A 144179-nucleotide genomic window follows, 5' to 3' on the forward strand; every position below is an offset into this window, starting at 1 on the left:
CTGAACAAAAGCTACTTGTTTCATATTCAGAGTGGGCCCAGGTTCCATCTAAATTGTTAGCGAGAATTATTAAAGTTAACTTCAGAAATCCAAATATTACATCTTTATCTTATAATAACAGATTATATAATACTGATGAAGAGATTATTCAACTTTTCACCTCTCTTTACACTGAGTTATATTCAGGTTCTTCTAATTCTGTTAAAGATAATCACTCAAAATTCTTTTTAGACTCTTTGCAGTTCCCTAAACTTAATGATAATCAGCAAAAACTACTTTCTACCCCTATATCGGTACAAGAAATCTCGGATTCAATAGATAATCTTAAATTGGGTAAATCTCCGGGACCTGATGGTTTTACTCCAGAATTTTTCAAAACTTTCAAATTGGTAGTTCTTCCCTTTCTATTTAAAGTTTACAATCACATAAGAGTTAATGATATCTCAGATATTCATTGGAACACATCCAAAACCATTCTAATTTTAAAAAATAATAAAGATAAATCTAACCCAGTAAATTATAGACCCATTTCTTTAATTAACGTGGATATTAAGATTCTGTCATCTATTTTGGCTAACAGATTGAAACGGATTTTACCCTCAATTATCTCGTCAGATCAATCAGGTTTTATGTCTCAGAAACATGCTTGGGATAATACTCTATCTTTAGAGACTATACTTCATCTCATTAAGAAAAATCCAAACCCTATATATGCTTTGATTATAGATGCATCAAATGCCTTTGACAGAGTATGTTGGAACTTTCTATTTCAATCTATGTTATGTTTTAATATTCCCTTATTCTTTATAATGTTTTTAAAAGTTTTATACAAGAATATGTTTACTAGACTATACATTAATGGTCAATTTTCTGCTCCGATAAAGATCACTAAAGGAACAAGACAGGGTTGTCCATTGTCCCCTTTTCTTTTCAACATTTATTTAGAACCTTTGCTATTGTTTATTACTCAAAATACTTTTCATAACATCCCTAGAATTCTTAATACTAATATTCATTTCTCTGCTTTTGCGGATGATTTAGTAATCTACTTTCAAACTCCATTATCTGATTACAGAAAAATTAATGAATTCTATTGATTATTTTTCTTTGGTTTCCAACTATCTTTTAAATTCTACAAAAACTCATATTTTTCCCTTAAATCATTTAGCACACAAATCTTTTTTGTTTCCAGACGATCATTTTCAGTTTACTTATAATATAAAATATTTAGGAATCAATTTAGAACACAATAATAGATCTTCCTTTCAAAATAATATTAATAAATTATGGAACTCTATATTGTCTGATATGGACAGATGGAAGCATCTAAACCTTTCATTTCTTTCAAGGGTGGCCATTATTAAAATGAATATTCTGCCTAAATTTCTTTACCAATTCTCATCATCTGATCAGATAATTTCAAAAAAAATTTTTGAGTCTGTAAATAAAGCTTTGGCAAAATTCATATGGTTCCCTAAATCTGTTAGAATTTCCTATTCTAGATTGGCATTTTCGAAGGACAAGGGAGGTTTGGGTTTACCTAATCTTTATCTCCATTATTTGATTGTCTCATCCAATAAACTTCTTACTATCTCTAAATTCAATAACACTTCTTATCCAAATCACTCTTTATGGATAAAATTATGGTATAATTATGTCATTTCTGATAATTTAAATCCTGAAGCTGTTCCCTTTATCTCTCTGGATAGTTTATTTATTAAAAATATTTCTACAGTATTTGAACAAAAGATTAGAAATTTCCAAACCTTACTCAAAATGTGTAAACTAGAAAAGATCTCGCACCATGTTCAGCCAATTCATCTAAACCCAAATATATTATTGGACAATAAACTTTTGAACTTAACAAACTATCCTTTAATTAAAAATCTAAAAGTAGGAGATGTTTTGAAATATCTTGACTTGCCTTTATCTGACTGGCGTAAGTTATTGAAAGTAAACTGGAATTGCTCACCAATTCTTACACAACTAAGAGCAATAATTAAAAACAAATTTGTATGTCTGGTCCCCATAGACTCACAATTGAAAAACCTTAACACGATTATCAAAATACTTTCATCATCTGATAAAATGCTCTCAAACTCATATAAATTAATTAATTCTTTAATGATGGACCACAACTGTCTTTTATCTAATGTTTGGTTGAATTATAATTCCCAATTGTCAGAATCTCAGAAAGTCCTGGCTATTAGACACACTAAGGAATTTATCCCTTTTAAAAAATTAGCATACACACAAGTAATGATTAATAATGATGCCTACTTTACCCCAATCAAGTTAAACAAATTTAACCCAAATAAGTCCCCTTCGTGTTCATGCTGTTCTCATCCCCAAGCAGACCTCCTTCATATTCTATGGTATTGTCATTTTTCTCACAGATTGTGGACATCTTTGAAAGTCAGACTGCAGAAAATGGGATATCAAAAATCCACATTGACGTGGGAATTTGCTATTCTACATATTCCATTGATTCATCTTTCAAAAGTTGATATTCATGTTATCATTTTTATTTGCTCATTACTAAAACTTTATATAATACAAAATTGGACTGATCGTTCTAAATTAAAATGGGTTACTTTCCAGAAAATGGCTTTTAAATTTATTGATGCTCAAAGATACTTAGGTGGGAGTCCAAAAAAAAAAGCTATTAGAAAGGTTGTGTTAGAAAAGGTTCTAAACATATTAAATAGTTAATGTTAAATATTTTTTTTTTCTCTCAGGTTGCCTAACTTGTATATAGTGTACATATGGTGTATGTTTTATTTCTAAATAATTTATCAAAATCTCAGGAAGGTTGTTATTACTAGATGAATTGTTATATGTTCATTTATGCCTTCTTGTTATGTATAATCTTTTAATTGTCTTGCTATTCATATAATTAATAAAAAATTTTTTTGAGAAAAAAAAAACACTAGCTGTTTCAGTGGAATGTTTGTTAACTCAAATTGCTAACCTCAAGTTTCAAATGCGTGCTGCAAGAGCTAAAACGAAAACCTTCAACTGCCCATAGTCCTTTGAGTGTACCAGTGGTGGAATAAGAAAAAAGTTACAGGTAGAGTCATTTTCTTTTAAATGTTTCAGTCAAGTGACGCAACAGGTAAGCAGACTTGACTTTGGTGCTGGATGATCAGAAAGCTGCTGGATTCTATTCCTTCCCCAGACGCTTGTATTAATGTCCAGTGCTGACACTGCAGTGTAGCATGAGGGGGTGCTATACTCCTGGGAGTGCCAGCCTTCAGATGAGACAGTAAACTGATGCCTCATTTGCCTGATTTGGTCATAGCTCAGTGTGATGAAAATGACTTTATGGCATATACGGAAAAATGAGTAGGGATACTTTAGTAACATTTACATTCATTGTATACCATAAGAACAAACTTTAAATCAATAAATTATACTCTTACCTTTTTTGCATTCATATTTATAATTATTTACAAGTTTTGAGTGCAAAAACACAACTAAATAATTCTATGTCTTACATTCATTCTTTTTTCTTTCATATTTACCCTTTATCCCCCCACTCTTTCATTCACTACCGAATTCTTATTTCATCTAATACAGCATCCTCTCTCACCTTCTTGCTGTATAACAAAGTTTCACATCCTTTTTTCCACAGCACATACTGTCACAAACAGTACACCATACATACATCCATCTATCTAAAACAGCTTTTCTCATTTTTACACATGGGGTCAGGGTGTCACTTCAACAGTAACAATTATCTAGAACCAAAGTTGACGCTGCCAGAAGTCTATCCCTGCAGTGGCTGTTCTTCCATACTACAGATTCACACAAACACTCACACCTATGACCAGTTTAGTGTGTCCAATCCAACTACTTCATGTTTTTGGAATGTGGGAGAAAACCAAAGCATACAGAGGAAAGCCATAGAAATACAGGGTGGACCTGCAGACTCCACACAGAAGGGACCCTAATCAAGAATCAAACTAGAGAAACTCCTGCTGCAAAGTGATAATGTTACCTGCTGTGCCACTGTTAAAATCACATTTATTTACATTATACTACTTTCCATTAATTATCTTCTTCATTTCTTATTTATGCATTTAAATCCTTCCCATTAATATTCATTTTTTAAACTTCCCAGAATTGGTTATACTTTTTGTAATATGAAAACAAGGTTTTGTTGCTTGTTCCTCATAGTGATCACTGCTGCAAAGCCTTGGCTATATGGGTTATATCCTGCCAAGGATATCACAGCCAGTCAGTTTCCAAAGCTTCAAGGCACCTTCCATGTGCCAAAACTGTCAAGCAGCAAACTACAGGACAAGTTTGGGAACAAAGCCCTTCAGAGCTTCCCTGCCAGCAGTGAGAGGGATGCTGAACCCTCAAAGCACAGGGGTAGGAACAACAAAAAATAAATGTCAACACCCTGGCATAAAAAACATTCCACAAAGCAAGGGGGTGAAGGGATGTTGCGGCTATTGTAGCAGTAATCATTCAAACATCTGCTATGTTAAGTTCAGCTTACACACCTGTACTATGTTCGTCATACTGATTACTGCTGCAGTACCTTAAATCTGTAGATTGCCATTGCTAACTATATTTGGAAAGTGGGAAGAGAAAGGTTCAAGAACCTTGGAGAATGGTGCTAGCAAAGCATGATTTAAACCTAGAGAATGAATCCAGCTTATAGTGCTTTGTAAAATTATATACAGAGGACCAAGTAGCAGATTCTAGAATAATTCTAAAATCCAATCCTTTCCAAAAAGCCATAGTCACAAAGTCAAGGCACTTGTAATGTGGGCCTTGACTCTGACTGGAATAAATTTGTCATGGTGAGTATAACAAAAGGTAATAGCCTCAGAAGACCATTTGGAAATATCCTGTATTGACACCGGTTGTCCCTTCTTCTTACCTTTACAAGAAATGAACAACTGATCCAATGATCTAAAAGATTTAGTACTGTTAAGATAACACCTATGTTGTCTGTGGACATCCATGATATGGAGCATTAAGTTTCCCTCATTTTTGAAGAATCAGTTGTTAATATTTTGACTCACTATAAGAGTTTTCAACTCAGACACCCTTCTTGCAGAGGTCACAGCAATTAGTAGAACTGTTTTCCATATTAAGAATCTCAAGTCATACAGATCAGCTGGTTCAAATGGAACAAGAGTTAGTTTCCCTAACACAAAATTAAGATCCCAAAGAGGAGCCACCAGTTTACTTGGAGGACTCTTACGCAAAGAGCATTTTGACACTCTACTGCCTTAAAAGAGGAGGTTCCATGGGTAGACATGCTGAAATGGCTGATAAATGAACCCTGATAGAGGAATATGAAATGCATAGGATAGTAACTCACACAAATATTGTAAAAAACAGAGAACAACTAGCCATGAATGGGTGCTGGTTATGCTGTTGGCACCAACTAGAGAACATATTCCATTAGCTAATATATGATTTTCTAGTAGCAGGTTTTCCTGCCTCCATTAGTACCTGAAGCAAGTTCAAGGTTTATTATATGATCTGTTAATGAGCCATATTATAGATGAACAATTATATCATTTTTTTCTACTAGAACAACTAATGATACCTGGAATTAAGGGGTTGCCTAAGGTAGACAAAGACCCCCTGCATCCACCTCTGAGATGTATAGTGGCGGGGGTAGGATGGGTCATGGAGCCACTCTCCATATTTGTAGAAGGCAAGTTGAAAATGGTTTTAAGTACTTTGAATATGTCTTAAAAGACACCAATCACTTCCTTATGGATTTAAAACATCACTTGATTAATAACAATAATGAAATTGCTTATAACTTATTTGTAACATTTGCTGTTAAGAATTTATTCACCAGTATACCCAATGATTATGACATACAGGTAGTGAGAGAATTGTTAAGCATCAAAGATGTTTATAAAAGTGATATGGTTATGCTCATTTGCATAGTCCTAGAAATTATATTGGAAAATAATTCCATTATGCTTGAACAGGAGGCCTACTTACAGCAATGAGGTGTCACCATGGGCACCCCATGTGTTAATTCATATGCCAATTTGGTGATATATTACTGAGAAGAGAAGTTCATTTTGAAAAATGCCACATATTCAGGTTACATGAAGCTGTATAGGCATTTTTTAGATGATGTATTTATTCTACAGGCTGAGAGTGATTTAGAACAATTCTTGAGTTTTATTAATAATACTATCAGTTTTCTGACTTTTACACACACTGCTTCTTCCTCCAGCATTCATTTTTTAGATGTGAGGCTGTATAAAACTCAGATGGGGAATATTGATACCACTAATTTTAGGAATGCCTGTTGGAAGAATAGCTTACTGATGTATGAAAGCATGCACCAGAGATATGTTTTCACTAATGTTATCAAGGGACAGCTTACAAAGATGTCTAGACTTTGTACGATGGAAGATGACTATATTATAAATATGGAGCAACTAGGAGCCCAGTCTGAGGGCAGGGGGTACAACAAGGAATCTATAAACTTGATGACTCAACAAGTCTTAAGTAATAGGAATACCACAGCCAGACCTTATTTTTCAGCTGATCATGTCCCTTTATATGAGGGAAGGAACGTGAGAAGGATGAATAGGCAGAATGGCTTAAGATTCTTCACTAAATATACCAATGATAGTATCTCAGTCTGTGACAACATAACAAAATTGGAGACTACTAATCACAGATGCCAGATCATCTGAAATTGTGGGCAGTAAACCAGGTTTTCATTTTAGAAACTCCAAGAACCTAAAGCAGTTATATTACTTGAGATCACAGTCCCAGCGGAACTTCTCAGAGAGACTAGACAGTTTCCCTTGTCATAGATGTAAAGCTTGCTCTGTTATTACCCAGAAACAACAGTTCCAATATCCAGGATTTGATTTTACATTTAAGCCCAGGTTCCATGCATATTGTCAGAGACAAAATGTGCTATATTTGGCCAAGTGCAGAGCCTGCTCCTGCTTATTTGTAGGGAAAACTGTACAGAAATTTTGAGACATCTTTATGATATCAGGACACATAATGTTAAGAAAGCCCTAGCAAAACATATACAAGAGAATCCACAACATATGTTCTCTTTCAGGGTGTTGCAATATGTAAAGGTGAACCTTAGGGGGGGTGACTTGAACATATATTTGAAAAGCCTGGAGCTGAAATGGATACTTAGACTACAGGCTCAAAAATTCCCAGGCATTAATGCAAATGTACGTCTAAAACCGGCCTTGAGAAGGAGGAAGTTACATACATAATGTTTCTATGATTTCATTGGTTCTTTAATTCATGAGCAACATGATTGGTTGGTTTCTGTTTTAAATGTGAGAATGTTTGCTTTAAGAAATATGTGGATCTGATGAAGCATTTGTGAACACAAAATCACTTATCTTTGTTCTTAATAAACTTATCTATTTTAATTTTATGGTCGTTGTAGCCATGCTCGGTATTTGTCTTTTTGGTCCATTAGTACCTGCTACACATCCTCGAAAAACAGATACCTAAAAGGAATAAAAACCCGATTCTTAAGGTGGTAAAATTAAGATGACTGATGTCCAGGTGTAGCAAACATCTATGTTCTTGTATGTGTAGGTCCAGTCTGTGAGGAAGCTTGTAGTATCTGCCCCGGCCATTTCCAAAAGAAGGGAGAACCATGGATGCCTGGGCCAGAAGGGAGTCATCACAGTGATGTTGGGGGTTTCATTCTGATCTGCGGTAGTACCATGGATATTAATGGACAGGGTGGAAAGACATACAGGAACATTTCTGTCCAAAGAAAAGAAAAGGCATCTTCCAGGCCTTCTTGCATGGAGTCGTGGAACAGAGTTTTGCCAGTTGATTGTTCAGAGAAGATGCAAATGGGGTCTAATTAAGGAACTCCATGGAAATGGATGAAATCAAGGAAGACCCTGGATCTAGTTTCCATCCATGAGGGTCTGCCTGGTCAAGCTCAGTTTGTCTGTCACACAGTTTTGCTCTCACGGAATGTAGGATGCCTGCAGCATGAGACTGTGCTGTGAAGCTACATCCCAGACTAACTTTGCTAGTCTGCAATAGGGATGTGACCTGGTACTCCTTGCTTGTTGACCTACCACATCACTGTGGTTTTATCTGTAACCCCTTGAGAAAGTCCGTGGAACCAATGATGTTTCAGAGAACCGAGTTCTCCTTTCATCAGGGCAAGCATCTCCTTGACATTTATGTGCTTGCATCTGTCTTTGGTGTCCCACATCCCTGCACTTTTATCTTTCCTCAGACTGCTTCCCAAATGAAGTCTGAAGCATCTGTCATGACTGACTGAGTTGGAGCAGGGAGGGAGAAGGAAAAGGGAAGACCTTGATTTAAGGATATCTGCTGTCTCCACCAAGTTATTTCTCATCTTACAAATCCCAGCACTGGGATATGAAAAGATAAAGAGTGCTGATGCTGGATCCAAAGAGATTTTAGTTACCACTGTATCTTTTTCCTGTGGAGACTTGCCAGGGGTATCATGAGACCCAAAATACTGAGGTATTCCCTCGTAGTGACTGAAGTCTGAGTGGAAAACCTTAAAACAGATCTAAATGAAGATCTATTTTTCCAGTGGAAGGAAATCTCTTTGAACTGAGGTGTCTAGTTGACATCCCAGGAATACAATCCTGCATGAAGGAATCAAGAAGACTTTAGAATGTTCTCTTGGAATCCCAGCTTGTGCAAGAGATCTCTCTCGACATTTTGGGAAGACTCTCCAAAGATAAGCAAGTCATCTCAATATGGAAAAATGCAGATACCCTGGAGCTTGCAATCAACTACAACTAGAGCTAAACACATTGTGAGCACTTTTTGTGCAGTGGATAGTTCAAATGATAAGGCAAATTACAGATAATGTGATCCAGTCACACAAAAAGTCTGGATGAATAGGAATGTGATGATAAGCATATTTTAAGTCTAGTGTTATCAGGAAACCTGAAAGAGGAAGAAGAGGCAACAAGGTATGATATGGCATCATTCTAAATTTGGGAACTATCACAAACAGTTTAGGAAACAAGGTCCCAGAAATATGTCTTCAGGAATAAGAACATCACTGAATAAAACCCCTTCCACACTTGCAAGGTTGAGCTGGTTCTATCACTCCTTTGGCTGAAATTTTTTTTAACAGATTTTCAGTCCTTATTACATCCTCTCTTATCACATTCTTTGTTTTTTATTCTTAAATGTAAATCATCGGCATATGGCATACATAATGGTAATACAACATCTCTTCTTTCAGTATCATCTCTAGTACTTCTTTCATATAATTAACATTCTTTTCATCTTTCTTCCTTTGATTTATACCATAGATCCCCTGTACAATTACCTCATCCAATACCTTCTCAATCCTTCTTTCTTTAGTATTTTCATACATATTTTACACTCAATGTTTCTTAATGTTTAAGTTCCCATGTTTTTTATGTCTTTCTTTCATCCTCTTTCCATGTAAATTTTATCACTCCATCAAATAAGTCTTCCTCCATCACACCTCATCAATTCACTTAATAGTTAAAATTCTCATCAGTCTTTATTAATTTCCTTATAATATTCAAAGTCAATGCCATCTTACCCTGCTGCGGATTCATTCTTACTCATGGCTGGCTTTAGGCACCAGCGAACCCTGCAGTTGCTGGGAGACCCCCTGTACCTGAGGGGCCCCCAACTACAGCAAGTTATATTATCCTGATATTTTGTAACATATCTGTCAAACCAACAAGATCTAGCATTTTAATCTTGTATACTTAATAAACCAGGTGGGTAATAACTCTTATTTGTATCTCTTTTAAAATTCAAAGGTAACTATGGCTATAGTAAGAAAGTTTTATGAAGAAGCATTTTCACATTTCCATGACATATTTTACCAGTGACATATTAGTGATCAGCAGTATGGTTTCATGCCAGGAAAGAGCACTACAGATGCAATATTTGCTCTGAGAGTGTTGTTGGAGAAATACAGAGAAGGTCAGTAGGAGTTGCATTGTGTCTTTGTGAACTTAGGGAAAGCATATGACACGATGCCTAGAGAGGAGTTGTGGTATTGTATGAGGAAGTCGGGAGTGGCAGAGAAGTATGTAAGAGTGGTACAGGATATGTACGATGGTAGTGTGACATTGGTGAGGACTGCAGTGGGAGTAACAGATACATTTAAGGTGGAGGTGGGATTACATCAAGGATCAGCTCTGAGCCCTTTCTTAATTGCAGTAATGATGGACAGGTTGACAGATGAGATCAGACAGGAGGCCCCGTGGACTATGATGTTTGCAGATGACATTGTGATATGTAGTGAGAGTAGGCACCAGATTGAGGAGACCCTGGAGAGGTGGAGATATGCTTTAGAGAGGAGAGGAATGAAGGTCATCAGGGCTAAAACAGAATATATGTGTGTAAATGTGAGGGAGGGTAGAGGAATGGTGAGGATGCAGGGAGTAAAGTTGGTAAAGGTGGATGAGTTTAAGTACTTGGGACCAACAGTTCAGAGTAATGGTGAGTGTGGAAGAGAGGTGAAGAAGAGAGTACAGGCAGGGTGGAATGGGTGGAGAAGAGTGTCAGGAGTGATTTGTGACAGACGGGTACCAGTAAGAGTGAAAGGGAAGGTCTACAAGAGGGTAGTGAGACCAGCTGTGTTATATGGGTTGGAGATGGTGGCATTGATGAAAAGGCAGGAGTCAGGGCTGGATGTGGCAGAGTTAAAGATATTAAGATTTGCACTGGGTGTGACTAGGATGGACAGGATTAGGAATTGGTATATTAGAGGGTCAGTTCAGGTTGGACAGTTTGGAGACAAGGCAAGATTGCGTTGGTTTGGACATGTGCTGAGGAGGGATGCTGGGTATATTGGGAAAAGGATGCTAAGGTTGGAGCTGCCAGGTAAGAGGAAAAGAGGAAGGCCTAAGATAAGGTTTATGGATGTGGTGAGAGAGGATATGCAGGCGGTTGGTGCATGATACAGAGGACAGGAAGAAATGGAAACAGAAGATCCGCTGTGGTGACCCCTAACAGGAACAGCCGAAAGAAGATGATGATTTTACCACTGACATAGTACCCCAAATCCTGCTGGTGGACATTATCTCCACTAAAACTAACCACAGGGCCAGCATTAGGTACCTGCAATACCCATGGCTGGAGGGGGCCCTTTAATCATCTTTGACTATAGCTGCTGTTGGTTGGGGAAAAATGAGGATTAAAAAAGTGCATTAATTTCTCAATTGCACTCGTTAACCTGAACAATAACCTTGTTAGGATAAAGCTGGTAATGAACATAAGCAAGATAAGCACTAGAGATAGCAGCAGCCCAGAGTGACTGATCTCGATGTATAACTTGGATTTTAAGAAGAGCTGATGCTTCCAATCTTCAGGGATGGTTTTCTCTTAATGGGAGTTTTATAAATACTGGCAGAACACCCAGTACTATAACTCTGAAACTCTTTGCTGAAGAATTCAGCACAATTGTAAAAACAATAGAAGAATAATGGCTCAAAATCAGGAACACACTTTAAATATTATTCTAATTCACTTAAAAAAGTTAATAGAATGCACCCTTAGCATCAACATGCATTTTTTTGAACAATAAAAAGTATAAAACTCTGATGTCTAGACTTACCATCTGTCTGTAATCACAAATTATTTACCAGCAAGTCAAACTTTTAAACAAAGGACAGAGCAAAATTATGAGTAAAATCAGGGAAGGTATGTGAAATCAGGTGCAGTGACAGCTATGCATTGCTCCTCAATTAGGTAAATAAAAGTGACTTACCTCTGCTGCTGTTTGATGACTGCTAAACAGCAGTCACCTTTCAGGTGTGACAGTATCAGTATTGCACATTGAAGGAGTGTGGGTGGGGGTTAGGGAAGCAGGCAGCATTCTGGGATAGACCTGTTTATCCTCACAATTGGCTTGTTAGTTTATTATGAGCTACTATTTTGTCAGCAGTGAACGTTTAGCCTTAAGCACAACTTAATATCTTCCTTGAAAGGCAAAAAAAAAATAAGACTGAAATTCTTTTCCAACTCATGATTTTTGTTTAGGCCACCATTTGATTAAAAGGTTGGGAAAGTGATTTAATATGCATCCCAGAGCATCTATGACCCTGTGGCTTCTTGGACCTGGCTTACTTGCATTATTTCCTAAATGTTTATTACTGTACTATCTTGGTCAGGAAAGGTGCGAGGAACACTAAAGCTGAACTGAATTTCTTTCTTTAATCATAATTTATGTTTAAGTTATCGTTGAATGATAAGGGTGTGTAAAAAGGAACAAAACATTAAAAATATACTTCAGAGGATACAGAAAGTTATGGTGTCTTGAAAAAGCTGGAGAATAAGGGAAATGTGAGAAAAGGAAGAAAAATGTAAGGTACATGGTATGGAGACCCCAAGATGGCGGGAAACAGAGAGTAGGGCTGGAGCATGTGTATGTGCATGCAGGTGGGGGGCTGAAGCAGTAGGCCTAAGGTGCCATTTCAACCAAGTCCAGACCTTTCCACAGAGGTGTTATGATATAGCATTGCTGCAACTTAATGCAACTGTAATGTCCCTTTGTGAGATGGGCCAACATAGTGCGGTACATTGACCTGTTGTAATGTAAGATCATTATCGCTACAGGTCAGTGTGTGAATAAAAGTTTGCATCATGAACTAAAAGATTGTCTAAGGGGGGTGGCAGTGACAGCATGATACTTACACTGGAAGTACCTAAGGAACCCCCAACTTGATTTTTGCTGGGGGGGCCTCAAAATGCTAACACTGGCCCTGTTCTTACCATCTACATCATGTCCCAATGATCTCTCTAGAATTTATTTGCCATGGGGAGAAGAGTTGTACTTGACTCTGCTTCCACTTACTGAGTGTTACCTCTTCCTGTTTAAAATCATTCTCTTATATACTTTAAAATCATTCTCTTATATATTATAAGTATTCTTATTGTTTTGTCCTTCTTACCATAGATTAACAATTATCTCTTATTTTATCTAATCACATGTTTAACTGTCTTTCTTTCAGTGTTTTACTGGGCTATTATCACCTGCCTATTAACACAAAAGCAAATTAAACACCGAGCAATACAACCATCTTGCACTTTAACACTAATCACAACAGAACATAAGGTGATGACAAGCAGAACAAAACTGTATATCACAGCTAAAAAATGTATGTTATAATCTTGTTCTGCTGCTAAATAGAAAAACTGTGCTAAAGCTGTGTGCGCCACACAGTGCCTTCACCGTCTCTTTCATTATACTTTATATTGCCATTTCAATTTGGGCTTTAATTACTTAAAACTCTAACTTACAGTATAATGTACCATCTTCAGCTATCCCCTAACAGCATACCTTATACCACAGTGTGTTTTAGTGCAGTAACCATTAAGTGAGAGCTGGTCCTACTTTATTTACCTTCACTCTGCTCATGCACACTCTGTTGCCCTACATAAAACCAAATTCACACCCACCTCTCCTCCTTTAAAATTAATCCCTCCAAACTCCCCCCAATTACTGCATCTGCCTAATTTTACTACCTCCTCCAATAGGATTATTCTATTGTTTTCTCTGCTCCTAACAAGAAACACAAGTATCCAGACATACTCTAAAACAAAACAAATATACTTTAACCTACAAGTAAGTCACCTCACATACATAAGACAATTATTTGTGACCAATGCTGTTTTAGTCTCTGTCTTCCTTACAATCTATGGAATTTCATCAATATATATTTATAACTTGCCTACTAACACACATACACATCCTAACAAGCAACACAAGTATACAGACATACTCTAAAACAAAACAAATATACTTTAACCTACAAGTAAGTCACCTCACATACATAAGAAAATGATTTGTGACCAATGATGTTTTAGTCTCTTTCTTCTATATCTTTATCTTCCTTACAATCTATGGAATTTCATCAATATATATTTATAACTTGCCTACTAACACACACATACACACAAAAACAAGCTCCACCTCATCTCTCTAGCTTAACACATCACCTTGCCTCTACCAGGCAATGTCCATATACCTATACAACTACATATATATAAAACTAAACCATCCATCTATAAGATCAACAATAAATCGGAAACAAAAATGGTAGCTGGCTTCATACTTTCTTAAATAAAAATAAGTGGAGACATTTACCCAAACACATGCACTGTTCAACAGTTCCACATTACCAGTTCTACACCAAATACCTCCACTGTTTCTACGAAACAAAATTCCAAATATAACCTCCTCCTACGCATAAATCTAAGAAGCATATACAACAAAATCCATCAACACTCGCCTTGCCTTACTATCTTCTCTCCTGATATAGAATTTTCCACAGAAATCAGATACCTGATAATAACCCCACCCAGGTTTTAACTTAATCAGACTTGACAGAAAAGAAAAAAAACAAGCTGGTGGAATTGCAGTCTTCTATAAAAAAGTACAGTTTTGTACCTACCATAAATGTAGATGTTCGAGGATTCCCTTGCTGCAGTCCTGACAATTGGGTATAGTCCGCGTCCCAGTCGGCCCGAATACCAGAGTATAAGGCTGACGTCGGTCATGGCGCCTTAGACTGACGTCAGCACGTCAGGGTACTAATGCGCATGACCGACGTCATTTCCTCAGTCTTTTCTTGCCCCAGATGTCAGAAGACCCAAAAAGACAAGTCCCAAAAACAACCTGCACCAAAAAACATGTACAATATATACAGTAATATATACAAAAATATAAGCATGTAAACTCACCTACACAACCACCCTGAAACACAGAGGGAAGGAGGGAGGGTAAATTGGACTGCAGCAAGGGAATCCTCGAACATCTACATTTATGGTAGGTACAAAACTGTACTATGTTCTTCGCCTTCCCTTGCTGCAGTCCTGACAATTGGGTAGAATCCCAAAGCAGAGGTAAGGGAGGCTGGCAAATTATAAAGTAGCAGGAGCTGACAACATGCCTTGTAAAACAGCTGTGGCAAAACCAGCTCTAGTCTTAGAGTATATAGGCAGGTGATAATGCCTAGAGAAAGTATGCACTGAACTCCAAGTAGCTGCTTCCAGAATATCCTTAGTTGCCACCCCCTTAGAAATGCTGTCAAGTGGCAGTAGCCCTAGTGGAATGAGGCCTAATCCCAGCTGGAACCTCTTTGCCATGATGGGAATAACAAAATGCAATGCAAAAGCCAATCCACCTAGAAATAGTTTGTTTTGACACAGGCTTGCCCTGTGAACTTAAAGCAAAAGAAACAAGTAACTGCTGAGACTGCCTAAAATCTTTAGTCCTGCTCAAATAATAACGCAATTGCCTGTGTACATCTAAAGTGTGCAAAATCTTTTCCCCTTTATTTTGAGGATCTGCAAAAACGTAGGCAAATGAATAGTTTGGTTTAAAGCCACACTAGAAACCACCTTAGGCATAAAGGAAGGATTAGTACGTAATGATACCCTGTCCTTATGGAAAATCAAAAGGGCTCTACTGCCATAAGGGCCTGCAACTCAGACACCCTTCTTGCAGAAGTAATAGCCAACAGAAAAGCAGTCTTCCATGACAAATATTTCAATTCAGCAGTAGCTGCAGGCTCAAAAGGTTGTAGAGTAAGTTTTTCCAACACAAAATTGAGATCCCAAGCAGGAGTAGGAGCTCTACGTGGGGTCTTATATTCTTTGCCCCTCTAAGAAACTGCTTGAACAAAGGATGAAAACAAAGGTGGGTCACAATCATAGTGAGCTGAAATTGCTGCAGCATGAATCTTTATGGAAGAGAAAGACAAACCTTTGTCCAATAACTCAGTAAGATATTGAAGAGCCACACTCAAATTAGGCTCTGAAATCTCCAAATTCTTTGCTGTACTCCAAAATAAAAATCTCTTCCATTTTTCTGCGTACACTCTCCTAGTACTAGGCCTTCTAGCTTCCATAATCACATTTAAAACTTGTTGAGGAAGCTGAGACCTACCATGCTTCAACACAGAATATGCCAAGCTGTGAGATGAAGAGATTGAAGCTTGACATTGAGCAGATGACCGTCCTTCTGAGATAACAGATGAGGAATCAGAGGTAAAGGCCATGGAGGCTTCTTTACAAGACTCCTTAGAAGTGGGTACCAGTGTTGCCGAGGCCAATCTGGAGCTATCAAAATCATCCTTGGCCTGTCCTGTCTGACCTTTAGTAATACCTTTGAAAGAAGAGGTAGAGGTGGAAAGGCATAGACATGAAGGTTTTTCCAACTGAAAGACAGAGCATCCACTTTCCAAGCTGTGTGATGAAACCCCTTTGTGCAATACTTTGGCAGCTGGTGGTTTAGTGGAGAAGCGAACAGATCTATGTCTGGAGTTCCCCATGACACTGTCAATTTCTGAAATACATGAAGATCCAGTTTCCACTCGTGGGGATCCATGATTTGTCTGCTTAATACATCTGCTAGGGAGTTCTGTGCTCCTGGCAGAAACCTTGCCTGAAGAGTCAGTTGCAGGCTTAACGCAGTCTCCCATAAAATCATTGCTTGCCTGCATAGAGGATAAGAATGTGTTCCCCCTTGCTTGTTGATGTACCACATGACAGTTGTGTTGTCTGTCAGAATCAACACCTGCCCTGGAAGAAGTAACTCCTTGAACGCCATCAATGCAAACTGGACTGCTAACATCTCCTTCATGCTGATATGTAGATGCTGTAGTCTGGCAGGCCACTTGTCTTGTATCCACTTTCCATTTAGATGAGCTCCCCAAGCAGTGTCCGAGGCATCTGTCGTTAAAATCTGACTCGCCTCTGGCCGGGTCACAGAGAGTCCCTTGTTTAGGTGACATTCCTGAGCCCACCACAAGAATTCCTTTTGAAGGCAAGGTATTATTTGAATGACAGTGTCCAAATCTTGGCAGTGCTGTGTCCATACATTTTTGAGATACCATTGCAGCTTCCTCAGATGCAGTTTGGCATTGGGAAGCACCAGAATACAAGATGCCATGAACCCTAATGCTTGAAGGACTGTCCTTGCAGTCAGCACGGACTGATGAGATAGTTGATGGAAGTAAAGTGACAGACTCTTTTGTTTGTCCGGGGTTAAAAAGGCCATCTGGGCTGCTGTATTCAGTCTCACACCCAGAAAGCACATGTCTTGAGAGGGTACTAGACTGGACTTTATTTCGTTCACAGAATACCCTAGGCATCTTAGCACTGCTATGACATATTCCAGATGCTGTAGAAGGTGTTCCTTTTCTTGAGCCAGAATCAGGCAGTCGTCCAAGTAAGGATAAATTTGAATGCCTTGAAGCCTGAAGTAAGCTATCACTGGAGCCAGAACCTTTGTGAATACTCTGGGCAGTAGATAAGCCAAAGGGCAATGCAGAGAACTGATAATGAAAATCTCCAGTTCGAAACCGCAGATACTTTCTGCAACTTAGCCTTATGGGCACATGAAGGTAAGCTTCCTTGAGATCCAAAGTTACCATCCAGTGATCCTTGCCCAGCAGAGGTAACAGTTGCTGTAACGTCAACATCTTGAACTTGGGAATGTCCAGATAAATGTTGAGGATAGATAAATCCAAAATTGGTCTCCACGTGTTCCCCTTCTTTGGCACTAGGAACAGGCGAGAATAAAATCCAAGCCCCTTTCTGACACAGGGACTGGCTGAATAGCCCCTATCTGGAGTAACTGAGAAACTTGCTTGTGAGCCTCTTTTCTTTGTGGAGGAGGAACATCTGGCATGCCTTTGAAAGGCGGCATTGTGTGGAAATAAAATCTGTACCCGTGATGAATGATATCCAGCACCCATCTGTCTTGAGTGATTAAATCCCAATTTTCTTTGAAAAGAGACAATCTTCCTCCCAAAGGAGCTGCCAGATGAGAGTCCACTGGCAGCTGAAAAGGCAGGTCATTGGTTCTGCTTACGAAAGGACTGACCCCTGCCCTCACCAGAAGTCTGAGCAGGTGAACTGTCTGATCTAGGCCTAAACGAACCTTGAGCCCTGCCCTACCACGTCTAGACCTACCCCTAGACTGGGAACCATAAGCAGGATATGTCCACCCCTTAGCAGGCCAATTTCTACTAAACTTCGGAGGCTGCACCTGCAAAATCTTTAACAGTCTGCATAGACTTAGCTTTGTCCTCCATTTTCTTTAAAACTGCTTCCACAGGCGGTCCAAACAACACATCAGACTGTAAAGGAGCATCCAAAATCCTGGTCTTAACATGCTCAGCTAAATTCTGATCCTTCAACCATGCATGTCTGCGAAGAACAGAACTAGTAGCAGCCACCCTCGAGGAGGCCTGAACAGCATCAAAACCACACTGCAAAGAATGCTTACCCACTTGTTCAGACACATGAACCAAATCCAGCAATTCTTTACACTCAATACCTTCCGCCAAAGCATCCACTTTAGATTTCAATTGTGAAAGGAGATAATTCTGATATTTCAGCATATGAAATTGACAATTCAAAGCCCTCATGGCTAGAGTGGAAGAAGTATATACTTTCTTACCCCACCTATCCAAAGCCCTTGCCTCTTTATCAGAGGGTACAGGATTTTTAACCACAGAAGCTTTAACACCTTTAGGCCCCTGAGAAACAGTTTCTGGGTCCGCCCTGGGACTCTTAAACAAATACTTATGAGCTTCGGGCACCCTATAATACCTATCAGGCTTAACAGGAGCAGGAGGCAAGGAATCAGGGTTCAGAGAAGCCTCTGCAAAAACATCCTCCACCACATTCAACACAGGAGGAATAGCTAAGGGCCTATGCTGGGCAAAAACAAGAATTCCCTAAGCCTTTTTCTGGAGTCAGAGTAATCTTGGCCTTCCCATTTAAAGTGCTCCCTCATGGAGTGAAGAGTCTCTGAAAATGAAAAATCCTCAGGAGGAGAAGCTGAAGGAGTGGAATCATCCACATCAGAATCAGAATAAGTAGGAAACTCTTGCAAGTCTTCCACAGAAGACTCTGAAGCCTGTGAACACTGTTCAAAACTATCAAACTCCTGTTCCACCCTAGGCCTCTTATCAGGAGGGGGCATAGAACCTCTAATCAGAGTAATCAAATCTTCTGCCATTTTAAGCATATGTTTCTTAGGCACAGAGCCCGAAATGCTAGGAGAAGCCCCTACAGAAGCTGAACTTGGCCTTCCTCTAAAAGAAGCTTTGGCAACAGAAGGAGAGGCCCTAACTACCTTGGGAAGAGAGGGAAGAACAGTTACCTGAGAAGCCCCCTCAGCCTGGCCTACCTCCTGAGAGGGCACATCCTGTAACAGTAAAGTATCTGCCTGAGACTCCATAGAGACTCCTGGCAAAACCTCTGGCTCCCCTGAGCCTTCTAAAGGACCGACGTCCGGGACTGCCGGTTCCTCACCCCTAGACTTCACTGTTTTGTCCTTACGCTTCTTAGAGGAAGCAGGCGTCGGAGCATCCGACGGCATAGTATAATTGCAACGCTTCCCAAACACTAACCTAGCACAATCAAGCCTCCTCTTAATAGTGCGCTTGTTAAATCTAGCACAAGAGCGGCAACCAACAACGTCGTGCTCAGGCCCTAAACAAGGTATACACAATGTATGATAATCCCTATGCGGTATCTGCTTCCCACAAGAAATACAGTTATTCACTTTTTCTGACATCCGGTTAAATACTGAGGCAAGAAAAACCAAAATGTTCCCAACGGGTTACTTAGCCAACTCTGTATTCGGTCTGAAACTCCGGTTTCGGAAAATCTCAGAACGCCAACCTGCACTCGCAAAATTGCTTCTGCATCGGACCATGCGGCAAAAAAGACTGAGGAAATGACGTCGGTCATGCGCATTAGTACCCTGACGTGCTGACGTCAGTCTAAGGCGCCATGACCGACGTCAGCCTTATACTCTGGTATTCGGGCCGACTGGGACGCGGACTATACCCAATTGTCAGGACTGCAGCAAGGGAAGACGAAGAACATCTTCTTAAACATAATTGTACTCAGACAAGAGATACCAACATTTAGTAATAATCCTACTACTACTGCTAAAAGTCACCAAAAAATCTGTATCTCAGGAATCTATATCCAACTAGGTTATAATGTTACAACTAGAGAAAATCTCCTCCACTGTATATTTCACCATGCTCATTATAAAACATTATTTTAGTAGACCTGTCAACTCATAAATAGTAAAACCCGTACAGAAATAATGAATTCATATGGATTTACTCAATGAATTACTTCTACTATGAGATTTGATAAAAGCATTAGCAGGGAATCAACCTTAGACTGGATACTAAATAAACTAGCTAACAATGTAATGACAGCTGGAGGTCTACCAGAAACAATAAGTGATTATCTGCCAGCTTACTTCAATTAGCAGCTATATTACTTGTGACAAACAAATCATATACAACCAAATATGTAATTTAATTAAATGCAACAAAAAAACCTTCATCAATACACTATACAAGTTCAACTGGAATTTGAGATTAACACTTGATAAACCTCTGTTTTAGTTGGGTTTTCACACATTTTTGTCTGTTACAATTTATTAATAACACTATTTATTTTGTTGATTTTTATGTATTTATCAGGTTGTTTGCAAAATCTGTATTTGATAATTGAAGGATTGCTGCACCCATCCATACATTTATTAAATGAGTAGAGGTAGTTTTTTAGACTGTCTGAGTAGTTCTTTATACTGTCTGTATATATTCATTCAACCTGTTGTTCTTTTTACTCCTACTTTTATTCTTGTTGTTTATTTCTATGGTTGTTAATTTTTATATTAATTCAACTGTTTAACAGTATGTTTGTAAGTATACATAGTGACAAGTGCATTGTTTGACAAGTTTAGCTGGTGTTTTATGATTTGTTGGCTTGTTTTACTAACAAAATAATGAATTAATTAATTTGCTGGAGGTACATTATAGTGTTTTAGTAACTTTAGGTCTGATGAAGTCCTTGGATATTGGGATGAATGTACTAAACTGAAGTGAAAAATAAAAGTTTTATAAACTAGCTTTTGGTGACCACGATTCTTTCCACAATACTGGCTTTGCTATGCTAACTTTTGTTGTTGCCTTGCCTTTTTAAACAGGTTTTAGCTTAAGCTATCCTGTTTTGTGGGAGGTTTAAAAAGATTACTCCATTTGTTATCATTCAATGTAGTGGTAACACAAAGTTCAAACCTTAGACCACTTCTCCTCAACATCTTTATAAGCAGACTCCATACTGTCACACTACAAGTTAGTCTAGTTCAAAATGCTGATGACTAAACTTTAACTTTCACATCTCCAACAATATCCAGACCAAGAAATGACCCAAACCTATTTTTTTCCTTTGAATAAACTTTGTTTAAAAAAAATCTTCTGTGCATTTTAATACCAGTAAAATAAAGTTGATGTTTTCACCCCAGCACTATAATAGTCAAAATCAATCCTTCTTAATAACATTAACAAATAACATTAACATTTAATTAGTTATACATAGCAAACTGAGAGTTGTCAAGGATGAGAAACTCAAATTTGATTACCATATTCTATAAACCATTAAAACCATTAGAAATTAGGCTCTCTTTCTGCAGGGTCAAATGTTGCCTTACAGACACTGCATGGAAGATATTAGCCTGAAGCGTGTACTCCCAGCCCTTTTAAATACATCAGTCATACTGGCAAATCTAAAGGCCATACTTGAATATACATTTGAATCATGCTTCAGCAAAGTTGTTTAATTTGCTATTAGCACACCAAACAAAATCCATGACTGTCAATTAGAGATTCCCTGCTTGCCTGATCTACATAACCAAATAACTGCATATAAACAGATATATTATCCATTTAAATGCCCCTCTCTTACTGCCTTAATCCCCTACTGGGGTAGTCTGTTCTATAGAAAAGTTCCTACTAGTAACATCTAATTCTAACAACAGATTATTCACTATACTCACGTTAGGTCTGCAAATTATAGAAAGCTATCACTGAAAAAATAAAACTTACTGACAAACTAACTGGCTTTAAAAATAGGCTCAAACAACAACTCAAGCAGTCATGGCCCTGCTGTCCACTCTGTTCACTGCATACTAGCTGCATATTTTGTTTTTTTGTTTTTTTCTGCTAGGCTATACATACTTTTTTTCTGACAAAACTGTTTAGCAGGCTGTAAATGTCCAGTTTGCAAGCAGTGAAAACAAAATATGCAATAGACAAATTGGGTTAGAAACAAACATGACACATTTCATTAAGGGCCTTAAATGCTGTACCATGGTCACCAAATGATGTTAAGTGTAGGGGTTACACAGCCTAAATTCTTACAACTAACATCCATTCGTGACAAATATTAGCTTTATGCATTTCAGCAATGTCACTAAATATGTAATTAAATCATGAATAACCTTAACAGCTTATAGCAAATGTATAGTACTGCACAGTGTTGTAATCGTTGACTTATCACAATTTTACCTACCTCAGTTTGATTACAGTGCCTTTGATGTAACCATGTCAACAATACCGGAGGCTTAGCCAAATTCTTACATATTCTGCTGTTTCACATAATGGGCTACTGATGCCTCATCAGTGGCAGTATCATTTTCCTGTATTCAAGATGTATGCTACTGCCATTGAAATTGTTCGTTGTATACTAACATCTCAGCTACTGAACTGTTAATCAGTGAGCCAACCACCATAATTCATTTATGATATTGCAGTTGCACAGAGGTAAAGAAAATACAGTGCTTCATACTTATAAATTGATGACACAAAACATATGTATACTCTAATTGCATGCTGTTTCCAATTGCTTACTTTAGGGTATTTTAGGGACCAGAGTCCGACATGTCTGAGATCTAGATGCTCTTGTTTTAGCTTTTTCTGAAAGTTAAATTTTTCAAGTTCACATAACAGGGACACATACAGAAAGAAAATGATAGCAGTAACAGCAGCTGTGATTCAATGCACTCCTCAGAGGTCAGAGAGGATTCTAAGGGCAAACAACTGTTTCAGGCAAAAAGTAACTAAAGGACAAAAGCCAATGCGATTCCAAACAAAACACAGAGATTAGAGATAATTCTAATTTGAAATAAGTCTCTGACAAAAGTAAAAAAGGGACAACAGCAGGTTTTGGTCAGTATAGTCCTCAAAGGATAGATTTCAAACACAAAAAAATCTCTCGTTCTTTAGAAAACAGTTGTTATAGTGCACAGCTAGTTCTTTTCTTTTTTTTCCCCTCAATTATTTTTTTATTTTCAATTAAAATAACATTTACATATTTTTAAATATCATTTTAAACTATATACAATATTTACAATAGCCTGACTTTCAATTATATACACTGTATGTTATTAAATATAGAATTAACAGATCAGTTATCAGAGATACAATATTGATTATTGCAGAGTGTCTAACAAAGATACAACTTTCTTCCAAGGATTATTTACCAATGACCTGAGATAGATTCGTAGTTCTTTGATTTTTATTTCCATTGCTGCAGTTGTCTTCAATAAAGTGTAGAATTCTTCCAAGGTCGGGGGTGTATTCGAATTCCACCTTCTAGTTATGCATTTCCTAGATATAGCAAGTATTGTCCATAACAAATGCATATTTGTCTTATTCAGGTAGGGACCTTTATTTACATTTAGTATAATCAATACTTTAGTTAAGGTAAAGGATTCATTAAATAAAGCTTGTAAAAAATGATTGATTCCATTCCAGTATGATTTAATTTTATTACATTTATAAAAAATATGAATCCAGTCTGCTTTATCTGACTTTTCACACCTCCACCAAAACATTTGTAGTAGTACTGATCTCTTTAATTCTATCTGGTGTTAAAAATGCTCTTCTATTCTATTATATTATATTCTATTCTTTTCTATTCCCAGTTAAATATTTTCCATTACTGTGTGTTAGAGGTGTAATTACTAACTGCAATGACTGACCTTTTGTTAAGAACTGCCAATATGATGGTTTGGAAATTGTTTTATATGTTATTAACCCTTTATATAGAGAGAGATCTTTCCCTCCCAACCTTTGGTTTGGCTGCTGTACGTCCCGACCCAGGTGGTGGATGGTAATCTAGAATTTCTACTAGTTGCCTTTCTGGTACCTGAAACCTCCTATACAAGTGACTCTGCCCTGCTGGAAAACCTGATATTGTGTCCACCAAGCTCCAACATTGCAAACATCGGGGGTAACATCTAAAACAGACTATAAAAATTTCCACTAGTGCCTTTCTGGTACCTGAAACCTCCTATACAAGTGACTCTGCCCTGCTGGAAAACCTGATATTGTGTCCACCAAGCTCCAACATTGCAAACATCGGGGGTAACATCTAAAACAGACTATAAAAATTTCTACTAGTTGCCTTTCTGGTACCTGAAACCTCCTATACAAGTGACTCTGCTCTGCTGGAAAACCTGACATTGTGTCCACCAAGCCCCAACATTGCAAACATCGGGGGTAACATCTAAAACAGACTATAAAAATATGTTACCTGTATATGTTTAATCTAAACGTTCTGACCCTAGCATTCTGGTCTAGCTACCTGCCTAGGACTACCAGCAGCCAATACCCTAATTTCCTATCTGAAGTCCTTTCCAAACCCTTACTTACTAAGCTCCCATAGCCACCATTGTTAGTTCTACATCCTTTATCCCTAACACTGTTTCTGTTTCCTACTATTTTCCTCCATTCACCCCTTCCTTACCTGCATAACTGTGAATTAACCTACTGGCCACTATGTGGCATCCTCCAACTTTCGGTTGGCTCCCTTTTCACTTGCTCTTTAATTCTCCAGTACCTTTCTTCTTGTACCTGGATCTCCTAGCTTACAACCACTCTTCTTTTTCTCCCTGGCCCCTGACAAATCTCTCTTCTTACTTTTCTTTGCTGCTAAACATCTGTGTACTCACCTCTCACTATATTTCCACTGTATTGCTTCTTCCATACCTGTACAACCTTACCTACTGGCTCTCCACCTTTACTGATTGTTTTTCCTGTGCACTACAACTCTTTTGTGTCTTTCAGTTACTCTTCTCTTCTTTTTCTCTTCTTTTCTTACGTTTTCCATTAAGGCTTTTATCCTAGCTATCTCCTCTCCCTCTCCCCACACTCATACATCTCTATGCTCCACCCACTTCATTAGGCCACCCCCCTCTAGTTCATTTACTACTCTCCCTCATCCATATTTACCGCCCAATACCTCTGCTCTAATCCCACACCCTCCCCCACACTGTCTAACGACCTTATAAATATATCCCCACATCCCTGGACGCCATCTTTCCCTCCCAACCTTTGGTTTGGCTGCTGTACGTCCCGACCCTGGTGCTGGATGGTAATCTAGAGTTAGCATTTATAACTCTGTGTTTTAATGGGTTACGTCTGTATTCTGATTTAAAGTACATCTGTGATTCTTCTTATCACAAGTATCTATTGTAGAATTTATATTACTACCCTATGACCGGTGAAGTGCTATTTATACGCTGTGCCTGCTACCCTATTTAGGGATGTTTATTGCTTAGACTGTTCTAGATATTTCTGCATACGCACGTGGCTTTTTGATGTTGTGCCTGCTACCCAAGATAGGAATGTATTAATGCTTAGATTGCACTAGATATTTGTGGCCACGTATGTTACGTTCTGTATTAGATTGTTGCTTTACTACTTGTAGTTAAATACTGCTGGCCTGGGAATCGCCCATCTGTGAACTGTATTTTTGTTACTTTTCCTGAGAGACTCAGAGGAGTCGTGGTGCACAGAAAAAACAATCAGTTATTCTTTACTTTTCAAAAACCGTTACTGCAGAGTGAGTTATAGCTTGTACTGTATGAACTTTTGTTGCGCAATTTAATTGGTCAGATTCGCTTAGGCGGCTTCCTTATCTCTGCCTCTGCTGCATGTCCTTTGGAATATTTGTAGTATATTTCAACTGCTTAGATATCTGCCAATGCTAATACTATATGAAATAGTGGCACACCATAAATACTGTCTCCTTTTAGCGCATTAAAACCAGACCTCAACGTGGTTTATGTATAAGCAGTACGCTCCCATACCATATACACTTGATTGCCTTCCCGCTTTTGACGCCTTTTTTTACATAGCTAATCTAAAAGCCTATCGTTACACCAGCGCACACCAGTACACCTTTGTGCCTGATCTGTGTTAGCTTCGATTGCGCTAAACATTGTGGGGACCGGCACACGCTGACCCTACTATTTTTATTGATTGTGATAACAGTTGGAGAACATAGTTCCTGCCTTACCCGCTAATAGGAACAGCGTCGCTACTTCTTGCTGTATAGTGGAACCTATTTTAAGCGACTGCTTCTACCCCACGTTATTACTTCCGGCCATGTAACGTATCTACTTAACCAGCCTCTCTCCATACATTCACCCACTAGAACTACATTTTAGTCTTCATTTTCTACTAGTAGCATCATGTTTGTATTTGAATATCTTACCTTAGAATGTTATTTTCACTGCATTTAACCTAACATATTGTTATTTTGACTGCAATTAACCTAACAAATTGTGTGCTTTTAATATACAATGCCTATTTAGTGTCAGATTTTAGTTAGATTATAAGTATAAATACAAATGTGTGTAGTGTTCACCTGTTAGACACTAATTTGCTAGGTCTCTATAACTGCTCTCCAATATTTGTCTCTGTTTTGCCTTACTATCTTCCTCTCTCTCCCTAAGATTTCTACTAGTTGCCTTTCTGGTACCTGAAACCTCCTATACAAGTGACTCTGCCCTGCTGGAAAACCTGATATTGTGTCCATCAAGCCCCAACATTGCAAACATCGAGGGAAACATCTAAAACAGACTATAAAAGTATTTTACCTGTATATGTTTAATCTAAACGTTCTGACCCTAGCATTCTGGTCTAGCTACCTGCCTAGGACTACCAGCAGCCAATACCCTAATTTCCTATCTGAAGGCCTTTCCAAACCCTTACTTACTAAGCTCCCATAGCCACCATTATTAGTTCTACATCCTTTATCCCTAACACTGTTTCTGTTTCCTACTATTTTCCTCTATTCACCCCTTCCTTACCTGCATAACTGTGATTTAACCTACTGGCCACTATGTGGCATCCTCCAACTTTCGGTTGGCTCCCTTTTCACTTGCTCTTTAATTCTCCAGTACCTTTCTTCTTGTACCTGGATCTCCTAGCTTACAACCGCTCTTCTTTTTCTCCCTGGCCCCTGACAAATCTCTCTTCTTACTTTTCTTTGCTGCTAAACATCTGTGTACTCACCTCTCACTATATTTCCACTGTATTGCTTCTTCCATACCTGTACAACCTTACCTACTGGCTCTCCACCTTTACTGATTGTTTTTCCTGTGCACTACAACTCTTTTGTGTCTTCCCGCTCTGTTCGCCCTTCGGGCTCACTCCGCTCCCCTCCCTGCCCCCAAATCTCACCCGCCCCTAGGACCTCTACATTTATCTCTACATAGACACTCCCCCCTCTCTCACAACCACTCACAACAACTTCCTGTCCCCACCCCCTCCATAATTAGTCCCCTCCCTTCTCTTCCTAACTACTCTTCTGACCACATCCTGTTAAGTCACTCACTTAGATCCAACTTAATATGCCTATCCAATACCACCCCACCCTACTACTAATTCTCCTAACTACACTCACCACTACCTATCTCTCAACCTCCTATGAACACAGCTTATCCACAACTCTTACTATCCCACGCAAATATACCCTAACTACTCCCCCACCTACACTCATTAACAATCTTAATGTCATCTATAAAACCTCTTATCTTCTACATAAATACCACCGTCTTTCTCACATCAAATACTGTATTCATAACCCCAAAAAACATGATATTTACCAGTGCAAACCATCACAATTCTATAACCTTTTATTAATTAGCTCACTGATACATGGAGACATACACCCCAACCCAGGCCCTGACCTATCCCCATTATTAACCAACGGCCAACTAGTTAAACCAAAGCTAACACCACCCACCAAACCTCCTAAATCACTCTCAATTGTCCAACTTAATATACGTAGCATCTGCAATAAAATATCACAAATTCATGCTCTACTTGAAGTCCAACAGTTCGACATTCTCTGTCTAAATGAAACATGGCTCAAACCTACAATAAAAGACAACGAAATTATCCCCCCTGGCTACAACATCCTGAGACAAGACCGCTTAAACAAAAAAGGTGGCAGAGTAGCTATACTCTATAAAACAGGCCTGCAATTAAGCATAACCAATCATACCCTTTTAACTGACACACATGCTGAATTAATTATCTCAAAACTTCAAATCAATCCACACAAAACTATAAATATTATCTGCACCTATATTTCCCCAGGCAAAAATCCTACAATATTAGAAGACCTACTAAACTGGCTTTCTCTAAATCTCCTCCAAGAAACAATACTTTTAGGAGACTTGAATATTGACTGGAACTTATGTGAACATACCAATCCATCTACACTTATTAACCTGCATGGCTTCACTCAAAACATAAACTCCCCTACGAGAGCAAACAAACATAGTAACAAAGAAGCTATACTTGATTGGATCTTAACAAATAGTCCCCAGCAAAAATATACAACAGGAACTCTCCCAGATGACCTCAGTGATCACTCCCTAACCTATATCATCAGGCATAAAACTAGTTTATCTATCCCAACCCAAGTTCGATTATCCCGTTGCAAAAAGCATTTTGACCCCAATCTATTTCACACTGAACTCATGCAAGTTAACTGGTCACCCCTCAAATCTCTCCCAATAGATGAAGCTGTTAACCACTTCAATAATACCTTTCTCACCATCCTTGAACACCATGCCCCTTATGCTCCATACGTATGAAAGCTAAAACAGCACAATGGCTCTCTAACAAAACTAGGCAACTAATTCTTAATAGAAATAAAGCTTGGAACAAATGGCGAACCACTAAAAATATAACTGATCATCTCTCTTTTAAACAAAAAAGAAATATGACAAAACAAGCCATACTTCATGATAAAAAAAACTTTTACATTCAATTACAACAATCTTTCCTCCACCAAACACATAAAATTTTGACTGCTATTAATACTCTGCTATCCCCTGGCAAAGCTGCCACACCTAATCCATTAGGCTCCAACACCAACTCCCCCTCCGAAATAGCTAATGCCTTTAACACCTTCTTTACTTCAGCCATTCTAAAGCTAGCTGACCAACAAAGCCCTGATACCTCCAAACTATCTATCCCTAGCTCTACCCCCCCCCATTTCACCTCCAATCCATACCTACCTCCTATATTTTGTCCTTACTTTAAAAACTTAAGCCAACAACCCCTTCAGCTGACAAATTACCTGCAGAATATCTCCAACTAGGTGCCAAAGCAATAGCTTACCCCATCTCACTATTAATTAATAGGACTTTAAAAGAATGCACTATCCCTACAGTCTGGAAAATCTCACACATTATCCCTCTCTTCAAAGGAGGCGACTCTTTGGAGTATTCTAACTTCCGCCCTATAGCGTTACTATCTCCTCTTGCAAAAATAATGGAGAAATGTATCCACAAACAGTTACTTAATCACCTGTTAAGCAACAATCTCCTAGCTAGCTGCCAACATGGGTTTCGCCCATCCCATAGTACTACCACTGCCCTACTATCCTTCATCGACTCTATCAACACAAATCGCAACAATAACACTCCTTCCTCTGCATTCTTTGTAGACCTGTCAAAAGCCTTTGACATGGTTAATCATCAACTTCTCCTACACCGCTTAAGTTCCCTCTCTCTTGACAACTAAGCCTTAAGCTGGTTCTCATCCTATCTTGAAAATCGCAAACAGGCAGTTCTCTGGGATAACCATCTCTCTGATCTTCTCCCCACCTCTATAGGAGTCCCTCAAGGGTCCATCTTAGGTCCTCTTCTGTTTTCCATTTTTATAAATGATCTGCATCTAGCCACTCCTCTGTCTACTTGTATTCAATATGCTTATGACACAACCATCATTTGCTCTGCCACAACCCAGACTGAACTTCACTCACTAACACAAAACACCTTCACCACCATTGAGCAATGGTTCTCTAACCACTGTCTCCTCCTGAACCCCAAGAAAACCAAACTTTTGCTCTTTCCACCCACTCACCTATCTCCCTCTATTGATTTCACACTTACATCTAACAATGGCACACTTATTGCCCCAGGCCAAACGACTAAACTACTGGGTATTACTATTGACAACCAACTAAAATTTGACTTTCATATCAACTCCACTATAAAAACAACTAACAGGAAACTTGGTTCTCTCTACAGAATCAAATCTTTCTTAACTCCTGAAGCTAAAACTATTATAGCTAGAACCCACTTAATCTCTACCCTATTATATGCTTCCTCTATATACACTAATCTTTCTAAGTACAACCTCAATAAACTAGCCACATCATACAACAACATCGCCAGATTTGCCACTGCCTCTCCATACAGAACTCACCATTGTTTGAATCTTACAAAACTAGGGTGGCTGGAACTACCCCACCTCATACAATACTATCAACTCACTATTGCCCATAAAGTCCTTTATCACCCTGAAAACACACCAATGCTCTCCACCCTCATAAAGCCCTATCACAATATGAGGAATCTTCGTTCCTTTAACAAAACACTGATAAAAACTTCTCGATCAAATAATGTAGCAGATGACTCCACATTTTCAAACTCAATTGGCAAAATATGGAATCAACTCCCACCAGACCTCACATCACTGACTTCTATTCCACTATTTAAAACCAATCTAAAACTCTACCTAAACAACCACTGGCTATGCTCTTGCAATAACCCTGGGTAACCTTTCTCTCTCACTTTTTTCCCTCCTTTACTTTCACCTGACCTACCTTTCCTCTTCTGCATTACTCTAGCATACTTCACTTTCCCCTTTAAAAAATGCTTCTGTCTATCCCTCTTTATTTATACATATTTCTAGATTTTGCTACTTATGTCTATGGTAAAAATATCATAACCTAGTAAATCATCTAACCTAGATTCCTGCTAAGCCTCACATTGTACTCAAATACTTAGATAGCCTGAAAGAAGTTTAAGCTAATGTTTTTTTATTGTATAACTTGGTATATTCTTAACTTGTTAAGTAGTTAGTGGAGCTTTTCTCCTCGGGCCTCCACTGAAAATGGACATGTATCCAGTTGGACTAGCCCGGTTAACAAATGTAAAATAAATAAATAAATAAAATATAGATTTGAAATGGAATTTTTTTTTTCACAACTATTGTATATAAATTCATACAGAAAACGTGTTAGATTTGGAATATCTTTAAATGAGGAATTATTAATTAATCTGCATAAATATTGAGTGTATATTAGAATGCTTTGTCAGGTTAACCAGTCCTGTGTTGGAATATTGTAAGCAGTTTTTTTATCATATGTATATCTAAAACATTTAATTTAGTCACACATTGAAACCAGCATAAGAATCCATTTGGTTCCCAGGAGGGTATTGTTTCCCTATATATTTTGTAAGGAAAGTTGTTAGTGATGGTAAATGGGGTTAAAAGGTCAAACCAAAGTTTTAGATCTATGTTTGCATTGATAAGTTTCCTAAAGGAAATGATGTAATGATTAATCAGTGTTGTTTTAGAAGGGTTTGTTATATTATATTGTATACTTATGCATACTATGTACCATGTTTGTTTGACTTGTCTAGTATTGAAACATGTTTTAACAGATTAAATTCATTTGTTAATACAGTCATTGTTAATTCTTTCTAGTTGGCAAAATAATTTGAGTTTATCCAGTCTATTGTAGTTTTAAGCACAGATGCTTTTATATATGTTTGTATTTCTGGGAATTTCAATCCTCCTTGTTTCCAGCGTCTAATGTGATGGATTAGAGCTACTCTATTCTTTTTGTGATACCATAAAAATGTTATTAAACATGAGTTTATTTCTTTAAGTATGCTTCTTTCAGGAATTAACTGTATTGCTAATGCTACATATAGTATTTTTGGCAATAAGACAATTTTCATTAATTGCAATCTGTTTTCAAAAGTTAATATAATTTTGTTCCACTTTTCTATATATATTTTTATTGTTTCAATAATGTTTTTATAACTTATTAATATTGTTTTGTTTATATTTTTGCATAATACTATTCCTAAATAATTTAGCGTAAGTTCTTGGTTTTCTATGATGGCTTTATCTGTAACTTGTAGTTCTTTTTTCTTATTTAAAAATAGAAATTTTGATTTTGATCTATTAAAGTGCAGACCTGAAAGCTTATAAAATTTCTCCATTACTTCTTTTAGCTCTCCTAATGACTCTCTGGAATTTGATAGGGTTAATAAAATATCATCAGCAAAAAGCATTATTTTAGATATGTACTGGTCGTAGACTTCTATTCCTTTTATTCTTGGATTACTGCGTATTATTTCTGCAAGTATTTCTATAGCCAAAGCAAATAAATTAGGAGAAAGGGGGCATCCTTGTTTAGTACCTTTCATTATATGGATAGATTCTGAGATGAACGGACCTAATTTAATGTAGGCTAAGTTATTTATATATGTTTTTAGTAATAAGATGAAGGGAGAAGGAAATTCAAATAATGCTAAAGTTTTAAATAGATATTCCCAGTTGAGGGAATAAAAGGCTTTTTCTATGTCTAATCTGATTACAAGTGTTTCTCTGTCTTCTTTATTCATATAATCTATAAGAGTAAGTATCCTTTTATTATCATGTGTGTGCCTGTTATATAAAAATCCAGTTTGATCATTAATTATCAATGAAAGCAGGATTTTCATTCTGTTAGCTAGGATTGACATGAACATTTTGTAATCATTATTCAGTAATGATATAGGTCTGTATGAGGTGCAAAGGTCTGATGGTTTATTATCTTTTAGAATTGGTGTTATGAGAGAATATTTCCACAAGGGTGGTATTTTTGCTTCTGACTGGACTTCTAGCAATGTTTTATGAAAAAGGGAGATTACTGTTGAAGGGAAGAGTTTGTAAAATTCCGTAATTATACCATCTATCCCTGGAGCTTTGTTAGATTTACTTTCTTTTATCTTGTCAACAATTTCTTTGTAGGATATAGGTTTTTGTAGGTATAGTTTTAAGTTTTCGAGATTTTTTTTTATATTGATAAGGTCTGCATCTAAGTTTATTTGGTTGGTATCTAAATCTTCTTTTTTGAAGTGTTCCATATAATGGAACCGAAATGCTTCAAGGATGTCTCCTATATCTGATACTTTTTTTTACTTTCCTTTCATGATATATAATACTAATGTTATTTGCTTTAGATTGTATTTTAATTCTTGTAGATAAGTTATGTAGATATCTGGAAGAGGTGGTTGAGTTTATTTTAAATTTTTCCAAGGCTAGACAAGTATTGTGTGTTAGAATTTCAATATATTTTTTATTTAATTCCTCTATTTCTTTGTTGATTTCTGGACAATTCTGATTTGTTTTAGATTTTGCTGTCAAGAGTCTGGTTTGCAAGTCTAATGCTTCAGATTCCCACTCTCTGACTTTGCTTTTGTACCAGCTAAGGGTCTTACCAAATAAATACGCTTTTAATGAGTCCCAAACCATGACTCTACTGATTTCTGTTGTATTATTAATTTCAAGAAATAATTGTAGTTCTGACAACATCCAGGGTTTGAATTATTTAATTTCCATGATATATGATGAAATTCTAGTAGAGATGATTAAAGGTTTAAACTCTATTTGGAGCTTTATTTTCAGACAGTCATGATCTGAGAAGGGGCATGGAACTATTGAGAAGTTGAGGATTTTTGATTGTAAATCTTGAACTACGAATAATTTATTTATTCTGGTTTGTGTTCCAAATCTATGGTATTTATGGGAAAATAATAAGGATTTATCATCTTTTACTTTAAAAGTGTCTATTAAATGAAATTAATCAATCCATCTTGTTAAGGATTTTGAAATAGTTGCTATGTGAAGAGACCTCTTGCTGGTTTCAGAAGCTTCTAAGATACAATTAAAGTCTCCTCCCAGTATAAGATTTCCTTTATAATTGTTGGAAATAAAATCAAGGTGTTTTTTAACCATTCCTGCTCCAATTCCTGGGAACCAATATAGATTAGCCAACGTCCATATTCTGTTATTTACCTTCTTTGTCTTCATATTTATAAATAACTTTTGTTGGAGTGATTATGTTTTTCTTCTAGAGAATTGATACTCCTTTTGTCTTTGTTCTATAGGAGGAATGAGCTAAGACTGTATAGTCCTTAGGGTTCCAAATAAAGCTATCATTAGTCTTAAAATGTATTTCCTGAAGAAATACTACTTATGCCTTATTTAGATTTAAATATTTTAGTAAGTTTGATCTTTTATTTGCATTATTTAAGCCATTAGTATTTAATGATAAATAATTATTATTGTCATCATCATATAGTTATTGTTGGAAGAAAATTTTGCTTCTTTTTTTTATTTTGATTATAGTAGTTATACTATATTCTCTGATAACATTGAATGTTATTTTTATGTGTGTAAACTTGGGAGTGTAATTTAATGTTCTTTCTTCTTTAAATGCAAGTAGGGTAAATTTTGGTCAGGCTTTAAAAAAGTATGTCTATAAAACATTAATTCTAAAGTATCAAATACAAATAAATATGATTTTCTCATTAAACATGGAATGAAAGTCATTCCTAATCCAATAGATAAAGATAGATCTACTGGATTATCACACATACCTTTAACCAACAATATCAACTGAGCTCCATATGTTAAATTATTATATGCAGAATTTTCTTAAAACAGATATGAAATTCTATATCATTCTATTATTGTTCTATAGTATTTTAAATATCAGGATGGAATGTTAGTAGTGTAAACAATTATTATGCTGACTTAGAAAATATCCAGTATTTAGTTACCCTTAAGAGATCCCAAATATGTCAGATATGTCATTTTGGAAAATTAAATGCAACAGAGGAGCATACACTAAATAAGCCAACAATAAATAGATTATTACTAAAATAATTTGACTAAGATGACTCTACAGGAGACAATGAGTGATTCCCAATGAAATATGAATTTACTGTAGGTGTACTGTCTTCCTTTACTTTCCCAATTTTCAGCTTACCAACTTCAACTTACACTTATGAAAAGACATGCCTTATCAGTGGTATCCTGACTCTTGAGTAGAAGTGCCCTACATTCTAGTATGCAGTGCTTTTACATATTTATAGATTTACAAAACAGAGTCTAAGAATGAACTATGATCACCCTGACAATTCCCATCCTGCATAGGGCACCTCCTGCTTTCAGAATGGTTAATCACATCAGGTCTAGAATGAATGTGAAGGTACCTATATGGTAATCAAGACTTACCTTAGGTAAGTATTAATCAAATAGTATTTAGAGCATCTTAGAAAGTTCTCAGGGCAGTTAGAATACTCTTAAGCCTCTCCTGCCTTGACCAAAAAAAAAAAAAAAAAGATTTCCCTTCCCTTTCTTTCCCTTGTTTTAAATCCATTAAACAAGTCAGTGACTAACATCACTTTAGTAAACATTATAAAGACAAATTAGAAATAATTTCCTAGCTCTTTATATTTTCTGATAAAGCAAAAAGTTAACAATAAGCTATTTTAACTAAAAGTATAAAGCATTTAAATTTTTCTTGCATGTATACATTTCTACTTATATTGTAGTGTCAATAGCTGTCTTTGAAATCTGTACAATACTTCACTTCTTCAAATCATTCCTTTTTCAATTCAGGTTTTGATTTGTCAAAACGGCAACAACATTTCAAGGGCACAAGTAATATTTAGACTGATGTTTCAAATAAATTGAGTTAGTTTAGAATGTATGGTTAGTGCAAATATAGCATGTTGCAAAAATAATATGCATTTTTTTCGTGTGCTCTAGAGCCTGTCATATGCAAGTGACATATATAATGTAGCATATATAGAGCAGATAGCTTATGGATTCAGGTTGTTAAAGTAAATTATGCTTATTAATCAGGCAGTTTCATTTAAATTCACAAGTAATTTGGGGACATTTCAGTTGAGTTTCCAGGAATATGTAGTCCAATGTGAGTAACTGAGTCTACTTTTCCTCATAAACATATGTCACAATTCATTAAACTAAGGAGAGTCTAACATCTAATAATTGTTATAAAGACAAAGAATAGTAATTTCCTAGCTCTTCAAACTTTCTGATATCGCAGAATGTTGACAGCAAGCTATTTTAACTGGAAGACTAAAACATTTCAATACTTCCTTGTGAATATATATTTTTACTTTTACTGTAGTGTCAAGAACTACAACAGGAGGTTCTCCCGTTCGATTCTTGGCTGGAGTGCCTTCTGTGTGGAGTCTGCATGTCCTCCCTGCTGTTGAGTGGCATTCAAAAGATATGCGTGAATGGGTGCTCATTTTTGTTGAAGGTTAGGCATCGAGCTGGCACCTCGACACCTTAAAAAATCTACTACCAATCATTAGCGGACCGGAGTTCCGCTGTGGCGACCCCTAACCAGGAAAAGCCATAAGAAGAGCAACAACTGTAGTGTCAAGAACTGTCTTTGAAATCTATGCATTACTTCACTTCTTTCAAGTAATTCATTTTACAGTTCAGATTATATTTTGTCAAAAATATCAATAGCATTTCAAGGGCACATCTAATATTTAAACTGTTATTTTAAATGAATAGCTATCAGTTACCAAGTGAGTTTTTACAGAGTGTGAGGTAACTGCAAATATAACATGTTGCAAAAAATAATATATATCTTTTCATATGCTCTAGAGACTGACAATTTCAAGTAACATACAAAATGAAACTTTTACAGTGCAGACAGCTCGAGATATCAGCATATTAAACTGAGTAATGCTGTTTAATCAAGCATCTACATTTAAGTGCACATGTAGTTTGGGAACATTTTAGTTGTGTTTTCAGGAATATGTAATCTTATGAGGATAAATCATAAAATATTTACAAATAGTCCTATTATGTATTTATTTTACCTTGCTTAGGTTGTTTTTCATTTTAATAACTAAACAACATTACTTTTTCCTATTATTTGTTATCTGTGAGGCTAAATGCACTTTGCAGGTTCACAGTGTCCTTAGAAACTAACAATTGTTTACTGTTGCTATGGCAACGCAAACAGAATGTGAAGAAAGCTTCACTTTTCTTAACCAACAGTACATTTTCCCTCCTTTTTTTATGTATTTGTTAATACTAAAAGGAAAAAATTCAAAGGACATATGTACATGAATGGAACATTTCAGAGTTAATCACGAACATGTCCCCAATCCCAATAAGCATAACAGTGACTATCATTAATTTAATAAATATTGTAATAACAATTAATTAAGTTCACTATTCCAATTAGTTTACCTTAAAACTAGATTTTAGACTATTATTTATCTATGTATAGACAGTGAGTTATTAAATATATACAGACTATATTAGTATAGTAAATAGGTGAGAATTTAGAAAGGGAGATGATGCAGTTAAAATAAATAATGAGAAAAAGAAGAGAGAGAAAGAAAAGAGAAAATACATATATACTATGTATGTCGATTTACAGTATAAATATTTTATGTGCTATATAACCTTCCTTCTGTGAAAGAAAAGTACCCTGTTTTATATACCTGAGGTAATGTGAAAACGCTCATGTGTCATCTATTTTCAAAAAATATAGATAAAGACTCCAGTAGTTAGTTACCTTTGTTTTAAAATTCCAAGCAGTAAAATTGATCCTTTAAGTAATGTTAAAACAATTCATATCATAGTAGATGCTTTGAGAGATTTGGCTATAACAGTATCAGTCTTTTGCTTCTTCTTTTTGACATCTGTCCAGACATTTGTTTCTTTTGTTCTCTTGAGAGAAGGTGACATCCAATCCATATCTTCTGGTAAAGTAATCACATTATTAGCTTTAATAAATGAAGAGGCTTCCTCTAAGTCAATAAAAGTCCTCATCTCGTTGGCATACAGTATACTTATGTTAGCTGGATATGCAAGTTGTGCCTTGATGTTATTTTGTTTCAGAAACTATCATTGGTCACACTTTTTTCCTTTGTTCCATTATTCTAGATGAATAGTCGTTATCAAATCTTATCAGGCTCTGTTTATATTTTAGAGGTGCCTTCCTCCAAGCAGATCTTAAAATCAGTTCTTTGTCCAAGTATGAAAGAAATTTGATAATTATTGACCTACTAAGAGAGTTTGAGTTAGTGGCAGGTTTCCCAAGAGCTCTGTGTGCCCTTTCAATGCCAAAAGGAAAGACCTTCTTTTAAATTTAAAAAGTCAGGGATCCAGCTTGATAAAAAGGAAATAATATCCTCACCTTCTGTGTTTTCAGGTAATTTGAAAATCCTGATGTTATTTCTCCTCTCTCTATTTTCCAAGTCATCTACTTTATTAACCAAACAAGTGTTTTGTTTAAGAAGCAGTTCTTTCTGTGTTTCCACTTCCTTAAGTCTGCTTTCTAAGTCATTTAGAGAAACCTCTATGCCTATTATCCTTGTCTGGTGTTGTTATAGCATTTCCTTGAGGGTGTCAGCCTGTTTTTGACTGCTTGTTTTAAGATTTTCTACATTCTCTTTAAAATCATCCATCTTTAAAGACAACTCCTGCAGGGTAGATGCCATCTGTTGTAGTTCCTTCTTTAAGGCAGCATCCTGATGAGAATTCCTTGAGTTGCTCATTTTAACAAGTGAATATATCTCCAAGCTTTTTGACAGGAAATTATTTGTAAAACTTCACCAAATTTCTAATTATGTAAATTAGTCATTTATCTAAAAGAATATTTTTCCTGTCTTATTTAACTAGTGATATGGAGCTCTAAAATACTTCTGCTTTCAGCTAGCCATTCAGGCTCCGCCCCCCCCAGTTAGTTCTTTTCTATAATAAAGTAATTCAGCTTGTCAAGGAAATAGCACGAACGGCAGCTGATATTAAAATAAAATGATTATAAATTCTACACTTCTAATGAAATGCATAACTGCTTACATTTTTTTTTAGTTCAAGAAAAAATGTAGTAATGGGTATGTGTTAGAAAAATGTGTATTTGAATATAAGAGAAATGCTAGTTTAAAAACAAAGTAGTATATAATGCATTTTATTCTATTAATCATATAACAGAAAGGATTAATTCATGTGTAAATGTAAGTAGTTTTGAAACTGCTGTGTGGCTTGAAGCAAACTGACCTCCGACCCTGGCAGATGCTAACTTAGCAAGTTTTAATGTTTATGCTTTTCACAAGTGATTATCTGCTGGGTCAGGAAATTAAATATGTGAAATAATGAAATCTTCTGCTCTTTCCTGCTGGGATGATTTGGCCTTGTATACGTGTTACTAAGATTGCATGCAGCTGGTGGGAAAGTGTTACAGTGAACAAAGATGTGTATTAGAAGATTGAATCCACTATTGTATTCGAACTGATGTGAAACCTTGAAGAAGTAACTTTACAGAAAGACATTATGTCTGACCAGGTGGATAGCAAGGCCGTATTGTTACCAGAGGAAAACTTTTTTAAAATATACAGCATCAGCAGTTTTTATGAATAGAGGACTGTAAGCTAAAGTGATGTGGATGCCCTGTGACATACCACGTCAGTAAGGTGGGCACAGCTTGAATGTAAAGACTATATAAAATTGTGTGCTTCCTGTTTCATGTTAGACAAAATTCTGTACTTGTACGTTTTTTGCCTCCTGGTGTACACTAGTAAACTTTTTAACCTGAACCTCCTGTGTATTGAATTCTTAATTTTATTTAACAGTTTGGTCCTTCTTAGCCAGAAATTCCTCGGACAGCTGCAGATCAGAGTCTACCGGTGGTCGAATACTGCGCAGGAGAAGTTACCGAAATGGTTCTTCTTGGGTGAAAAGACCTCCGACTGAATTGTCATTTAAAGAGGCTGGCCACTTTCTGATCTGTGGCCGAAGAGCGGATCCTGGACGACTCAATATCGGAGGCTCAGGTAGGAAGATTTTGCCTTTTTTCTGTTTTAGATCAGGGACTAGGTTACAGTATATTGTTGTCAAGATTTGTTATGCAGATCAGGGACAAGAGGAAGTACTGTATATTTGGTCATAGATCAGGGTAACAGAATAAGGTAGGAAGTTATTCTAGATAAACTGTGAAAAGGAACTGAACTTCTGATATCACGTGATAAGAAGGGTTATGTAATATTTTCTTTTACCATGGGAAATCAATGCACTAAAACATCACGAGATCCGCCCCTAACCGAAGATGCAAAATACATGCAATTACAACGTTCCGATAACGTTAGGTATTATATGAAATGGGTTAACAAATATGAATTTGATGGTAAACTAGATAAAACTTCAATAGTTAAACTCCTTAAGCAACTTAAATCTGATGCGGGAGGTCAGGCAAAAAAGCAATGCCAATTAGGCATTCCTCAGGCACACAGGTGGATTGAGGAAGCAAATCGTAGAGAACAGAAGCTTAAAAATTCAAAAACATTGTTTTTAGACAAAGAAGATAATAACTTAGTAATAGCAACAGCTCCTCCTCCTCACTTGCCCCCTTCTTTACCCTTTTTAGGATATGAAGTGAGTGGACAGGCTGGTCCGCCTCCATGTTATCCTGAAGTCTCAGCAAGACTACAACCGTTTGTTAGAGATCCTATTGAAACTAGGTCCCAGACACGTAAAATACATAGGGACGCAGAATCATATCAAATAGAGAGAAACCTACAGGATGAGAGTGAGGAAGAAATATGCCCACTTATAGAGGTTCCAAATCCTCAGGCAGGACAGGAAGGGCAGGATCCAACACTCTTAGTATATAGACCATGGACACCGGAGGATATCCGGAAAGCTACTGAGGGAATTCCCCATCTGAAAGTTAATTTTACAAAATTTTTAGAAGATTTACAAGGCATGAGGTTGAGTTACCACTTGAATGGGGAAGAAGTAGAAAAAGTAGTAAGACAAATTATAGGTCCAAACTGGCACATGATTTGTGGCACCTGGAATCCTCGTAATGCAGAGCTCAAACCACTCCCACATAGTGACGCAGAATTAGACAACAGAGTGAAAGGTCTTACAGACCAAATCTCTGAGAAATGGAAACCTAGAGCAGACTGGACTTGCATTAATCAATGCATGCAACAGGAAAATGAGACAATAGATGGATACTATGCTAGATTATTGGAATGTTTCAATAATCATAGCGGTATGTCGGTTCCTGAAAACCAAACGAATGACTCCCCGTATGAACAACAATTGAAAAATGCATTTTTGAAAGGTTGCATTGCACCTATTAGTAGCTTCATTACAAAGCATGTGATAGACCATCAAACAGGTAGGCTACAAGCCTTACTTGAATACACTAGACATGCTGAAAGACATTTCAATAGCAAAAAGAAAAAGAAGGTGCAAGTCTTCACTGCTGAAGACGGAGCTGAAGTATTTGTGTTACAATCAGGTAAAAAGGGCAAGAAGAATGCCCAGGGAAACAAACAGTCTGACAAACAATCAGAAGATTTTGAAGAGAGGAAAAAGAGAGGTGAATGCTTCAAGTGCGGGAAAAAGGGACATCTAGCAAGGGATTGTAAGCAGAACAAAAAGGTAATTACAGAAGATAAGGGAGATGAGGACTGACTATATGATAGTGAAGATACATCATGCGAAAGTCAGAAATCATCAGGAAAAGTTAATAAACAGAAAAAAATGTAAATGTGATAGAAGGAATAGAGGAAGTGCAAGTAGATATGGAGGATGAAGAAAGTGAAATTTTGGACTTAGCATTATTGAGCTTAGAGCTCTACTTAGCAGATACAAAACCGGAAGTTACACTTCTGGTGGAGGGAAGGGAAGTCAAATTCCTGTGTGACTCAGGAGTGTCACGGACCCTGATATACCCCCCTCCAAGTTACCAGAACATTCCGAATCACCTGATTATATAATGGTAAAAGCTGCAAATGGACAACTATACAGGGAACCATTTTCCCATGATATAGCAATAACTGACCCTGTTTCAGGTATGACCCAGAGAAGTAAAATTGTTGTTTCTGCAAAGTGTCCAGTGAACTTATTGGGCAGGGACCTTATGCAGATATTTGGCATAGCAGTAGTTCCAACCGTACAAGGTATGGAGGTGCAGAGACAAATGGATACCTTTGTAGTGCGATCAGAGGGTGAAACTTTTTACTGGTACAGCCAGGACCTAGTCACGACTGGTCCAGGTGCAGTAACCGAGGAACTGATGAACGTAGCCATCAGTAAAGCCCTCTCCCTTGACACTGATCGACACCATTTGTTACACTGTACTCTATACTACTGTACTACACCAGGACCTGATAGAGAGTATGAGCAAGAATTGTTCAGAAATCGTGCAACTAGATTAGTATTGCGTACTTTGTACTGGGATACTGAGAGGAACAGTGTAGTTAGCTGTTCATTACCTCAAGAATTCCTTGCACTGTACAGATCAAATTGATTGCCACATGTCAGCTTGACAAAGAATAAAAATGTAAAATGGGCAGACTTAGGAGAAAAGGTGACAAGATGGGAGAAACAGACTGATTTAGAACTGTCAGAACAGGGGATACAGAAAAAAAAACTGAATTGGTTAACACAGACACATCCAGCTGTTCACTTGCAATCTAGCGAGGACAGCTGATTAGCATTTCTATTAGAAGAAGAAGAAAAGGCCTTATGTGAAATTCCAACGACTCTTTGGTCAACAGGCAAGTCAGATTTAGGACTTGTTCGAACAGCAGGACCAGTTACAATTACCCCGAAGTCAGCATTTAGACCACAGAAAAGACAATACCCTTTGAGAAAGGATGCAGAAATAGGAATCAAGCCTATAATAGCAGCATTACTCAAAGAAGGAGTACTGGTAGAATCTCCTAATTCACCATGTAATACACCCCCTATTTCCTGTTAAGAAAGCAAACGGGGAATGGCGGATGGTTCAAGCTTTATAAGCTGTGAATAATGCAGTAATACCTAGAGCACGTACGGTGCCAGACCCACATACTTTGTTAAACGATTTAAAACTGCAACAGAAGTATTTCTCTGTGGTAGATATCAGCAATGCTTTCTTCTCGATACCTATACATCCTGATAGTCAATATTGGTTTGCATTTACATTTCAAGGGAAAAGGTATACATATACTCGACTACCACAGGGATATTGTGAGAGCCCAACAATATTTGCACAAGAAATGGCTAGCAACCTGGCAGGGTTTACCCCACCGGGAGGTAGTCAGATTCTACTTTATGTGGATGACATCTTGCTAGCAGCCCCCACCCAGCAACAATGCAGGGAGGATACTGTAGAGTTATTGAAATTTTTAGCAACACAAGGACACAAAGTAAACAAAAGTAAGTTACAACTTTGGAAAAAACAAGTTAGATACCTAGGATATGTAATATCCAATGAGGGTAGAATATTAGACGAGGAAAGAAAAACAGCAATTTTGCAAGCACCCAAACCAGCAACCAAGAAGGAAATTATGTCCTTCTTGGGTACAACTAATTTCTGTCGGAGCTGGATACCAAATTATGCTTTGGTATCTGCTCCACTGACTGACTTGATATACAAGACACCAATGGCAGCACAAGATATTTTACAATGGACACCTGAAGCAGAAACGGCTTTCTTCAGGTTGAAGCAGTTGATAGCTTCTTCATTAGTTTTAGGACTCCCAAATTATTACAAACAGTTCTTTCAGACCGTAGATTGCAAGCAAGGATATATGACGTCAGTGCTGATGCAACAACATGGGGACAAGCAACGCCCCATAGCCTATTATTCATCGCAGTTAGACCCAGTGGCATGATCTTTGCCTCACTGTGTACAAGCAGTAGTTGCAGCTGCAATGGCAGTACAGGCTTCAGCCTCAGTGGTGTTATTCCACCCTCTCACGTTGAGAGTGCCTCATGCAGTCGCAATAATTTTACTGCAAGAAAAAGTAGCATACCTCTCTCCTGCTAGACATCTTTCATGTATGACTATACTACTGAGCCAACCTCATATGACAATTGAACGATGTACGACATTAAATCCATCAACGTTACTTACAACTCCTATGGATGGCACACCACACAGCTGCCTGCAGGAAATTGAACAGTTAGCCTTGCCTAGACAAGATGTGACATATTACGTGGACGGCTCATGCAGAAGGGGCCCTACAGGAAAAAATCTAGTAGGGTATGCAGTAGTTACAGACACTGAAATTCTAGAAGCCCAATCCTTACCACATAACTTATCTGCATAAGCAGCAGAATTGATAGCTTTGACGCGGGCATGTACTTTAGCAAAAGACAAGTGTGTAAACATATATACTGATAGTCAGTATGCTTTTTCTACAGTACATGTATTTGTGCAGCAATGGAAAAATAGAGGAATGATAACACATCTAGTGGAAAACCTATTAATCATGCGCAATTTATTTTGGAATTATTAGAATCTATTCAGTTACCTACCAAAGTAGCTATTTGTAAATGTGTAGCTCATACAAAACAACAGTATAAGATTTCAAAAGGCAATGCACGAGCTGATGCAGCTGCAAAGCAAGCAGCCTCAGACTCAGAAACTTTACTTTTGAATGAGGAATTACAACCCTCTGAGATTTTAGATTTAGACGTGTTAAAAACAATGCAGATGCTTACTACAAAAGCAGAAAAGCAAAACTGAAAAATGAGGTGCAATTCTTGAAAATGGACTGTACATTTCCAAAGAGAGAAAACCAATATTGCCGTCTAATTTATTTAGACATGCAGCTTTGTTGAGCCATGGGCAGTGCCATATCTCAACAAGGGGGATGGTACAGTTAGTAAACCGAATATTCCAAATATATGGATTCACAAACTATACAAAAAAATTTTGTGCAGCTTGTCATACTTGTAACAAGCACCATGCACAAGGGGCATTTAAAACCAAGCAACAAAGTTTTCCTATACCACCATATCCGTTCCATACTATTTGAATGGATTTGATAGAATTGAGTAAGTGTGAAGGGAAGAAATACTGTTTAGTTATTGTAGATATGTTTTCCAAATGGGTAGAAGCTTTTCCAACCAAAAATCCAGATGCAGTAACAGTGGTGAAAGCCCTGATGAAAGAAGTAATCCCTAGATTTGGCATTCCGGAAAGGATTTATTGTGACAACGGCACACATTTTGTGAACCAGACAATCCAGCAACTTGGGAGATTTTTTGGTATCTCCTTAAAGAACCATTGCGCCTACCACCCACAGTCAGCAGGACTGGTGGAAAGGTACAATGGTACCCTTAAGAATAAACTTAGGAAGTTAGTTGAGGAAACCCAAAATAATTGGATACACTGTCTGCCTTTAGCACTGCTGAGTATGAGAACGGTTCCAAATGTGAAGGGTTTGACTCATTTTGAAATGATTTTTGGGAGAGCATATTATGTGCCTCAGTGGAAAGCCCTCATGCCCACAGAACAAGAGGCTGACAGTTCATTAGCTAGTTATATGAGGAAACTGTTAACAAATAAATCTGTTTTGCAGTTTAACTCTTTTTCAGATAAGGAACAGACCAGACTGGTAGAAGCAGTTTTGGCCCCCGGGACGTGGGTTTGGCTGAAAGTGACGAAAAGGAAGAACTGGGCGAGTCCAAAGTGAGAAGGACCGTACCAGGTACTGTTGGGCAACACCTACTGCAGTCAGAGTGGCTGAGAGGACATCCTGGGTTCATTTGACACACTGCAAACCGGTAAAGAACTTTCAACTTGATAAAAACTTTGTGAATGATACACAACAGGACCAAGATGGCCAAAAACAAAGCGAATAGAAATTTAGATCAACCCCAGAGATGTTGCATAATCATTTTGTTGAGTATACATTTATTGACTGTAATTGTGACAATTTTCCTCTTGTTGTGGTTTATCCTGCACACAACCACACAAGTGGGAAGGCGTGACGAAATGTCTATAGACTGGCATCCAAATTTTAACACATACCTAGCCATGAAGCGTGTATATGCAGAGACTATGAACATTTCAAATTGCTGGGTTTGTACAGCTATGCCAGCAGCATATGGAGGACTGATAATGTCCGCTGTCCCTTTGGGGATAAATGAGACTTGGGAGAATTTACTCTTTGATACAGGAACTGTGAGATCACAGGACAAAATAGCTTTATTTTTACCTGTCACACAAAAAGGAATTGTATGTTTTTACAAAAAAGATACTCTCCAGGTGGGCTGGAGCAACTGTAATATAACCATATCTTACCGGTATTATATTAAGAATAGTAATGGCAATATTCTTTGCAATACTAATTATGACTCATATTTGAACTCACTGAAAACAACCATGAATGACATTCACAAGAATCCTGTTTTGTTTAAACAATTGTCAGTTATAGATCAAAAAATGTTTCATGCAGGGTTAATGCGTATTAGTACTAAAGTAGAAAACTGTATTTTATTTGTGGGAAAAAGGCATATAAATGGTAACCTGAGAATTGGTCCGGCAGTTGTTTTTTGGGTTATCTGGTTCCGGCAATAAGACATACTGCAGAATTGCCTTTGGGTAAGATACGAAGCAGACCGAAAACCTGAAGGTCCAGTTGAAAAACCTGTAAATCCAGTTGGAAGGATCGAAGCTGGCTGGAAAGACCATAATACCATGAAAGACAAAAGTAAATTGACTCATATGGACTTGAGTGACAGTGTTATATCTTGGGCAGGAATATTCCCAGCATATGGAGCAGTCAAATCGATCTGGGAGCTGTGGAAGTTGTTGAAACTTCTCAAAGTAATAAGTAATGCAACTTTTTCTGCCCTAGAACTGGTGACTGATGAACTGAATGCAATGAGAACTGTTGTGCTACAAAATCGAATGGCTCTTGACTTCACCCTAGTGGCGAGAGGTGATACGTGCGCGCTTATCAAAGAAGAATGCTGTGCGTACATACCAGACAATAGGCATGAAATTAACAACCACCTAGAGGTAATTCAGCAAGTATCAGCCATGACTGAACCAGGCCCAAACCCACTGACGGACTTTTTCCAGAATCTATTTGGGGGGTGGGGTTCCATCCTAATGAATATTCTGATTGCCATTTGTGTGGGTATACTCCTAATAGGAGCATGTGTTTGCTGTGGAATTCCCTGCATGCAAAGACTAATCAAAGATTTTATTGATGTATCTATTACTGAGACCTTGTATCAAGATATTGAGATTGAAAAATTGATCTCAGATGACATTTTTTCCTGAAGTATAGATTGAATGACTCACCAAGCTGAAAATCCTTAGTGGAAGATTTTGGGAGATGAAATGACACTATGCATATTTCAAAATAGAATAAAAAGTATTAATAGGAGGGAAAATGTTAGAAAAATGTGTATTTGAATATATGAGAAATGCTAGTTTAAAAACAAAGTAGTATATAATGCATTTTATTCTATTAATCATATAACAGAAAGGATTAATTAATGTGTAAATGTAAGTAGTTTTGAAACTGCAGTGTGGCTTGAAGCAAACTGACCTCCGACCATGGCAGATGCTAGCTTAGCAAGTTTTAATGTTTATGCTTTTCACAAGTGATTATCTGCTGGGTCAAGAAATTAAATATGTGAAATAATGAAATATTCTGCTCTTTCCTGCTGGGATGATTTGGCCTTGTATATGTGTTACTAAGATAGCATGCAGCTGGTGGGAAAGTGTTACAGTGAACAAAGATGTGTATTAGAAGATGGAATCCACTATTGTATTCGAACTGATGTGAAACCTTGAAGAAATAACTTTACAGAAAGACATTATGTCTGACCAGGTGGATAGCAAGGCCGTATTGTTACCAGAGGAAAACTTTTTTAAAATATACAGGATCAGCAGTTTTTATGAATAGAGGACTGTAAGCTAAAGTGATGTGGATGCCCTGTGACATACCATGTCAGTAAAGTGGGCACAGCTTGAATGTAAAGACTATATAAAATTGTGTGCTTCCTGTTTCATGTTAGACAAAATTCTTTACTTGTACGTTTTTTGCCTCCTGGTGTACACTAGTAAACTTTTTAACCTGAACCTCCTGTGTATTGAATTCTTAATTTTATTTAACAGTATGGGTTGTAGGGAGAGATGCTAAAGTGAAAATGGGAGTAATATATTAAGTATTGAAATGTAACTATGCAAGGAGGCAATATATAATGTTGATGGAAAAATGGTGAGAAAACCTAAAATTAACTCCAAGGTTAGCACCCTTCTCCCCCATGGATAGGGGAAACAAGTAAATGTCCCAAAATATCCTTATCCTGCCATCTCTGGTATATTTGTACATGGAATATAAGGGCTAAAACCTACCATGGGAATAAAAGGCATTCTCAGAGATCAAAAGCATAGTAAGTATGACCCTAGGGTGAAGTCAAATGAGGAGGGGTGTTAAGATTTAAACAAGTTTGATGTGTGGGGTTAGATTATATATAAATGTGCCCAAGATGTATATAAACAGCCTTCAGAGATTATTATGCTGAGACTGAGACAAATATCAGAAAATAAATATATTTGCAAAGGGAGGGAAGGGAACTACTGCATATATTAATGTAAGTGTTTTCCCCCATATGTAAAGTAAATCACAAAAAGAAAAATCTAGCAAAGCTACACTTTCCACTGTGTGATACCTTAAACCGCTTGCATTAGAGACAATATGGGATATATGCAAATTACTCATTAAATATATCAGGTGTTGCAGATATCAGGTGTTGCAGCTAAATGGCAATTCTGAATGTCCATGACTTTTTCTTTTACTTTCACTTTTAAGTCTATTTATGGACAATTTTAGACCAATAGAGCCAAACCCCTCTAGCTGTGAAACTGCATGTTTCTGCCTTCGTATGTCATCATCAGCACAGCATAAGAGAAATGTTTGGCTGACATTTGGAAACTCATACCCAACTGAGATCCATAACCATTAGGGTGTCTACAAAATAACCCAACTAACAAAGTAAAACAATGAGTAAAAAGGTCACACAGAAAAAAACAATTGGTAAAAAACACAAAAAGAAAAATAAAGCAAAGCTGGACTTTCCAAATGTGTGATAAAAAGTCATGGACATTCAGAATTGCCATTTAGCTGAGACACCTGACATCTTTAACGGGGAATTTGCATATATCCCATATTGCCTGTAATACAAGAGGTTTAAGGTATCACCATTTGGCTCATATTTTGGCCTGTTCCTCTTTTTACTGGCAAATCACTGGGATGATCTCAGGATTATAGTCACTAAATAATGACATACATTTGAGTGTCAGACTTCAAATCATTCAGAAAATGAATTTTAAAACAACTGTTACTCTAACAACTTTCTATGTTTATAAGAGCAATATTTAAAATATGTCCTTATTTGTACCCCCATTTTGTCAAGCTTTGTCCAGATTTTTTGCATAAAGAGGTTGAGAGGTACGGGTATCACACAGTGAAACGTCTAGCTTTGTTACTTTTTCCTGTATGTAAAGTAGACGCTGGGTGTACCTTGATTTTAATGATTTATTTACAAAATATCAATAAAGCTATTAAAAAAAATTAGAAATCTAGATTGCATTCATGTACATACTTTCAGGCTGCAAACTATAGGCCTGATTTTAAAAGAGTTTCTCTCAGTGCAAGTGACATACTCCATTGTAATACTGGCTAGCCTTCTAATAATTTGCAGAACGATATCAGTTAGTTACTTGTAGTGAGCACAAATCTTTTGGAATCAGAGCATGTTTATACTTGAGTAAGTCACTTACCCTGCCAGCAACTCTTCTGGAATCAAGCCCTATGATTTCATTTTCATGGGCTAAAATGAGGTCTCAAGCTAGAATGTTGGTGGTTATTTTTCAGAAGGCGAATGGGCCTTTTTATCCCAAAGAACATTTTGGTAGCCTGCTGCAACCCAAAGAAACTAAGAACAAGTGGAGCTTCCCTCTCTGTTTTATAAAAGTGTATTTGCAGACAACCCTTGTAAGGTCTGTAGCTGTAAGGTTGCATGCTCTACCCAATAATATCAGGAAATCCTCTGTCCTAACCATAAAGTAAACATCCAACATTATGAAGTTATCTTCTATAGTGCCTTACTATCTTTTGAGGAGCCTGGACAAAGAATAACATTTAGGGAAAATGATATGACTATATTATATGGATGAGTTCCTGTAGCACCTGCCACCCCGGCAGCTTAACTTGCTTTCCTGCAGTGCCTGCCACCTTGAGAGCTTAACTTGCTCTGGCACCACTATTACTGGCCACTTTGACAGCTTAACTTGCTCTGGCACCACTTAGATGACTACCTTACTGGATTGCAATTCTTTCAAATGATGCTGATGAGTATAAACTTGCTTCTAGATATCCCCCCCTATCTTGTGTACTACTATTCAAATCTCCTAAGCCTTTGTGAGTAGTACCTACATTTAAAAGCAATGTATCACAAAGTAATGTCCAATTGGTGGGTTACTGAGACTGTCTGAACATTGTTTTATTCTGATTTCTCCTTTGTCCCACTGCATGCACTGCTTCTTCGTTATGGGTATGCATGATCAAGTTGACATTGTACAGTCCATTCTTCTTGCAGCATGGCTACATAATTAGCATTATTTCGTTTTTACAAAGAGTTAAAATCCCTGTCCTTTGCAGCTTGCTCTCTCAAAATTTAGTGAGAGTTATATTTTATCTACTGTATAGTATTAGACTCTACAACTGAAGTCATACCAGATTTGTTGTTTTTTGTTGTTGTTATAAACCACACTTCACAAAAGTCTGCCCATAGGTATAGGTGTATTCAGCTTAGAAGTCATAATTTCCCATGATGGAACCTCATCATTATATGACAAATATTCTATTAAGAAAAGATGAGATGATACAAACAACTGGTCCATTTTCATTTAAAGTCATATGCAGATACCCTCAGCATAGTCTGAGATGTGGGAACCAAACTGCCACCCCCCATACACTACTACTATACTACTTTTTGGGTGTTTGCAGAGTAGCCTTTAGTTGCTTTATCCTGCGGGCTTTCCAAAGAAGGTAAGCAGCTCTAACTTACATTAGTATTTTATTTGAAATAAATAAAACATTACTCCAATGATGACATCATAATACTCTTCTTAATAAACGGTCCACGTATGTGATTCTATGAAGAGCAACTTAAAATCATGGCACGTGGAATCAACTCACAACTGACATGCAATATTTTAAATTTAGAAGAAAAGTTGTAAAACATACATGTAGAACAATGTTCAGAAAGCATATGATAAAAAACACACACATGCACATACACACACACACAGAAAAAACATGTTTGGCTCACAGACCTTACTATTTCAAATATAATAAGCATTAACAAGGCAAAGTAAAATCTGATTCACTCAAAACTCATGGATTGTAATTCTAACTAATATCATATACATTTAAAGGGTTTGGATGTAATATATAAACCTGAACATAAAGTGCTTACCTAACAAGGGAATTAAATACTCTCTCTACTAAGTAAAAGTGGACATTAGTTTGGAGCATAAAGAAATCTACTTAGATACAAACTTCAATAACAAGTTTGTACCCAGCGGACTTTGGCTATACAAAAGAAATAATTTGAAATAATGTTGATCCTGATCTTAATAAATTGACTAATGCCTTGGAAGAAGCTGGGCTTAAATTCAGTGAAATCCTGCTTGAAAACAAGAGACAATAAGCCATCACAGAAACAGCTTTATTACAACTGGAAGAAAAAATCAGACACTCACATCAGGAGGGTTTTACTTTGGATGAACTTAAACAAATTAAAGGGAGAGTCTTCAAATTTGAAACTTACATTAAGGCATAAAAACGTAATAAACCTACAAGAGATGAAAACGGTTATGGTTGGTATGGCAAGGAAGAAAAAATATAGAAACAGACCTTTACGATCAACCTGCTAGACATGGAAATCCTCCCTTTGGAATATCTAAATATTGTAATGACTGAGCAATAAACAGCACCAATGTTATTGGGACTGATAACCAAGTTTCTGGTACTTCTCTTAACAGAAATGCTAGCACTCAGAACAGAAGTGGTCTAGCAACGTGTCACACTGAGTAGGATTTTTCATTGGATTCCAGAACCGCCCCTCCAGGCAAAGCTCCACAAAAGTGAGAAGAAAGATCACCAAAGGTACATTACACACAGCAGACAGACAACAAGAGGTGATGGTAAAATCCAACAGGAAAACACCATGCTCCAAGGAGACAAAGAAAACTGGACAAGACAACAAAGGAACATGAGTATTACTACCCTGGAGTACAGCACCATCTCCTTAACAGATACCTCAGGACACTCGATCCAACTTGGTGGGTGGGTGTGGCATAATGGCTAAGGTTGTTACCTCATAGAAGCAAACTACAGGGTTTGATTCTGACTTACAGTTATTGGCTAGGCTTAAAATAGCCCTTCAAGGAGGTTAGCTTAGTATTCACCTATGAAACTATGAATGCCTCAGTAACCCACAGAAATCAAAATATGGAAGCACTGTAAGATTCCACTGACTGAAAATGAAACAAAAAATGCAAGAAAAGGTGCTAGCATTTATACCCCATAGCAGGAGAAACTTGGTTATCTCCATTATCAACCTTAAGATGTTTTGCAGGAAGCTGAACATGATTTTTTTTTCATGAAATGGGAATTAAAATTGGATGTTTCATACAGTATGAAGACCAAGAAATAGGGAATGAAATCATCCACTTTGAGTATAAATGGAAGAAACAAAGTACCTTTTATCCACCTCTCCACTCCACTTTATGAGCGTGTGAGAAGTACATTCACAGAATTCTTACCAAACACTGCAAGAGAAAGTTTTACAACTTGTCCCAGAATGAAATAGTAGCACTAAAATGCGTTAGCATCAGTTGGTGAAGGCAGACAAAGTGGGGGTATTTACATCACTGATACTGATTCCTAAAAACAGAAAAGTGGAATAATGTTGGGAAATCAGGACTTCTACCAAAAGGTGAACACTGAACATATCATCCAAGCCTGCAGACTGGTGAACACAAGAATAGTTGCTCTGAACTCAGGTAATCTACCTGATGATGATTTCATTAATTTTATCAGTGTCACTCACCCGAAAATACCCGATTTTTTCCCACCCCATCATCCAGTGGTATCATCCAGTGGTATCAGGAGGAGGATCTGCCACTGAGACCAATCAATTTATTTGGAATGTAAAATAAAATAAATTGTCAGAAATGCACCACTATACATCTTAGACATGCTTGACTTTGAGAAAAAGGCTTGAGAAAGTAAGGTAAAGCCAGACATTGTACTTGTCGACACTGATGTGGAAACACTTTACACAGTACCTCCACATGAGTACTTCACTGTGGCAGCTTAAGAATTCATGAGCACGAGGCCTTTCCACCAGCCCCATGGAAATATATGCAACAAGTGGACCATAACAGCCTTTACCAACAGTTAGATACTGTATTTTTTTTAAATATTCATTCATTGCATTTGTAATTAGCATTATATTCACATTGGTTGACTACTACAGGACCACGTGGGAAAACATTAGGTAAGTTAACATCATGGGCTTTGAAGCACTTTTAAATGTATATGTAACACCACCTTCTAAAACAGAGTTCTCTCATTTCAAACTCCAATACTTCTGTCAGGAATACTATTTCTAGTAAGCATAAGTGTTAACACTTTCCTCTGTTAAGTCATACAAGATTTTAATACTGGGTTGCGTACACCCATTGTTTAATGTTGCTAAATCTACTGATTTCTTTTTTCTGGTCTCATAATAAAGTATGCCATGTACACATATTTATTATTTAGTAGAGTTAACCATATGAATGCATCTAATGCCATTGTACTGTTCTACACTGATCTGAAGAAGCCACACCTACTTATTGGTAGTTTAGGTGAATGCACTTTAGACTCCTGAGTTTATTATTTTGTCCTTTTTCCTTATTTGCATCAGTTTAAATAACAGTGGTAAGGTAATGATGTTTCTCAGTGCTTATGTACTAAACCTCCTTAGCCTCAGTTTATGCAGCCTGAGGCAATGCTGCCTTCCAGCCTGCCCTAGTAATTAGCCCTAGTGTCACATATTTGGTTTGTCTCTTTTCAACTAAGATTCACACCTTTGTGATATCACTCTATCACAGACTCAGCTTGTGTTAGCTTACAACTTGTAACATCTGCACTGTTTTAGTATGTATGACTATTGGCAGTAGACCTGTCTTTATATATACCTAACGTGTTTGTACTGTATTAACAATCTATGAATTATTTTCTATGTGTTTCAATTATAGATGGATTAATATTTTGCTTATACTTAATGAATGATCAAGTAAATTCAGTGCACAGCAAAGGACTAGACAGTCTGTACAGCTGCATATTTTTCCACACTCAGTAGACATCTCCTCAAAGGTTTTCTGCAACAGGCACTGATACAAGACGCACTTACAGAAGGCACACTGATTCCCCAAGGTGAAGAACTACACTTTGTTGTTTTATAGGGATTATCACTGTGGCAACTAGGATTTATGACACATTACTGACAGCCTCTTATAATGTACCTGTTTTGACACTATTGAGATGCAACAAACTGAAACAGAAGTCAGTTATCTCTTTCCTCATTTAACTCTGTTTGGTTCACTGTTGTAGAATGCTCCAGCTTTTCCTAGACCTAGCACATGCAGAGAGCCCTTTCTTGTCTCTCCGAACATGCTTATATTTGACATATCACTGGAAAGTTGAATTCAATCTGTCATGGAAAGGGCTGTATGCTCCTGACTTAACGGATACATGGTAGGTGCTTCAGTCACAGGATAGTCTGGCTGAACCTGACTAGCTGCAATTATAATTACTACAGTGTAATACTTCAGAATTTTAATTTGACTGTTTGTCACATATTTTTTAGCACCCGTTGCCATATCAAAAAATGGGAAATAGCATCTGCTTATCATATCAACAATACAATGATGTACAATAGTTATACATAGACAGGGACAAGATTTATATAACATGCTTTTATCAATTAGGCACTAGTCACATAAAACAGGAGTACAACACATAAGCAATAAACTATTAGCTATTAATAGGAGCAGATATACAGAACAGGTATGAAAGATGAGACTTATCCTACTGCAGCTTGGATGAGCAACTTATGACGTATGTTTATGATTCCAGCTCAAGTGAATTGACAATGACCTCCTTATTAAAGTAGGTAAATAATGCATCATGAAAACTGGATTTAGATCTGATGATGGTATTTCAAGGGTGAAAACACTCATCTATTTGTTTTTCAATAACAAAGTTTTGATTTCTAAAGTTATAATTACTTGATTACTCTGAAGTCTCAACTGAGCTTGTCTACTACGCATGGTTCTTTTTTCCTGATTTTTTAGGATTCTCAGCCAGCACGTTTTTTGCTCACAAGTGCCATTTTTCCATGTGGTCTATTGTTTTTCCTTATGGAAGGAATATATCATACCCCCTAATGACTATTTCAATGCAAGAATCTATGCTTTATACATATACATATGTGTATATATATATATATATATATATATATATATATATATATATATATGGTTCTACCTGACATAGCCGAAACCACACAACACCGACAACCACATCACCGACACCACATATTGACAGTCCATAAACGAAACCACACATAAAACCCCATACACTGCACACACCACAATAACAATTATTAAAACAAAACACATCCCCATTCCACAAACCACACACACAACACAAGCACACCAAAATCCTTACAAGCCCACACTAAACCTTACCTAACCCTAAGGTCCCTAACTCACTTAACCCACCCCTATAACCCTAACTCACTTAACCCACCCCTATTCGCCCCTAACCCCTAACTCACTTAACCCACCCCTATCCCCACAGACCGTCAATCTCCACACTTACCTGACTCACACAGCCTTTCCCCATGTCGGCATCCTCGGCGTTGGTGTTGTCATCCGTCGTGTCGGTCTTCTGCATTGTCGATGTTCTGCCACGGTCTTCTTCACTTTCGATCTTCTATGTCGGTCTTCTTCAGGTAGAACCATATATATATATATATATATATATGTGTGTGTGTGTGTGTGTATCTATATACAGATGTATCTATCTATATATAGAGAGAGAGCTATAAAACCTATATATAAAAATCTCTAGCTCCAGAAGCATAGCTGGCATTTTTAGTGACTGCAAATTATACTCCACATGGAGTACTACACCACTCAGATTTTAATATGAAAAAAAGAGAAAAAAAAAAAAACTTTTTTTTTTCACTGTAGCAAGCATCTGCTGCAGTTTACATCATACAGGAAATGCTATGGTGTTCAAGTTTAACTGTAAATGCAGTAAAGCGAGACTGGGATTGGCCAATTGCTTCCCCAAACATTCTGCCTCCTGGGCAGGTGCCACCTATGCCCTGCTCTATGTCAATGTCTATCCCTGCCGCTGTAGTTCTTCATACCACACACACCATGCACAATCACACTTATACCCAATTCAGTGTCTCCAATCCACCTACTGCAAGTCTTTGGAATGCAAGAAGAAACTGGAGCACCTGGGGAAAACTCCATACAGACTAATATACTACATATACATATATATATATATATATATATATATATATATATATATATATATATATATATATATATTTGTGTGTGTGTGTGTGTGTGTGTGAGAGAGAGAGAGTTCAGCCATATTTGTTATAATTGTTTCACCTAAATTGCAGTTGTTTTGCGATCTCACACTGTTGAGAACACACTCCAGAGAAATGGACTGAAATGTAAGGAGGAAAGGAGAATGGTTGCAATAAAATAGTGTTTTTCCTTGTGAATGAGTGTGCGTGTATGTGTGTGCATGTGTGTGAATGTGTGTACGCTACTTCTTATTTGTTACTGATTTTTTTATTAAAATTTTGCTCCATCCCTCCAAAAACCTTTGATTTTGTATCCCAACAGCCAGAAGTTTACACTAAGAAATCGATGCTAGTATTACAATCAAAGACCTATACTCTTCAGAGATGCTTTTAAACACAACTCCTGATGATCTAACACTTTCCTAACTGAATAGTGGACATGTTTAAAAGTGTCACATACTAAAGATTGGGTTCCATTATTGCGGTAACACCAGGGAGTGCTGTCTTCCCAAAAGGTACCTGTATTGTACAGACTGGCATTTAAGATACTTGTATGACTGATACAACAGGTATTGGTCTAGTCTAGGCCTTGCTGAAATATCAGGCCCTTGATATCTACTTTTACTTCTAAAAGGTGATGTCCAAATGGAGACTGATGCTACTAAGCCCTCCAGGAATCCCACTGATGACACTTCTTTGACAAGAAGTTTTAACTATTACCTTAAGAGGGTGGCTGTGTTGATCAGCCACTTGGCTATCCAATGAAAGATGTATATGCATATGATAAACTGGGTGAGTTTACCTATGATACTAGCAATTAGGGTTAAGTTAAAAGCCTTAGTGAGGTCAGTGCAAGCATTATGCATGGTCAGACTCTCACTGACCAGGGTCTGGGGGAAAATGACTAGATTTTATAGGCACAGCATACCTTTTACAAATCCATATTGGTTTTGCTTCAGTTTATAGGTCACCTGTATCATTGTTAAGCATCACAGTGATTAAAATAAGGTAGCACGTGGACAAGTTCCCCATATGGAAGATTTTGTAACCCTGTAATGAAAGAATTTTTAAATTGCTTCCTTTCTTCTAACAGAGTTTCTGCAATCTTGGCTCACAAAAAAGATGCTTAAATGAACTATGTTTTTAAAACCAGCACACTTTAATAAAATAAAATGTTCTGAGATTTGAAATAAAAGAACGAACTTGTGCATTCTGTATTAGTCCAACATATTAATGCTGCACTTGATGTGTTCTAAATTTACTGCATGGAGAGCCAGCATGATAAATGAAAACAGGTGGCTTTATGATATATACAAAATAAAATCATCCTGATTCAGTTTGTGTGGAGATGTAACTTCTGGGCTGAGATTGCTATGCTCCCCTAACAATGATGTTTATATGAGGGTATTAAAGTGTAGACTCTCTACATTTACATTTAATATATTGTGGTGGAAGTGAAGAGCTTGGACACCATCCATTATTAGTTTCTCTGCCTTTCACACACAGAGTGCCAGGATAGAGTGTGGATCACTAGTGGTCCCGAACTGGATAAATGAACAGAGAAATAAATAATTTTTGGTGAATGAATGAATGCTTGGATGCTGTGCTGTATGCTGTCAAGCCAATATTTATCTGTACTGACTTTTGTTTACTCATCATATAGTCTCGAGCCCTTTTCAAATAACACAGCTATAATTAAGTTGTATAAAGTGTATCGGGTCTATAATAGAACATCGAATATTTAACAGTTCGAATCACTAAAGGTCGACCTTTAGTGATCAAACTGTTAAAACATCAAATGTTCAGAAAAAAAAATAAAAGTAACAAAAAAAAAAATAAATAAATGGTTTTCAATCAATCAAGTAAAACACAGACAAATTTGCAAGTGGTTCTAGCCAAGACGGAGAATGTTTAAACTTAAGTTACACACACAAAAGTAAACAGCAAGATTCATAAGTAGAAGAGAAACATATCTACTGACAGATGTTAATAACAATAATGTGCTATCTCAAGACAGTCTGGAGTTAGTACTGACTTGCACGTTAAGAATGAAAGGAAACAAATCGTAATGTGAAGATCTGAAGAGGATGTTACAAATAAAGAGGAAACTGGATACGACAAAAGCACAATGTGGTAGAAAGGAGACTGTGTGAGTTAATCCCATTGGTAACTATCTAACTTGTGTTGATCTACTTATCATATGAAACGTGTTTGCAAATGTTAAAATAGCTGAATCATTTCCAGTCATAAAAAAGGAAATAATATAGCAATAACCCACGCCTGGGTGTGGGTAATGCGGGATTTACCCACGGTTGGCGTGGTTTGGTCCCAAGGGACCAAACAAAGCCAACCGTGGGTAAATCCCGCATTACCCACACCCAGAAGTGGGTTATTGCTATTATACAATGGCATTATTTAAGAAAAGAAATAATTACTCAATATATATAGCCCTAGGGTCCACAGCATTGTACTGACCGAGCTTTCATGACGACTTGCCCTCGGGACTACAACTAATCCCTCCTTTAGCTTACATAAGTACTATACAGTCTATTCCAGACTAAGACATAGAGATATCCATCGTACTCTGTCCCCTAAGCTCTCTGTGCTGTATTAGCTTCGCTTAGAAAGCGACTTACACTAGGGACTTTCTCAAACGGCGCTATTGAACGCTGAACTTATAAAGTGATATTTCCCTTGCAGGTATAGAGAGGAATGTTTTTTGTTTAGTCAACATATCTCAGCGCAGTTTACTGATATTTGAAACATTTATACTTAATCACACAGTGTAATTTAATTGATTGTCTGCTTATGGATTTTTCCTATTTAAATTAGCAATTGCTACTCTGTGTTTACTCCAATTAGCTGAATGAGACTGTAACCTAGAGTGCATTAAAACTTTGATACACCAACAAGAATACTATTAGAATGTAATACTGAATTAGAGTGCATATGAGCTTTGTTACACCAACAAGAATACTCTTTGAATGTTACACTGTATGCTGTATACATAAGAATAGCCTTTACCTAATTTTCCTGTTGTATGTGTTGCATGCCTCACCCCCTTTTTTTTCCTCTCTTTCTCTTTTATTACCAGCTGTGTGCTTCGGTTTGCCCCCACACCAAACAACTGAATTTAATCTGCTGGACGCCACAGAAATAAAATCTAACTAAAGAAGTAGCTACTGGCTCCCAGAGAGATTTTACCCTTCCTATAAGCCAGTGAAAGTATGTATTGTTATAACTACGTGTTATATATAACTTGATTAATGTTCTAGCTACTGCTAGGTTAGTCAAAGCTTCTGCGTCAAGGTAGCCAGCAGCCAACCCCCCCCATCTAATTAATCTCCTTGATGTATTCCTTCTTCTAACTCCTTACCTATCTTTTCTATCTGGTCCATTCCCATCTTTCACTTAGCCTGCCATCACCTATAGAAGCCCTTGCTCTTGCAATTAACTTACTGGCCACTAGGTGGCGTCACTCTATAAGCTAGTGTATTCCAATTTGCTATGCACTTACTAATCCTACCTCTAGGTCATTGTCCCCAGCTTTTTCTCTGACCTTTTACCATCTCTCCTCATTCCACGTATCCTTTTTCCTGCTATTTTTCTACCAGCCTTAATCTCTTCCTACCAGCCTCGATTTTTCCTCTCACTCTCTCTTGCAGACTCCCATTCTTCCAAACTTACCTGCTGAATTTCTCAGACTTCACTGATTGTCTTCCTTGACAGAACTCTCTCTTGTCTCATCCCGCTCCATTCGCCCTCCGAGCTCACTCCGCTCCCCTACCCTGCCCCCTATTACCACCTGTCCCCAGTGCTCCTACTTTTATCCACCCACAGAACACACCCCTCCAAACTTTGCACCTATCATACAAACCACATAATTTATTATGCCCAACCCCTTTCTCTCACAACCCGCCCAAACAATCCATCGCTAATCATTCCTTCTCCTCTCTCCTACTCCATTATTATTTCTCTACAGTACTTCTATCTCTTACCTCCCTTTTCTCTATTCAACTCACCATCCTTAGAATGTCTATCCCCATAATCCCGCACAAAATTCAAATTTTAATGTGGATTTTCTTACTACCCCCTCTAGCCACCACTTATCTCATTACCTTCTATGAATATTCTCTTAACAATACCCTACCATTACCTTCGAAACACACCTCATCTACTACAGAATTTTCTCCTTACTACTTCCTAAATATCATTTTCAAACCAAGCTACCAATTAGCCAAATATCATAGACTTACACATATTAAATACTCTAACCCAAAAGCTAGAAAAGTATTTTATTTCTACTGCAAGCCACAACAACCTAAACCTTTAACACCCCTTCAGTCTCTATTAGATGGTGACATCCACCCGAACCCTGTCCCTAACAATCCCCCCACCACTACAAATAACTACCAAGACAATTCTATAACCCCTTCACCTACCAAACCTACCAACTCACTCTTAATTGCACATCTAAACATACGCAGTATCTGTAACAAGATTGCTCAACTTCATGCCCTCTTACAGGCCCATCCATTTGATATTCTATGTTTATCAGAAGCATGGCTAAAACAAACCATTAAAGACAACGAAATCACCCCTCCGGGCTATAATATCATCAGACTCGACTGTACCTCCAAAAAGGGAGGAGGAGTAGCAATCCTCTATAAAAATGAGCTACAACTCAGTAAACTTAATCTTACCTTACCCATAAACACTAGTGCAGAAATAATTCTCTCCAAACTACAGCTAAATACAAGTAAAGCCATAAACATCATCTGTGTTTATCTTCTCCCAGGGAACAACAGTAATACTGTAGAGTATATTTTCAGCTGGCTTTCTAGCAATATCCCACAAGAAACTGTAATTCTGGGGGACTTCAATATTGATTGGAATTCCTGTACAAATACCAACCCCACCACCCATATTAACCTTTATGGCTTTTCACAACTTATAGAATCCCCCACCAGAACCAATAAATTCAATAACAAAGCAACCACCTTAGATTGGATACTTACCAACACTCCTCAGCAAACCTACTCAACAGGTATCCTTCCAGATGACCTCAGTGACCACTCTCTAACATATATTATCAGACATAAAACCAGCATGATATTCCCTAACACCTTCCGAACAATACGCTCAAAAAAGCATTTTAACCCAGAACTTTTCCAAGCAGAACTCAATCAATGTAATTGGACACCATTAAAAACTCTCCCTCTAAATGAAGCAGTGGAATACTTTAATTCTACATTCTTAGCCATCCTGGATCATCATGCTCCGACTCGTTCTATTAGAATCAAAGCTAAACCAGCCCCTTGGCTTACTAACAATACTAAACAAAAAATCCTAGTTAGAAATAAATACTGGACAAAATGGTGTACTACTAAGAATCTAATAGACCATCAAACCTTTAAAGAACATAGAAACAGCACAAAAAGAGCCATCCTGCTAGATAAAAAGAATTATTATCTCCAACTACAGCAAACCTCTCTCAGACAACCAAAAAAATTTTGGACTAGTATTAATAATCTTCTCCACCCAGGTCAATTGATTACACCTAATCCTCAAGGTTCTAACCCCAAAAATCCTATACAAACTGCATATTCCTTCAATTCTTTCTTCACAGATACCATCCAAACTCTAGCTGGCCACCTATCACCTGATATATCTAACCTACCCACTTCTTCTGCTAATCCACCCCCTCAATTCCACCCCCAACCTGTCTCTACCTCATACATTTCCTCCCTTCTCCAAAAGTTAAAACCTACCTCCCCATCAGCAGACAAACTCCCAGCAGAATTCTTGCAAAAAGGTGCAAAGGCCATTGCCTACCCTATTTCCATTCTGATAAATAGATCTATAAACGTAGGAGATGTCCCATTAATCTGGAAAATCTCTCATATCATCCCACTACATAAAGGGGGAAACTCCAGTGACCTCTCCAACTATCGTCCCATAGCATTATTATCCCCTATAGCCAAAATTATGGAAAAATGCATCCACAAACAAATTCTCAACTACCTTCTCCAAAATAACCTACTTGCTAACTGCCAACATGGCTTCAAACCTTTCCACAGTACCACCACTGCCCTGCTATCATTCTCAAACTACATCAATAACAACCGTAACAACAACGATCTTTCATCAGCTGTCTTCATTGACCTATCCAAAGCTCTTGACATGGTTAACCACCAACTTCTCCTGCATACACTTAAGTCTCTTTCACTTGATTCTCTATCTTTGAACTGGTTTACATCCTACCTTAATAACCATCAGCAGGCTGTACTCTGGCAAAATGATCTATCTAATCACCTCCCAATCTCCCTCGGTGTCCCACAAGGCTCTATTTTAGGCCCACTCTTATTTTCTATCTTCATTAATGACCTGCAATCTGCTATTCCATACTCCAACTGCATTCAGTATGCAGATGACTCTACCTTAATTTGCTCAGCTGCCTCACCAACTGAACTTCAGTCCCTTACCCAAAAAGCCTTCAGCACTGTAGAACAATGGTTCTCCCACCGCTGCCTCCTTCTAAATCCCCAAAAAACTAAATTGCTACTTTTCACCCCAACCAAAAAGTCCATCTCTTTACATTTCAATCTCACTTCTAATAATGGTACCCTTATCTCACCTGAACCTACCACTAAACTGCTTGGAATAACAATTGACAACAATCTAAACTTTGATATACACATAAACACTACAATAAAATTAATTAATAAGAAACTGGGATCCCTGTACAGAATCAAACCCTTTCTTACTCCAGAAGCTAGGTCTGCTATAGCTAGAACTCACCTTTTATCCACTCTGCTCTACGCCGCTCCCATTTATACTAATATCTCAAAAAACAACCTCAAGAAACTAACAACTTCCTATAATAATATATTGCTAGATTTGCTACAGGCTCACCTTTCAGAACCCATCACTGCCTTAATCTTAAACAATTAAACTGGCTAGAATTCCTTAACCAGCTTCAATTTCACCAGCTTACAATAGCTCATAAGACCCTGTATCAACCTAGCGACACTCCTATACTCTCTAGCCTCATCACACCTTATAACAATCTCAAAAATCTACGTTCCTCAAACAAACTGCTGATTAATACTACTAAATCCAACAACTCAGCAGGTGACTCCTTATTCTCCAACTCTGTAGGAAAATTATGGAATCATCTTCCTTCCGATATCACAGCTCAGACTTCTCTTTTTCTTTTTAAAAAACAACTAAAACCATATCTCAATAATCATTGGCTATGCACCTGTACTAACCCTGACTAATTCTCCCCCCCACTCACTCTTCTCACCCTTCCTTCATTTACTACCTATTACAAATTAACATATCCTATAGTACACAGATTTTATGTATATAAGTAAAAGTTATCTCTGTACCTTAAAGAACTTGATTTCTATTCTACAGTATTTGTTAAAACTCTTGTATTATCTTATAATTTTTTGATTTTTTTTACAACACTGTATAACTTCTATTCTTTTACCATCTATTTACTCTGTACAAATACGTGGAGTTTTTTCTCCCCGGGCCTCTACTGGAAATGGAAATGCATCCAGTTAGACTAGCTCAGTCAACAAATGTAAATGTAGCATACTTTAACCTGCTTAGTATAGTACCCTTCTAAGAAGTGTTTCTAGTAAGAGTAGGTTATAATTGAAAAAAAAAAAAAAAAAAAAAAAACTTTTAATTTCTTCTCTTTTTTATATTCTTTAAGAATTTCTCTAGCTTAACATGTTATGCTAAATTTATTGCTGTATAAAACTGCTTTTATTGTATTATTATTGCTGTATAAAACTGTCTTGATGTTACTCTCTATTAAATTGTATGTTTTTTCCTTGGAGCTTTTCTCCCCGGGCCTCTACTGAAAATGGACATATATCCAGTTAGACTAGCCCGGTCAACAAATGTAAAATAAAAAAATAAAAAAATAAATAAATAATGGCATTGTATAATGCCTCCTATACTGCCCTTCCGCAGCTATCTGGTATCCGCGGCAGTTCTGATGTACTGCGCATGCCTACACAGTACACCAGAGCTGTGGGCAAAAGCAACAGAGAAAGCAAGATCTCCATTGCTTTTTACTGTTTCGCTATGTTAAATGGGTTTAACATAGCGAGATAGCTTTAAAATAAGCATCAGAGATCTCCGTTGCTTATTTTAAAGCTGCCTCACTATGTTAAACCCATTTAATATAGCGAGACAGGTTTAAAAAAAAAAGCAATGGAGACAGCAATATCTCCGTTGCTTTTTACACACTGTGTCGATATGTTAATGGAGTTTAACACAGCGAAACAGCTTTAAAAAAGCAACGGAGATCTCCGTTGCTTTTTTTAAACCTGTGCCGCTATGTTAAACTCTTTTAACATAGCGAGACAGTGTTTAAAAAAAAAAAAGACTTATACTAATGGAAAAAGTCCGGGCGACCGGACCTTTTTACATTAGTAGAAGTCGATTTACAACATGCACGCTGGCCAATCAGCGTGCATGTTTTGGAATATTAATGGGGGGTCATGGTATAATAGATAATGCCTAACAAACCACAAAACATCTACACAATTCTGTGAAGATGGATGATAATTTAAGCATAATTAAACAGGTAATACAAAATATAAATTTGTGACAGATGGTACATGCTGAAATCCTTGGAATGAATTTACACAGGATGTTATGTTTAGCACTGGAATAATTTCCATAGATGCACAGGGTGAGAAGATTGATTGCTTTAATTACATAGAAATAGAGGCCATCTTCACATTATTCCTTGGCAAAACCATTTGAACTATCAGATTCAGAAAATCAGAAAATCATTGCTAATTCATGAATAGCAATATAATAAGTTCCAATCATTATTACTGTAAAAAAAACCCAGACTTTCCTTTTTCTTCACTGATCAATCAGAACTGACACCACTTTTTTCATTATATACAACATTCTTAATGGAATACAGTTTGCTGCCAAAGCTTCCTCATTATTGTCACTTTTTACTAACTGGCAGACTTGCATTATGTTTGATAGTAATAACAACAGTGAATGGGATATGAATACTTCAAGGTGAGGATCCTCTTTTAATACTGGAGTAGAATATGCTAGACAATAAGTGGAGAAAAAAAGCATCATGACAGATCCACTGAGCTGACACTGAAAATATAAACATGTATCTGTTTGCTGCCAGAAAATAAAATGATTTGCAGCAAACACGCATTCTATGGCAAGAAATGATCACAGACATAGCCGGCCTTAAGCATAGGCCAACTAGACGGCCGCCTAGCAGGGGCGCTTTTCCAGTATTTATTTAATGTAGGTAGAGCAGGATGGGGGCACCGTGGAGCCCTTTTGCCTAGTGCACCAGTTGACCTAAGGCCGCTCCTGGTCACACATGTTTTGAAAAAATAAATAAATAAATAGACAGCAGACTTACAGCAACCCCTAAATGTAATGTTCTGAATTCATGCTCTCTGAATTAAGCAATGAAATGAGTTAGCCAAGTAAGAGTGGGACATAGTTTATATTTAAGCTGCATTACAGGAGGTTAGATACAGAAATCATACAAAGAAAATGGTTTGCATGACAGTATGTTAGTTCAAATTCTGGAACAAACACTACATGTTCAAAGAACTCTAAATAAAAATCAATGCACATGCAAAGGTTTTATTAACTGAAACATGCACTGCAGTTATTTTGCTGAAGTTTTGCAGAAGAATAATTCACATTCAAAGCCAGAGCCATGGCATACAAAGGTAAAGCCCTAACTGGGGCCCAGGTAGCCAGTTATTGATTAGTGGCAGGTGAAGCACTGGCAGGGAGGCATAAGCATGTCTGTCCTAAGGGGAGACATGGTCCAGGTAGAGAGGAATAGTCCTCAGATGATTCCAGGATACGTATAGAGAAAAGGGGAGGGGAAAAGGGTAGGTCTTAACATAAAAAAAAACTCTACATTTCTGAAGCAGTTACCAGTGGAAGGCCGTATGTTTCATGCCAGTGTCTCCCTGCCAAAAAAAAAAAATCAGTGCTAGTCTAGGGATGAAAGGAGGTGCCGATACCCTGGCAAAGGATGAGGACACCACTGTAGAAGTCTGGAAAGTTTGAAGGACAGGGAGGAGAATAATAATCAGCATTTGAGTCCAGCCTCATAGTGTACAGGGGTAAACCCTGACTATTAGCCAGTGTAGCTATTTTTGAGTAGCAGTTTAAGTCTTGAGGGGTGAGGTAGCAGAAGATGGGCTTGTGCACAGATACCAGCTCTCACATCCTGGCGGTACCTCATTCAAATACTTGATTATTTCCTTCCAATGGGTAGGTGATCAGTGGTGGAAGTGGATACAGCAGACTCATGCTGTTAAGTAGTATGTATACCTCTGAGGTAGGAATGATGTGGGTCGGAGCACTCACATCATTCCTCATTCAGGGAGTCAGTGGTAGGAATGATGTGGGTTGGACCATACACACCATTCCTCACTCAGGGAGTCAGAGGTAGGAATGATGTGGGTCAGAGCACACACAGCATTCCTCACTCAAGCAGTCAGCAGTAGGAATGATGTGGGTCGGAGCACACACGTATCATTCCTCACTCTTGCAGTCAGAGGTAGGAATGATGTGGGTCAGAGCACACACACATCATTCCTCACTCAGGCAGTGAGAGGTAGGAATGATGTGGGCCAGAGCACATACATATTCCTCACTCAGGCAGTCAGAGGTAGGAATGATTTGGGTCGGAGCACATGCACCATTCCTCACTCAGGCAGTCATTTTGTGTCTGCCAGATGTCAGAAGGAAGGGGTTAAGAGTGATGGAGCAGGCAGCTTCTCAAGACCAATGAACTGTTCCACATTTTAATGGCTAACTCTCACATGCAATAAAACAAATGGGCAAATTAGGCCCTCAAATCAGAATGAATAATCCATATGGCTGTCAATCATGTCAAAGATGTTTAGTTAATTTCCCATGTAGGGGTGCCATTGATCAGGTGCCATGGAAGACCCTAAATATTCACATAAAGATTAATACATTTGGCAAATAATCTAAAGTCTAACATTTACTATGTGATCTAGCTACATAACTAGAAGATGAAAGAAAAGGAATGAATGAAAAAAAAAAGAACAATTAATGTAACTAGGATCAGATCACTGGAAAGGGATAACATACATGGCCTGAATGATAAGGCCATCCCCGTTAGTAAAAACTCTGTAACCATGAACTACCACATAAGTGGTAGTCTACTTAACGCCAAAAGTGTGATAAGAGACCTTGGGACACAGGTGGACAGTAGTCTCTCCTTTAATAATCACATTGCCACAGTGGTCAGGAAATCATTCTACATGACTCACCTCATCCCAAAAGTTTTCTCATCCAGAAAAAAAGAGGTCATTGTTCCCCTCTACTTATCACTCATTAGACCCATTATAGAGCACAACACCCCTTTTGGTATGTACCTCACAAGACATCTACAACAACTGGAAAGGCCACAGAAATACCTCACAAAGAGGATTAATGGCCTCAAACAGATGCCCTACGCAGACCGTCTCAAAAAATCCAGCTTTACTCCGTAGCATATCGCCTACTCAGAGGCGATCTCTGCCCAACATACAAAGCTATGTTAAACCCAGAGCTGTTGGACATGCTATACAAAGAAATCCCAATCTCTCCGAGCTACATGCTCTAGGGACCTAAACCTTGTCACCACAATAAACATAACATGCTAGAGAAATAGATTCCTGTCCCAGAGACTTCCCATACTCTGGAAAAGACTATTTATCTATGTCAAACAGAGCTCCTCATTAGCACTCTTCAAGAAAAATCTTGATGATTGGATGGGAAATAGGAAATTCACCCCAGGGATCACTTCTGTGGCTCAACAGGGGCACAGGAAAATAATTTTCTTGGGTGGCGAAAGCCAGGGTACCTTTTTGGCTAGGCTTATATAGGCCCTAGGGCTAATAGCCTAGTACCTAACTATGAACCTAAGTAGTAGAGGAAATTGCTTGTGGATTTAATGATCTTTTTCTTTATGAGAAGCACATGGGTGGGTAAGGAAAGAGAGTTCAGGCATATTTTGTTAATGGATTGAAAAGGCAGATAACACAGATAGATACTTCATAAAGCAAAATAGGAAGAAATACTAAGGAAAGATGAAAAAAACAGCAAGATGCAGACAATGAAAGGCCTACAGGATAGATCTGCATTACTGGCACATGGCAAACATACCACGAGTGAGTGAGACACACTATAAATGCTGCAAATTATTCCTCCCAGCCATGTCTATGCTTCAGTATGCTGGCAGACTGATGGCTGCACAACAGGATACAGCTTTTATCTGTTCATTAATAATGAGTGTATGCATATATGGATTAACCCATCCATTACGCAGAGAAAAAAAACTTAACTATTTATCAATACTGTCACTGATCTATATAGCAGGAGACAAACATGAGAGATCTATGTATCATACTGTACAGGAGGTTCTCGCATCTTGAATTTGTGTTTAATTGTTTGAGTGATGCTTAGCTGACCTGGCTGGAGACAGGATGGTACTATGTACATTGTATTTCATAACAAGAGGTTGCAGGAGTGTCAGTAAATGTTTGCACATGTGCATGGTTACAACTGCCACTCATGAAGCACAAGTTACAATACTTAAACATATCTATATAGAGTTATGCTCACTGAGGAACACCTAATTTGGTCTTGTTTTGATTGTACTTTGCATACTGAGAAGGCATCCTAGCTATATACATAGTGCCATAAGATTAATACAAACTGACCATCACCTTTGTGTCCATAAGGCAACACATATTTACATGTATCCACAGGTGGGTCTGTTACTCTCTTCACAGATACAGATGCATACCTATATGTACTATTACACTGGCATATGGCTAGGCATACCCCCCCCCCTTCGAAAACAGCCTAAAACCATAGCATCTCTTTACAAGTCTTAGTAAAAATGTACCAGTGAGTCATTTCTGCCACTTCCTTTCCATTTTACTTATAAACTAAAGAAGCCTATAACTGTTGTGGTTAAGACTGCATTTGAAGCAAAAACACACAGTTCTAGTATTGGATGACTTTGTGCCATGTTTTTGGTTTTAAAATGCTGGCAATCTGAGACATTCCACTCAGTTCAAATACAAAGTCAGTCCTTTCCCAGAGAACAACATTCACACCAATGTATTCCACAGTGGCAGCACAGCAGATGTGATGGCAATCTATCGATTTTTTTGTAGTCTGACATGTAGACCTTCTGGTCTCAGCTTATTATAGTCACCCCCAAATTAGCAGTATCTAGTGAAACATGCTGTTTCCATTTCCCAGACTGCTGCCGAATTTTTCAACAAGCAGATTGCACATCAGTTTCTTCAGTCAGTGATCAGTGTTGCCAAAGGTCAATGCTTAAATGAAATGTAGTCAAAGTCACTCAGACACATACATCTCATTCAACTAAACCACAACTGAGTGAATGATTGTCCCCCTTTTTCAAGTACTCACATGATCAGTAAATTACTTTAGGAAACTGATAATTTCAGGTTTTTGTCATACAAATGTTACACAACGTACACGGCTACACAGCCATTAGAGCCATTTGCATTTCATGTGTCATTTTTTCTTACTTTTTTGATCCCACTGCCTGCTGATCATCAGCCCCCTGCTGGCCTATCAGCCCCTTTATTCCCCATCATCACACTGAGTGTCGACTAGTAATGGGCCATTGTTCAAGAAATTATCAGGGAGGTGCAGGATTTTCTTTTGCCCTACTGTTAACCCAGCAGATGCTTGCCTTGCGAAGAAGTTGATATGCAATGGTATGCCCAGACTACAGTTTCCTCATTTCAACAAAGGATGTTGCCAGCAATTAGCCCTGCCCCTTCTGTCAATGATGGAAAGTGGGTTCTCTAGTCTCAAACAGAGAATTTGCACTTTCCTGTGTGTTCCCTGAACACCTGCAACATCCTCCTTCCCTAGATAAAGGTACGTGTGCCCCTTTACTCCTTTTCCCTTCCAGCATTTCTCCTAAAGTCCTGCGGCCACTATTCAAACCATGGTCAACTGGGTCACATTAATAGCTACTTCCCACTACACCATGGATCCACGCAGCATATGGCAGATATTTGTAACATATTCATGATGAAGTAACAAACTTAATTGTTCCAACAGTTTCTGAAAATCACAATAATATTCAGGTAAACAATATGACAGCTTAATCAAACCTTTAATATCAGTAAATATGGCTACGGTACATTTACTCATGCATAAATGCTGACTAGTTCTGACATTGTTTAGCAAAACAGTACTATGCAAAATCTGATTTGGATGAAATAAAATGTTCAAACTGCATTTGTGAAAACAGTGAAAATATTATTTCCTGGTGATGGGCAAAGCTTGCAGCAGTCTCTGCCAGATGCATCTGCAGGCTTTTCATAATCAGCTCGGATGATACCATTCATCTTGGCAAAAGGGGCATTTTTCTTTTTCTGTAACTACAAGCCACCTGAGCAAAGTCATGATTTCACAAAAATGTTTCGTGGATTATCTTACTACAATTTGCGTTTTATATTGAATACTGAAAGCCACCTCCCTATTGAAATATCAGCACTCAAAGTGCTGACAAGCAGGGAAAAAAGACCGAAAACCCAGTAAAAGAGTGAATCTCAAAGATTGCTCTTTTCCTTCAAAATTCTTTTTACTGGAGGGCTATCCCTCCCTGCGCATGCCCCAATGAGAGGGAAAAGCACCCACACACACCCCAAACTTTTATATATCCACTCCAAGATCACCATACCATGGAGAAAAGGGAATATTCTGAGAAATGACAATCTTGGATTAAGTATATTTAGGTCCATTTTTTGGCCATTCATTCTCAGTGTTTTGGGAGACTCTGGAGTAGGTCCTGACACTTCAAATGGTTAGCCTGAAAGGTACTATCATTACTATGATTTATTGCTTCATTTTTCCTGATGACTTTTTCCTGTCTTACTCAAAAAAAAAAAAAAGTATTTGATTTCTATACACGGGGACTGATGACCTAATAACTGAATAAATAATAATTTTGCAATATTTATGAATTAAGAGATTCATTAAATACGTAAAAGAAGATATCACATACATGTGCATGGTTACAATTGCCACTCATGAAGCACAAGTTACAGTACTTAAACATATCTATATAGAGTTATGCTCACTGAGGAACACCTAATTTGGTAAGACACTTTTATTGAAGCAGTCTGTATCGAGTCATTTGAATCACAATACAGTTTTATCAAATGATTTATTCTTCAGTGTTTTCATTGGAAACTGTCATTCAGTTTTACGACAGTGCACTTTGAAAGTTTTTTGTAATATTCGGAAAACAAAAGATGAAATCATAACTTTCATAAAGCAACTTTTTGTGTGTGGGGGGGTATGGGTGTTTGTATGTTTTGTTTATATGATTTCATGGGTGTTTGTATGTTTTGTTTATATGATTTCATGGGTGTTTGTATGTTTTGTTTATATGATTTCATGGGTGTTTGCATGTTTTGTTTATATGATTTCATGGGTGTTTGTATGTTTTGTTTATATGATTTCATGGGTGTTTGTATGTTTTGTTTATATGATTTCATGGGTGTTTGTATGTTTTGTTTATATGATTTCATGGGTGTTTGCATGTTTTGTTTATATGATTTCATGGGTGTTTGCATGTTTTGTTTATATGATTTCATGGGTGTTTGCATGTTTTGTTTATATGATTTCATGGGTGTTTGCATGTTTTGTTTATATGATTTCATGGGTGTTTGCATGTTTTGTTTATATGATTTCATGGGTGTTTGCATGTTTTGTTTATATGATTTCATGGGTGTTTGCATGTTTTGTTTATATGATTTCATGGGTGTTTGCATGTTTTGTTTATATGATTTCATGGGTGTTTGCATGTTTTGTTTATATGATTTCATGGGTGTTTGCATGTTTTGTTTATATGATTTCATGGGTGTTTGCATGTTTTGTTTATATGATTTCATGGGTGTTTGCATGTTTTGTTTATATGATTTCATGGGTGTTTGCATGTTTTGTTTATATGATTTCATGGGTGTTTGCATGTTTTGTTTATATGATTTCATGGGTGTTTGCATGTTTTGTTTATATGATTTCATGGGTGTTTGCATGTTTTGTTTATATGATTTCATGGGTGTTTGTATGTTTTGTTTATATGATTTCAGACTTATTGAACTGCTTTTGCAATTCACTTTTTTAAGTTTTACATTTCAGACCTCGGTAACAGGGCACCGGGAATGAATTTAAATAACTGCCTGTTCCATTGTATCTTTGGTGTTTGTAAATAATTTATGTTTTCTTTAAGTTTACTTGAAACTATATTGTTCCATTAGCTTATGCAGTTCTAATCCTACGGTCTCATTTCAGAGGGATTTATTGTCAAGGGAGTCAGTCATGTGGCATAAATCCCTTAGCACCACTCATTTTATGTGTTTTAATGCTTTCCAGAGCAATTAATGATCAAGTAGCATGCTATGAGGTAAGTGGGGGTGGCATCAGCCTTTTACTTAAGTCTGTTAACTAACACAAAAAAAGTCCACTAAAGACCTGTTTGATGCAAACCTTGGCATCAATTTACGAAGTTAACTGTTTTTAAACTGTACAGTAAGTATGTTTTATTCATCTATTTGCATAATAGTGACAGACCAAAGATGTAGCTAGGGTGATGAGAAGTTGGTAGCCACCCTGGGTGCAAAGTGTTAGGTAGGGGGTGTCATCAGCAGATCCTTACCAGCTTCCAGTGATCTGCATTTAGAAACAAACTGTTGTAGCACTTTATGTGTAGATTCTTGATAAGACAAATGCAGCAGCTACCTGCTACAAATGTAGAATTGTTTTGCTTCCCGACTTAAACGTGATTGTGGGGAGTGCCAGACTGGAGGACAGCACAGGTCCCAAAAATAGCTAAAGCAGAACCTGATGTTTGTTTTCTAAACTAAACCTAGGTTTCAAGTTCATTTTCTTTATCCAGCATCATTGTGTTTATCTCTGTAGCCATTTTTCTTTTAATTAGTCTTGAGTCAAACAATCTCTGTTTTCTTCTACCAGCAGATTGTTTCTAGAAGTAATAGACATTTAGAGACTGTGCTGTCTGTTGCCTGAAGAGGGGAATGATGACAATTCCCCCTAATTCACAGTGAACTCATAGTGAATTCTAAGTCTACTAGCATTAGCTTTTCATATGTCTAGTAGTTATTGAGATTCTCCCTTGTCCTGCTTGACAATTGCACAGGATCAGATTTGTGAGGTTTCTTTATAAATATTGTTGTCAAAGTTCCTACCATGGAAGGTCTCTATTCAGAAGAAGGTTAGTTTGGTTTCTACCAAAGATTTTGCAGTATTCAAGAATCAGCTGACAGTCAGCAGCAGCGTCTTACTTGACTTTTGTACAGCCTGCAGTGTCGGGGTCAGTTTGGCATTTGCACTTGTACTTTAAACCTCCAGAGTGCCAAGGTAAGGGAGGTTCATCACCACACAGTCACCCTAACCACCCTTCCACTCCAGTCACTTTTCTGACCAATGGTGTTCTGTCATAATCATTAACCTCTCTTTACCATCATTTTATACTGGCAGTTAAAGTGCAATTGTGACATGACATCTTGGTCCCAACACATATACTAACAGGATTCCAGCTGTAGACATTTCCATGATCACAATGGCACTTTCTACTACACTATCTACTATCCATTGATCTATGTTATTTTATCCCAAAGGTTTATGCAGCAATTCAAGTTTTGCTGCTGTCACTGTACACCTCAACCTTACAAACAGCTTGACAGAGAGTGAACAGAATAGACTATCAGAACAAACAGGATGAACAATCAAATTAATGAGCATCTATAGTGATTCCATGCCAAGTATTACAAAGCTGAATAAAACTATATGCATGCTCCCTTGAAGGTGGCTGATGAAGACATGTCAGTCATACCAATGAAACCTGCGGTCATTTTTCAATATTTTTTTTATAAAAAAAACACTACCACCACTGTTAGTAATCACGCTGTCACATCCTTAATGTTTTTTTTTATTTATTCTTACAGCCAAAAAAAAAAAATGTCAGCAAGATACACAAAGAAATAAACGAACAGCAATAGGGAACATAACTTTATTATACTGCTCACCCAACTTATCTCCTATTGTGGTCATGGGTCCAAACCCATTATGCTAATATTACCACATGCCTAGCCTTTCCGGTCATGCTTTGATTTCAATATCTTTCCTCCCTTACCAGAAGACAGTTTATTATAAATATAATTTTCTAGATTAAGGAGGCTTCACCTATTTCCATGTGTAGCTAAGACAAGCCAAAGACAGGCTTGCCTATGTCAAAAGTAGGCTTCTTGCCAGATATTCATATTATCTCTGCTACTGTGTGATAACAGTTCAGTGTGTAATTCAGTGTTTACTCCTGCATTATGTAATATCATGAAAACCTTATCTCATTTTCCACTCTTCCCATTAACTTTTTGTTATCCTGAATTACTGAAATATTTTATTTTATTTATTATTTGACATCTGTTAACTGTGTTAGTCCAACTAAGCAGCAGAGACCAGAGGAGAAAAGCTCCACAGATAACAAACACAAAAACAAAGCATCATACAATATTAACATGCAAGTATATATACAAAGGAGAAATATAATACAACTTATGAATGAACATGTTAGAATACAAGTAATACTGAGGGTTTAAACAGCCATGGTACATATTAAGTATATAAAATATAATATAAAAAGTTAGATTCTATCTAACAATTACCATCAGAGAGAAATTCAAGGCTGATAGCATATCATAAAGACCTTAAATGAGTAGTTGTGCTAAAGTATGCGAGTTGGGAGGGGAAGAGGAGAGGGAGTAGCTTAGGTGGGAGTGGGACAAAATATATTACTTTGCATATCTTCACTCCCTTTCCCTCAGGAATTGTGATGGGATTTGAGATATAAAATATAATTTAGATGTTTGATGACTAACCACAGTAGTGCATAACTTAAGTGCCTTAAAGGGGCACTATCTCGTTTCTAAAATCAGTGGCTTGCTAGAGGACTTTGTTTACCTTTTAGTGCAGTGTAAGTCGCATGTTCACACAGAGGCAGGATTTTCAGAAAAGCTTGTTAGCATATTGTAGGTCAGATTTCACAAACTTCAGTGGGGGTGGTTATACGTTCATAGGTAGGTACTAGGCTATCTGCCCGAAGGCATTTATAAGCCTAGCTAGAATGTGTTGGCTTTCACCGCCCCCTTAGATTAGTTCCCTGTGCCTCTGTCCAGTAGAGCCACTGAAGTGATCCCCGGGGTAAACTTTCTGTTTCCCATCCACTCGTCAAGGTTTCTCTTGAGTGTTAGCGAGGAGTTATAGGAAATGCTAACAGTTTACAGTCTGTCTTTTTGTATTTTCCTTTCCACACCCATAGGCTATTAGTTGAATGACTGGTTTAGACTCAGCCAGAGATGCTATCTAGTCACACTCAGATTTGTAGCAGTGAAATTAGATCTTTAGTATGTGCTTGTTTTTTGTAAAACTTAGTTGAATGATCACCCCAGCCTAGGCAACTGTATTTTTTTTTGTTTGTTTTTGTTTCGTGTGTGTTGCTACATGCTGGTTTCCCTTTACTGATAATTATTTTTCATATGGTGTGCAATAGTGTTGCTTATTAGTATATATACTCATGCAGACATACATTTATAAAACAGTTTCCTTCATTTCACAGGAAAGCAATGCTTTTGAGAGTTGCATCTTGGAAAGAAACCATTGAGTTGCAAATATCCTATGATTCTAGAAGAATAAAGTCTTACATTTCAATAAAAAAAACACATTAGACAACTTTGAAATGGAATCTTGTTGTTATACTAAAAGTATTCTCCCATTAGCTGACTCCCTTCAGGAATCGCACCGTAACTGTCTGTATAATACAGATCCCATCCAACTGAATTTATTTTATTTTTCTTCCCTGCACTGTGGTAAAATATTTGGATCTTTCATACTTTTCCTGGATATCTAACTGCAGTGAAATTGTACTGGTTGCCATGTGAAGTTGAGGCAAATGTAGTCTCTATATTTCCCTATCTGTGTGCATAAGTATGTATGCAATTTGTAATCTAAGTTTATATTCATGTGGTTGTAAACCCACAGCCTTGCTATGTCTTACTGATCTGCTTGCACTTCAAGGCATTCTTGAATGTCTGTCAAATTTGTATATGTTGGATACGGGATAACGCGTGTATTTTTTAAAAAACTCTGTATGCAGTGGATATAATTGTTTTAGTGGTATACTTCATTGCTAATATTGGCGACCGCTAAACGGGAAAAAGCCGAAACACAACAACTTCATTGCTAATATTGGAGTTCTCATAACTTTTCTCAAACTTGCCTTATTGTGTGACTCAGATGGCTGTGTTGATTAGACTACTTACCCCCTTATCAAGATGGAAACATTTAATTTAAATAAATGCATGTGTAATGTGTCATTATGTCTTTATCATATTTATTGCTTCAAGTAAACACAAACCAACAATATCCAGGGATCTCCACTGTGTAGCAAATACATCCAAGTTGTTACACTAAAACAGAAAATTAGTAGAGACCAGGCTTCCAGTTTCTAAAAAAACAGGTTTAATGTCAGTCTGACAGAATTAAACCTGTTTTTTTAGAAACTGGATGCCTGGTCTCTACTAATTTTCTGTTTTAGTGTAACTTCTTATATTTATTGCTTTGTTTGTTTAAAATATATTTGCTGTATATTTTTATGTCTTTATAGATCCACATAAATGTGTATGTCTATGCACACACACACACACACACACACACACACACATATATATATATATATATATATATATATATATATATAGATATATACACACACACACAAAATCTGTCGCTGAATTTGTGTGCATCTCTGTTTATGTATACAGATGTACACACACCTATATGTGTGGTGTGTTGGTAGATATATACATACATATATACATGCACACTCTCATACACTGGCATGCAGAAGGTATTTTGAATAAGGTGACAGTATAGCTGCTCCTAACAGCATCCTTGTCACTGATCCTTTATTGCTAGATTTACAAGTAACAGTTTGTTTTTCATTTGCCATATGCCACTTGACAAGAGTATTAAAAGTGTGACTCAAACTACAGAAGCTACAGACACATAAGCTTAACCAGCCCTATTGGTAAGGCCATGGAAAGAATCATCATGGGCCCTGAAAATAAGGACAAAGGTGATCTCCAAACTTTTGATCCAACACAGTTTGGTGTTGTCAAAGACAAGTCATGCCTGCTAAACTTGGTAGACTTCTTGAAAAATGTCACCAGAGCTATAAACAAAGGCAAATCTGTGCATACAACCTTCCATGACTTAGCACAGTCCCACAAGTGGGCATCTATGATAAACTCTCCCAGTTGAATATCAACGCTTATGTTGTCAGGTGGTTGCTAACTGGCTCACTGACAGATCACACTGAGTCAAAGTTGAGGAATTTACCTCAACGAGCAGACCAGTCAACAGTGGGGTTCCACAGAGGTCAGTGCTGAGGCCCCCTGTTGTTTGGAATATACTTCTCAGAAGTTTAGGCCAAAACAGAAGGGCTGTGTCTGACTAAGCTTGCTGATGACTGCGAATTAGATGCAATAATTCAATCTCCAAATGATCTCAGTATACTTCAAGAGGGAATTATACAAATCAAGGATTGGTGCCAAAGCCATGCATCATCATCCCCTTCAGTAAAAACGACATCCTTGAAAACTATCATATAAATAATACCCTACATAACAACTCAGTAGTGAGAGACTTGGGAATGCAAGTTGACTGTAGCCTAAACCTTGACCACTGTGCATCTACTGTGATAAGGAAGGCATTCTATGCTGCTCGCCTCATTAGCAAAGGCATTGCCTCAAGAGTGAAAGAGGTCATATGTCCCTTGTACTTGACCCTCATCAGGCCAATAATCGAGTACAATGCTCCCTTTGGTGTGTACCTTACCAGGCACCTGCAGCAACTTGAGAGACCTCAGAGATTTCTAACCAAAAAAAAATTCAGGGTCTTCAGCACATCGTACATTGACAGACTGAAGTTACTGTCACTGTACTCAGTAGTGTACAGACTACTTAGACGAGACTTGTGCCTGGCCTACTGAGCAGTCTCAGATCCAAACCTAATGGAAATGCTGCACATCTGCAAGTCAAATGGCATAAGGGTCAGTTGCTTCAAGGACCTTATCCTAGCCTGTAACACACACAGCACCTGCTAGAGAGAGAGAGAGATGTGTTTGTCTATCAGGGTTGCTAGTCCTCTGGAATAGGCTACCAATTCATATCATACAGATCCCCTCTATGACCCTGTTTAAGTGTACCCTGGATGACTGCATGGGATAAATTACTTGCCGGGGGAGTTCACCTATGACCCTCCTAGATATGGGCAGTCAGTGCTAACACCTTCAGTTTATGCTAGATCCTTTATATTGGGTTTCTCAAGTGTTATATTGGGTACACAGCTAAGTTTATAAAGGCCTTTGGGACAGCAGTCTAGTAACCACCTATGAACCCATCAAGTAACCAGAGTATTCCTGCCTTCAGTCATCTAAATATTTAGAGATGATAATCTTACTTGTGTGTTGGCACATTCTCAGACTGCACTGATTTTTTTTCTTCAGGATAACTGTTGTCATATCCCTAAGAATTTGGTGGGGAGAGGTACTTAGGAGGAAGCAAGCTCAACAGCAGATGGCCAAGAGTAATTACACGTAGACAAACATTTGCCATTAGAGAGAGAGAGAGGAGTTCTTCCTGTATATACAAACAGAAGGCAAACAAGGTACTCCTAACTCAAATCTGACAACATATATAAAGTTCATGCAGGGAGCATAGGTTCATAGGTTGATACTAGGCTATCGGCCCTAGGGTCTATACATGACAATCCCCTGGCTATGTCTTCCCACAATATTTACTTCCCTGGACACATGTGTAGCAGGTCAGCTGACATGATCCCCGGGGTCAATTTTCGATCTCCCATCCAATCGTCCAGGTTCCTTTTTAAGAGGGCCAAAGAGGCACTCTGCTTGATATGTATGGGCAGTCTATTCCAGAGTCTGGAGTCTCTGGGTCAGGAACACATCCCTCCAGCATGTATTGCTCATTGTGATGACAAGATTTGGATCCCTGAAGCATGCAGCTGTGAGAGTTTGGAATTCTTTAAGTGTAGCATGTCCAACAGCTGTGGGTTTGACATGGCACAGTATGTTAAGCAGAGATTGCCTCTGAGAACACAATACATGATAGGGTATAGCTGGATGATTTTCAGACGGTCAGCACAGGGCATCTGGTTTAGGCCTGTGATTAATTTTGTGAGGTATGTCTGTAGCCTCTCAAGTTGTTGCAGATGTCTTGTGAGGTACATACATAACGGGTCATTGTAGTCTGTACTGGGTCTACTGAGAGATGACTAGAGTGGGACAATGGCCTCCTTTTCCTGGATGTAAAACCCTTAGTGGGAGGTGTGCTACACAGGTGGGTTTTCTGACTGTTGTGGCGATGTGGTTATCAAAGGTGAGACTACTGTCTACCTGTGTCCCTATGTCTGTTATCACACTTTATGTGTTTAGTGTACTGCCACCTATGTGGTACTTTACAGGTACATGTCCCTTCCCGAAGGGGATAACTCAATATTTCTTGGCATTGATCTTGAGGCTCTTTCTGTAAGGCCCTCTGTAGAATATCCACATCATGTGGGGATTCAATATTGGCTCCCAGTGTGCAGTCATCTGCGACCTTTGTACACCAGAATCCCTTACTGTTGGACTGTACTTCAGAGCAGTATATGCCAAACAAGGGTGATGCCAGGACTGAACCCTAAGCTACTCCAACTGTCACTTGTCTGGGGCTGGGGTTACATACCTCTCAACCTGGAAACATCAAAAATCTGGACAAAGCCCATGAAAAATAGGTTCAAATCTGTACGGTGATTAACAAAATTTGCATACATAATTATGTAGCCCCACCCACTCCATTGGAATTGTGGGATACCAACTTGTAAACGCTAATTGAAGAACAGACAACCAAAATATGATCATGAAACACAAAATAACAACAACAATAGTGGTTTATTTATATTAATACTTGAACTTGTGCAAAACTAAAATACAATATTCTTTTAGAAAAATAACATTGGGTAAGGCTGCACTTGCCTTCAGCCTTCTTTAAATGACATAAAATATAAACCAGAACAACAAATTATTTATATATATTATTTATTAACACAAAACTTTGAACTTGTATAAAAGTAAAATTGTCTGCAGATATATCCCCTTTCACTAGTTCAAGCCCTGTCCCACTCCATCTGTGTCATCTCTACTTTGCACTCCAAAACACAACAACAGTTATGCTGCTATACTATAACCCCTAAATAATTCTTCCAACAAATCAAAAACAAAGAGTATCCCTCAGGCTCATAAAAGTCCTCAGATTTACTATGAGTCTTATCACATCTTTAAAAATAACAAACATTCTATTTCTACTCTCCTTCTGTGTACCTACACACACAGTTTAATCCTGGACCTCAACTATACCTTTTCAGTACAATACAACATAGACTGTAAAACTTAACTCTCTCTTCTGGAAATAACCTTACTGAAAACAGGGAGCATGTTAAATAAACAGTTTATCCATTGAACAACTTGATAATCATGTTTGCTATTTCAGAATTATTGGTAAACTAAAAATCAGATTCATACTCTAACTGTACAACGACATTCAGCCTTCAATGTTCCTCCTCCTGAAGTATAAATATATCTACAGTACTTGACTTAGTTATTATGACTCAAAAAAACAAGTAAAAAAACATACAAGACAACATTTTCAATTTCTTTCTTATCTTTTTTTTATTTACCTGCTGGTGTTGGAGGGCGTGCAGGAGGAGCTGGGGGAAGATGCAGCAGAAGAAATACATTTTTCATGATGATGATGATGATGATGAATGATTGATGACTGACTTTCTTGGACCATGTCACGTCAGGATAATTAATTTACCTCACCACTGCACAGCTCCAAGTCCAGGACCGTTAGACTTGTTTGTTTGGTTTACCCAGAGGCAGAGAGAGACTCAGTGCCCTTCAGTTTTGCATGCAAGCAAGCCAAGTGCCACTGTGCCTGCTGGCACTAGTACCACGTTCGCCAACAACTTTCCCAAGTCAACCTGAACCAACTGAATCAAGGAGATTTAGGTTGGCAAGTGCCAAGTATGCTGTATGGCATTGGCAGTGGCACAACAATCACAATTGCAACTTGGAAGCCCAATGAACGAAAAAAAAAAAACAAAAAAAAACATGTATTTTAAATTAAAAAAAAAACACCATGGTCTTCTTCTGACTTCTTCTCTTCACTCTTAGTTATTGGTAGCCCCATCTCACGTGCCTGCTCCAAATTAAAGAAATCTTCAAAATTTCAATGCTGGTGCTGCTGCTGGACTGTCACTGGTGCTTGCTCTATGTCAATCAAATGCTCTCAGGCAGCCTGGGCTTCTCTTATCTTCTGTGTTAGTTCTTCTTCTTCTGTGTTCTGACTCATCATCTGTCCCAAGCCAGCCCAACCCTCTCTCTTTATCCTTTAGGCAGAAATCGCATGCACACTGCAACCAAACAAACAAAGGCCAGCTCAAGAAGATCTCTTTAGTCTTTATAATAATCATCATGGCATAAGCTTAATATTTTTTCTAATCTTCTTTCCTCAGTGCAGAAGCTTAGACAGAATGAAACAAACAACGTGCAACGCGTTTGGAAATGATGGTTTCATTCAAAGCCTTAACCTGGCCAAAAGGAGAGAGCTGACCAGTGAGCATTGCTAGAAATGAAAAAGGCTGACACTACAAACAGAAAAAAAACTTTGGTGGGGATCCGAGGTTCTAAAATAAAATAAAAATAAACAACTACGCTCTACTACGAGTACGCATCAATCAATATATGCAGGCACAACGGCAGCAGGGCAGGAAGGCACATAAAGTGAGACCCAGATTAGAAATAACTAAAATATACATTACAAGGGCATAATACAACTACAACTATGGCCGGGTCCCTGGGTAATTAAGTTTAATGTATAAAGTAATAACCATTCATCATGGGCGGTACGACAGTCAAGAGACTCATGGCGTTCTTCTTTTGTTCCCGACCCACTCCCGAGTCCGAATTTTGCCATAAATTGAGAGACAGAGAGAGTAACATTTCTTTCCAGTGTGTTAGCTGCCTTTTAAAGAGTCAACTTGAGACAATGAATCCTAACTCCTAATGCTGTTGCTGTAATGAATGATTAGGAATCATGTTCTCTAACATGAGCGACCTGGGAAAAGGAAAGGATTTTATTTCTGATCTGCAACTGCAAGCATTCCATTTATTTTGGAATTGAAAAGGGATGGAAGTCACGGGACGGGTAACGGCCACCACGGGAGTTCTTTAGTGTGAGTGGACTGAGTGTGATGATGAAAAAGTGTGTGTAAAAATGTGTAACTGTAATATAATGCAATACAAAATGCATTTTCTCTTGTTTTACGTGGCCTACATGGTTAACAAGGGTATGTATAATGTATGTTGTTGTTGTTGTGATTGTTTTGTTTACTTTGATAGTAGCGGCCTGCCTCCTTAGGTGAAATCAGAGTATCAGACAGGCTGGCAGCCTGCTCATGTAGCTGACATAACCGCGCATGCCTCCAGATGATGACGTCAGTCTAAAAAAAAGCCGAAAAAAAAAAAAAACCTGGGAAAATTGGAAATTAAGGGGTGCCACTCGGGAATCGTGGCATTCCATTAATTTGGACCTCAAAACTGGTAAAAACTGAGAAATTTGGTACGGCTGAGAGAGGTATGTGGGATTGGTGTCACCTACATTTACAGTGTGGGTTCTGTCAGTACAGCAGTTGGAAGCCCATTGGGTGACATAGGGACTAATGGCCAGCTTGATACATTTATCTATGATTCCAGATTGGGGGATAGTGTCACTGGCCTTTGCAAGGTCTGGATAGGCTGTGTGAACCACCTTACCCTCGTCCACAGCTCTGGAGACATTGAGAAATCAACAAAAAGGGTGAGTTGAATAATAATTGGACATTTTACACTATGTTGCTTTCACAGTGGGCTCAATTCCGAGACAGTAGTACTGGAAACAGCACCAGTACCAGTGTGGGTACAAATTCATTCACAGTATCAGTGGACGCATGATAATAATAGATAATAAACACCCTCAGTACAGGTAATTAGGTGGTTTACAAAAGGGCACTACAGCAGTTTAGAGACACTAGGAAGGTGAAAGGTTGTTCAGTTGTATGGCTCATATCACTAAAATAAGGGAACCTTGCTACTGTTAGAGGCTGATTAAAACAAGTTCTAGGCAGCATTACACCTGGCAAGCTATCAGTTGGCTGCACAAAGCCATGGGGAGGCAGTGCAAGCCTTATGGGAAAAACTTCAAAATATATGTCATCAGTAAAACAACAGATTGTTTTTCGTAGCATGTTGTTTATCAGCCCTATGTGGAGCATTTAGCTGGTCAAAGTAAGAATATTCTAAGGATAAATAGAAGCAACCTACGACTGATCAGGAGGTGAAGACCCCATTGATGGCTCCAGCCTCATGGGCCACAGAATGGAATGTAGTACAATGCCTACAACATTACCAAACACTGTGCATACAACAGAGAAGCCCAACACACAATTTCATCATAGACTGGCACTTAAGAAGGAGTAGTTTTCTGTCATGAGAATGGTACCCTACTTACTTAGCTTCCGGTGAGGGCTGTATTGAAGAAAACAGTAGAGTGATGAAGCTTGGACCCCAAACCTATACACCAACACTCAGATTCCATGCTCATTTAGCATAGCAGCAGCTTCTCATGTGCAGTGGGCAAGCAAATCATGGGAAAACATCAAGAAATTAGGAAGAGGGCGGTACAACACTTATGAAAGATAGCTGAAAAATAAGCTCTTGTATCAAGCCTAACATTGTTATTTTTTATTTGCAGAACCTGTGTGTTACCTGTAAGATGCACAATGCATCTTCCAACAACACCTTTTGTTGACTGGAGCTTCCTGCATGTTTGATCGCCTGGTACCTTGCTGGTGCTCTTCCATGTGAGTGGAAACACCTGTCTTGTATATCACCTGCTAGAACATGCTGACATTATCTGCAATGTATTGTGGTACCTAAGGTATAACATGGAAAAATTGTGTTAAAGCCCAAATTATAATATTTACACTGAGGCTACATGGTTTGCTGAGCTCTACACACTTCCAAAATCCTTACTGTTGCCTACTGTTCATGGTGATACTTAAATCATGGGTTCAAATGGCATTTTTGATATGTACAATTCTTGCTCTGACTGTCATTCTTCATCAGGCAGACTGCTATCCATCATTAGGGTACATGGCCCATTCCACCCTGCTTGACCTCTTACAGCTATGCAAAACACACACAACCATGAACACTCACAACAAAGACTGTGATCTTTTATAGACACAGAAATAGAACATGGCTAGCACAACAGATTTCTACCCCAAGAATCCTGTGCTTGTTGAATATACTTCCTGTGCATATCAAACAATACTACACATGGTCTATATTCAGTAATATTCAAATGAACAGCATGGAAATCATAAATCCTCTTTGGGATGTATAACATGGTGCTTCTTGATCATGGAGCTCAACTCACTCAGCAGTACTCAGGCTTAGCTGGCTATGTTCATCAATGGTCTTTTGAAATGCATGCCTAGTATATACCTAGGAACTTATCAACCTAATATATAATTACCAAGAATCTTACAAATGTGCATGCTGCATATAGAATATATATGCAGACAAAATAATCAGTTTATTGATGAATGTAGTTCTATAATACATCTCATCATAATGTCATTATATAATCATTAGTATATACTACTGAACACACCGATTTTCATACTACCATGATTGTGCTACAGATACCTCTGAATTGCACATGATCATTATATGATCATTAGTATATACTACTGAACACACCGATTTTCATACTACCATGATTGTGCTACAGATACCTCTGAATTGCACATGCCCTGCATGTCAACACTTACTGCATAGTTTAGCTTTACATGCTGTGCTATTTTTCCTTTCTGAATTCCCCCTACTATGTGTTTTATGTCCTGTAAGAGTACCAGCTATACACACAAATAAGCTACCTGTAAACAAACATTTAATTGTTTATTTTAATAACTAACGAAAACAACAATCTGTGCGCTGTACTCTCCAAGGTGCCATGACTTAAACTTGACCTCTGTTTGAAATCATTTATATTATTCCCCTTAATTCTTTATTCAACTGTTTGTTTGCTTACTTATTAATTTCAACTTGATAACCATGTAATTGAGAGGCTGACAGACCCTTTTGAGTCACAACCTGAGCTCCCTGCTGCAAGACACAAACAGAAAATTGTAAATAGAATAAAGAATTATACCACTTTCTGAAAGAATGTCAAAGAGTTTGGCAAAATGCAGTAGTGGAATTCAAGGAAGATGATAATTAAAAAAAAATATAAGAAATGGAAATTAGGTCAAACTATATCTACAACTTTGCAGGCAAGAATGGCATTATTGCTCACGCCTGAAATATTTGTATGTACATATGTAAAATGTATAAATATCAATAAGCTGTTTAATAGAGTGTCTAAGTATAGAAGGATCTCTCCATTTTTATTTATTTAGTTTCATGTGCAATGGTGTTCTTTAAACTGAGTATGTATTTTAGATGTCTTGCATTGTCGTGATTAAATTTTCTCTTTGCAACAAAGCATCACACTTGCTTTTACTTGCAATTTACAGTTTCACTGTAAAGCTGTTACATCAAAAATATATATATGCCTAGATATGATAGTTACAAAACAGTCAAATAAATAAAACTATGACTTCACATGGAACCGGTGTCTCTGCTTCCTTGTTTATTTTGTAAAATAAATGAAACATCAATTTTGCATACAATATCTGTGTCGGTTTACTTATTTATGTATGTATAAAGTTGTTTGGCTACTTCTAATGAGAACCAAAAAAGTCTGTCTAGTGTATAGAAATATACATGCAATAAAAGCCATTAATTTCTTGTGATTTCATAACCTTTCAGTTATAATTAAAGGCATACCTCTCAACCTTATAGTGTAGACAAAAAAAGCCTTGACAGAAACATTTAATTAGCTAAAGTCATTACCAAAGTCCAAGATAGAGTAGACAACAGTAACTTTACTCAAAAGCGTTATACAGCAGCAATAAGGTACAAGCAGAAGACAATACATACGACTCGAAGATGACTAGTTACTCCCCAGAAAATACCCTCTATCTTCCCCCAACTGTTACCCAAGCACGGGTCCTCACTGTGCTCTCCAGAGCTAAACACACTGCAGCAATGAGCCCTGATAACATCCAGGGATGCCTCCTTTACAGTTTGAAAAATGACCCCTCAGACCCACTAGAATGCCATAGCCTCCAGACAGGCATCATCCCTAGGGAATGCAGAACTGCAATGGTCATCCATCTACATAAAGCTGGACTATCAACAGACCCAGGGAAATACAGACCCATAAGTTGGACTAGTGTTGTATATGACAAGGCCATGGAAAAAGTTATGTGCATGTAATAAATACACAGGAAATCTTCAGACAGTGGACCCATCCCAGTTTGGTTACATCAGGGGTAGGTCACATCTACTACACCCAGTGGGCTACTTTGATAAGGCCACTTGAGCCATGGATGATGGGCAAAAAAGTGCTTACTGCCTACCTCAGCCTTGTAAAGGCATTCAACATACTATCTCACTTAGATATTATAGACAAACCCAAAAATGTAGACATAAATCCCTATATAACCCAATGGGTAGTCAAATGGTTCATGGACAGGACACGAAATTTGGTTGGGGGAATCCACCTCCAGCAGCAGGCCTGTTAAAAGTGGTGTTCCACAGGACTCAGCACTTGGACCTCTCCTGTTTGGAATACACTTCTCTGAAGTCATAGCAAATATATAGGGTCTTTGGGTGACCAGATCTGCAGATGACTGCAAGATGGATATAATGACTGATTCCTCCAAAGATGTAAATGTCCTTGAGGAGGGTCTGAGAGCCAAGTAATGCAATGCCAAAAAAGACATTTATAACCTTTGGGAAGATGACCACCCCTACACATTACAACATTGATAATACTCTCCTATTACTAGTCCCAGCGGTAAGGGACTCGAGAACTCAGGTTGATAATAACCTGAACTTTGATTACCACATGTCCATGTTAGTGAGAAAATCCTTCTATGTGGGGCAAGTTATAAGTCATGACATGGCATCCAGATCTAAGGAGATCATAGTCCCATCGTGCTTAGCCCTCATTAAACCAGTAATCAAGTACACTGCAGTCTTCAGCATGTACCTGACCAGGCATTTGCAACAACTACAATGGCTACAGAGATTCCTCAATTAAAGAATACAGGGTGTAAATAGCATGTCCTATGTGGAAAACCCCAATCCCGTGTCCCTGTACTTAGTCTCCTACAGACTACTGCTGAGGGGTAGTCTATACCAAGCCAACAAAGCCTTCTCAGATCCAGCCCTGATGGATATGCTACACATTCACAAAACAAACAGCAGAAGAATTACCCAATCTAAGGATCTAAACCTTGTCTGTAACATAAGCAAACATGTAGGAGGAACAGGTGTGTGTTTATGAGGGAGAACCCTTTTTCTGGAAAAGAAACTCCCCATTTATGTGAAAAAGAGCTCTTCTTTAATCCTATTCAAATAACATTTGGACCAATGGATGGGAAATCATAAATTCACCCTTGCTTGTCATGTGTGACCTTTATGGACAGCAGCAGCTTATAGATGCTCAAAGGCAGAGGTATAGACCAAAGTCTGTCTAGTTCTTGGGCATTGCCAATTACAAAAACCGGGGCATGAATGACTAGGCATAAAAAGGCTCTAGGGCCATTAGACTGGTAACCTTAGTAACCTTCAATGAGGATTTATTCTAGTGAGTTGCAAGTGCATGAAACTGCTTTCTGTACAAATGTGTGTTACAAGAAAATGTTGGAATACAGAATTACACATAATAACCAAAATCAGCTATAGTGGAATGTAGGAAAATGTAAGATAATGGTTAGCAATGAACTTCTCTTTAAATAAGCTATAATTTACTGGGTATGGCACTGCTGTACACAAGGTATTGCACATAGCATTGTATACATGAGCAGAATTAGGTTAAAAAATAAAAAATGCAACTGTGTACACAAATACCAGGAAAAAAGTCCATGATTCCCATATGCACACTGGTTCCAGGAAAGGAAAAACTGTGTACAATCGTCAAGACACAGAAATATTCCAGCAATGGGGTTAGGCCAGGTTCAGGGGAGGAAGCCCCTACCCCATTGTTTAGGAGTCTCCAAAATTAGAAAAGAGCCGCAAAGATGATAGCGTGGACTACTGAGGATAAGAAAGAAGTTATGTATTATTACTACTATGCAAGAAGCCCAGAATTTCCAGACACAAGATATACAAAAAGATTGAGAGAGACAGAGGAAAGAAAAATACTTGCACAAGAAAAACTGTCAAAACCTTCAAATGTATTTTTGTGATCATTAATAGAACAGATCCAATTAAAACATTATACAGACATAAACTTCGGTCCATTCAGAAAAAGAAGCAAGCAATGAAGTTCAAAAAATGTAAAGAACAAAACTTAGAGATTTTGAAAGGCAAGAAAAATAAAAATGGACATGGGAAAGAAAGAGAGATCTGATTTGCTGCAATATTTATGCAAAGGAGAAAGCCAAAGTAATCAATGGCTACAATCAATACCAGAAAGTATCTACAAAGATATTTGAAGAGAAATACAGGCAAAGTATCCAGGTATGGAAACATTCACAACACAAAAAATAAGATCACCAAGGGTGAATGTAAACCAGAACATTAGTACATGAGAACTTAAATAGAAGTTGAGGTTACGGAATACTTCTAAAGTGAAGGACTTAGTGTCACAGCATGAAGGAACAATCAGTTCCCCAAGTAAGGAAAACAGAAAAGAAGAAATATGGACGTGGGAAAGTATAACTTTATTATGGCACAATATTTATGCATAGGAGAAAGCAAAACAAATAAATACAAAAAAGTGGCACTAAAGATAGTTGCAGAGAAATACAGACAAAGGTATCTGGATATGCAAAAAATAAAAATAAAACAAAGGGTGAAAGTAGAAAAAAGGATTAGTAATGGAGATGTTAAAGAAATAGAAACTGAAATATGGATTACCTGAGAAGTGAAGGATTTAGAGTAGACAATCCTACAGTGGTAATGTCACAGCATGATGGAACAACGTGTCTAACAAATTAAGGAGAAACAGGTGGAACGGGAAGCACCTGATCACTTGCTACCTACGTGAAGATTGTGTAGGAAATGTGTACAATAATAAGACAGAGCTGCACAGCAAGGGATGGAGCCAGAAACACTGGCAACTGTGACCCAGTGACTGCTGTGTCCTGATAGACAAGTGAAGTCCTATATGAAAGAGCAACAGATGATGCAGGATGTAGTTAAAGAGAATATGTCACAGGAACATGTTCAGGAACTTTCCGCAGAATCCCTGCAGCAAATGGAACAGCTGCTTTATTTAACAGAGATGGAGAGACATATTAAGATCAATGAAAAAAATATTACAGAAAATCAATAAGACCCAAAATGTTAGACGTCTGATTAAACAAATGAACAGAGTAATTAAGTCTGTCAACAGAAATCTGTGTAATATAACAGCAGTAAACAGGCTATATTAATGTGCAGCTAAATTAATAAAAGATAAAGTCTTGCCACAAAACACAGGACAATAAGGGAAAGGAAGGGAAGAAATCAAATGGCATCATGGGAGCACTGAAGAGAGAAAACTATAAAGCAGTTAAGACAAGAAGTGTCCCTGTTAGAAGAGTACAGAAGAGGGAACAGATCAATATAAATACTCAAAGATAGATGTGAGAAAAGCAATGTGCAGTATAAGGACAGATCAGGATCTATCGTACACTACTGCAAATTATAAACCAAAAATATAAGCACAGGCAGACAAACTTACAAGATCTACTGATAAATATAAAGGAAAAGTGCAAAATAAGCAATTTACTGATGACCCCAAAAAAGTTTTATACAGAATTGAGAAACAAGGCAAAAGGAATTGAAACACCACCACCAAAAAAAAAACCAGAAATAGATACACTTTGGAGAAAAATCTATGAAGATCCATTGGAACATAACAAAGATGCTGAATGGATAGAAACAAAGAAAGAGTAAGACATTCAAATGTACAGGATATGAACTGGGATGAACAGCAAGAGACACTGAAATAAAGTTAAGAAAAGATCATAACTGGAAAACCACAGGCCCAGACGTGGTGCCTAACTTCTGGCTAAAGGTATTAACATCTTCATATGAATATTTAGCAATGAGTAAGAACTATTTATATGTGCATCCCAAACAGACACCAACCTCTCTAACAACAGGAAAAACAATGCTTCTACTTAAGAGTGAACCTGGAAGCTACCCTAAAAATTAAAGATCAATAACTTGCCTTCTGATGACATATAAACTATAATTGGGAATTGATGCTGACAGAGTTTATAGTCATTTAGAAAAAAACACAATTATGGCAATAAAACAAAAGGGCAATAGAAGGAAGTCATATGGGACAAAGGATCATTTGTTGTTAAATAAATTAATTAAGGGAAAACTGTAAAAAGGGGAAGAATCTAAAGACAGCATGGACAGACTTAAAATGACGGTATTTAACGTATTATCGTAACCAGATTTTCATGGTTGCGATAATACCATGCTGGCATGAAAACAAGTGGGGGAAACACCGCAAGCTGTTATTTGAAGTCCTTACTGATGAAAAGTAAATTTGGAAGACATTCAGGAAGAGAGAAACAATCATTTTAGTCTTCTTCCTGTTTTGCATGCATTACACATGCACGTTTCAATTGTCTCAGATTTCTAGGGCGGTATAATTCATTATGTAACGGCGGAACGAGTTGATCTGTTCTGCAGTAGTGAGTGCAAGCTGTTGGGTACACTAATATAGCAAGCCGTGGGTACAGTTACATAAAAACTGAAACATTGCAATGTTCTTACTTGCTGAAGAAAAGTGAATTGAAGCAATATTTGGTGAGAGTAATTGCAGTCAGTAAGAGAGCAGTCCTGACAATTGAAGCGTCTATGCACTTTACTGCCAGCTACATAACATGGTCTTAGTAAAGTCATACATACACAGCGCCACTACATTTTTCATTTGTTTTAGGCAGGGTTATGAATAAAAATCTTCACTATGAAAGAAAACAGACTGACATCTTCACAGCATTAACAGAATACATTTAGACATCGTGAAGCAACTGGTATTATCGCGAACTTCTGGTGGTGATAATATGGAGTGCTGGATATCTTACATATTTCCAGTGTAAGGAAAGCAATTTAATGCACAATGCTTTGTGTACTTGAGCAGACAGAAACAGGAGGTAAAACATGAAATAAAACACATTGCATGAAATCTTCACGGCATTAATGGTTAAATTTAATCATCATGAAGCAACCAGTATTATCTCAAACATCTGGTTGCAATAATACGTAAGTACCAAAATAAGTTTTTGGCAGTAGCCCAATTTCACAGATGAGAGTACTTAAACATTTATAAGATACACCCTATAGTGATCAACTACATTACAGCAGCCATGAAACAGTGGCAAACCACTTTGCAGTTACGCCATAACAAAGACAAATTACAGAGGAAAAAATTCAAATGACATATAAGCTTATGTTGGTATTGTGACATCATCCATGAAGACAGTGGAATGCTTCTCAACAGCTGGCTCATACTTGCCTATCACATATTCTGATAGCTCAATTATGTCTCTCTTCATAAGGTCTGGGGAGGTACATCTCAGGTCATTCACATCCACGTGAACTATGACCGAGTCATACTGGTACTTGAAGTTTACTGACCTCAGTGCTTGCATGATGTGATGAATCTTGGTCCCTGACAGGCAACTAATTACAGTTCTCCTTATATAGCCTGGTGAGAGGGACATCACTGTGTCTCACAGTGGAGTCTCCTATGATCAAAATATTAGATTGTGTGATGTTACACCTCATGGGCTTGATAGTTGAGGCACATGATGTGTTTTTTTTTGTGTTGTGGTGGGAGTTGTCTTATTTGTGTGCATGCAATGTTTCTGAGGACTACATTTGCGAGTACTTTGAGGTTTGGGTAAGTTACATGTGAGCACATCCTCATATGTGGGTCGATGGGTCTGGTCCTTTGTATAGGCTGTCAGTGTGTCGCTGACAATCAGTTCAGTGTTTCTTTTGTGTGTGTGTGTGTGTGTGTGTGTGTGTGTGTGTGTGTGTGTGTGTGTGTGTGTGTATATGTATATATATATATATATATATATATATATATATATATATATATATATATATATATGTATAGATACACATACCCACATACACACACCATACACACATATGTATGTGTGTGATAGATGTATATAATATATCTGTTATATACACACACACATACTTCCCTGGCATAAAGTCTGATGATGATGATGGCTGCAAAATGGGTGTAGTTATCAAATCTCATGCTGATATTCAACATCTACAGCAAGGACAAAATCAAACAAATGTTTTGTGTGTTAATCATGGGCTTACCTTCAATGTCTTGAAATGCAGCATTCCTTATGTTGGTAAAGCTTGCATCTGTACTACTTATTAGCATACAGATCTCACTCTACCACAAAACTTTCTGCTTTACATAGCTTATCCTTTGTGGTATCTCCTGTAATTCCAAATAATTTATACCCTTACTGTATTCATCCTTTATTAGGCCCGACATTGAATACAGTACCCCCCATCGGCATATACTTCACACAGCCTCCATGGGACCAGATAACATCCCAGGCTGCATCCTACGTGAACTCAGATAGAAACTTGCAGCATCATTAGGCACCATATTCATCCAAAGCCTGAGTACTGGCTTCATCCTAGCCAAGTGGAGGATAATCACTGTTATCCCTTTGCATAAAGGTGGACCATACACCGATCCAGGAAATTATAGACCCATCAGCCTAACTAGCCTGATCTGCAAAGGCCAGGGAGTGGATTATCATGGACCTCATTAACAAGGACATCGGGCAACCTCCAAACACATGATCCCATACATTTTGGTTTCATCAAGGGAAGGTCATGCCTGTTAAATTTGGTCAACTTCTTTGAGATAGTTACCAAAGTTATGGACGAGGGGAAGACCGTGCACACCTTCTACCTTGATCTGGCTAAAGCCTTCGATATTATTCCCCACTCAGGTATATTAGATAATCTCTCTAAACCAGGCATCAATTTATATGTTACCAGATGGGTAGCAAACTGGCTCACTGATAGAACCCACCTAGTCAAAATAAAGGAAGCCACCTCAAGCAGTCAACCCGTAACGAGTGGTGAACCCCAGGGATCAGACCTGGGGCCTTTGTTGTTTGGGATATTAAAAGGGCACATAGTATCTACTTGCCATGCATTCACACTCACACACATACTTGAACCCCGAAACCACTACTCCCTCATAAAATACCATTAATCATAGGATTTCTCTTCCTAACCCTCACATACCTCTCAAACATCGCATCATTATATACAAACACATCACTAGAAAACACAATTCCACATAACACTTTCTCAAAAAATATACACACATATATTCTTTCCTATCTCTTATATATTATTTAAAGAGAACTTAATCCTACACATTCAAAAGTCTCACATAATACCATCTTACACTAGAAAAACATAATTTAGATTCAACATATACATAGTGCACACAATTAAACACATACTGTTTATCACAAAAAATCTACTTATAGCTGGAGAAATACACCCAAACCCTGGACTACAAAATTCTTTACTCTCTGCTAGGCAAATCACTGACCTATTGATTCTGAATATCAACATCAAAAGTAGCTCTAACAAACTTCCTGACCTACACGCATTTATAGCTCACTACTGCCCTGACATACTAACCATTACCGAAACATGGCTAAAACCTAGTACATAAAATGAAGAAATTCTCCCACCAGGATATAATATCCTAAGACTGGATAGAGTGGGCAAAAAGGGAGGTGGAGTTGCTATCGTCTACAAAAATACAATCAACATCAAACCTCTACAGACCCCCATACCTAAATTTCAAATTGCCGAAACCTTACGTTCAACCCTAAGCATAAATGACACCAAAAACTATCATCATTCTCTGCTGTTATATTCCCCCAGATAATAACTCTCCCATCACTGAAGACATTTTACAAGGGGCCACAGATTATCTCCCCCAAGAAACCATCTTACTAGGTGACCTGAACACTGATTGGTCAGCTTGTACCTCTAACAACCCCACTAGCAATATTAATCTTTACAGTTTTACCCAACTTATCCAAGAACCCACTAGAATAGACAAAAAGAAAAACACACACAAAGATTCTGTTCTAGACTGGACACTAGTTAACTGACCCAAACAAAACTATCAGACAGGATGCCTTCCTGATGGTCTTAGTGACCATCTCTCCACCTTCCTCCTGCAGAAACGTACCAACATAGCCAAACCCATTGTTTTTAAACAACTCAGAGATGATCATAAACTAAATATACAAAAACTAAACAGTATTCTAAAACATAGTAACTGGAAACGACTATAAACTCTAATAAATCTAGACCAAGCCATGGACTACTACAACAATATTCTCATCAATATCCTTGATAGACTTGCACCAATTAGGAAAATAAGAGACAAGGCAAAGTATGCACCATGGCTAACTAGGGAAACTAGAGGCTTTCTAAAGTCAAAGGATAAGGTTTGGAAAATTTGGAAGAAAGACAATACTAACCTAGACAAACAAAGTTACCTACAACTTAGAAATCAGGCCAAGAGACAAATTAAATTTGATAGACAAAATTACTTCCTCGATATCAAAAACAAACATGCAAAAGTTCCCCAAAAGTTCTGGCATGCCATTAACTCTCTCCTAATACCAGGCAAAATTACCACTCCCACTCCTAACTCCACGAATGACAACAAGGACAGTGCCTCCAAATTAAATCACCATTTAACAGAATCCATCTTAACACTATCCTCCTAGCTATCCAAAAACAGCCCTATATATAACCCAGCCAAATGCCCTGACAACATCCCATCCTTTACATTCTCACCTGTTCCCACCTCAACAATTAAAAAACACCTCCTAAAATTGAAACCCGCCACCCTTGCCACTGGCAATCTACCAGCCAACTTCCTAAGAATTGCCGCTGAATCCTTATCCTACCCTATTTCTATTCTTATCAATTGCTCCATACAAAAGCATATGTCCCACATCTATGGAAGGTATCATACATTATTCCACTACATAAAGGTGGAAACTCTTATGAATACTCAAATTATCACCCCAATGCCATTCTATCCCCTTATCTAAAATACTAGAGAAATGTATACATTCTCAGGAAACACAATTCCTAAACTCACACCATCTCTTCTCCTCCACACAGCATGGCTACCGACAACACCATAGCACAACCACCACTCTGCTCTCTCTCTCTCACCAATCTGATCAACCATCATAGAAACAATAATAACTTTGTATCTGCAATATTTCTAGACCTCTCCAAAGCATTTGACATGGTTTCACATTCCTTACTACTAGACACCTTGACATCCCTATCCTTTGTCCCTTCCGCTATAGCCTGAAGATAGCTCTCATATAGGCAACAATCTGTCTAATGGCAATGTGTACTATCCCCCTTACTCCCAACTACCATAAGTGTACCACAAGGCGCCATATTAGGCCCACTTCTTTTATCCATATTTACCAATAATCTCCATACCACCACATAGCATGCTTCACTTATACAATATGCTGATGATTCAACTCTTACCTGTTCAGCTCCATTACTTTCTGCCCTACAACAACTCACCCAGGAATCCTTTAGCTCTATGGAAAGTTGGATCACTCAGATCCAACTTATCCTAAACCCTAATAAAACCAAATTATTACTTTTCACCCTAACAAAACCATTTCCACTGCACTATCTCCTTCATAAATGGCACTATTATCTCTCCCTCTAACCATACCAAACTCCTAGGCATTAAAATTGAAAAAAAATTTACACTTCAAAGTCCACATTTCACAAACTATCAAAAAAGTCCATAAAAAAATGGAAACACTATATAGGCACAGGAAATCCCTCTCGAAACAAGCACAGATTACCCTTGCCCAAACTCACCTCTTGTCTACCCTAATGTATGCTGCTCCAATTCTTACCCAGCTTAGAAAACTTGATCTTGCCAGACTTGAATCATGTTATAATAAAATCGCCAAGTTTGCTAACAACTCGGCCTTTATAACTCACCATTGACAGGCTGGAACTTCCCCAGCTACTAACCTATCACCAATTAGTCATTGCTTACAATGTGGTAACACATCCAGAAAATAACGCTGCACTAGGCCAAGTTCTCACCCACTATAATACAAATCGTCCTCTCCGATCTTCTGACAATCCCCTCCTCAGTATCTCAAGGGCTAACAATACTACAGGAAAAGCACTGTTCTCCCATTCCATAGCCAGAAGCTGCAATAATCTCCCTCCTGTTCTGATTTCTTTCCCTACCTCTTCTCACTTTAAAAATTCACTTAGAACACACAGAATAAGTGGCTATGCCCATGTATTACATAAGTCCTCAAATTATTCCACTTGTATACCTCATTTCCTAATATACCGACTATAATATATATTACAGTCTAGGTCTTCTCCTAATGCTGACTGAATTTGTATGCTTATTCTGTTATTAACCATGTGTAACTATTTTTTTCCTGTATATATAGGTCTTGTTATGTCTTTGGCTGTATACTGTATTTTAACATATTGTTTGAAAATTCTCAGTATACTGTATTTTAACATATTGTTTGAAAATTCTCAGTATACTGTATTTTAACATATTCTGTAAAATTTTGCTTACTGTGGAGCTTTTCTTTCTGGGCCTCTGCTGAAAATGGACCTGTGTCCAGTCACACCATCTCAGTTAACAAATGTAAAATAAATAAATAAATAAATACTTTTCTGAGGTGCAGGCCAAAACCAGTGGGCTATGGCTGACCAAGTTTGCAGATGACTGCAAGCTGGGTGCTGTCATCAGTTCCTCTAGTGATGTGGACATCCTTCAATAAGGTCTCATGCAAACATATGACTGGTTCCAGAAACAAAGCAAATGCCCAAAAATGCATCATCGACCCCTTTGGGGAGAGTGACATTCCCACAAATTATCACATTAATAACAAGGTCCTAAGCATGCAATCAGTCGTGAGGGACTTGGGCACCCAGGCTGATAGCAAACTGACTTTTGACCACCATATTGCCTCCATTGTATGGAAAGATTTCTACACGGTCCACCTCATTAGTAAGGGTATCTCATCCCGGTCATAACATCCCTGTATTCTTCCCTTATAAGACCCATTATGGAGTACAATGCCCTTTTCTGCATGTACCTCACAAAGCACATGCAGCAGCTGGAGAGACCACAGAGGTTCCTCACCAGGAGAATCCAGGGCCTCAAATATCTGCCCTACACATAGATAGGCTAAAGGCCCTGTCCCTCTACTCAGTTTCTTACAGACTCCTCAGAGGTGACCTCTGTCTGGCATACAAGCAATCTCAGACCCCACCTTGACGGCACTGCTGCATATCTTCAAGTAAAACTCCACTCAAGTAACCACATGCGTGACCTCAACCTGGTCTGTGACATCAATAAGACTTGTTGGTGGGACAGACGTGTGCCCCAGCAACTTTCCCTTCTGTGGAATAGTCTCCCATTCTACATCAAGCAGAGTACCTCATTATCCCTTTTTAAGCACAACCTGGATAACTGTATGAGGAACAGAAAATACACCCCTGGGAATCCACTTGTGTCCCTGCTGGAGAGGGGCATTGGGTGCTGACTTGTAGGAACATGGGATAAATTCATGGCTAGGCTTGCAAGGGCCTCAGGGCCAATAGCCTAGTAACTTCCTATGATCCTATAAGTGCTGAAAGTGGTGCCAAAATACTTCAATGTTTCTCAACAAAAAGATCTCGGGTCTCAGCAACCCTAGCTACTGTGATACACTGAAAGACCTGTCTCTTTACAAAGTGTCCTACACATTTCTGAATGGGTCATGTCCACACAAGTTCCCATGCTATGAATGACCCAGCACACTAAGATCACAATCACAACAGTAAATGTAGTTGTAAACCTATACTATCACATGAACAATGCCAGATGGCATGACAAGTACCTTATCCAATGCAGTCCACATTGTGCAATAGGTTGACTTTGCATGTCAAACGCAGTACTTCAATTTCAGCATTTATAAACAGTTTGGATAACTGTAAGAATTCAGGACAAAACCAATAAAAACAGCAAATCCATTTTTTTTCAAAAATGTGTTTTTCCCCTCTCCAAACAAAAATAATAATTATTTTTTTTCAGTCTTTTGTGCATGAAATCAGTTTCATTTTTCTCAGCTTTTTATATCTACCAGCAGGAAAAACTACTAATGGTGTTATGTACTGCCTGATTAGCATACAAAAAATAATAAAAATGTATTACCTAGTCAGTTGCACTTCATAATACATTTTTCAGCCAGTTTAGGTCTAAGTCATTTGCTTACAAAACATATTCATACCCAAATTTGTCTCAGCATAGGCCTCAACTTTAGTAAGCAATCTAATTAATTAACAAAGAACATTATTCACAAGTGGTGATCTTTAAATGTGAGCAAACTGGTCCCTATGCAACACAAATGCAATCTATTAGCACATCATTTTATCTTTTATCTACCATCACCACTAATTATAACCCACAAATGCCAATCGGGGGGGGGGGGGGCAGGGTCACTGCTGTGTTTCTGTGAATATGTAGAGCATTAGTAACATTCCTCCATCTTGCTATTGAAGCCTTGCAACTAAATATTGCATTTATTTATGTGTGTGCATGCATATATGTATGTGTTTAATCTGAATCCAAAAACTAATCAGTTGTTGGTCATAAACCATAAATGTCCAAGACACACACACACACACACACACACACACACACACACACACACATGCACACATGCACACACACACAAACACAACACAACATAACACACACACACATCTCAGCTCTCCCAGATTTGAGGGAACACCCAACTACTGCATTATTAGAAAAGACAGAACACACAAAAAGAGGGAGGTGTTACTCTCCTCTACACCTCATCCTTCCTAATTATCCCCTACTCCAAACCTATTCCCAAATTCAGCAATGCTGAATTACTCCCAGTCCTTCTTCAGGTAAATAAGCACAAATTTATCTGTATTGTCACCCTTTATATCCCCCTAGGAGGCAATGTCTCAGTCCTTGAAGATATTCTCTTCTGGTTTTCTACCATTACTAACAAAACCATAATCCTCGACGATGTCAACATCGACTGGGCCACAGTTCAATCACCAACCAACTGTATAAATATAAATCTTTACAACTTCACTCAACTTATTTCCACAAGAACCAGACCATCCAAAGACTCTGGAAGCATCCTAGACTGGATCCTATTTTCACATCCCCACTACATAAATAATAGTGGTACCCTTCCTGACCCAAAAGGTGACCATCTTCCCACTTTCACCCATCATACCCCCCCCCCCCACAGTTAACCCATGCCTATATCTCTACTCGAGTACCTAAAAAAATTTAACCCTGAAAAATTCACAAAAGCACTAAAAACTACAAACTGGAACCCACTAAAAACATTAGCCCTAGACAGTGCGGTTAACTACTTCAATATAATGTTCTTAGATTTGCTTGACTCCTTTGCACCCTGTAGAACAAAACACACAGGAAGCAATCCTGTTGCATAGCTAACCAAAAACACCTTACTCTGCATGCAGCTTCGTGATAAAGCTTGGAAACTACCATAAAACCAAAACCATGTCTACCCTGAATGAATACAAAGCACTATGAAACAAAGTAAAAAAAATGTATTACCTCAGACTGCAAAACCAATTTTTCCACACTCCAAACCAACCATAACTCTAACCCCAAAAAATTCTGGGATGGAATCTCCTCTCTCCTCAGCCCAGGATAAAAAGAGAATCCCTGCCCAGACCCAAATGCCTCCCACTTGGAACTAGCTTCCAAATTTAACTCTTTCTTTATAGACTCCATATCCAAACTAACAACATCCTTCACTAACAACTTATCTTCCCCATATCAACCCCCACACATCCCTTTCACCTCTGACAACTCCAACTCCCAACCTTCTCCATTTTCTATGAACCCCATTCCTATCTCTACTATAAAAAAGACACTACTAAAACTCAAACCTTGCTCTAATGCCCCTGATGATACCCTCTTACTTACTAAAAATAGCAGTAGAAGCCATTGCCCTCCCTATCTTCATACTAATAAATAGATCAATTTCTGAATGTTATGCCCCCCAACTCTGGAAAACAGCCTTTACTATCTCACGTCATAAAGGGGGCAATGACAATAACATCCCTAACTTCCGACCTATCGCTATCTTATCCCCTATTTCTAAACTTCTTGAAAAATGCATCCATCTGCAACTTCTCCCATATGTCTTAACAAATAACCTTCTTACTCCCACCTAGCATGGTTTCTGACTCAGCCATAGCACTACCACTGCGCTCCTCTCCTTCCTAGAAACAAGGCCCGTGACTCCGGTCACACTGTGTACACCCTGCTCTAAGACCTTTCTAAGGCCTTTGACACCACCTCTCATAACTTTCTCCTTACTAAACTCTCCAAACTAAACCTATCCCTCTCTGCTATCAAATGGTTCACCAGTTACCTATCAAACAGGCAACAAGCTGTCAAGTGGAAAAAAAAAACATTCCACCTTTCCTACTTACTCCCACAGGCATACCCCAAGGTTCTATTCTAGGACCCCTCTTATTCAACATTTTCATAAATGCCTTCTATCTTGCCATCCCTAATACTAAACTCATCCAATACGCTGACAACTCCACAATAATCTGCTCTGCTACTTCTGCCTCCTCATTAGCAAAATTAACTCAGGATGCCTTCTCTGAACAATGGATGCTAGACAACCACCTGGCACTCAATGCAACCAAGACCAGATTAATGATATTTACCCCTTCTAAAATCACCATCCTAGATAAAGACTCTTTCTCCAGCCAAAATAACACACCTCTCAAAATAGTCTCCACTGCAAAACTGTTAGGAATCCTCATTAAAGACCAACTAAAGTTTCATAACCATTTACAAGTAAACATCAAAAAAACACATAGCAATATAGGCATGCTCTACTGCCACAACTGCTATATCTCTCCTGCCACCAGGATCATTCTTGTTACTACTTACTTCATCCCTTCCCTATCAAATGGTGCCACTATCCTTACAATCCTCCCTCAAGTCAAATCTCTCCTCCTGCTACTACAAAATCTCTAGATTTGCTACAGGCCACAGATCCTCTACCCATCATTGTAAATCCCTACATCAACTGAATTGGCTTGAGCTACCCAATTACCTAACCTATACTCAACTTATCCAATCACACAACCTTATTTTTATCCCCTCTCTTTGCCCCTCCCTTACTTCAACCTTCCAAATGCACCAACCAAATAGATGCTTAAGATCCAGCTTCCAAAATCTAATCGAGCAACACAAACCTGTCTGTCCACCAGGCAAATATATTCTATCCTTCTCTGTGGTACACCATTGGAACGCTCTACCACCACACATCCGAACCTCTAGCAAACTCTCTGCTTTCAAAACTTTACTACACTCCAATCTAAACTCACATTGGGAATGCTCCTGCTCCCACACTACATAGCTTTTTCAACCTCAGTTACTCTCCACAGGCTCATATATTCTGCTGTGAGCCTCTTATTATCATATAACTCCTAACTGTTGGAACAATGATATTTTATAAGAATTGTAATTTGTATTTTTGAAACCTGTTACTCTGTATTGTTCTTAAATTTCTATTTGCATTGTATTAGTCTCACTGTCATGTGTATTTTATTTTATTTATTTATTTTATTTTACATTTGTTAACTGGGAAAATCCAGCTGGACAAGGTCCATTTTCAGTGGAGGCCTGGGGAAAAATGTTATGAAAAAATGAGTACAGCAAAATTACAGATAGTAAATGAACAACAATCACAATTTCAGGGAAAAATACAAACAATTTAGTACAAGAATTTTGACAAGTTATAGTAACTAGCCTAAAAAGAACAAGTATAAATAAAAAGGTTATATAAATATGCAAAATCCTAGGAAGAACAAAAGGTAATGAGAGTAAGATACTAGACATAGTATGACAAGACCTATGTTGAGAAATTGGACCCATAGTAGTTAGAGAGTGCAATAATGGGGAGTTGTATCAAGTTTTGCATGGGCCGATCCAAGTTTCCAGAAGGTTTGATTTAATTAGATTTTTGAAACGTGTAATATCTGTGGTAGAGATAATGGGGGAAGGGAGGTTATTCCAGGCCTTAGCAATGGTATGAGAGTAGAGATATTTTCCTGCGGTGTTGTTAGCCCTAATGGTATTGAGGAGAGATGTAGTGGTAGAGCAGTGGGGGCAAGTTGTAGAGTAATGGGTGGGAAGATGTTGTAAGGCAGGAGTTTTCTCAGGGTTGGTCAGGATGTTAAATGCAGTGGTTAGCTGTCGGAAAGTGAGTAATTGGGGTAATTCTAGCCATTTAAGGTGTCTTAGTACTTGACAGTGGTGGGTTCTGAAAGTAGAGTTATTGACAAATTTAGCAATTTTGCTGTAACATGATTCCATTTTATCAAGATCAGTTTTTCTAATGTTATTTAAAATTAGGGCTGCATATGTAAGAGTGGATAGAAGGTGAGTTTGAGCTAAGGTGATTCTTGCCTTATCAGTGAGAAAGTGTTTATGCCTATAGAGAGTACCCATTTTCTTATTAGCCTTTTGGACAGTTTGGGCGATGTTAACATTGAAGTAGAGATTGTCTATTTCTACCCCAAGAAGTTTGGTGTGAGTTGAAGGAGTGATTAGTGTACCATTTCTGGACGAGATAGAGAAGGTTGGGGAAGTGAACTTGGATTTATTTTGAGTGAATAAAAGTAATTTGGTTTTGTTGGAGTTGAGGATGACTTGAATATCAGTGATACATGTTTCAATAACAGAGAAGGATTGTTGACCAAGTTGCTGTAGGGTAGAGAGAGATGGGGCTGCACAGATGAGTGTTGAGTCATCGGCATACTATATAAGAGTACCTTGGTTTATGGCAGTGTGCAGGTTGCAAAGATGGAAAAGAGAAGTGGACCCAGTATTGATCCTTGTGGTACTCCAATGGAATTAGGAAGTAGGGGAGATAGGACATCTTGCCATCAGACAGCCTGTTGTCTGTCACAGAGATTACTTTTGAACCGGGAAATAGTATAGGCAGCAAAGGATAAGGATGCAAGGGCAACTAATACCTTTGGGTGTGACACCATGTCAAATGCCTTGGAATCATCCAGGAAGGTAGCAGAAACAAAATTGTTATTGTTCCTATGGTAGTTAATTTTATTTGTGAATGAAAGAAGTGCAGTAGTTGTACTGTTGTTGTTGTTCTTTCAGCTGTTCCCGGTTAGGGGTCGCCACAGCGGAACTCCGGTCTGCTGATTGGCAGTAGATTTTTATGATGCAAAGGTGCCAGCCCGACACCCAACCTTGAATGAAGGCATGCCCATTCACGCACGTGGGAAGGACATGCAGACTCCCCACACAAATGGTGCTCCAGCCGATAATCAAATGGGAGAACCTCTGTTGATGTGGACGAAAGCCATGTTGGGTGTGGGAAAAAAGGTTGTGTCTGTTCAGACATTGCATGACTTGAAAATGAATACACTTTTTGAGGAGCTTAGATAATGGAGGAAGTATTGCTATTGGGCAATAGTTTGAGTAGTCATAGGAGTGGCCACCTTTATGTAGGGGAATGATGAAGGATATCTTCCAGAGTTGAGGGACATATGCTTCCTGAATGGACCAGTTAATAAGGATGGAGACTGGATAGGCCAGTGAGTCAGCTGCCAATTTTTAGAAAGGTAGCAGGTATACCATCTGTGGCTAAAATGGTAGGTATTAAGTTAAGAAGTTTTTTAATTTTGGTTGTAGGAACAGGTGAGGGAATGAAGGGGGTAAGTCATTTGTTGTAGTAGTAGTAGTACTGTTTGTTGGTGATTTTGCATTTTTAGTTATGGTAGTGGAATTGTTTATGGATAAATGGGTGGACAGGGTCTGTACTGAGTTTATGAAGTGTTGGTTAAATTGGGTGGCAATGTCATAATTATTGTTAATTGGAGAGGTGGGGTAGGGTTTGCTGTTTTACCAGGTTTTAATAGAGTTAATAGAATGCCAGAATTTTGGAAGGTTTTTTGAATTTTTTTTTTTTTTTTGGGGAATTAAAAAGTAGTTTTGCTTATCTAGTTTGGTTTGTTTTTGACTAGATTCCTTAGATAGTTTTGCATGGCCTGGTTAGAACTATATTTTTTCCATATCTTCAAGGCCTTGCCCCTGGCTTTAAGTAAGGCTTTAGTATCTCTATGTAGCCATGGGGCATACTTTGCTTTGGCTTTTATTTTTCTAATAGGAGCAATAGAATTGAGAACATTGATAAACACATTTGTTGAAATAATCAACTGCTTTTTCTTTTGCTCTGTATTTTGTATTTCTCTGGAGCTTTTCTCCCCAGGACTCCATTGAAAATAGGCTCCTCATGGCACAATTGACCATCCTGGCAAACAAACTGGAAATAAATAAATTTGTTCTCAAACTTTTGATACATCCCTCCGAAATCTGGAAATCATTTTGTGGGAATAGCACCAACTAAGAGTACCTTTTTCCCTATATATTATCTCTTTGTCCAGAATTATGAGATAAAAGATGAAAAACATGACACATACTGAACATATACACACACACACTGTGCTAACACATATGGAGCTACTTCCCACAAAGGAGGTGCAGGCCACTTCTTCCCTTTTGTCAGGCTCCAAGTTGCTCGAGAAAATAAAAATCATGTTTATTGCAGTCCTTTGCAAAAATGTTTACGATTAAAATAAAATGAGTGCATTCAACAATCAACAATAGAAATAACATTTCTCTAACTGTCTAATCAATTAAAGGGGTTTGTTGCCATGGATTTAAACTTTCCCACTACCTCTATTACTGGCTTGGTGGATATGGGCATCCTGAGGCAATGTAGAAACTGCCTCATATTTACAGACAACCAGTTAATTATTAAACAAATTCATATGGTATGTGAGAGATGTATTTACACAATGTCACTGTAGGCAAAACTCTCACGTAAAAACACTCCTAATATCAATAAGGTTTTCAGTAGTACACACACTGCACCGATCACATGCAATTCAAAGCAGAAATATAGATCCCATATACGCTGAGGCATTTAAATGTAACCTACCTAAACCCCAAAGACCTAGGTGAAGTACACAAACTCCCTCAGAAACCCTGAATGCACTTGTTCAAAACAACACCCACATCAATCCATACTGCCACATCTCATGGAGTCTCTACTTGTAACCCCATATGCTAAGCCACCACAGAATCTAACATTCTAGTCAATGGAGCCCTCATTGTGAGATAACTGATGTCCCTCTCACCAGGCTGAGTAAAGAGAAAGCCACGGTCAGTTGCTTATCCGGGGCCAGGATCCACCAGATTATGAACGCACTCAGGTTGCTGGACCACAAGTACACATATGAGTCATAGTCTATGTGGGTGTAAATGACCTGAGACGTACCTAACTGGATAACATGAAGAGGGACATCATGGAGCTCCCACAATGTCTCTCTCAGGCTGGTGTTCAGCAGCATTTTACCTTCTCTAAGGATGATGCCACAAAATGAAGAAAAGATGACGGACTTCAATAACTGGCTTAGTTGTTGGTGCCATTCCAAGGTGATATGATATTTGTTGGCATGGAAGGATATGGTTAACAGACCATGTTGCTTTGCCAGGGATGATCAGCACCTCTCCCTTCTAGGTTTTCAAATATTAGCTAAAAAATTGTCCTCCCTGCTTATTTTTTTTTAGGTAAAGCCAAACTGAAATTAATTCCGAAACAGCAAATCAAAATAAAGAAAATCTAACCGTGCTACTGCTCAATGCTAGGAGTCGAAACAAAAACTTCACTCCCTAGAAGACATTACAGAATGCTAACATCTATGCTGTCACTGAGATGTGGTTTAAATCTGTGGAGAACACACTGACCAGTGCAAGGTTATAATGCCTAAAATACATTTAGATCATTCACTATACAGATGGGGACTAAAGGTGGAGGTGTCTCAATTTACATCAAAAACAAATATACCTCAAAGCTTGGAGCTTCTCCGCATTCTAATCACCATAGACAAAATCCAATACCACTTCCTTACAAGATACAGGGAAACTCATACTATGTATTTAAACTTACTGGAAACACTCGCCATCAAAACAAATACAATACTCATTGGTGACTTAGATTGCCTCACTATTAACTGGGAATCATATACAACACCAAACGTACAGGCACAGAGACTCCTGGATTTTGTAAACACAACCTCTCTGTACCAGATTATCAATACACACACACAGATATATATATATATATATATATATATATATATATATATATATATGGTCTATGTTAAATGTTCGAACATCCAAAATGTCGAACATTACTTGGTCGAGACCAAATGTTCGACATTTGAATGTTCGAACATAAAATAAAAAAAAAGTAAAAAAAAGAAAAAAACACTAACAGCTTCACCTCCCACACCTCACTACTTAAATATACCAACTCCAAGACCACACTTCAGTGCAGAAAAGGGAAATTCTCCCTATCTGCACCATACAGCGCCGTTGAAAGTCTGTCTTCGAACAATCAAAATTTCGAACGTTTGGTCTCGACCATGTAACGTTCAAAATTTTGAGCATTCGAAGATTTGTCAGGTAGCATATATATATATATATATATATATATATATATATATATATTTTATATATATATATACATATATATATATATATATATATATATATATATATATATACATATACACACACAATGTGAAGTAGGGGAGCTATGGCAGAGAAGTAATTTAAATGCCGAGATGTTTCACTAAGGAATTAACTGATCCCTGCAACAACTATGTTTCTAAAGAGGGCAGGCATAAGATGTGTGTCTCCACCCCTACGAAAACGAGCAACTCTGGGATTGTGAGATTGATCCAGTGGGTGAGATTGTTGAAACGTCGCTGAGTGAGGGATTACAACTTGGATGTTGAGGCTTTGTTCAGAGGCAAGAAACGTTCTTTCGGAAGGCGAGTGTGTCTTTTAAGTAGTAGGTGGTTGCCAATGAATATGAGACAATTGCAACATTGGCTCAGGATGACCAATTTAACCATGTTGGCTGCAGAGAATGTCAGAAAGTGCAGCTTCATGGTTCCAATTGCTTGCTACTGTGGGATGGAGGGCGAGTAGTGTCTAAGAGATTATTAAGAGTGGCTTAACTGGAGTTCTATCTACCTAAGATCTCTCTTTCTACTACAGGCTATTTCCTGGTGCCCTGACATATACTGTTCTCTGAACCTGCTTGACCTATGTTAATTATACATATTGTAAATATTTAAACATGTGTTTACTATGCAACCAAATGTACAGATACAGTAGTTATGTTTACTCTACAAATGAACTATGCTAAGATATCTGTACTATGACTGTGTATTGTTTTAAACTGTTAACCTCTCACAACAAGTTTTCCTTGCCCTATTCTATATTATTATGTTATTGGCCATTTGGGCAGTTTTTCCACCACTTTCAACTTTCTGTTCTAACCTTTCCTGTAGCTAGCTAGTCTAGTCCAGATACAGTTTTGCTGTATCCAGGACTGTTTGCAAGCTTCTGAGTCCCCAAGTCTTTCTGTGTTGAGGGAAGCCTTCTACCTTATCAGTGGGAGTAGTAAGCGCTAGGTAGCCTATCTACCACAAGAGGATTGGTTTCTGGCCCAGAAATTGTAGTTTACAAGCCGTTTGGGGACTTTTTCCATCTCCGTCAACTTTCTGGTTTAAAAGCCTGCATTTGCGCTTGTTTCCTGCCTTTCCTGTAACTAGTCTAGTCCAGATACAGATTTGCTGTATCCAGGACTGTTTGTAAGCTTCTGAGAGGCGTCAAAGTCTGCTCTAAAATTTTTCCCCTAGATCTACTCGTTCTCTCCTCTCCTGCACTTTATCATACCAGACTTCTTGTAGCAATTATTGCAGCACAGTAAAGTGCTACTAGCACTAAACGTTCTACAAGTAAACATCTCCAGTATTTATTATTAATGCCCACCCCTCCAGGCATGTCTAAAGGTCAGTTCCCTATGCTTTCTCCTGTTAACCTGGTGAACTTGGGCATCCTGAGACAATGTAGCAACTGCGTCATGTACACCGACAACCCTCTCCTTTTACCTTCCAACACTCAGACTTGCGAGAGATGCACTTATATATCCAAAATGGAAGCCACACACTCTCCAGCCAAGACCGGAATTGCTGGTCAACAGGAAAAGGTCAACACTTGCACCATACTACATGGAACATATAGCCCTCCAGAACACACACCAGCACTGCCTTCACATAAAAGCACAAACCACACACACACCTTCACGGAGACTCTCAATAAAATTCTACCCAATTAGCAGAGACATCCAAGGCAGAAACACACTCAACCACCACAACACAACACTAATCATGAGACACACAACTCTCTTAAGCAGTGTGCCACTCAACCAAAGACCCTAAGGCAAAACAGCATGCCCAGCATGCTAGTCATAGATGACTCGATAGTGAGGCACACCAGTGTCCCACTCACTAGCTGGCTGCCTGGATCCTCCATATAACGCATGCACTCAGGTCCCTCAATAACAGGTACAAATATGACTCTGTCACTGTGCATGTGGGTGCGAATGACCTGAGATGTACCTCCCTGGACTACATGAAAAGAGACATGGAGGAGATCTCGGATTATGTAGCCCAGGCAGGTTACGACCCTCGTCTTGAGCAGCATCCTACCATCATCCAAAATGATAACACAGTACAAGGAGAAAATGACTGATTTCAACAATTGGCTAAGTTTCTGGTGTCATTCTAAGGGGATCCAGTATCTGTCTGTCTGGGATGACATGACTGACAGACCTCGATGGCCTGCATCTATCACCCCTGGGCTTATGGATACTGGCCAAGGCTCTTGCCACCCCTATAGTGCCTTTTTTAGGCGGCATTCCAAAGACCAAATTACCACAGTAAGAGCTACAAACAAATGCAATCTGGGGGTCATGCTGCTCAACGCTAGAAGTCTAAATCTCAAAATGCACTCGCTCGAAGAAGTCCTTTAAATTGGAGAACATCAACATTTGTGCTTGGACAGAGACCTGGCTCAAGTCAGCAGAAAGCACCCCTGCTCTACCAGGCTATAACTCATTCCACAACTTTCAGCCCCAGAACTTGGACTGAAGCTCCAAAGGTGGTGGTGTTTCCATAATGATAAAGGATGCGCACACCTCCAGACTGGTAGCACAACATAATGCATCAGAGATACTTCAGGTGCAGCTAACATTGGGTAAGACAGTGATTCAGGTTGTAGCCTGTGGCAAACTCTGATGACGGCCCACTGACTTCTTTCCCTGTGAAAGAAATCGATGTCCCGTCAATTCACTCTTCTGAGATTTCGAACATTTCAGTTCGATTAAATTAAATTCGGTGTTTGCAGCATCCAAAATGCTGATAGGAACCCATATATATATACACACACACACACACACACATATATATATATATATATATATATGTATATATATATATATATATATATATCTATATATATATATATATATATAAATAGATAGGTGTGTGTGTATATATATATATATATATATATATATATATATATATATGCGCACACACATGACACATATGCACAAACACTAACATATATATATATATATATATATATATATATATATATATATATATATATATATATCCATACACACGTATATAATGTGTGTGTGTCTGTATGTGTATATATATATATATATATATATATATATATATATATATATATATATATATATGTGTGTACACACCTACACCAGGACACGCCATGCAGAGGTCCAAACCTTGGCTCTAGATGACTTTCATTGATAAAGCAACACTCCACCCCTGTGTGCAGAAATGGGAAAAAGGGGTTGTGGGTAGATGGATGGACACAAAAACACACACACGTATGTATATGTATATGTATATATATATATATATATATATATATATATATATACATATATATATATATATATATATATATATATATTGATACATATACATATATAAGTATATATGCATATACATACACGCACACAGTAGCACAGCAGATAGCATTGCTGCCTCACAGTACAGATTCATTGGTTCGATTCTCTAATGGGTTGCTTTCTGTGCCAAGGGAAGAGTAGATAGAGTAAGTATACCCCACGACCTCTTACTTACATTGTCATGTCAGATAATGTTTTATCTGGCAGGGAGAATATTATTGTCTTTATCTTGTGTTGTAAGCCATGTTTCTCTGACAAAGATCACAAGGAGTATGTGAGGCTTCATTGGTGTGGAATTCTGAGGGTTTTTTAGAGATATTATGTATGTTGAAGTTACATAAAGAATGAGGTGGATTGGAGAAGATATATTTATTGTTTGATGGACTTGCAGTAGGAGATGAGAAATATGTGTATATGCTATGTTAGTGGGGACAGGACTGGGGTTTGTAGCTCTTCAAGTTTGACGTGTAGAACTAGGTGTGATTTGGAGTGAAGTTAATTGGCAGAAAATGTTGATGAATTAGTGGTGTGGATTTTTCTTGTTTTAGGTTTTTGAGGCTGCTTGCTGAATTTGTAAACAGATATGTGCACATTTTAGCTGTAGGTAAATAAGTAAGTTTCTTAAAATCTGTGCTTTCAAGGTTAAATAAGTATGATGAAATGGATGAGAAATGTTTACTATTAGAGGTATTTTGAAAGATATAGAAAGGTTGTGAAGTGAAAGAGCTCTGATAGAATGATTACAGTAAATTAGCATTAGAGAAAGTAATACATGGGCAAAGCATAATTAAGAGTAAAAACACGATAAGGCCACCCAGACCACTGTAGCTCGAGCAGGAACAGAGCAAGGATACTACCTTCCACAAATAACAGTAAATCCAATGATCCACAACTCGGTCAGAGCAAACACAGGTTTATTGCAGCCACATGAATCACAGGTTAAGCGCTTTCATCCACACAAGGCAGACTTTTTCAGAACCAATTAATGCAGTTCACAAATGCATATATATAACGGATTTGGCGCCAAAAAACAATTAATATAATTAATTAATATATTATCTTAAAAAATTTTATCTTAAAAAAGTCTTTAAAAATCTCATACACTCAAAACAAATATAATGCTTATTTAAGTGTAATTGATAACTAGTATTATAAATAATTATGATAAAAATATTACTAATAAATGTGTACTTAGAAATGACATTGTTTAACAAAAAATATATGAAGAACATCCATATCCTATACTTGCATAATAAGAAATAATGTATAGTATATTGTGTATTATGGGGTGTAAAACACAAGGAGTCGTCGTCTACGGCCCCAAATGGACAATTACAATTGTGCATTTAACCCCGATCCAAAAGAAGGAAGGGTTTTATACTAATACTCTCGTTTAAACCTGGCCAGGAGGTAGCATCACACAATATCTGCCATTTGGTTTCTAAGCATGACAGTCCTACCTTCCAATTACCCCCATATTCATTCACCCCAATTTGGTCAATAATCTTAAAAGTAAAACAATGGTGAGGTCCTTTTTCACTAATATGCTTACTTAGTGCATTTTTCATGTCAACTTTTTTAATTTTGTACAGATGTTCATATATACGGGTTTTTAGCTTCCTTTCAGTCTTACCAATATAGTAAGCTTGACAACAAGAACAGGAAGCCAAATAAACCACCCGCATAGTGTTACAATTCCCTTTTCTACCATGGCATATGGTTCTATTATTATTACCCAATTTTGTAGTCCTATTGACATTAATATACTGACAATACTTGCAACTACCACATTTACTGGTGTGTTCATCTTTGTTCCTCCTAACCTCCTTGTTCTTTCCACCTTCAATGATTCTCTTGAGGTTAACTGAAGTTTTGAACACACTAACAGGATGGTCACCTAACACCGTAACAATATCATCAGAACTCGAAAAAACATCCCAATGCCTTTTCAAAATCTCCTTAACCAAATTGGAGTAAGGATTGAACATGATGACACACACATTCCTTCTATTTCTTGTAACTTCCTTGTGGGTATTCTTATCAACAAATGTGCTACCCAAAAGCGGAACAAATCTGTCCCCCCATAATCTGATCACATATTTTGTTACTTCCTCCACCATAACCGCAGGGTATCCTCTGGCCAAAAACATCTCAGCTACTGTCCTCATCTGATCTTCCATGTCCTGTCTAGTGGAACACATTCTAGCAACACGAATGCATTGCACTTTGAGTACATTTCTGAAGATGTGGGGGGGATGACAACTACCAAATTGTATATAATCATTGGAAAAGGTGGATTTCCTGTAGATTTTGGACTTAAATCCTTCATTGGAATTACTAATGTACGTGTCCAAATAAGATATCCCTAATTTCTCCGCTTTGTATGTGAACCTTAAAAAACTTGTGGTGCTATTGAGGTAAGAAATGAAGCCAGGTATATCTTCTGCAGGTCCCTTCCAAACAATAAAAAGATCATCCAAAAAGCGTGTATATAAAGCAATATGCTTGAAATAGTCACTCGGCATGACAAATACCTCCTCCCACTCAAGCATGACGAGATTCGCAAAAATGGGGGCACAGGAGGCCCCCATTGCTACTCCTCGAATTTGTTTAAAATATTCTCCCTGAAACTGTATGTAATTGTGTGAAAGAACAAGTCCCATCATGTCAAGTATTAAACATATTTTATCCCATGTGAGATTGGAGTGTTTTTTCAAGCTGTTTTCAAAATATTCAAGACCTATAGTGTTAGGAATGCACGAAAACAATTCCTGAACATCTATAGTAAGAAAAATCAAATTTGGAGACCATATGTCTTGTTTTAATTTACTTAAAAAGTCCCAGGAGTCCTTAGTTAGGTGTGGAACATTATAATATACATGTTTGCACCAATGGTCTATGGCAACCCCTATATTAAATGTTTTTGATTTCGAACCGGAAATGATGGGTCTAAAGGGTGTGTTTTCAACACTTTTATGAATTTTGGGGATGCCAACTATTCTAGACATCACAGGGTACTCAGTTCTGATAAATTCATACACTTCATTCGTAATTCGGTTATCTAATAGATATTCCTCAATAACCAAATCTATTCTATGATATCCTATATTAATCTGGTTGAGAGATATCTCTTCATAATTACCAGAATTGAAAAGGATGTCTTGTATAGCTTTACAATAAACAGTGTCATATATCACTAAACCACCCCCTTTGTCCTGTTTCATAATCCTTATTTCACTATTGGCCACTACCTGGTCCAAACACAATCTCTCTCCCTTGGTGAGATTGTCATTAAAAAGTGTAGAATACCATGGGTCTCTCCGAATATTTCCATACAAATTGTATATGTCTTTACATACCATACCATACCATTGAGTGTATGAGATTTTTAAAGACTTTTTTAAGATAAAATTTTTTAAGATAATATATTAATTTATTATATTAATTGTTTTTTGGCACCAATCCATTATATATATGCATTTGTGAACTGCATTAATTGGTTCTGAAGAAGTCTGCCTTGTGTGGATGAAAGCGCTTAACCTGTGATTCATGTGGCTGCAATAAACCTGTGTTTGCTTTGACCGAGTTGTGGATCATTGGATTTACTGTTATTTGTGGAAGGTAGTATCCTTGCTCTGTTCCTGCTTAAGCTACAGTGGTCTGGGTGGCCTTATCGTGTTTTTGGTGTTTTTGGTACTTTGAACGCTACATTTTTCTTCAGTTGTTGTCGCTATGGCTGATCCTGGATCTCCGTCTGCTTCATTGAGCAGAACTGAGTTTATGGAACTACGCGTGGAGGTTACGTCGTTGAAAGACGACGTCAGCAAGCTGCTGCAGCTGGTTGCTTCTCTTTCCAGACCCGTTGTGGAAGTCGTTAACACAGAGTCGGCTCCACTGGGTCTTAATTTTCTTTCTGCAACGGTTACATCTGTTGTTTTAACGCCACCAAATGTGGAGGCTGAAAACAGTGAGTTGAGCATTCCAAATGGACAAATAGCAAGAAACTCGGCGGAAACGCCGCACGTACAACTAAACTTGGACTCTAAGGATGTCAACACACATCTACTGGATGATGCGGAATTTACATTCAATTTTAGTCTCTTCCATTCCCATGAAGAGACGCACTGTATGGGGGCTAAGCCGAAACACCGGGAAATGATGAGAACTTATTCTGCAACGGTCAGCAAAGGTGCTGACCGCTATAAAGGTACTGTGGTGAAAGACACGATTTCTAGCCCCTGTGTTAGAGTACAAACACAAAACAAAAGGGGCAAGGGCGCCTCTAATAGTAGTAACAATATTAATAAAAACTATGGACAATACTCTAACGATGTTATGAACAGTTTTTTGAATGATGATTATGATTTTGGCTATAATAGTGCTATAAAAGCAGGGTTTGATGACAGAAATGGGAATTTAGTGAATGATTCCATTAAGTCTAAAATTTATTTATTGGGTAAAAAACTGAATAACATTAAGGGTGCCAAAATAGACAATGGATACCTCGAGAAGTGTTTGAATTTAAAGATTGTGCCCAAAGGGCTTAGATTCTTTAAACTACCCTTAGGGGTACAGTTCAACGAGTCTGTGCTGTAGGAATTCAACAATTTGTTTGATTTCGTTGGTTTTGAATATATAAAATTACTTATGAAATTTAATGATGAGAAAATTGGGGGTTTGCTTGCGGAAATTGAACAATTGCATAATGAAATCACACAGGACCCTATTTTTCATTCTTGGCAAGAATTATTCAATAAACAGTTTAGAGTGGCCAAATCTAAGGCGTATGATATTTACAACAGGAAGTTGGACAAACTAGAAAGGGACTTAGAGGCATATAAACTGCATAGGGCATACATCTGTCCCCACAGCAATCAGAACAGAATGAGAAACAATGAGCCACACTATGATCTCAATAGGGGCAGGAATAAAAGAAGAGAAGAGGATGAAAATTGTCAGGGTGGAAGGTTCCATCAAGCCCCCATATACCGCAAAAGAAGATAGAAAAGAATGGGGGAGGGTCCCCTAATAATAGTGAAGTGCACGACGCATTGATTAGTGAGTCTTCTTTGATTAGTGAAGTAGATGTGAGTGACATGAATCTAATTGAAGTTAAGGCTAGTAATGGCAGCAAAGTTTTTGTTCATTCTTTTTCAGGTTTCAAAGTGTATAATTTTACTGGTGTTTACATTACACAGGAATTCTTTTCTTTGTTTAGTAAGGGAATGAAATTCATTCCATCTGCTAGATTCAACGTGTTTGATGTTATTAAGGAAGTCAAGTTGTATTGTCGAAGGCTTCAGTTAGCATTGCAGTTTAATGATGTTACAAGCGACGGTTCCCCCAAAAAACTAGTTAGAAAAAGTGCATATATTCCTGTAACAAGTGTGCAGGTCAGTAATTATGAGCGAATGGTATGTAAAGACATCTACAATTTGTATGGAAATATTCGGAGAGACCCATGGTATTCTACACTTTTTAATGACAATCTCACCAAGGGAGAGAGATTGTGTTTGGACCAGGTAGTGGCCAATAGTGAAATAAGGATTATGAAACCGGACAAAGGGGGTGGTTTAGTGATATATGACACTAATGTTTATTGTAAAGCTAAACAAGACATCCTTTTCAATTCTGGTAATTATGAAGAGATATCTCTCAACCAGATTAATATAGGATATCATAGAATAGATTTGGTTATTGAGGAATATCTATTAGATAACCGTATTACGAATGAAGTGTATGAATTTATCAGAACTGAGTACCCTGTGATGTCTAGAATAGTTGGCATCCCCAAAATTCATAAAAGGGTTGAAAATCCACCCTTTAGACCCATCATTTCCGGTTCGAAATCAAAAACATTTAATATAGGGGTTGCCATAGACCATTGGTGCAAACATGTATATTATAATGTTCCACACCTAACTAAGGACTCCTGGGACTTTTTAAGTAAATTAAAACAAGACATATGGTCTCCAAATTTGATTTTTCTTACTATAGATGTTCAGGAATTGTTTTCGTGCATTCCTAACACTATAGGTCTTGAATATTTTGAAAACAGCTTGAAAAAACACTCCAATCTCACATGGGATAAAATATGTTTAATACTTGACATGATGGGACTTGTTCTCTCACACAATTGCATACAGTTTCAGGGAGAATATTTTAAACAAATTCGAGGAGTAGCAATGGGGGCCTCCTGTGCCCCCATTTTTGCGAATCTCGTCATGCTTGAGTGGGAGGAGGTATTTGTCATGCCGAGTGAATATTTCAAGCATATTGCTTTATATACACGCTTTTTGGATGATCTTTTTATTGTTTGGAAGGGACCTGCAGAAGATATACCTGGCTTCATTTCTTACCTCAATAGCACCACAAGTTTTTTAAGGTTCACATACAAAGCGGAGAAATTAGGGATATCTTATTTGGACACGTACATTAGTAATTCCAATGAAGGATTTAAGTCCAAAATCTACAGGAAATCCACCTTTTCCAATGATTATATACAATTTGGTAGTTGTCATCCCCCCCCACATCTTCAGAAATGTACTCAAGGGGCAATGCATTCGTGTTGCTAGAATGTGTTCCACTAGACAGGACATGGAAGATCAGATGAGGACAGTAGCTGAGATGTTTTTGGCCAGAGGATACCCTGCGGTTATGGTGGAGGAAGTAACAAAATATGTGATCAGATTATGGGGGGACAGATTTGTTCCGCTTTTGGGTAGCACATTTGTTGATAAGAATACCCACAAGGAAGTTACAAGAAATAAAAGGAATGTGTGTGTCATCATGTTCAATCCTTACTCCAATTTGGTTAAGGAGATTTTGAAAAGGCATTGGGATGTTTTTTCGAGTTCTGATGATATTGTTACGGTGTTAGGTGACCATCCTGTTAGTGTGTTCAAAACTTCAGTTAACCTCAAGAGAATCATTGAAGGTGGAAAGAACAAGGAGGTTAGGAGGAACAAAGATGAACACACCAGTAAATGTGGTAGTTGCAAGTATTGTCAGTATATTAATGTCAATAGGACTACAAAATTGGGTAATAATAATAGAACCATATGCCATGGTAGAAAAGGGAATTGTAACACTATGCGGGTGGTTTATTTGGCTTCCTGTTCTTGTTGTCAAGCTTACTATATTGGTAAGACTGAAAGGAAGCTAAAAACCCGTATATATGAACATCTGTACAAAATTAAAAAAGTTGACATGAAAAATGCACTAAGTAAGCATATTAGTGAAAAAGGACCTCACCATTGTTTTACTTTTAAGATTATTGACCAAATTGGGGTGAATGAATATGGGGGTAATTGGAAGGTAGGACTGTCATGCTTAGAAACCAAATGGCAGATATTGTGTGATGCTACCTCCTGGCCAGGTTTAAACGAGAGTATTAGTATAAAACCCTTCCTTCTTTTGGATCGGGGTTAAATGCACAATTGTAATTGTCCATTTGGGGCCGTAGACGACGACTCCTTGTGTTTTACACCCCATAATACACAATATACTATACATTATTTCTTATTACGCAAGTATAGGATATGGATGTTCTTCATATATTTTTTGTTAAACAATGTCATTTCTAAGTACACATTTATTAGTAATATTTTTATCATAATTATTTATAATACTAGTTATCAATTACACTTAAATAAGCATTATATTTGTTTTGAGTGTATGAGATTTTTAAAGACTTTAAGATAAAATTTTTTAAGATAATATATTCATTAATTATATTAATTGTTTTTTGGTGCCAAATCCATTATATATATGCATTTGTGAACTGCATTAATTGGTTCTGAAGAAGTCTGCCTTGTGTGGATGAAAGCGCTTAACCTGTGATTCATGTGGCTGCAATAAACCTGTGTTTGCTCTGACCGAGTTGTGGATCATTGGATTTACTGTTATTTGTGGAAGGTAGTATCCTTGCTCTGTTCCTGCTCGAGCTACAGTGGTCTGGGTGGCCTTATCGTGTTTTTGGTACTTTGAACACTACATTTTTCTTCATAATTAAGAGTAAGGAGAAGGCTGAGAAGTGAGTGATGATGATTAAAGACGTGAAGCTAGCTTAGTTACATTCATTGTAGACTGATGTTTAAATCAGTAAAAATAAATTGATGTAGAAGTCAATAAAAGGAGATATTTAGAGGAACTGTGGATTACTGAGAATTAATTTATTGGGTAGAGTGTATAAGCTGAAGTAAATAGTGCGTTGGATAAGAGTGTGTATGTGGTGGAGAGGCCAGTCATTAGGGATTGTACAGTGGTATAAATATCATTTAAAGGTAACAAATAATGCTTTGTGTTATCTGTTGATTCTTTGGCAATAGTTTACAGTAAGAATCTGCGGAGTAGTTAAATTGGTTGGTGGAGTTCAGTGGAAATTAAAAGGAGTGATACAGAGCTGGCTGGACAATAGAGGGTGAGAGGGGAGCAAAGCAAACATTGCATACATTTGGCTGTAAACACAGGACATGCAACTGATTTCATTAGGGCTTTACACAAGGAATGCTAGCCATTAGTCTGTTATCCAATTCCCTATAACGTACCATGAATGTCATTGTTATATGTTTTGTAACCACACAAGCAAAGTCCATCTCAACATGATACTAAGTGGTACATACAGATTTACAGAGGCACCACAGATAGCCACTATTATGTTGGAGAAAGATTATGAATAACATTCAGAAAACTGCTTAGTTTCAATATATAATACTTGCAGTGGCAAGGGCCAGAGTACACCAACATGTTGCACCCAGAATTGAATGGACTAGTGAACAGTAGCACATAATCTAGCGGGTACCTACATGGGGAAGAGTTGAGTAGTCAAAATGTTTTAGGCACCAAATATGGTGTGAAGAACCCTGTTAATAGTAGAAAACTGATAACAGACTGCATGCCATGTCAAGATTAGCTATTCAAAAATGTAAACACTTGTCTCTGGGTGATCTTGTCAATTTGACTAATATTATCAAAAATGGACATTGATATTTACCAGTGATAAGTGAATTGAAGACCTTGCATACTCTGACCTACACCAGTCAAAATTGCTCATGGTGGGAGGGATGTATGTGCCTTTGTTGGTCAGTGCATGTCTGCCATAAAACCCAGTAGCCATGGGTCAAATCTACTGGCTAGTAGTGTCCAGTTGCTGAGCCTGGGTTTCCTGGGATTGCTCTAGTGAGTGAAAACAAGATGTAGAACAAATCAACCTGCAAAGATGAATATGTTTGTTCAACTGAGTATAGGTTTCTGACCGGACATGTGTTGGTAGGGAGGAACAAATTGGATATTTTGTGCATCCAGGAGACGAGGTATAAAAGCAGTAGTCAGAACAGGACAGAATAGAAATGGTATGGAAAATGGGGTGAGGGAGAGTCTTCTGAAGATAGTGAGGATGTCATCTGAATTAGTGACAGACTCTTAGCAATCAGACTACAGTGTAAAGATAGGGACGTATTCATAACCCCAGCCTGTGATGGACAGAAACAGAATGCATTTAGACAGCAGTTGCAAGAACTACTAAATAAAACAGTACAACGCAAGCTGATGACGATGGATGACTTGAATGCTCATATCAAGACAGACAGAACAGGCTATGAGGACTGCCAGGGTCCACATGGGTGGGGCGATAGGAATAAGGGGTTGGTATTGACTTAATGGTGAAGGCGTTTACCTGATATACACATGGTACAGAGTCTGATTCTTACCAGTGAAGGGAAACTGGCTATGCTTAAGTTGGCCTGCATGGCCAGTTACCCTAGTACTTACCTATAAAATTATACCCTATGAAATTACAATTAAAAAAGAGCAATCCAACACTTCTGTCTGACAGATTGCATGATGAGGGCATCTCCAAGACAGTCGGCCACAAGAACACATAAAAGGGTTGTAAACATGCAACTCAAGTAGTCTTCCTCCTAATGAAGAAAGAGCATTGGGATAGAATCAGAGAATGCAAAGTCAACACAATGAAACATTCGCCCCACACCATAAACCGCAATCAGCAACAAGTAGTAGACAGAAAAGATTCTAAAGTCAACAGAGACTAGGCTGAAGACCTAGTACTTGACTAGAGTGAAAGTACAAGAATTCAAGTAAATACTAAAATCTCTAACATCTCAGGAAGAACAGGTAATAGACAGACAATGAAGAATGGCAGTATCTAAAACGGCATGTGTGCAGACTATAAAACAGATATGTGGCTAAGCAATGTATGGAAATAAGTTTCATAAGGAAAGCTGGTGGTGGAACCCAGAAATCTAGGAAACTGTCAAAAAACAGGAGTACAGGAAAAACTTGTAGATAATAATGATGGAATAGGCTAAGAAAGAATATAGTTTGGCTAACAGACAGGTTAAGAGTGCAGTCACAATAGAAAAAAATGAGGTATCAGAGGCACTGCCATTTTCTGGAAGTAACTCAGCAGATGACACAAACTATATCAACTTGGCAAAGACAAGAAGATAAAGAAAAAAGTCATTAGATACTATTCATAAGGTATGCTATCAACAATGTTTTTTTTTTCAGTAAACAGGATATCAAAATCAGATGGAAGGAGAACTTTTAGCACATTCTGAATAAAGAAAACCCCACCAAAGCTGTACTGCCCCATACACAGCCTACAATGAAAGAGAAAAACAAAACTATCCTAGAAGAAAAACAGCACTAAGCAAAATGATGTCAGGGAATGCAGCAGGCTTGGATAAAGTCATGAAGTATATGGTCTAAATGTTGGATGAGTTAGGGGAAAAAGTGGGTCTTCAGGGTACTCATAGTGGAAATGAAAAGATGTATCCAAGATAACTGCAGAATTAGCATCCTAGTGCCGGTATACAATAATAAAGGGATATTGACAATGGTGAGCAGTACAGAGGTATCAAACTCCTGCAGTAGTGGATGAAAGATCTGGAGAGGATGTCTAATAAATGAATATGCAGGGTAGCAAAAAGAAGATGGAAGATGAGGGATTCAGATCAGGATGCAGCACAACCAAGTCAATGTTTAAAGTGAGTGAGATAATGGAGAAGAAGCTGGAGATGAGGAAGGAGTCCATCTGGGCATTCTTAAAGTTGGAGAAAGCATATGACAAGGTCTTAAGAAAGCTGATATGGGCAGTCCAGTGATGGTTTGAAGTCCTGGAAACATTAGTAGAATTACTGCAGGTTACACACAAGGACAAAATAACATAACTTCAGTGTTCAGACCCACAGAGGGGATCCATGTGGGAGTGGATGTGCTTGATAATTCAGATCTGAGCCCACAGCTCTTTATACTGATGACAGATTAGAGTAGCAAATGAGTTGGAGGGGAAATATCAATAAAGCTACTTATTTCTCACAATGTGGCATTACAAGCAGACTCTGAACAGGAACTTAAGCAAATAGAGGATGGAATGCAAAACTGAAGGCACAAGGGATGAAACTCATCACAGACAAGATAGTGATTAAGGCAGCAAATGAAGTAATTCAGAAGAAGCTGAAAATTGAGAAAGAAAGAAAAATAACTGAACAGGTTAACATCTTCAGGTATCTGCGAAAGGTGGTTGAGAAGAAGGAAAGTCTGAATGAAAAGGTCAAAACTCCAGTTAGAGGTGTAGCCATCCGGCAGTGTGCAAGGGTCATTGAATGACATAGCAATCCGGCAGTGTGCAAGGGTCAGTGAATGACATAGCCATCCGGCAGTGTGCAAGGGTCAGTGAATGACATAGCCATCCGGCAGTGTGCAAGGGTCAGTGAATGACATAGCCATCCGGCAGTGTGCAAGGGACAGTGAATGACATAGCCATCCGGCAGTGTGCAAGGGTCAGTGAATGACATAGCCATCCGGCAGTGTGCAAGGGTCAGTGAATGACATAGCCATCCGGCAGTGTGCAAGGGTCAGTGAATGACATAGCCATCCGGCAGTGTGCAAGGGTCAGTGAATGACATAGCCATCCGGCAGTGTGCAAGGGTCAGTGAATGACATAGCCATCCAGCAGTGTGCAAGGGTCAGTGAATGACATAGCCATCCGGCAGTGTGCAAGGGTCAGTGAATGACATAGCCATCCGGCAGTGTGCAAGGGTCAGTGAATGACATAGCCATCTGGCAGTGTGTAAGGGTCAGTGAATGACATAGCCATCCGGCAGTGTGCAAGGGTCAGTGAATGACATAGCCATCCAGCAGTGTGCAAGGGTCAGTGAATGACATGAAGAATGCTAAATAACCAGAAAAGTAAGGTGTATAAAACATTGGTTTGACCAGCACTTCTGATGGTACAAAAACATGGACAGTGAAGACAGAGAAGCTGTGGAAGCTAGAGGTGATAGAGATGAAGTGCACATGCTAGGTGGTCGGATGTACACTGTGGGGCAGACAACGATATGACAACATAACAGCAGAAGCCTAAGCAGCTCCAGCTGCAGAACAGGTGAATTGAGAACAGACTGCAGTAGTTTGGGCATATATGCAAAAAAGCCAAACACAATTTGGTTAAAAAGGATTTCATTATCTACAGCTCAAAGGGTGTTTATGAAATAATTCATTATTTAGATGGCTTACTTATTTTTACAGAGTCTTTATACAGATGCCAGGAGTCATTACCCTGGGTTATGTCTCTTCTGACCAATCTGGGTTTCTACATACATATTATAAAATTCTCCTTGCCTCTGTCTCACAGGATTGTGTTTCTCATTTGTCTTCTAGGTACCTCTCTTCAGTTAAGGCCTTTCTGAGACAAAAGAGGTGGATTCTTATCTGGAATTTTTCCTAAGCTTCTCCAATCAATCTCAGACTTCTGCAAGAAAATTTTTCAGGATCCTAGGGTTCATGTCTTCTATGATTCTAATGATTCCTATAGCCGGGCTGCACATGTGAAAGATTGTTGAGAAGATCTCTGAGCCAGGCATAAATCTATAGATAACTCATTTAATTACTGGTTGGCTCACAAACAGGACCCGAGAAGCCATTTACCAAGCAACTGGCCACCAGTGGACTACCCCAGGGATCCTGTTTGGCATCTACTTTTTGGAAGTCAAGGCTAATGTTCAAGGCCACCGGCTCACGAAGTTCACAGATGATTGTAAATTGGGAGCTATTATAAATTCTTTCCAAGACACCTACATCGCAAGAGGGTTTAACATAGACAAATGACTGGTTGCAAACCATGGCCAAAAAGCAATTCCAAAAAATGCACTATTATGCCATTTGAAGTAATTAAATTGGGTTGACAGTTTCCCATTCATAACACATGCCTACAAGTCAACTCAGTATTAAGGGATCTGAGAACAATATTCAGACAACCCAGAAAACAGTTCAGTGGCAAACGTTGTAGCCTGGGTTCCAAAAAGGATGACTCTGGATGCTCGTAAAATACAGATTTAATATATACTCTTAAAATGTACAAAAATTAAAATGATAAAAAATAATTTGTAGCTGTGCTACAGGTTAAGCGCTTTCATCCACTCACTGTGGACTTCATCAGAATGTGTAGCACTAATCCTTAATTAGTTAGAGTTTTTGGTGCCATTGGGTTTGAACAGAGACTTCACTTATATAAAGCTGTATGCAGCCTATCGGCTAAACATACTCCTATGCTTCTGTGTAAAACATCTACACCTTACATATTCTTAACTAATAAATATACACATACATTAAAAACCAGTTCTGTTTATAACAAATGTACATACATGAATGGAACAATAAATTACTACACATGTGATTCCTTTATTTCATAATCTTGCCTCTAATATAGGTTTAGTAGATATGTTGTCATTTAATCCTGGAGGTGTTGTGGCATCAAGCAATAATTGCCATTTTATTTCTTTATGTCCCAGTATACTTTTTATATTACCAGCTCTAGGATTTATCGTTACCTGCTCTAAAATACCAAATTTAAAGTTATTATTCCCACACTTCTCAATATATCTGTATAAAGCATTGTTATTGTCTTTTTTCTTAATTCAATACAAATGATCATAAATCCTGTTTTTAAGACGTCTGTCTTTCCCACGTAGTATCCAGAAAACACAGTGCATTTAGCCAAGTATATTATATGTTTGGTGTTACAATTCCCTGTTGCAAATATTACCTTAGTATTATTATAATTTCCCAATACTATGTGGTCATCCACCAATATTGCATGACATTGTCTACATGTCCCACATTTACTTGTATGACCTTTTTTATACTAATTGTTATTCAGTCCTCGATTTTCTAAATTATATTTCAAGTTTTGTCCAGTTTTATGAACAAAATGTGGTGATTGTCCTACCACTTCTTCACTGATGAAGTCCACAGTGGGTGGATGAAAGCGCTTAACCTGTAGCACAGCTACAAATTATTTTTTATCATTTTATTTTTTGTACGTTTTAAGAGTATATATTAAATCTGTATTTTATGAACATCCAGAGTCATTCTTTTTGGAACCAAGGCTACAATGTTAACCAACATGAGTAACCACTGCAGCATCCCTATAGTATCATCCTCCCTGGTACGATCCGACCACAAAGCGGTCACTTTCGAAATCACCATTTCCCCCAACCCCCATCTACCTAGGATCAGACTTAAAAACTTCTCCAAAGCTGATTACAGCCTCCTGGGGGATGGTATAAACAGCTTCACAGCCCCCTTCCCCTCTGTAGGGACTGGCATCAATATCCAAAACTAAACCAAAGCACTATATGAGCATTTATATAGATGGATGGAATCAGGAATACCCAACAGGACTAAATCATCTGCCGCAAAGATGAGTAAACTTGTCTGGTGGACATATACAACAAACAAACTCTATAAAAAAAGAAAAAAAATTGCTGTCCAAGACCAAAAAGTAGCAGGTGCTCAATTGGAAGCAATGTCTCCTTAGCCTGAACAAACAAATAAGAGCACAAGTGAAACCCTCCAAAGCAAAGTTCAAGTCCAAATTGGCCACATCTACTGGAAACAATCATAAGGCCTTCTTCATATGTCTGCAACCTCAAAGGAAGCACCCAGATCTGTTCATAACTGGTGGTCAAGGACACCATGCATACAAATGCCATAGATATAGCAAACTTGCTGGCTCACAGATTCAGCAAAAACTTTACCCATTTGTTCCCCCCATCAGTAAATCAGGACATCCCCAGTACCTGCTCCCATTCCCAGGTTATCACTGCTCTCTCAAAGGCAAAAAATACAGCCTCCATGGGACCCAATAATATCTCAGGCTGCATCCTATGTGAACTCAGGCAGGAACTTGCAGCACTGTTAGGCACCTTATTCAACCAAAGCCTGAGTACTGGCTTCATCCCAGCTGAGTGTAGGACAGCCACTGTCATCCCTTTACACAAAGGTGGAGCATCCACTGATCTGGGAAATTATAGACCCATCAGCCTAACTTGTCTGATCTGCAAGGCCATGGAATGGATCATGGACCTCATTAACGAAGACATTGATAACCTCCCAACACTTGATGCCACACAGTTTGGCTTCAAGGGGAGGTCATGTCTGCTAAATTTGGTTGACTTCTTTGAGACAGTCATCAAAGCCACGGATGAGGTGAAGACGGTGCACACCACCTACCTTGACCTGGCCAAAGTCTTTGACACTATTCCCCACTCGGGCATAATAGATAAACTCTCTCAACTAGGCATCAATCCATATGTTACCAGATGGAGAGCAAACTGGCTCACTGATAGAATCCACGTCATCAAAATAGGGGAAGCCACCTCAAGCAGTAGACTTGTAACAAGCAGCTTACCTCAGGGTTCAGTCTTGGGGCCTCTGTTATTTGGGATATACTTTTCTGACGTGCAGGCTAAAACTAGTGGGCTATATCTAACCAAGTTTGCAGATGACTGTAAGCTGGGTGCAGTCATCAATTCCCCTAGTGATGTGGACATCCTCCAAGAGGGTCTCACTCAGACAAATGACTTGTTCCAGAAACATGGCCTCAAGCTGAATATCAAAAAATACATCATCATTCCCTTTGGAGAGACTGATGTCCCCATAATTGATCACATTAATAACAATGTCCTAAGCATGCAATCAGTCGTGAGGGTTTGGGCATTCAGGTTGATAGCAATCTGACTTTTGACCACCATGTTGCTTCCATTGTATGGAAAGCCTTCTACAAGGCCCACCTCATAAGTAAGGGTATCTCATCCAGGGACATAACATCCCTGTATTCTTCTCTTATAAGGCCAATTATTGAGTACAATGCCACTTTCGACATGTACCTCATAAAGCACATGCAGCAGCTGGAGAGATCACAGAGGTTCCTCACAGATAGGCTAAAAGCCCTATCCCTCTACTCAGTTTCATACAGACTCTTCAGAGGTGACCTCTGTCTGGAATACAGGGCGAACACAGACCCCACCTTGATGGGACTGCTGCATATCCGCCAGTCAAGCTCCACTCAAGTAACTCGCATGTGCGGCCTCAACCTGGTCTGTGACATCAAGAAGACTTGTTGGTGGAACAGATTTGTTTCCCAGAGACTCCCCTTCTATGGAATAGACTCCCTATCCACATCAAGCAGAGTACCTTTTTACCCCTTTTTAAGCTCAACCTGGATAACTGGATGGGAAACAGAAAATATACCCCTGGGATTCCATCCATGTCCCTGATGGACAGGGGCATTGGGTGCTGATTTAGTTAAACATAAGCTAAACTCTTGGCTAGGCTTATAAGGACCTCAGGGTCAATGGCCTAGAAACCTCCTATGACCCTAAACTCTTCTTCTCTTTCCTTTAGCTTCTTCTTTTTGTACATCCTAAGTTTTCCTGCATATCTCATAATTTGTCCTTGCCAGGCTGCTTTGATACCATCCCAGTCTCTTATACACCATCCCTTCCTGTCACAGCCTATTGAACCATTCTATTTAGCCACCAGACTTTATCAATTTCTTTCAACTTCTGCAGGTTCCTACTCCATATTGAGCTCAGACTTGCCCTACTCATCTAGGTCCTCTCTTTAAAATAGTCAGAGATCCCTCTAGTATGTCTGGTCTTTCAATTTCTGGCTCCAATAGGCCATCTACTAGCAATGTCTCTAACCTATTGCCTGATTGGATTATCCCTTAAATATGTGTAGCCTGGTCTCGTTCCTCTCCTGCTCCCCGGAAATCTTTCCCTCATGATCTTCATAATCTCTTTAAAGTACTCAAAGGGAATCTCATCTCTTCCAAATAACATATTTATTTCTGGCTCAATAATAAACAAATTCCCCTTTTATATTTTATCCTCTCCCCCGATATGACTTCATCATTTTTCTTACACATTCTTTTAGCATTGTCACATCTTCCCTGTTTGAGGCACAGAAAGACACATTATTACCCCACCCTGCTTTCTGTCTATGGCTATAACTCATTTTTTCTTCCTTCCAACCCAGCCACTGAAAGCCACTTGCCAGGCAAAACACACACACATACATATTTATATATGCATGGTTAATATATTTATATATGCATGGTTTATTTACGATCCTCTCTCTTTAAATAAAGCTGCTGACCACCCTAAGATTTTGGTACTTCCCTAATCTCTTGTATTCTTCCCTGCCTTACTTTTGGAACTGGACCCAAGGAATCATTATGAATTAATTAGAGTTGTGCCAATGCCTTCCTTCTTGCAACTGCTAGGATTACTATAATGCACTTAACCTTGGGATTGTGGACAGGAAATTTGGCTCACCTGCTGACGGTGTAAAATTTTGATGATGGATTATTGACTAGTACATCCATGACAGTCATATAACTCTGGATGGTTGGGATCTGCACTGCCTTTCCGTCACTCTCTTCAGATCCTGATGCTCACCTATGTTCTTTACAATATGGATCCTGATATCCACAAGAAGTTGCTGGTATTCTCTGTCCTTTTTATAAAGCTTATAATTTCATGAGAAGGGCTACTACCATTCTATGGATCTGGCTAAAAATGTTGGCTACACACAGAAGAATGATGGTGAAATGTGGTCATAGGCAGGGTAATGGATCAGGGCCCCCTCACCATATCAGCACCCCCAGCCATACCCAGTATCCCATTTCTTCAGTATTTTTCCCCAGTTACCATAAAGACTGTTCTAACCAGTGTTTCTTTTTAATTTCTACAATGGTTAGAGATATTTAAAACTTTATTTCAAATTGTATAGTACAAAAACTGACAGCTATTTGCTGAACAAAACAATATAGTCTCACAATGAAAACAGACTTTGCATGAACAGTAAGGTGTTTTGCCCCTGAAACTCACATCCATTGGAATGGCATTTAAACCACATTCAAAGGAAATGCATCTGGCCAGTGGGAGACTAAATTTACCTTTGGGCAGATTTCAAACCACAGGCCCTTGCACACATTTTTTGGACCATGCATACATGCTTATATTTTTTGATGAACCATCTTAATTGTATTAAATTATATTCCTTGTATAGCACATCAATCACTTGTTAGAATATGTTTTACATTTGTAAGTTTGAACATTTTTCCAGTAAGCAATGAAATAAAATGTATGAAACAATAATGACAAAACTACCCTTTACAGAACATTTCTACCACAAAACGCCATTCAAACTTTTGTCATTACAATTCACCAATATCAGTCAATATGCACAATCTGTGCAGAAAAAGTCATTTGAATAATTTCACATTAAATAAATAATTGTATAACTAACGAAGAAGTTACTGCTTGCATTTTAGTGTGTTTCATGTACAAATTCAGCGCCTGCTGCCCATGAAGAATAAATTGCTCATGTTACATATGAAACCAAATAAAAAAAATGGTAAGCTGGTAATATTGCAATAGGGAATGACTGTCAAACTGGCAACATATTCATAGTTACTATGCATCTGATTCAAAGGAGGACTCATTCAAGAGTGCAGTATCCCAGCCCCCTTAGGAAGCACTGCAATATCAACACTCCATCTTTATAGTGTGGGAGTAGAACCTTCAGTCTTCTGTACTGAAAGCAAGCATGCTACCTGTTCTGCTAACACTGCTTTCAAACAGACTGAGCACCAGTAAACGTCTCTTCTGTTGAAGCTCAGCTTTCCTTGAAAATCCACAGAAACTCAAAATTCTTTAAAAATCCACAGAAACTCAACATACCTTGAAAATGTACTAGAACTCAGCATTCTTTGAAAATGAACTGAAACTCAACAGTCCTTGAAATGCACCTGCTGATGACACTTTGATAGATGGTGTAGAGGATTCAAGCTCTAGGGTCCTGTATTCAAGGTACAGGGTTTGAGTCTGGTTAAGTTAACCAACCTGTCATCCCTAAATGGGGCATTACACACACACTCACACTTGTGTTTCAGCTGAAATGCATGCTTGTAATAAAATTCCATGCTCATTTCTCCTTCATAAAAATCTGCTATGCTCTGCTCCAAAACAGATGCATTCACACCAGGATGCTACTGAGAACATTCTCTGCAAGTTTCTTTAAATGATAAATGTAATGCACGCACAGTGCATTTTTAAAGAAGAAATGTAATTCCAATGGGCAGCCCCTAGCCAATTGCCCCACCCCTCGACAAGTGGGCCCTTGCAAGTGCCTAGGTTACCTATTGCTGAATCCAGCTCTGTGAGTACAGCATTATTTTCTCATCTTGCAGCAGTCTTTTGGAATCTGCTAACGTAGCCAATTTTCTTTTCATGTAAATTTACAAGCTCTTTTAATAGTCTCTTGCATTTCATCTTTTTAGCACAGGTTATTTTGACTTTGACAGAGGTATTTCCAACACATTTAGAGGGCTAAACAGGTATTTGTATATATATTTTTTTTATTTATTGTTTTAATTGAACTTCTTTGCATGCTACCATGAATTTATCTCCTGCCATCTTGCTATTTACTTTTGTATAATTTATGCTTTAGAATATGTCTGACAAATAAAGTAAACAAATAATATTACAATGATGTTTAGCATCATCAGCACTTACAGGTGGACATCATGCATCCATATTTTCTTGCCACCATGGACTTTAACCTCATCTATACAGTGGATTAGTTCCCACCATTTTCCTAATACTGCTTCCTCAAATTATGGCACATGTACCAATTGCTAAAGCTGTTTGCAAAGTTCTTCCACCATCAAATAATCTAGTCAGTTTCGGGAAAAAGTTGTGTTCTTTTCGTGGACAAATAATGGATGTTGTCACAGTAACTGTTTCTTCATCCTCTGCTGACAATATCCACAACGTCTCACTAATCTTGTATCATTAAATACTTTTTAAGAACCCTAGAAGTCATCTTGAAATAATACTCAGTAATACTCTCAAGCAGTTGCTTGAGCTGCTGCCATCATGGCTTGTTGGTACCTTTTACTTAACTCCAGAGATGCTCATGCTAGGAGATCAGTGACCATCTCAACAGATGTCTTCTAGCAAATCCTAGGATTAACATAATCGGATTGCCTGAGCGACATTCTTCTACAGCATCTTGATTAACCTCAAACACTCAGGTTTTGAGCAGTCTCTCATTTGACCACTTATCTCCAACCTCCTTCATTAAAGTATAGTAGGTCACATGGAGGTGGAAGTTGAACTAATCTGTAAGAAAATAATATGCTAGGCATTCTCAGGATACCACTGCTACATATTTGGGATTCCTGGGTGTTTCTAGTTGCTGCCCAGAAATCAGAGCCAATTCACCACTTTAGGTGTCAGTTCAGAACCTGTCTTGACCAGAAGAAACAGAGCATACCGCCTCATTTTCTGACAACTCCACTGCATAACTAATCATTTTATTCTGTTCCACATTACTGTAGTACTAAGCATATGTATGACAAGGCTAGTGTTTGAATAAGGTATGTATTATGGAGTCTGCATAAGTAGCACAGACGTTCCCATGACAAAATGTATTCTAGTCCTAAGATTACTTTTTGTATATGACATTCATTACAGATAGTCTATATCTAGAACAGAAGTCTCACTGACCCAAGTTAGTCTAGTCCTGTGATTACTTTTTGTATATGACATTCATTACAGATAGTCCATATCTAGAACAGAAGTCTCACTGACCCAAGTTAGTCTAGTCCTGTGATTACTTTTTGTATATGACATTCATTACAGATAGTCTATATCTAGAACAGAAGTCTCACTGACCCAAGTTAGTCTAGTCCTGTGATTACTTTTTGTATATGACATTCATTACAGATAGTCCATATCTAGAACAGAAGTCTCACTGACCCAAGTTAGTCTAGTCCTGTGATTACTTTTATGAATACGGCACAGTCCATGACTAGCACAGAAGTACAAACAGATTCTTCTCTCAGGTTCTGAGTAGGTATGCGGTTTACCCCAGTGGTGGCCATCCAGGTGAATCAATCATTTTCCATATGAGAGATTTAGACTGTCAGCAGAACATTAGAGTTATTAAGTTGCACTTTACCAATCTCCATATTGACTATTTTCAAGAAAATTTAATTTTCTAAATAACTGTTACACAGACATACAGAAAGATCAGAGCAAGTTTTCTGTTGGATGTATCAACCTCTTAGCACAAAAACTCTGGACAAAGACAAAAATAATGGGGGTACAAAGCCCCCAAAAATAGGGACAAATTTTAAATATTGCTCTTGTAAACTTAGAAAGTTGTTAGAAAAACAATTCTTATGTTTACTTGCATTTTCTAAAGGATATGAAGTCTGAAACGTCTGCCATTATTTAGGGAATTCAGTCTTTACTGATTTCCCACAAAAATCCAGAAAACCAAAAATTTTATGAGGAACAGACCAAATATATAAGGCAAAAATCTGGACATCCTATGAAAATCTGGACATTCGAGAAGTACTAATCACATTCACATTGAGGTAATCCTCTCAGATAGTAAAACAATCCCTAATGTGGTATACTGCTACAAGCATGTGATACCCCAAACCTTCTTAAGGGCCCCTTTGTGAGAGGCAACTGTAAAGTATGATGGACATGAGGCCTGTTCAAGACGTTCAAGACACCACACTGTCATTGATTAGAAATAGTCCACCAGAACTGGTCTAACTCCACTTGTCTGGCACTATGGTTGAGAAGAAGCTTTCATGTTGAGTTTCCTAAGCCCATAGAATATCTTAATGCAGCTATACTAAACTAAGTATGTTTAGATTACGTGGACTGTCCAGAGCCTATTGAATGAACAAAGAACACCACAGTCAGGCCTGATTATTGGCGTGGGGCAAGTAACCATTTTCTAGTCAAGAGTTCTCCAATTCCTTAACTGAACCTTCATCTGGGTCATTTTATTCAACCATGTTCTTCTGCAAACTCTTATCAATGTTTGCTGATGCTAACACCACAAAAGCAAATGACTTGAAATTAATATAACTTTATTGATCACAGGGGCAATCAAGACCCAAGCTCTTTTTTTTTTAGTTTCTGCACTGTCCTATTGCATTGTCTCATCTCCAACAATTTCAGAGGCTGTTTAGACTCCCTGTTTGTAAAACAAGAGCTAGAAGTTTTTGTGGAGCATTCTGATCAACATATAATCATCATCCAGAAGAATCACCCACAAAGTGAATGTGAATGCATGAACTTTCATCAGACTCTGAAGATGATCCAGTGTTGCCCTTCTCCTCCTTAGACTCTGAAGATGAGGCGGTGATGCATCTCTCCTCCTCAGACTCTAAAAATGAGGTGGTGATGCCTCTCTCCTCCTCTGACTCTGAAGATGAGCCAGTGATGCCATCCAGTGCTGCTTTTCTCCTCCTCAGACTCTGAAGATGATCCAGTGCTGCCTTTCTCCTCCTCAGACTCTGAAGATGAGGCAGTGATGCCTCTCTCCTCCTCAGACTCTAAAGATGAGGTGGTGATGCCTCTCTCCTACTCAGACTCTGGAGATGAGCCAGTGATGCCATCCAGTGCTGCCTTTCTCCTCCTCAGACTCTGAAGATGAGGTGATGATGCCTCTCTCCTTCTCTGACTCTAAAGATGAGGTGGTGATGCCTCCCTCCTCCTCAGACTCTGAAGATGAGTCAATTATGTCTCTCTCCTTCTATGAGAAAGCAGTTGTTGAGCGATACAGACTTGAAAAACAAATTGACATTAACTCCGATCCACTGCAGTCATGGAAGCTACATAAGGACAATTACCAAGCCCTGGCTAAGTTAGCGAGAAAATATCTAATACCCCCCAGCCACTACTGTCCCTTATGAATTCTTGTTTTCAGAGTCTGGATATGCTGTCAACAAAATAAGAGCATCCCTTGAATGAACTAATGAAAATAAACTATTCTGCTTAAACAACTGGCTGAAAAAATAAAGTGACAACATCAATGTCTTTTTTTTTTTGGTCTTGTCTTGTTTTTAATTCACTCTCATTTTATATCAAAGTGATAGACTACTATGCTTGAAGGAAAAAATGTTGATTAATATGCAGTTAATTTTGATTAAAAATTTTCATTGAGCGATTAATTATGATTATATTTTTTAACAGCAGCTCTAATACACATATGTATACACACACACATATATATATTTTTTTAAATGTGTGTATATATATATATATATATATATATATATATATATATATATATATATATGTGTGTGTATGTTATATGGCACGTATTTTATGCTGGTGCTTTTCATCAATGGGACAGTTTGCTAAATTATGTAATGGTCAAAGTTCATTAAATTGACTATTACATAATTCAAGGGGTTTTGTCTTTTCTTCAAGTTTGTGCAACCCTGGAGTTAGTATAATTAATTTCTGAGGGTGTGAGGGACAAATCCCTCAGGGTAAAAGTTGCTTTTTGTTTTATTTTTGATAATTGCAAATGTAATCTCTTGGCTTACTTTTACAATTACTTTCTATTTTTTAGGATTTCAGTGGCAATTATTGGTAATCACAGATGAGTTTGTTTGATGTTTTGTGTTTCGATCAAACTCATTCATGGTTATTCATTATAAACACAAATTATACGTGCGTGCATGTGTCTACTTATACAAATGGAGTGCTCAGATGTGTGTGTGCATGTCTTGTCTAACCACATACTCAAAACACACGCATGTACATGCATGCACATTTACACACACATGCAAACAGGCACACAACATATAGATAGATGTGCACACCCTCACCCACACAAACACGTAAACCTACAAACATACACACATGCACAAATAAACACACATACAAAAGACATAAGCTCTTTCACAAACCACCACACACGTACACAGTTTTACAAACCTTACAGCTCAAGGAGATACATTTAGAAAAGTCAGCCTATGCTGCATGTCAGATATGGAACAGTTACAGATTAATACAGGCCAACAGCATGAAAGACAACTATCTAACAATCTGTGCTTATCCTGTTTTGAATCATGGGATCTTACTGTACATGTTATTTATATAATAGGTATTTTTCTTTCCTCCTAGTTTACAAAATGCATTCATATTAATAGTAATGCTAGCCACAGCAGTCCTTGGTCTGTTTCAGTTTGGTTTAAAATGGTACTTTTATGTCTTTCATAAGAATTATAATTCCAGCAAATGTCAAATTTAGCTTCTTTTGTGGCTTTCTTTGACAAGGTTCTCAGATGCTATACAGTACTTCAGAGCGTGACAGATGGGGTAGGAATGTGCCAATAAAGTGTGCTTATGAAATGCATGCAGTCTGTTTGACTTTAATGTACCAGACTGCCAGGACTTAAGTAGAGGCACTGGGTTTACAGAGCGTGACTCTGGGAGCTCATATTAAATATCCCAAATGCATTCTATGCACAATAATCAGCTTCTACAATTCCCAAACAGCTTGCATTTTACAAATACCTCACTTGTTCAATAAACTGTAATAATACACTATTTTTGTCAGCTAGCTATAACCAACAATGTTCATTTATTTTTTCTGACGATGCCATATGCTGCATCATGCTGGCTTGTAGGGAGTAAACAGTAATTATGTAAAAATAGCAACATATTTCCAATGATTCCAGTTAGCTTTTGGGTAGCATTTTATAACTGCATGTAAAATGATATGCAAGCTAAGCCATCCTCTGCCCCACATGTAATTATAGATTTTTGCACTACTCATTGAAAAAAAGATGCCATAACTGAACAAAAAAACAGAGAAAAAAATAGGTTAAGGGATATGATTGCCCTCATGTTTCAGACCTCTGTGGAAGATGCATTGCAAGATATTTCCAAGAGGAAAGACTAAATGCAATCTCAAATTATACAGTGTCCTTAGAGCATCTTTACTAATAAACATATTAATCGTTCCATTATTCTAATGTTTTTTGAATTGCTAGCATATTCTGCAGAAGCTTATCATGCTTCAAAATAGCTATAATTTCAGGATACATTGGTACAAAATGTCCTTACAGTTATTCTTCTGGTATTCTGACTTACCTTTTAACAAACAAAGATATTTTAGGTACATATGTGAACCTATGGCCCTAACCCTGAGCAGAGCGTATTCAAAGTCCGCTTATCCCTTACAATAAATGTTGACGCAGTTGAACTAATATACTTGGATAAAATGACAATGCTGCTATGTTTTTATCCTTTACCCTGATCTGTTACGATTAGTGACATGATGTTATTTCAGTAATTCTAAAAGGTGGGCACATAATATGTATGTGTCTATATCAGTCTACGTTTTCATGAGTATTTGTGTGTGTGTGTATACATCAGTCATTTCACATTTGAAGGTGAGCTTGTATTTGCACATGTGTGCACATTTATGTATGTAAAATGATGCTCTAGCAAAAGCTTTCAAGTAAGGACACCCAGTTTTGCATTAACAGGAGTATGGTATATATATTTACAATACGCTGCAGGAAAACGACCCCCTAAAGCACTTGATATTTATATGAATGTTTCCAAAGTTCCTAGAAAATGGTCCGAGTACATGACAGTATCATATAGTTAACCAAAATACAGTCAAAGGTCTTTTTCTGATAAGAACTTAAACCTGCAAAAACTAAAAGCACTGTATAAGACTCCCTTGTTGGTGAGGAAAGTAATCTCTTTTTGTTTCTGTGATTTTCTTAAACTTATAGAGCTTTCTGCTTTATATGTTCCATTTTGTTTTCTGTTTTGAGAAAGCTGCTTGGCTTGGTGTTTTTGTTCTATGCAGTAGACAGACACAAATTACCCAGGCTACACACTTCACATGCATTTTTATTGGTTAATTTGTTTCTACAGAGATTAAATACACTATGTGTGTGTGTGTGTGTGTGTATGTATATATATATATATATATATATATATATATATATATATTTATATATATGTGTGTGTGTGTGTGTGTGTATATATATATATATATATATGTATGTATATATACACACACATATGCATTCTGATAAGAGTCTGTAAAATACTACAAACACTGTTGGTTCATAGGTGTTTACTAGGCTAACGGCCACAAGGGCCTTTTTAAGCCTAGCTATGCATCCCAACTCTCTGACAAGTTCAGATACCCTTCATAAGTGTAAACAGGGGTTTGTGAGATGAACCATTTACAGGTTACCTGTGTCCATTAGAGACATAGGTGCCAAACCAGGGATGAATTTCGTGTTTCTCATCCAGTTGTCCGAGTTGCACTTGAATTGGGTTAGGGAGGAACTCTGCTTCATAGGGATGGGGAGCCTGTTCCACAGATGTGGTAGTCTCTGGGATATATACCTATCTCTCCAGCAGGACTTATTTATATCGCAGGCAAGGTGTAAGACTTTAGAACGGTAATTCACAAGTGATTCCCTGCTGGTTATTTTCCCACCCATTTCCTGGTCTACTTTTTAAACTTGATGATTTTTAAGCTGCCCACCCTCAGTGTAAATTGAGCTTTATAAGCTTTTCCCTTTTTACAGTGCTGTTGATATCTTGAATTATTCATTTGCCTTTCCTTGTGCTAAATTTGGGAAAAAAGTGCATTTTGCCTATCATTGTCTTTTCAACTGACTTACTAGCTCTGAATTCATTATCTAGATGATGTTTGATAAGAGACTGTATTTTTACAATCTAACAAGCTCTTTAATGTGTTTTTACATCAAGATGACAGAGGATTTTCCATCTAGTGGCAGTGAGTGGTAGTCTGGTCTCTATAGGGTGGGAAAACACACTAGGGATGCCTGCATGTAGTAGTTTTATTGGCCGGAGGGCTTATTAATCAGCTTACCTTCTTTTTATTGCCTTTATAAATTCTGCAAAATTGGCTCTTGGCTCATTTCCACAAAGATAAGTACTTTTTAAAATAAACACACATTTATAAGCTGTTTAAAGTGTACTGCTGTTATCCTTAATTACTTATTGCCTCTCCTTGTGCCTTTCCTTAAGTTTGTTTGATGCAGCATTTTATTTTGGACACTGTCTTGCTGTGTTTTTACATTACAAGGACTGGGATTATTCATCTAGCGGCAGTAGGTGAATAATGGAACAAACAAACTGATAAAAGAACAAAAAATGACACTGGACAAGATAGCACCCAAAATAAGTCAAATATTTAATCCAACACAATAATGTAAGTGCTTTCGTAGAGGATAGTACCTGTACTTCCTCAGACAAAAGTAAAATCACAACAGAACATTGCATTTAAATACATCCTCCCAAGAAATAACCCCACCTAGTTAGAATCACATGATTAATTAATGAGTTAATCAGCTACAGACATATCCAATACCAAGTAGAAAAAAATCATTATAGTAATGCTTATATGAGTAAAAGTATAAAATACATATGTAAAAATATAAATAAGAGAATATAAATACTGATATAAAAACATCTCAAACAAATATCAATGCACAGTCCATGATGCTGTACGTGTCATAAAAAGCTTTCTACAAATTTAAAAACTAACACTGTTTATAAATATTTATATTATTTATAAAAAAAATTATTATTTATTTATTTATAAGATGCCCTACGCCAATTAAGTGGCTCCCTGATAAGGCTCCTGAGTTTCAATATATATGTTATAGAGCACATATTATTGATGCCTGGATACTTAAAGGCATCACATCTAAGTTGTCACAGGAGCTCACATTGCTCCAACCATAAAGAGATAGGACCACCCCTTATACTATTAATCATCTAGTCTATCACCCTAAAATCAAAATTGTGGTCTGGAAAATGTATTATATGTTTAGCAAGGTCATTCTCAGCCTTCTTGTTTTTAATGGCATATGTGTGATCATACACTGTCCCTAAGTCTCCTATCCATCTTTCCTATATAGAAGACAGGGCATACTTTACCCTTGGCCAGATAAATAATACTCCTTGAATTACAATTAAATCTCCCATTGCAGGAAAATCTTATATCCCTGACAAGGAAAGAAAGGCCTGTGTTGACAAATTTGCAATAATGGCATGGCTCACATTTAAACATAGATATTATTCTAGAATAAGTCTCATTACAGAAAGGGGTAATAAAAGTGGATGCAAAAACAAAAATTAGGTTAGAATTTAGTCCACTGAAATGTACATGATTTCTATGCATACCAGCCACCCCACTCAGCCGCGAATCATTTAGAATAGCCTTGAAATGACCAGCAAACTTTTAGAGGTTACTTCTACCAGAATATCCTCCAAAAAGGAATGTGGGCAACCACACTTTATAAACCTGTCCTTTAGAAACTGGCATTCTACCAGAAATTCATCATAATTGGAAATCATCCTGGCAGCTCGGACAAGTTGTCCCTTAACAACTGATTTTCTCTGATGGTCAGGGTGGGAGCTAGAAAAATGCAGGAAAGAATTGGAGTACATTTCCTTTCTATAAATGGTAGTCACATAACACTAACACTATCCTTGCTTAAGCATATATCCAGATAAGAAATCCTTTCCTTTTGGAAATCACTAGTGAACTTTAAAAAATTCATAGTATTATTCATATAATAAATAAGTTCATTAAAAACAACCTTGTTACCTTTAAAAATAATAAAAATATAATCTAGGTATCGGGTATAGGAATAAATGTGTTCCAAGAAAGGGTTGCTTCTTTAAATAAATTCATTTTCCCAAAAGACCATCATTAGTTTGGAAAAATTAGCACCACACGGTGATCCCATAGCAACACCCCTGGTTTGCAAATAATAGGAGTCATCAAATAGAAAAAAGTTATTAGTGAGTATTAAGTCCAGAAATTCCTGGACCAGATATAATTTCTCATTGCCAATGCCCTTCTGCACTAACAACTGACTGACCCAATCTATACCTATGTCATGTGGGATCACCCTGTACAAATCTTTCACGTCTACAGTGGCAAAATTAAAATCTTCCTTAAATACCATTCCATTAATATTAGCCAAAAAAGACCAAGCATCTTTACATACTTGTAATTCATCTGTCAAAAAACATTTAAGTATATTATCAACAAATTTGGCCATACGATATGTTTTGGAATTGCATCCATTAACTATCGGACGTAAAGGGGGATTTTGTAAATCTTTGTGAATCTTGGGGATTCCAGAGATAACAGGAATTTGTGGTGCTGGAACTGTTAAGTAATTGAAAATGTCTAGGGAAATATGTGCTTCAAAAAACAAATCATTTAAAAAGGTCCTAATTTTCTCATATGCACCATTAAGTTCATTCAAGGAAACAAGCTTATAACTGTCAGTTTCTAACATCAACTTCATTTTAACCTTCTAAGCATCAGTGTCAAGGATAACTATACCCCTCCTTTATCAGGCTGGGATAACTATACCCCTCCTTTATCAGGCTGGGATAACTATACCCCTCCTTTATCAGGCTGGGATAACTATACCCCTCCTTTATCAGGCTGGGATAACTATACCCTCCTTTATCAGGCTGGGATAACTATACCCTCCTTTATCAGGCTGGGATAACTATACCCCTCCTTTATCAGGCTGGGATAACTATACCCCTCCTTTATCAGGCTGGGATAACTATACCCCTCCTTTATCAGGCTGGGATAACTATACCCCTCCTTTATCAGGCTGGGATAACTATACCCCTCCTTTATCAGGCTGGGATAACTATACCCCTCCTTTATCAGGCTGGGATAACTATACCCCTCCTTTATCAGGCTGGGATAACTATATCCCTCCTTTATCAGGCTGGGATAACTATACCCCTCCTTTATCAGGCTTGGAAATTCTTACGTCACTATTAATTAAGCTTCTCAATAACATTCTTTCATCAGAATTTAAATTGTTATTATTAGAAATGGCAGAAGCATTTTTAAATAACTTCATATTCCTTAAATCAAATTTACAAATGTGCTCAAAAGCTGCCAAAGTAGGATTCAAAACAGGGTTAAATGTACTATTCATGATACACACTATTATTATTACTAGTATTTGCACCCAAAACCAGCTTTAAATTAAGCTTCCTTGAGAACAATGTCAAATCAATTATTGTTTTGGCCAAATCCAAACTCCTAGAGGGTACAAAAGTCATACCCCTTGCTAAAATGTGAGCTAGCTCAGTACCAACAAAAAAGGAAGAATAATTAAATACTTTAAAGTCATTAGTTGAATTGTAAATGATATTCAACTGTTTATCTCCCTCTAAGGTGGAAACATGTGGGTTGTAGTCTAACGAAGAGTCATTACACTCACCAAATGAGGGAAAACAACTGCCCATTATCTCTGAGCTTGCCGTTGATTCCTCCGGTTCCTCTTCCTGTTGTTCTTGTATGCTGGATTCTGTTGGACAGAATTGTCATCCCCCTGAAAATTCTGTACATTTCCTGCATAATTTGGTCGTGAAAAAGAGTTAGTAGAAACTTGAACATTGTTATTGAACCTGTTGTTCTGCAGCCTCTCACTACGTTGAGGGACTTCAGGTAAAAGCTGAATGTTTTATCCCTCTGCACTTGGGTTTTGGCATGATTCATCATCGCTCACTGATATCCCCATATCATGAGTGCTTCCCATGTTGTTATTGGTTGTAACAGCTGTCCCTCCCCACTGCTGTGATCCAGGAAGTCATGGATAAGCAGCTCTCTTACTGTAATCAGCTTCGACTCTGTTTAATTTCTTTACTTTGGTAGCCCTTAGTTTTAATAACTGTGCAACAACACCAGTGATGATCTGTTCATAATCATACTTGTAGCTGTTAAAATTGATGTCGGATCTCAAAGATGTCGAAATCATGTATTTCCTCCTCTAACAGTTTAATTTGTTCAATATAATGCGTGATAAAGCATTCCATCAACTGTATCCCTTGTTTGTTAAACAAGTTTATTAATTCAACAAGGAATGGGGAGTCCAGAATGTGTCCTGTGGGGTAGCACCATGTCCTCAACCCCTTTGGGACTATATTCTTTTGGATGCATTCACAAAAATATGTTACTTCAAGCTGCAGTTTCTTTAGCTTGAAGGATTTAGAATCCAAACTCTCTAATTTAGTGGCAATGTCAATAGGAGTGTTAACATTAAGAGCAGTATTATTACCGGGTTACATGCATTCATATTCATCATGGGTTGTAACCACTGCTGTAAATTGTGATCAGTAGTCAAACTGCTGATAGACTGAAGTTGTAATGCTTGCGATGTCTGCCCCTGTAAATTAGGTGCATGGCTAACTGTATTACTGTTCTGGTTCATGTCTCTGGGGTAATGAAACCTCTCACACCCGGTGATTCACCTCACACATTGGAATTCTCTGCTCCATGATTTCGTTGGTTGGAACCAGAACCTGCTAAGGCTGAAGGGGAGGACGGACGACCTTCCAAGCCGTTGTTAAGAGCAGTAACTTTCAAGGAGTTGTTCACTACTATTGTAGCCAAGTCATCAACTTTTTTGTTCAAAGCATGAATTAAACAAGTTAAGGCACCAATGTCCCGAATAGAATTGGAATCCAGAACTTCAACTGGAAACAAAGAATGAGTGTCAAACTCAATATCCGTAGCCATAACGAAAACTGTTGAATAATGGAACAAACAAACTGGAAAAAGAACAAAAAATGGCACTGGACAAGATAGCACCCAAAATAAGTCAAATATTTAATCCAACACAATAATGTAAGTGCTTTCGTACAAGATGGTACCTGTACTTCCTCAGACAAAAGAAAAATCACAACAGAACACTGCATTTAAATACATCCTCCCAAGAAATAACCCCACCTAGTTAGAATCACATGATTAATGAGTTAATTAGCTACAAACATATCCAATACCAAACAAAAAAAAAATTATCGTAATGCTTATACGAGTAAAAGTATAAAATATATATATGTAAAAATATAAATAAGAGAATATAAATACTGATAAAAAAAAAATCTCAAACAGCAAATATCAATGAATAGTCCATGGTGCTGCATGTCATAAAAAGCTTTCTATAAAGTTAAAAACACTGTTTATAAATATTTATATTATTTATAAAAATTATTGCTATTTATTTATAAGATGTCCTACGTCACTTAAGTGGCTCCCTATCTGATAAGGCTCCTGAGTTTCAGTGGCAGTAGGTGTTTGCCTGGTCTATCTCAATTGGGTAGCACGCAGAAGGGCCTGAAGTGCTGTCATTTTATTTGCCGGAGGCTCAGTGTTTAATTTTCTGTATTTTCAATGCTTGTATAAATTTGGCACATTTACATGGAGCTGCTCACCATGCCAGTGTCCTGTACAGAAGCAAGCATCTAGAAGCACATTCTCCCTTTACAACTGCCCATAAACCAGTACCCTGTAAAGCTGTAAGTAAAGAACAAATACAAGCTTAGAGCAGCTAGTTGCACACTGAGTGGCAATGCTGTTAAATGTAGTATTTTATCACCTAGTCTTTCTCCAACCCCTGCCCCCCAAAAAAACAACCTTAATAGCCTTTTGTTAAATCCTGTATGGCACCCTCTTGCAGCTCACTAATTAGGGGACTGAACAACATAGGTATGAAATTTCCTAATTTTTCTGTAGCCAGCTTGGTGGATATGGGTATCTTGAGACAATTTATTGACAATCACTTAACCCATAAAATAATCAACAGAGTATGGAAGAGGTGTACATACACAGTGTCAGGTTAAACTCTTGCATGAAAGCATACATCAGGTTGTCAGAACCACGCACTCAGTACTCCCCATACATAGCACACAACACACACATATAGATCAACATATGCTGAGGGACTTAAATGCAATCTTCTTAAAAATACATTCTAGAGCACCCATCAGCAAAGATTATCCTCAACCAAAAAGGAGTGAAAAAAGCAACACCTAAATTACATACAGACACCCTACGAAAAAAAATCACTCACCTGAGCTTTCGCTGTTTAAGCATTTTGCTCTTTATGTTTCGGCAAAACGGCATTTGCTGTAATGCCATTTCGAC

The sequence above is a fragment of the Protopterus annectens genome, chromosome 15.part0 (genome assembly GCF_019279795.1).
Source record: "Protopterus annectens isolate FY-2018-M chromosome 15.part0, PAN1.0, whole genome shotgun sequence".
Taxonomy (NCBI): Eukaryota; Metazoa; Chordata; order Ceratodontiformes; family Protopteridae; genus Protopterus; species Protopterus annectens.